The 136,039-nt window shown below is 49.5% G+C and overlaps 41 protein-coding genes across 41 annotated transcripts in view; 18 read left to right on the plus strand and 23 right to left on the minus strand.

Annotated features, from left to right (window-relative positions):
- Positions 1-3,675: 3,675 nt before the first annotated feature.
- On the plus strand, positions 3,676-5,249 carry nsdD (GATA-type sexual development transcription factor NsdD; the record flags this gene model as incomplete). The annotated part of the gene is made up of 3 exons (XM_043269048.1): positions 3,676-4,479; positions 4,551-4,880; positions 5,037-5,249. 3 exons carry the CDS (start codon positions 3,676-3,678, stop codon positions 5,247-5,249), a joined length of 1,347 nt encoding a protein of 448 aa, XP_043124983.1.
- Positions 5,250-11,042: 5,793 nt separating this feature from the next.
- Positions 11,043-12,885, minus strand: Aspvir_005839 (carboxylesterase/lipase family protein; the record flags this gene model as incomplete). The annotated part of the gene is made up of 3 exons (XM_043269049.1): positions 11,043-12,319; positions 12,377-12,563; positions 12,619-12,885. The coding sequence occupies 3 exons, from the start codon at positions 12,883-12,885 to the stop codon at positions 11,043-11,045; spliced, it is 1,731 nt and encodes a 576-aa protein (XP_043124984.1).
- Positions 12,886-14,582: 1,697 nt separating this feature from the next.
- Positions 14,583-15,059, plus strand: Aspvir_005840 (uncharacterized protein; the record flags this gene model as incomplete). Its single annotated transcript, XM_043269050.1, has 1 exon — positions 14,583-15,059. One exon carries the CDS (start codon positions 14,583-14,585, stop codon positions 15,057-15,059), a length of 477 nt encoding a protein of 158 aa, XP_043124985.1.
- A 264-nt stretch (positions 15,060-15,323) lies between these two features.
- Aspvir_005841 (glutamate--cysteine ligase) lies at positions 15,324-17,685 on the minus strand (the record flags this gene model as incomplete). The annotated part of the gene is made up of 7 exons (XM_043269051.1): positions 15,324-16,325; positions 16,383-16,968; positions 17,024-17,149; positions 17,208-17,350; positions 17,412-17,477; positions 17,552-17,624; positions 17,675-17,685. The coding sequence occupies 7 exons, from the start codon at positions 17,683-17,685 to the stop codon at positions 15,324-15,326; spliced, it is 2,007 nt and encodes a 668-aa protein (XP_043124986.1).
- Positions 17,686-18,857: 1,172 nt separating this feature from the next.
- On the minus strand, positions 18,858-19,305 carry Aspvir_005842 (NADH dehydrogenase [ubiquinone] 1 beta subcomplex subunit 7; the record flags this gene model as incomplete). The annotated part of the gene is made up of 3 exons (XM_043269052.1): positions 18,858-18,962; positions 19,042-19,166; positions 19,254-19,305. The coding sequence occupies 3 exons, from the start codon at positions 19,303-19,305 to the stop codon at positions 18,858-18,860; spliced, it is 282 nt and encodes a 93-aa protein (XP_043124987.1).
- A 477-nt stretch (positions 19,306-19,782) lies between these two features.
- Aspvir_005843 (putative APSES transcription factor) lies at positions 19,783-22,055 on the plus strand (the record flags this gene model as incomplete). Its single annotated transcript, XM_043269053.1, has 3 exons — positions 19,783-19,830; positions 19,951-20,137; positions 20,197-22,055. 3 exons carry the CDS (start codon positions 19,783-19,785, stop codon positions 22,053-22,055), a joined length of 2,094 nt encoding a protein of 697 aa, XP_043124988.1.
- Positions 22,056-24,839: 2,784 nt separating this feature from the next.
- On the plus strand, positions 24,840-26,582 carry Aspvir_005844 (uncharacterized protein; the record flags this gene model as incomplete). Its single annotated transcript, XM_043269054.1, has 1 exon — positions 24,840-26,582. The coding sequence occupies one exon, from the start codon at positions 24,840-24,842 to the stop codon at positions 26,580-26,582; it is 1,743 nt and encodes a 580-aa protein (XP_043124989.1).
- Positions 26,583-27,694: 1,112 nt separating this feature from the next.
- Positions 27,695-30,301, minus strand: Aspvir_005845 (uncharacterized protein; the record flags this gene model as incomplete). The annotated part of the gene is made up of 1 exon (XM_043269055.1): positions 27,695-30,301. The coding sequence occupies one exon, from the start codon at positions 30,299-30,301 to the stop codon at positions 27,695-27,697; it is 2,607 nt and encodes an 868-aa protein (XP_043124990.1).
- A 5,011-nt stretch (positions 30,302-35,312) lies between these two features.
- On the minus strand, positions 35,313-37,348 carry Aspvir_005846 (Mis12-Mtw1 family protein; the record flags this gene model as incomplete). The annotated part of the gene is made up of 5 exons (XM_043269056.1): positions 35,313-35,919; positions 35,971-36,139; positions 36,190-36,354; positions 36,411-36,989; positions 37,105-37,348. The coding sequence occupies 5 exons, from the start codon at positions 37,346-37,348 to the stop codon at positions 35,313-35,315; spliced, it is 1,764 nt and encodes a 587-aa protein (XP_043124991.1).
- Positions 37,349-38,251: 903 nt separating this feature from the next.
- Aspvir_005847 (putative phosphatidylserine decarboxylase Psd2) lies at positions 38,252-41,871 on the minus strand (the record flags this gene model as incomplete). Its single annotated transcript, XM_043269057.1, has 7 exons — positions 38,252-38,413; positions 38,490-39,241; positions 39,299-40,792; positions 40,842-41,262; positions 41,320-41,535; positions 41,595-41,639; positions 41,731-41,871. 7 exons carry the CDS (start codon positions 41,869-41,871, stop codon positions 38,252-38,254), a joined length of 3,231 nt encoding a protein of 1,076 aa, XP_043124992.1.
- Positions 41,872-43,426: 1,555 nt separating this feature from the next.
- Positions 43,427-44,698, minus strand: Aspvir_005848 (putative MFS glucose transporter; the record flags this gene model as incomplete). The annotated part of the gene is made up of 1 exon (XM_043269058.1): positions 43,427-44,698. The coding sequence occupies one exon, from the start codon at positions 44,696-44,698 to the stop codon at positions 43,427-43,429; it is 1,272 nt and encodes a 423-aa protein (XP_043124993.1).
- A 1,165-nt stretch (positions 44,699-45,863) lies between these two features.
- Positions 45,864-47,772, plus strand: ssn3 (cyclin-dependent serine/threonine protein kinase SSN3; the record flags this gene model as incomplete). Its single annotated transcript, XM_043269059.1, has 3 exons — positions 45,864-45,981; positions 46,496-46,655; positions 46,707-47,772. 3 exons carry the CDS (start codon positions 45,864-45,866, stop codon positions 47,770-47,772), a joined length of 1,344 nt encoding a protein of 447 aa, XP_043124994.1.
- A 420-nt stretch (positions 47,773-48,192) lies between these two features.
- On the minus strand, positions 48,193-49,969 carry Aspvir_005850 (putative metaphase-anaphase transition protein (Mlo2); the record flags this gene model as incomplete). The annotated part of the gene is made up of 4 exons (XM_043269060.1): positions 48,193-48,200; positions 48,257-49,652; positions 49,710-49,764; positions 49,854-49,969. 4 exons carry the CDS (start codon positions 49,967-49,969, stop codon positions 48,193-48,195), a joined length of 1,575 nt encoding a protein of 524 aa, XP_043124995.1.
- A 599-nt stretch (positions 49,970-50,568) lies between these two features.
- Positions 50,569-53,535, plus strand: Aspvir_005851 (MCM DNA helicase complex subunit MCM2; the record flags this gene model as incomplete). The annotated part of the gene is made up of 5 exons (XM_043269061.1): positions 50,569-50,573; positions 50,666-50,781; positions 50,842-53,141; positions 53,195-53,364; positions 53,436-53,535. The coding sequence occupies 5 exons, from the start codon at positions 50,569-50,571 to the stop codon at positions 53,533-53,535; spliced, it is 2,691 nt and encodes an 896-aa protein (XP_043124996.1).
- A 985-nt stretch (positions 53,536-54,520) lies between these two features.
- Positions 54,521-56,399, minus strand: Aspvir_005852 (Pal1 family protein; the record flags this gene model as incomplete). Its single annotated transcript, XM_043269062.1, has 4 exons — positions 54,521-55,302; positions 55,369-55,798; positions 55,868-56,103; positions 56,330-56,399. 4 exons carry the CDS (start codon positions 56,397-56,399, stop codon positions 54,521-54,523), a joined length of 1,518 nt encoding a protein of 505 aa, XP_043124997.1.
- Positions 56,400-58,268: 1,869 nt separating this feature from the next.
- Positions 58,269-60,366, minus strand: Aspvir_005853 (alkaline phosphatase; the record flags this gene model as incomplete). The annotated part of the gene is made up of 3 exons (XM_043269063.1): positions 58,269-59,914; positions 59,969-60,171; positions 60,254-60,366. 3 exons carry the CDS (start codon positions 60,364-60,366, stop codon positions 58,269-58,271), a joined length of 1,962 nt encoding a protein of 653 aa, XP_043124998.1.
- A 1,884-nt stretch (positions 60,367-62,250) lies between these two features.
- On the plus strand, positions 62,251-62,739 carry Aspvir_005854 (mediator of RNA polymerase II transcription subunit 31; the record flags this gene model as incomplete). Its single annotated transcript, XM_043269064.1, has 1 exon — positions 62,251-62,739. The coding sequence occupies one exon, from the start codon at positions 62,251-62,253 to the stop codon at positions 62,737-62,739; it is 489 nt and encodes a 162-aa protein (XP_043124999.1).
- A 1,347-nt stretch (positions 62,740-64,086) lies between these two features.
- Positions 64,087-67,683, plus strand: Aspvir_005855 (uncharacterized protein; the record flags this gene model as incomplete). Its single annotated transcript, XM_043269065.1, has 2 exons — positions 64,087-64,301; positions 64,383-67,683. The coding sequence occupies 2 exons, from the start codon at positions 64,087-64,089 to the stop codon at positions 67,681-67,683; spliced, it is 3,516 nt and encodes a 1,171-aa protein (XP_043125000.1).
- Positions 67,684-68,302: 619 nt separating this feature from the next.
- Aspvir_005856 (palmitoyl-protein thioesterase family protein) lies at positions 68,303-69,268 on the minus strand (the record flags this gene model as incomplete). Its single annotated transcript, XM_043269066.1, has 1 exon — positions 68,303-69,268. One exon carries the CDS (start codon positions 69,266-69,268, stop codon positions 68,303-68,305), a length of 966 nt encoding a protein of 321 aa, XP_043125001.1.
- Positions 69,269-75,691: 6,423 nt separating this feature from the next.
- Positions 75,692-77,561, plus strand: Aspvir_005857 (putative C2H2 finger domain protein; the record flags this gene model as incomplete). The annotated part of the gene is made up of 3 exons (XM_043269067.1): positions 75,692-76,542; positions 76,596-76,871; positions 76,928-77,561. 3 exons carry the CDS (start codon positions 75,692-75,694, stop codon positions 77,559-77,561), a joined length of 1,761 nt encoding a protein of 586 aa, XP_043125002.1.
- A 912-nt stretch (positions 77,562-78,473) lies between these two features.
- Positions 78,474-79,875, minus strand: Aspvir_005858 (putative RNA polymerase II Elongator complex associated protein Kti12; the record flags this gene model as incomplete). The annotated part of the gene is made up of 3 exons (XM_043269068.1): positions 78,474-79,400; positions 79,459-79,803; positions 79,870-79,875. 3 exons carry the CDS (start codon positions 79,873-79,875, stop codon positions 78,474-78,476), a joined length of 1,278 nt encoding a protein of 425 aa, XP_043125003.1.
- A 320-nt stretch (positions 79,876-80,195) lies between these two features.
- Positions 80,196-81,111, minus strand: efm7 (putative nicotinamide N-methyltransferase Nnt1; the record flags this gene model as incomplete). The annotated part of the gene is made up of 3 exons (XM_043269069.1): positions 80,196-80,261; positions 80,311-80,871; positions 80,959-81,111. 3 exons carry the CDS (start codon positions 81,109-81,111, stop codon positions 80,196-80,198), a joined length of 780 nt encoding a protein of 259 aa, XP_043125004.1.
- An 840-nt stretch (positions 81,112-81,951) lies between these two features.
- On the plus strand, positions 81,952-82,353 carry Aspvir_005860 (uncharacterized protein; the record flags this gene model as incomplete). The annotated part of the gene is made up of 1 exon (XM_043269070.1): positions 81,952-82,353. The coding sequence occupies one exon, from the start codon at positions 81,952-81,954 to the stop codon at positions 82,351-82,353; it is 402 nt and encodes a 133-aa protein (XP_043125005.1).
- A 1,095-nt stretch (positions 82,354-83,448) lies between these two features.
- On the minus strand, positions 83,449-84,069 carry Aspvir_005861 (uncharacterized protein; the record flags this gene model as incomplete). The annotated part of the gene is made up of 1 exon (XM_043269071.1): positions 83,449-84,069. One exon carries the CDS (start codon positions 84,067-84,069, stop codon positions 83,449-83,451), a length of 621 nt encoding a protein of 206 aa, XP_043125006.1.
- Positions 84,070-86,345: 2,276 nt separating this feature from the next.
- On the minus strand, positions 86,346-88,002 carry Aspvir_005862 (caspase family protein; the record flags this gene model as incomplete). The annotated part of the gene is made up of 9 exons (XM_043269072.1): positions 86,346-86,371; positions 86,419-86,588; positions 86,656-86,876; positions 86,928-87,024; positions 87,071-87,146; positions 87,195-87,239; positions 87,292-87,660; positions 87,722-87,852; positions 87,911-88,002. 9 exons carry the CDS (start codon positions 88,000-88,002, stop codon positions 86,346-86,348), a joined length of 1,227 nt encoding a protein of 408 aa, XP_043125007.1.
- A 4,271-nt stretch (positions 88,003-92,273) lies between these two features.
- fbx15 (F-box domain protein) lies at positions 92,274-95,197 on the plus strand (the record flags this gene model as incomplete). The annotated part of the gene is made up of 3 exons (XM_043269073.1): positions 92,274-92,423; positions 92,478-94,255; positions 94,999-95,197. 3 exons carry the CDS (start codon positions 92,274-92,276, stop codon positions 95,195-95,197), a joined length of 2,127 nt encoding a protein of 708 aa, XP_043125008.1.
- Positions 95,198-97,056: 1,859 nt separating this feature from the next.
- Positions 97,057-97,600, minus strand: Aspvir_005864 (uncharacterized protein; the record flags this gene model as incomplete). The annotated part of the gene is made up of 4 exons (XM_043269074.1): positions 97,057-97,095; positions 97,147-97,269; positions 97,327-97,509; positions 97,568-97,600. 4 exons carry the CDS (start codon positions 97,598-97,600, stop codon positions 97,057-97,059), a joined length of 378 nt encoding a protein of 125 aa, XP_043125009.1.
- A 688-nt stretch (positions 97,601-98,288) lies between these two features.
- Positions 98,289-100,131, minus strand: Aspvir_005865 (sugar porter family MFS transporter; the record flags this gene model as incomplete). Its single annotated transcript, XM_043269075.1, has 7 exons — positions 98,289-98,546; positions 98,603-99,108; positions 99,166-99,535; positions 99,592-99,781; positions 99,830-99,957; positions 100,036-100,073; positions 100,125-100,131. The coding sequence occupies 7 exons, from the start codon at positions 100,129-100,131 to the stop codon at positions 98,289-98,291; spliced, it is 1,497 nt and encodes a 498-aa protein (XP_043125010.1).
- Positions 100,132-101,618: 1,487 nt separating this feature from the next.
- Positions 101,619-103,107, minus strand: Aspvir_005866 (DUF3712 domain-containing protein; the record flags this gene model as incomplete). Its single annotated transcript, XM_043269076.1, has 4 exons — positions 101,619-102,158; positions 102,207-102,331; positions 102,383-102,804; positions 102,860-103,107. 4 exons carry the CDS (start codon positions 103,105-103,107, stop codon positions 101,619-101,621), a joined length of 1,335 nt encoding a protein of 444 aa, XP_043125011.1.
- An 894-nt stretch (positions 103,108-104,001) lies between these two features.
- Positions 104,002-104,874, plus strand: Aspvir_005867 (oxygenase MpaB family protein; the record flags this gene model as incomplete). The annotated part of the gene is made up of 1 exon (XM_043269077.1): positions 104,002-104,874. One exon carries the CDS (start codon positions 104,002-104,004, stop codon positions 104,872-104,874), a length of 873 nt encoding a protein of 290 aa, XP_043125012.1.
- Positions 104,875-105,076: 202 nt separating this feature from the next.
- Positions 105,077-105,526, minus strand: Aspvir_005868 (uncharacterized protein; the record flags this gene model as incomplete). Its single annotated transcript, XM_043269078.1, has 2 exons — positions 105,077-105,130; positions 105,182-105,526. 2 exons carry the CDS (start codon positions 105,524-105,526, stop codon positions 105,077-105,079), a joined length of 399 nt encoding a protein of 132 aa, XP_043125013.1.
- Positions 105,527-106,754: 1,228 nt separating this feature from the next.
- Positions 106,755-107,378, minus strand: Aspvir_005869 (uncharacterized protein; the record flags this gene model as incomplete). The annotated part of the gene is made up of 2 exons (XM_043269079.1): positions 106,755-107,208; positions 107,263-107,378. 2 exons carry the CDS (start codon positions 107,376-107,378, stop codon positions 106,755-106,757), a joined length of 570 nt encoding a protein of 189 aa, XP_043125014.1.
- A 10,677-nt stretch (positions 107,379-118,055) lies between these two features.
- Positions 118,056-119,405, minus strand: Aspvir_005870 (amphiphysin; the record flags this gene model as incomplete). The annotated part of the gene is made up of 3 exons (XM_043269080.1): positions 118,056-118,078; positions 118,138-119,151; positions 119,222-119,405. 3 exons carry the CDS (start codon positions 119,403-119,405, stop codon positions 118,056-118,058), a joined length of 1,221 nt encoding a protein of 406 aa, XP_043125015.1.
- A 1,147-nt stretch (positions 119,406-120,552) lies between these two features.
- Aspvir_005871 (IscS subfamily cysteine desulfurase) lies at positions 120,553-122,327 on the plus strand (the record flags this gene model as incomplete). Its single annotated transcript, XM_043269081.1, has 2 exons — positions 120,553-121,683; positions 121,905-122,327. 2 exons carry the CDS (start codon positions 120,553-120,555, stop codon positions 122,325-122,327), a joined length of 1,554 nt encoding a protein of 517 aa, XP_043125016.1.
- Positions 122,328-124,052: 1,725 nt separating this feature from the next.
- On the plus strand, positions 124,053-125,572 carry Aspvir_005872 (indoleamine 2,3-dioxygenase; the record flags this gene model as incomplete). Its single annotated transcript, XM_043269082.1, has 2 exons — positions 124,053-124,343; positions 124,403-125,572. The coding sequence occupies 2 exons, from the start codon at positions 124,053-124,055 to the stop codon at positions 125,570-125,572; spliced, it is 1,461 nt and encodes a 486-aa protein (XP_043125017.1).
- Positions 125,573-126,074: 502 nt separating this feature from the next.
- On the plus strand, positions 126,075-126,679 carry Aspvir_005873 (CsbD family protein; the record flags this gene model as incomplete). Its single annotated transcript, XM_043269083.1, has 2 exons — positions 126,075-126,188; positions 126,251-126,679. 2 exons carry the CDS (start codon positions 126,075-126,077, stop codon positions 126,677-126,679), a joined length of 543 nt encoding a protein of 180 aa, XP_043125018.1.
- An 803-nt stretch (positions 126,680-127,482) lies between these two features.
- Positions 127,483-128,302, plus strand: Aspvir_005874 (aldo/keto reductase family protein; the record flags this gene model as incomplete). Its single annotated transcript, XM_043269084.1, has 3 exons — positions 127,483-127,649; positions 127,707-128,088; positions 128,150-128,302. The coding sequence occupies 3 exons, from the start codon at positions 127,483-127,485 to the stop codon at positions 128,300-128,302; spliced, it is 702 nt and encodes a 233-aa protein (XP_043125019.1).
- A 402-nt stretch (positions 128,303-128,704) lies between these two features.
- On the plus strand, positions 128,705-129,710 carry Aspvir_005875 (putative gamma-cysteine synthetase regulatory subunit; the record flags this gene model as incomplete). The annotated part of the gene is made up of 2 exons (XM_043269085.1): positions 128,705-128,727; positions 128,795-129,710. 2 exons carry the CDS (start codon positions 128,705-128,707, stop codon positions 129,708-129,710), a joined length of 939 nt encoding a protein of 312 aa, XP_043125020.1.
- A 206-nt stretch (positions 129,711-129,916) lies between these two features.
- Positions 129,917-130,750, minus strand: bud32 (serine/threonine protein kinase BUD32; the record flags this gene model as incomplete). The annotated part of the gene is made up of 1 exon (XM_043269086.1): positions 129,917-130,750. One exon carries the CDS (start codon positions 130,748-130,750, stop codon positions 129,917-129,919), a length of 834 nt encoding a protein of 277 aa, XP_043125021.1.
- Positions 130,751-131,765: 1,015 nt separating this feature from the next.
- Positions 131,766-132,940, plus strand: preB (alpha-factor pheromone receptor STE2; the record flags this gene model as incomplete). The annotated part of the gene is made up of 2 exons (XM_043269087.1): positions 131,766-132,510; positions 132,576-132,940. The coding sequence occupies 2 exons, from the start codon at positions 131,766-131,768 to the stop codon at positions 132,938-132,940; spliced, it is 1,110 nt and encodes a 369-aa protein (XP_043125022.1).
- Positions 132,941-134,217: 1,277 nt separating this feature from the next.
- Positions 134,218-136,039, minus strand: part of sly1 (syntaxin-binding protein) — a gene marked incomplete at both ends in the record, with an annotated part of 2,309 nt that continues 487 nt past the window's right edge. The window contains 2 exons of the mRNA XM_043269088.1: positions 134,218-135,704; positions 135,768-136,039. The exon at positions 135,768-136,039 is cut by the window's right edge and continues 111 nt beyond it. Coding sequence (XP_043125023.1) covers positions 134,218-135,704; positions 135,768-136,039 — 1,759 coding nt within the window. The remainder of the gene's footprint in view (positions 135,705-135,767) is intronic.

Genomic DNA, 136,039 nt, shown 5'->3' on the forward strand with positions numbered 1-136,039 from the left:
TCTGGGTCAAGGATAACCAATGTTGCAAGCCTGTGAGTGCTCATAGAGTCGTAGCCTTATCTCACACAAGGGTCAGATGGTCTTCCCTTCTTTTCATCCTGCATATGTTGCTTTATTCGTAGACCCGATTGGGTGTATGTTTATGAGGACTATTCTTAGCAAATCTTCTGCACACGCTCTTGCTGCTTGCTGATGTTTGCCATGAGACAGATAATGAAGCCTTTGTTATTTGTACAGAACTGCCTGGAAATCTCAGAGGAAGACTTCGTCGGAGACCCTAGCGCAGGATGAAACAAGAAACGAACTCAGATAAGATGTATGGTGCATTGAACTAGATCTGCTCACTGATCTCAGATAAAGGGATGGATAAAAAAGTCCGCTTTCGTGGGTAGCCTTATGCATAGTCCGCCATGGTTCGCAAAGTATATCGGGCAAGGGAAGCACCATCAGAAGATACGCAGCCATGCTTTCCACCCACTTCCCCTGCAAAAGTGCATGGACGGAGGATCTTCTATATTACAGTCTGTCAACACTATGGTCATGATGACCGCCATAGCGCTTGACTCTCTGAGTAAGAAGCAGACGAGAGAGAACCTCAAATCTGCATAAATGACACCCAATCTATAACTTCCTGTAAGGACGATTAGGAGATGCCCTCCAGTTTGAGGTCAAGTTTGACCTCGTTTGTTCATCTACAAAGGACTCAGAAGCCCCTGTCTATTTCCTTTATTCTTGTAGACTTGAACAATAGGTATTCTCCGTCAACAAAACTAGGTTGGCCGTTTTCCAAGCTAATGTGCATAATGTACGATCTAGGTATGGCGTCTTCTACATCCCCTCCATTACTCCCGAAAAGAAGAGACCGGTTTTATTGACCTTTATTGGTAATTTTGAAAAGATCCCATCAAATTCACTCAACCTTCTCTCCAGACTCTTGTCTCTCAACTTTTGATTACGATCTCTCCCCCTGACCCTGAGTGGGCTTGGGTAATATTATTTACTTATTATCCAACGCCATTGTCCCGCAATAGCTAGGTGGAAATGATCTTGTCAATCATCGAATAGGTTAGATCTTACTCATCAGACCTGTCACCTGTCTTCCGGACAGTTCCAGTACGTCTTTGAATTTGAAATACTTCGTAACATGAACACATCTATTCTCTTGCCTTCGAGGCCTTCTGATGGGTACTTATTCTTAAAACAATAATAATGATAATGGGTGATTTTCTGTTATATTAGTGATGGTGGTAATTAGCAGACCACAGGGTGAATGAGAATTTATAGAAGGCAACTCGAAATTTCTTCAGATATTTCCTCGATAGTATGTATTGAAATCGTTTTACAATGGTAACAGAAACAATGAGCTTAAAAAAAGAGGCAAGATCTAGCTAAGATAGAAGATGAGTGAACCAAGGCAGTGGAGATCTGCAAATCAATAAGAAATTAATAAATAAATATAAAAAAAAAAAATTAAGGAAAAAAAAAAAATCAAAAAATTATATTGGAGAAAATCAAAAGGAAAATGGAAAATGGGAAAAAAAGGAAAAAGTAGAGGAGAAAATGTACTCCGCGGAGGGCCCAAGAGGCCAAAGAGAGCAGCCCCTTGTCATCAGCCCCACCCAGATATCCGCTCATCACCAATATTGACCCAACAACTTACTCCACACTCTTTCGTCGAAGATCCGCAGTTCGCAGCTTGTAAACCTTCTGTAATTCGCCGTAACTTTAAACAGGTCACAGCTGAGTACTCGACAATCTGGCAGGTGTAGGCTACGGTGTCCGATCTCAAGTAAAGGGTCCTCTGAAATCTGCTTGGCTATCTGTCCTTTCAAATGGTAACAGTAAATACTATTTCCGCCTCTAAGCTTATCCGGCCTGTCGATGATTTGACGTACCTAGGTAGTCTTCAGTAGCTTCCGCTTGAATGGACCCTTCCATATCTCCTGTGCGGGCCTGCCTGTGGCTGTCTTGTAATTGTCTTAATTCCGAAGCAGAAATCTAGGTACATACATAGTCTGCTAAGGCGTTAAGTACCTTAGTGAAGTGGTGCCCCGTACCTAGTTAGTAACTCAGGTACTAGTCCACAGTAGTAGCCTGTAGTGGGAGAAGTAATAATAATGAGGATATTAGAAAAGAAATTGTCGATTTATTATTATTTTGTTTTTCACTTTATCTCCGTTAATAATAATAAATAATATTATTCTAGAATTATAATTATAGTCATAGCTAATCTCTCCCTCCTCCGATGCTGGTTCTTCTTTGATCTTATTCTAGTAATTATTTAGCTTCTTGCCTCTTGACTCTCTTCTTCTCTACCAACCTTTCCTAAGATCCTGCATATCATCCTCGCTCTTCGAACTCTTCTGCTTGAAGCAAGACTTCAGATTTCGGGAGAAGTCCTTTCGAACTGAACCCGCTTGCGCTTCTTCCTGTCGTCTCTCCCATCCCTCAGCCTCTATCCATACCGATTACTTGCTTTTCCCCCAAAATCGCGCTTCTGCTTCCCCGTCAATAATTTCCTCCGTCGTTTATCTGAGTTTGACGCATACCTAAGTTGTCATTTGGAGAGACAAAGAAACAGGCCAACGTTTCCTATTACACGCGACGCATTCATTCATTATCCCTTGCATCAACAGCGCCGCCCGCACCTCCCGCCCGCAACTCACACCACTATTGTCGAGATCGAAAGAGAACAAAACACAAATATTTGACAGCTGGAAGTTTATTTCTATTTTTTTACCCACGCAAATTTATCTTTGGACAGATGACACTCTGAAACACAAGAACGGCTGTTCTGATCTGATCCGTTCGTCGCGCGCTTCGGATGATTGCCGTATCCTTGATTCCTCCACCCAGAATTGTGAGAGGATCAGTCCTATTTGACAATCGCGCCCACTTCTAACCGCATCGCATCTTCCGTGGGCTACTTGATCCCTACCTGCGCCACTCCACTCTTCTTACATCGGAGTTTGATCCCAAGCTTTTCCTGTGAATCGAAGTTGTCAAGAGTCCAGGCTTTCATTCTTAGGGACACCTTACGATCTTCTAACTCCAAATTTGCCTGGTTCACTCTCCCCACACAACCGCCAACCAACTCAAACAACCTGATAAAGAAAGGTGGCACCTCCTCTCTTCGTCAACGTATTCGTCGCACCATCTTCCCTTAGGCAAGCAAAAGGGGATAGTGTTCAGGTACTACGATTTCAGGAAGAGGACGACTGCACATCCCTCGAGGACCTTACTCGAACGTCGAATCTTGCCGCAGGACCGCCTAACGCTCTCCAGCCCCTCATCACTACACCAACGCGCCGAACCGCCCTGCCGATCGACCAAACGTTGCGATCCTCTTAATAGTTGATTGAAATTCGCCGGGCGGCAGCGGCCAGTAGCGGGAATTTGGAGTGGATGAGCCGGAGCACTCAAAGTGACATTCAGGCGTAATGGGGTCATTAGAGGCAACTCATAGACAGAGGTCAGTCTTGCCCCTTTTCCGTCCCATCATGCGCTCCGAGCCGATCATGAAGGAAGCATTCGCTGATGATATTTACTGACTGTGAATTTGCTGCATCTAGGGACCATCTACCAACCATAAGTTTCTTCACAAAGGACGGGTCTGGGTATCCCTCGAGAAATTCGACGATCTCATCACCAACACCCCTCGTTAGCCCGACAACCATGTATCCCAGCCAACCTTCACCTTACTCCTATCAGCCTCCTGCGGCTAGCGCACCTCCACAGCCCGGATACATCTCTCCTCCAGATTCGAGGCGGGCACTCGAGGAAGAAAAGGAGAAACAGTTGCAACCACAGAGACAATCACTCCCTTCAATTCACGAGGCGTTAAGGAATGATAGCCCTTTACCATACCCTGCTCCACCTACATCGGGTCCTCCGCCGCAAGCTCATCCCGCTCCTCCACATGCTCTCGTCGGTCGATCAGCAGGAGATGGTCCGGCCGGACCCCCCAACCCGTTCTCAAATGGAGCGCCAGCAGGCCCATACATGCGCGAACCTGCTTATTCTCAGCTGCAAACGGAGGCTTCGCGGTCAAGCCTCGCATCTATCACCACACAGGAATCGAGAAATCCCTCATTACAGTCGCTCAACTCGAGCAAATCACCTACCCACAGTGCCAAGACTGGCTTGACTTCGATCGCGGGCTCGCAGACGGGATCCGGGTACGAATACAGTGCTCCTACTTCGGCGGGGAGTATTGCCTCACCAAATGGATACACCGCATATTCGCAGCCGTTCACTTTTCAGTCACAACCTCCACCAAACGCACCGACATACCCTCTATCCCATCATGACACTAGACCCTATGCGGGAACGCCCTGGAGACCTGGCGCGCCAGAACCACCACGTGTCGAGGAATTGAAAAATGGGCTGGCGGGGCGTCCTGCGGTTCCGGTACAACCTCAAGGCGACTCTGCCAAGCGCCACTTGGACATCTACGAAGTGGAGACCTCACTTAACGAGGTATGTGTTTTCATTGCAAGGAACATGTTTTCCGGCGTTGTTCGCTAGATTACTGATGGACTCTGGATTAGATCGCCGAAGTGAGTTCGCGGACCTTGGACTTTTCCCGGCACTATGCTACCAGAGCGCACCAGACTCAGCGGTCTGGGCCCATGTTGGGGACTTTGCCTTCCCTCCACGAAATTGAAGACATGATCAATCTGCAACGTCGGAATCAGGATGCTTTGATGCGGATACGAACCGCTGTTTTGAACCAGGAGCATGCCTTGGCGGAGCAGATGGCTCAAAGAAAAGCTTTTAACGCCGGTGGAGTCCATGATAGTGACCATATGGCAATGTACCAAGAAGATTTCAAGGGTAGTGGCGGATTTGCCGGGCCGGATACCAAAAAGCGACGAGGGGTAGGTTCTACTCTGTACTGTGCTTATTTGCTCACCCCTTTCCTTTGGCTGCTGGCACTATCGTTGCAGCGAGTCTCGGGCTTTTCCATTGTTTTCCAGAGCGTCATTTCCCGACTGGACAAAGATTATTGCCGAGCTAACCAAGCATCATTATAGAAAGCCGCCCCTCCTGGTCGTTGCCACAGCTGCAACCGAGCCGAAACTCCAGAATGGCGTCGTGGTCCAGATGGCGCTCGAACATTGTGCAATGCCTGTGGCCTACACTATGCCAAATTGACGCGCAAGATGGGCGCCAGCAAGGCTGCATCCCTGGGCTCGAATCTGAAGCCCAAAGCCGCTCTCGATCCTGCACCTCCCGGTACCCGATAATCACGTGCCTTCTTTTTATTTTCTACTTTCATTTTTATTTTTTCTCTTCCCTTCTCCCTTTTTCTCATAATTTCCTTGTACTTTGTGGCGTTAAAAAGGCATTGGGGTTAGAAGTGCCAGGCGTTCTGTGTCCCAAAGTTTTGTTTGGATCACGAGCTCTTGCATCTTGGTCCTTCTCTGGATGTCACGGCCAGAATGTTTTTACTTTGCGGATGGGTCATGCTCACTTGACCATCCGACAGTGGGCCTCGTTCATCTCCTCCTATTATTGATTTTGTTTTTGGAATTACCCTTTCTTAATACCCCTCGCACGTTATAAGACAGCTCCCAGGATAGACTATCTTCTTCTGTACTGGGCGATTATCGACTACTAGTTGATCTAAGATGTCTTTGTTCCCCTGCGTGGCATCGTGTACCTGATCTACTTTTGTTTTGCAACTCTATACCCCAGCTTCGAGCTTCGACCCATGAACTCATCACTCCAACCGTATGCCTACTGTCTGGGAAGGTGTTGATCTATGGTTCTACTCACTAGATTCGAGAAGATGTTAATCAATAAAACACGGATGACAACCATGTGTCGTGTGCCACTCGTCTCAGATACATCTGCTTGGCGAATTGTCTTTGTATACTCCGTACATACCATTAGCGCATCTTCTGTATCATGCGAAGCAAGACCCACTTGGCAGCCTCGCCACGATCAAGGAGAGGAAGGAAAAAGAAAAAGGAAATAAATGAATAATAAAAATTTGGAAGTATGGAAACTACCAGAAAAGCAGAACCAAGCAATTGCCAGTTAGTACTCTGTATCTGTAGACTGGACGTTACACTGTTAATCTCCGACACGAGGTAGTCTAGCACTCGCTAAATTACTTCACATCACTGAGGCAACAGCCATAATACATTCCATAGCATTACAGAGTACAGCCTTTGTCTCAGACTCCGACATTCGGGATACAGGCGCTACTCCGCACAGGGTGAAGTACATATGAACATATTTCGAGAGTCGCTCTCTGGCCTGTGCCTCGTCACGGGATACCTCATGACGTGCAAGGCTCAGGAGGTGAACTCTGAATAGATTCATCGGGCTAATGAGACTAGTCGTCTAGTGACTGTCTAGCGCGCATCGGACGCATGGGCCTCCAGATAGACTTTGTCATAGCGCAGGATGTGTGCCGCATGGCTTTGGATAGAGTTTTATTACTAGAATTCGATTCCATGGCGTACGTAGCGTCGCTGGTAAGTTGCAGGTATCTAGGAGATTTGCCATCGCACATCGTGGTTGTGTATTCGTAGGTCGGAAGTACTGCATAGGTACTTATGATGATGTTGATATAGGAGAAAGGGCTGGATCTTGGATGACTGAAAGCGGTATAGTGTGTGCCAGCCAGACCCTGAAGAGGAATCTTACGGTGTACTGTAAAATCATCCAATCACCGAGCGTCGAATCCCGAAATCGCGCTAGAACCCACCAGAACCACCTCCGTGGGTCTCATATCGTCGATTTTAATTAAACATCAATAATGTTACGGAACTCCCGTAGTCGCGGTGACCAAAGAGGGTCGACTCTTTTCTTGGATTTACCGATTAATAGAGTATGGCAGACATATTTGAGTTTTGACTTGCATATGCTTCCAGCTGCAAATACAGGCTGCTGGTGTGTGGCCGACATGCCTGTACTGCGAAAATGTATTTATGTAACCAGAAGGTTCGGCCCATGTTTTTTTAAAATACCGAGTGAAACACTGCCTACCTGTATCCAGCCTAGTGTTTCGATCGAATCGCATCGCATCGGATCGGATCTCAGGATCTCATCTCATCTCATCTCACCTGATCTAATCTCATCTCCAATCTTGCATGGGTCATCAGACTGCTTTTTACGACAAAGGATTTTTTGGCTGCGCCACTGCGAGACTATTGAGTGTTCCCCTGACTTCAAAACGGAAGGTGAGTATCGCAAATCCTCTCACCGCACAATCTGACAATTACAAATCGGCGGCCCTGTTCAACGCTATGGCGATGTGGTGTAACCTAATTTCAGCTAGTGTCTCGTAGGTCGAGTTCGGTCGTTGCTGCTTATCCCGGACAACTCCGCTGCAGCCTGGGAAGGATTTATGAGAGAGATTGACAGACGGGATACATAGAATTTCGATGGTTTCCTTATGGCCTAGTCTAGAAGGGGGCAGTGTAATCTATAAGGTACCGTCCCGCTTGACCCAAAGGTTACGGATTGCTTACATTTGCTTCTCGAGATTTCAGATTCGGATCTCCGCGGCATCTGACTATTATCTCTCCGGTCACTCGGCATAGGACTAGAGTAACTCGAAAAATAATGCTTTCAAATGTTAGAGAATTATTTGTCGGGGACCCATAAACACTGGTCTTCCACATTTGGTACGGTACTATCGGCGACCACGCGGAAACGTGAAGGAAAAAAGATGTCACCGATCTCCGGCCGAGCACGTACAAAAAATACGCACGACCCAGTCCCTCGGTGCCAGGGAGCGGTGTGCTCAAACTTCCGAGTCCAATCTATGGTACTGTACTCTGCTCAGTCTGGTAATAATCATGATTAAAATTCAAGTTTGTATGCCATATGGAGTATGTACTTGGGTGATCTGTGTTTCTATTCCACGAGGCACGTATGTCCAAGGTTTACTGCAGAAAGTACTCCATATTCCATTTTTGGCCAGGCAGGTCTTTTACAGTACTCCATGCTATTCTGGTATTTGTATATCGACGAATGGAGCCCACGCCTACAGTAAAGAAGATCCAAGATACGACCATCTCTTTCTAGAAAGGTACCGCCATAGCTGGAAGACTAGGACGGCCCAAATTCCAGATCCGAGACTCTTCCTGCCGTGTTTGGCTGGGAGTCGTCGGTGTCGAACCTAGATTCCCGTTCCCGGTCTGTTGTCCTGATTGGGAAATGGTTGATTGTTGAGGGATGGGATATTGAACTTGGCTGGATGTTGCTAGTTTGTCCCTAGACTCGGATTGATTCTAACGGGTAAGGAGTGATGTACAGCCAACAGATGAATACGGTAGTATTGTACCTACATGTAGCTATGTGCATAGGTTCATTCTGTACGGAGTATTTCATGGTTTAGAGCCTGTAGGTAGATCATTATAAGTCATAGTTGTACCTCATGCAATCATCTGACCCCTGATGGTCAAAAGTGTTGGTCTCCATCCATGCAGTCGGAGTAGTCGATCCTGTGTTATCTTGGTTGCTTTTGTCCTGGACTCTTGACCTTAAATGGTCAAGTAGCTATGAAGAGTCAGTGACCCACTACACATGTGTGTCGTTTTCTGATTGCTCGGTGGTGATACCCGGAGATCAATGGGTCCCGAACGGGTAGTCAGATGGAATCCGAAGAATCACTTCGCTTAAGGAGAGGAGGGTAGCTTCTGCTGAAGTTACCTCATGGGGACTAGATATCATCACCATGTTGGCATGCTCTCCAAACTCAGCCTACCTATTCCGTATACCATTTCCATACTATCGGATCGTTACCGGACATTCGGTCCAATAAGTGAAAAGGAAGCTCCAGATAGTGCCCAAGTAAGGTTTGTTTGGAGCATGAAATGGATCTATGTCTTGCTCCGATCTCTATCCACCCTACGTTGGGATCATGGGCTTGAAACGCTTCCTTTGTATTAATCAGCGGGCAATAATATGCGCTAATAGATCAGCAGATAGGGCAGTGATGATTACTCACGTTACACAGCAGCACGATGGTTTGGTTTGTACTAATGAGTCGCTATTATGCGCTTACAACGCCAGATCGGCGTCCTCCACCCAACGATTTTCATCGCTTGCATCCGAATTTCTGGTCAATAGTCATGCCGGAAGCAAGGAGATATTTGCCCAAATCGACACCACCTGACTGGTCAATGCACCTTTTTCCTGCTACAGCCTGCACGCCTAGATCTGTAGATGGGTAATACAGGATGCGGATCTATGCGGATGCAGATCTCTGGCAAATCCTTATGGATACTGTTCACTACGTCTGCGTGCAAACCGCCCAAATAGGTAAGGATGTCCCCCGTACCTATGTGCTCAGCTACAGTGAGACTCGGGGCCTCCTAAGACCCGGAAAAGAGAGTGGATCATGGCATGCATGACGTCCTGCCCAACTGAGTTAAGCGAGACAAATTATCGGTAGTACCTGAGTAGATGATCTTGCTTGTCTAGAAATGGACAGGCTCGATGAGGCTTGAGGCTTATTTGCAATACCTTCTGCATATATTTCAAATTCCTCAGGGCGTGCGGCTGGTTGGGCGGCGACGGCCAATCTGCAGATAGAAGATCCAGGCCATGCAAGGCTACGGCTTAGCGGCATTTGATCGATCCACGAACCCCTATTGTTGTACTGGGTACCAACCATGGATACTCGATGCTTGGTAGAACACTCTTCTTGACGGTATCACATCGCAGACTTGCCTTCAAACTACCGGAGAATGCAAGGTCGAATGCGTCCTTGGAGCTTAGAACAACCAACAAAGCAGTGGCCGAAGCGGGATGGATCAGGGATCGATCTGGAATGCTCAGATCCGTTCCAATTCTTCCCTAGCCGTTCACGCATTGAATACTACCGTAGTCTATTGTCTATAGTTCCATATAGACCCTATATTCAACTATTATGTTCCTCATCTATTGTTGAAGGCATGCGTTCATTAATATCTATGTATACCTGTCCTTTGTCTTTTATTAGTACTCACCTGAGCAGTTATTTGTACAAGTAATCATCATCATCTCATAGCTAAACTGCAGGAAAGGAGATTTAGGAAGCTAAACCCGAAAAGGTAATTCCTCGCTTCTCTACTAATGTAAGCAATTATTCAGCATTCTCCACCGTATCTCCGCTCATCTATGATCGATGGTTGGTCGGAAGTATTGACCGGCATAGCTAGCATCAAGACATGCGTACTGTCCAGATCATGCAGAAAGAATGTCCCAGTGGTCCGCAGATATTTCCAAGTAAACGGAAGGTTTTTGGGAAAACCTTTATTCTAGGAGATTAATGTGCGGGTGCAAACATGGCTCGTCCGAATATCAGCATGTACCTTTCTTCCATATAAGGAAAGGTGGTAAAGAAGGTAATGCCTGCCCGTCTAAGGTAAGATACTGGCATTTCCTGGCATAGATACCCCGTAACTTTCGTATGGCTTTAGGATCATGTACATAGGATATCGATTCTCAGTAAGGCTCTTATGCAGGGGATACATGACAGTTGTCATTTCTTATAATTATCATTGTTCTTGTTATATTTTCTGTGTAGGTCCGAGTATTTATCAGTATCAAATGTGCGTTGGAATCGAAAAGTTCAACAATTGTACTCTGTAGTTGCAGCCAGGCTTTGATAGAGCAGTCATTGGGCCAGCTTTCAGAGTTTTGACATGGCGTAGTGGAGCAGTCTGCCCTTGCATACCGTTGTAGACGTACAAGGGTGAATTTACGTTCCTTGTTCAGAGGTGTGTTATTGAGTTGTTAATCTGGACATCCTATCTAGAAGATGCGCAGTCATAATGGCGTGAAGCTGACTGGGGAAATTGGACCTAACAGAATTTGGTGATGTCGGTGTTGTCGACGAAAGCTGGATATGTTTACAGAGGGTACGCGCTAAGTCTTATGAAAAGTTCTTGTTCTTGCAGATATATATCATGTCCGATACGTTCTATTTACAACAGTAGCTACAACATTAGCAGCACCCAAACTTATCACGGCATTGCATCTCCGCTACAACCAGAGAGATGCTTTGTGATGCTCAAGGCACATGATGGCTGTAATCATCGCCCATACGCATCAGCCTTGGAGTTGATATAGTCAATCCCCTTCTTCCGCCATGTGTCGGGCTCCATGTGGCTCGTCACGTTGGCATCGAAGAGCACGTCGACGGGGTTTCTTCTGCCGTACGGATCCCAGTGCACCGGCGAGTTCTGGATACCCGAGTTTGGATCCAAGTCGTGGATGAATGAAGCCCACATACTCGTCATCAGCTTGCTGAGCTGCTTGTACGACTCAGGCGTGCCGTCGAACGGTTTACCACTATGATAGCCAAGTCCCTCGATGTTGTTGAAAACAAACGCCACCTCCTCAAAGTGGGTGGCTCCCATGAGTAGAGGAACGTCTGCTGCGTGGACATTGAATCGGTAGCAGTACGCCGGCGTTGATGTCTCTGTCCACGCTTCACATTGTCGGCGGCGGTTGGCGTGCATCATCATATCCCCTGCGTAGGCAGATGTACGTCGCCATTGGTAGCCCATGGATGGCACACGTTCGGATCCGAGATACTCAGGGATACCTTGGGACGGGTCGTCAGGATAGAGCCGTAGGAGTTGCTTTGCTACTGGAGCGGGGAGCTTGATTGACCCTCCATATTTGGCATCTATCTTGACCGTCAGCCTGGTCTCCAGCGATAAACACGAAAAGCGCTCCAACAAACCTGTGAGGTACTCGTAGAATTGCTCCGTGGTATTGATCCCAGAGGGACCAAACGCTGACCCCTCGTCCGTGTTCGTACCAGCAATGATGGGGACTTTGACATATTTGTGTTCCTTCAAGAGGACACTGCCGCGATTCGGGATGAAATCTCCGTCAACCACAGGTGCAAATCTATAGTTCGGTAAGCCGCCAGTGCCGTTGAGAGCAGCATTCAACGTCTCAAATGGCACTTCATGCAGACATTGCAGCGTATCTTCAGCGTTTGAGCACTGGACTTTCGATACAAGATCATCGTACAAGCCTTGGAACACTGTGTAGCTGGCTGGACTGACGGATATTGAACCACCAGATTCCATAATAGCTCCGCGGAAGAGACCATCATCTCTGCCGTCGTATGCTGTGAGATGATAGCCAACAGACATTCCTCCAGCGGACTCCCCCCAGATGGTGACTTTGGTCGGGTCACCTCCGAACGCCGCAATATTCTCTTGGATCCATTGAAGCGCCAGTCTTTGGTCTCTGAGCCCGATATTAGTGTTCCCACTGTCAACGACCTCCTGAGAACTCAAGAAGCCCCATGCAGAGAGACGGTAGTTGAGCGACACGGCGATGAAGGGTTTACCTTAACTCGTAAGCATCTTGAAAGATTGCCTTATTTGTGCCTGGACATATGGCTTACCAATCTCATACGAGTTTGCAACGATAGCAGACATGTTGTAGCGCTGGTCAGAGCCTGAACCCATGTAGAATCCACCCCCGTGGATCCAGACACCAACAGGCAGCTTCGAGTTCTCATCGACCGACGAACCGCGGATGACGTTTAGGGTGAGACAAGCTTCAGACATCGGATACCAGATGGAGTCCGACTACTTCTAATCAGCTTGCCTAACTTCTCTGCCAAAGAGTGAGGAGTTGACTTACGCCGTATCCAACACAGATATCCGAGTACTCCTTTGCATCGCGCTCCCCGTCCCAGCTCTCATTCAAGGATTGGGGAACTTTGAATCGCAAATTTCCCACAGGCTGCTGGGCATACGGCATGCCTAAAAAGAAATCTTGCTGGTAATTCGCATTTCTCACCCCAACGTAGGTACCATTTCGGACATGGACCTTGGGATTGGAGACGCTGCTCGGTGCAGCATTCCCCACAGCCCAGAGGGCAAAGAAGGAAGCAGCCAGAAGTTTCATTCTGAAGGCTCAAAACTCGCTATTTGGGACTTGCACCATTTCCTCCCCCGCGGAAGATTCGGCTTCATTGTCTTATATAGGCTGGTACCCATTGTAGTGGCGCAAAGAAAAAAGCGCGAAAGACGCTACCGCTTCTTGCAAAGCTGGATTTTCGGTGATTGTTGATCTTCATGCCGTGCCTCGATTCCGTCAGTAGGCCGTCAGTAGGCTCCCATACATACTCTGCATAACAACGAGTCATGGAATTTGCGGGGTTCTGAAGAGTGTGGGGATCCCACAAATCCACCCCGGCCCTTCTGCCTAGAAGAGCAAAGATCATCATCTCCATTGCGGAGAATATGACCTCGTGGGGGCAAAATTGGGCCTAGGAAACGAGAAATAGACTAAGTCATGATGCTCAGGCTATTGCACGCGGCTCGGCAATGTGCCGAAGAATAGCCGTTGCTCCCACGCTCAAGACATGAGAAATGGGGATGTAAGACATCGCAAGCCGAGAACTATTGCCGGACAAGAGTATTCATGGATTATTAAGCTCTGACAAAAGTTTACTGAATAGTTACGAGTCAGGGAGGTTGTCATCAGGTGGAGTCGTCGGCCTCAGAACCATTAGAAGTTAAGAATATGAAGTGGAGTAAAGGTGACCGGTAACATATGGTCTCGGGGGATGGCCATCTMACTGATGACAGCGGTGTTGATACGATGATAGAGAGTAATGTAGATGGGTGCAAGACAGCAGGAGTCTTCCAAGAAGAAAAAAGCAAGAAATGGCTGGCTGCACCCTAACCATAGACCACAGGTGCCGACGGAGTAGGGGGAAGCCAAGCCAACGACAAGACTCTAGTCTTGCTCCAGCTCAATACACTTATCTTGCTGGCAGCGAAAACCTCGACTGGCACTCCCAGGAGCACTGAAGCGAAGGTTCTATACGGGATGCAATCATTATTCTGTATTGTCGTACAAGGAGTCAATGAATCCTTCCGCGCATCTTACTCTGCAGGTTACATTTTTCGATGTGTCCAGTTCCAAATCTGGTCGTCTAGGACGGAAAGTATCCGACATAAGGTCTATATGGCAACGAACGCTGGCTAACATGGCCAAGAAGCTGAGCACTCCTCCTGGAGGCTGTCGGGGAATGCAACGCAATCATCGTGCTCGTGTTGCCTCCTGGTCTTGACCAGGTTACACAGTCTGAGGCAACCTTTCAAGCCGCATTCAATCTTCATGTGCCTCTGCCGTTCGGCGGTTAAACGGGTCACACTTGTCAGACGGTAAAAACTTGATGCAGCTTGCAGTGTAACGGTGACACATCCAACGCGTTCTGTAAACGTCTTTCCAATGCGGTGGTGACGAGATCTGTCAGCGCCATGTTCGTGGATTGCGACGGATGCTCTAGCGTGTGACAATCCTTCTCGAAGAGAGATACCTCGATCAAACATGTGTCGACTGCTCCCTCAAGCATAAACAGCAGGATCAATCTAGCTCTGCACTTCCAAGATATAGACCCTCTCAACGGGAACCTGCATGTGAAATGGCTGATGGAACAGCTACGGGGATGTCGACCTTCGATCAAATGAAGGACTTCCCCCGGAACCGGCAGCTTTTTGCCATTCACTGGCACAGAAGCACACAGCGCAAGCGAAAAAAAAAGCTCTTTTTATTTCTGCAACCGCACCTCCAATCAACTCCACAAGTCCACAATGTGCTGGGCACTATCAAACCCACCTCAGCGACAATCGGATGTCTCAATCCCAACCACCTGCAATCTGACAGAGGAGGTCGACGCAATCATCGCAGTGACAAAGGGTTTCCTCTCCGCCTTGGAAACAAAGTCTCGCGATGACTTCGACAAGTACTGCGTCAAGGCAGGAGGAATGGCGCTCTGGCCACCGCCGCCCAGCGTGCCACGATTTTGCACGATTGGCGCCTTTGTCGAGCACATTTCCAAGATCAAGGACGACATCGACGAGCGCATCTGGGACCCTGAAGTGAAGGTGCACGAGTCGGCGAATCTAGCGGCTGTGTGGGCCCCGTTCAGGGCGAAGATCAATGGGGTTGTGGACCATGTGGGTGTCGAACTGTTCGTCCTCCATAGGATTAATGGGGAATGGAAGGTGACTGGTCTGGCTGATTCGTGTCGACGGCCAACGGAGGATGAGAAAACTGCACTGGCCTGAGATCAGTTTGGCTCCACACATGATCGGTTTCGAGGAACGAAATGCTCGGATGCTTGTAAGCAATTCTGCAGAGAAAGTCCAGGACTAAAAGTGCAAGGGGGAGAACTGGAAATGGTCTGGATATCAAAGACGGTTTTGCATAAGTCTTGTACTGGGACACCAAGTAACGCAAGAGAATGCTATCTATAGCTGAATGATATTATCCACCCAATGCCAGGTCTGTGAAACAAATCTCATCACTAGATGATGCAAATGCTTTCAATCTTATTGGCCCCTGAGTAATTGCCACCCGACACTCCCATCCCTGCCTTCCTTTACGGTCATCTCTTCCACAGCTTTCACAAGGTCGTAGCAGATCTCTGAAGACACCACGCTATCCTGCTTATACGAAGGATGAGAGGCAACGAACTCACGAATCCACCGGGCCCCTGTCCAGATAGTTCCGTTTGCTCGTTTCCTGATGAAGTCAAGGTAGGTAGCTAAGGAACACCGAGTCTCCACGTCCACATTAACGCTATTCAAGTACGATTCAACGAGTGGAATGAGCCCCGGAAATGATCCATCAGCAGAGCCATTGACAATGTCATCAATGGTCATAAGGTCGTATTCCAAATCCACTGGTCCAAGTGGAGGTGACGGAGGGGGTGTATTGTAGGCAGAAGAAGTGGCCGATGAGGCCTCGCTGGCGCTGGTCGAACGATGACTTGGTCTGGGAGCACGGCGGGAGAAAGGATCTTTGCGGAAATAGAACTTCCGGTCCAGCACAGCATTGCGCGCATGAGCTGTCTCCATGTTCTCGGCGGTTCGCTGAATCGGTATGTAGAAGTTAAGGTCGAAGCTGAGAATGGCACGAGTGACGAGAACAATAAAGATACTGAAAGCCGCATTCTCAAAGTCCGTCATTTGAATCTCCATTGAACGGAATTCGACACGCCAGCCAATGTCAGCCTTGTCCGGTGGTGGCGGCTTGAAGCGCATGTGCTGCCAGTTAGTAGACTGCAAGTTCTCAAAGTGGTCGGCCTTGTTCAAATCCAGCTCGTCCAGATCCTCTGAGAAGATGACCAAGGGGTCACGGATGAAAAGGTGGGCAAAATGCGTCGCCAACAAATCATCCATGCCACCCTCAATAAGTCGTTTCTTGATGTCTTCATCCACGATCAGTTCAGGATCCAGGTACTCCTTGCGCAGCCTGGGGTCCTGGGAGATGTAGGTGGAGTTGGATGCGTATCGAGACTTAGGGATCCTCCATCTATCATTCTTCAGAGGCTGGTATCTTTGTTAATTTCCATTGCGTCGAAAGGAAGGGGATGCAAGATTCCTTACAAGTTCGCCAAGCTCTTCCCGCGTCCTATCGTCAACAGCATTCCCGATTTGATTCCACCGAACGTCAGTATCGACGAGGAATCCCTTGTATATTGGTGTTGCAGCCGTAAGAGCCAGTAGAATGGGTCCCAGCGGGCTAAGCTGGTCATACAGTTTTCTCCCTTCCGTTATATTTTTTGCTTGAAATGTGATCTGAAGACAGCAACTGCCCATTCCAAACGCCATCGCATCCATATAGACATGGCCTTCCTTTGCTGCTCCATTTCGAACATCATCATCCTCAGGCCAATTGTGAAGATCATAGTTAACGGTGGGGTCCTTGAAAGGCACTGGGGTGTTCTTGTCCACGAATACTGGCACATTCAACTCGACCTTCCGGCCCCTTCTCGATCTGATATTTGCTGCCAATGTTGGGAATCTGATATGCGGATTAGCAATTTCATCGGGGACAAACTGCGAGCGCAGTGCTGGGCCAGATGGAGGATAGTAAGGCTGAATGTAATCATCCTTCGTTCCTAGACGAGGAAACGTGGTAAGTGTGATGGGGACCTCATTTGGCGCCATGTGAGACTGCGCAATCTCCCGCCTGAACCGTACAGTTAGTGACCGTAAATACATCTTGATGGCAATAGCAAACGCACCTCCATTTCATATTCGATTCCACTTTCAAAAGATCCTTGAAGTCGATACCCCACGGCCTCCCCGGAGTAGCCTCTAGCATAAAGCGGCCGAACTCGGGATGGAAATGAGGAGGTTCTTCGCCCTCACTAAGTTGCTGGGTATTAGGCAGATCCGATAATAAGGCACATGACCGAAATAGCTTACTGTTCTTTACCATGTGCCGGACCAGAGCGCTTCTCCTTCCACAATGCCTCGTCTCTGGCCAAGGATTTGAGAATCTCAGCTTGAGCCAGAGACAATCGCGCCTTTTTAGCCTCGTCATCGACAGCTACCACAAGGTACTCGACCTGATTCCGTGTGAGCCATTAGGCCAGAAAGAGCAATCAACTCGACGGAAGAGCAATCTACCTCGTCACCCCAGAGCAGGGCATCACGTTCTTTCCCTTTGGCTCTATTCCAGATAGCCAGTAATTGCTGTCCGTTATGTCAGTAACAGCCCCGGCATCCCATGTCGCAAGGACAGAGAACATTGACTTCAAGGGTCTGACCTCGATTCCCCATTTCCGTACTTGATCGGAACGTTTCTTGGCCTCCTCCCACTCAAGTGCTGTTCCAAGTGCTCTTAAGCTAACATTAGCACCAGATTATGCGCATCGTCACTCTTGACATACAGTAAACCCATCGTATCATGAAAGACCCAACCAAAGCGGTCAAGCTGAGGACAAATCCGAGAACCCGACAGAGGAGGCGGAAATCCCTGGCAGTCTAGACCTCGAATGAAGGCGGGCCCAGCGAGTAAGGTACAACCAATGTCCGTGGCAAGTGATGCAAAGTATCTAAGGTACGCAGTAACAGGAGAAGAAGAAGTGAGATTATCTGATCATCACAGAAGTGATAGTTGGACTTTATCTGCTTTTTCGTGCCGAAGCTTCGGTGGCCGGGATCAATCGCCTATTGGCGTAAACCTTTCCACTGGCATAGTAGTGCGGGAGGATTTTTCGTTCCCGCGGGGCAGCAGAAATCGGAATAGTCACTTAGGTAAAAACCATATTGTTGCTGATAAGGCGGCGGAAACTGCGCGAAGAAGATTTATAAGCAACCTGGAAATGTTCCAAAGCGCGGAGATATCGGGATCATGTGATTACGTCTGTGGTACGTAACAGGGCTTATTTTTCGAAGCAAACAACTAGGACATACACGGTTTTGTAGCTTACTATCGACCGTCAATGAGTTGTTGAAGACATCTGAACTTCGCGATGATGCAGATGCGATTTAGGTAGCCTGCCATGGATGATAAGTTGTCTATATGGCCTTGCTCTAATGCAACTTCGGAATTGACATCCAGGCAGAGCTGAAAACTGACTTCTTCTTTATGCTACTCGAAGAAAGACTGTTTACTGGGAGGGTGAGGCTGTCCTCGCCGAATGGTATGACACATCGAGACTGCCCCGAGATCAGCGCAACCATGAGCCGCTCGGAAATGGCCATATTTCGAACAGAACTCCTGGCACAACAGGAGGATAGACAGGAAGCGGGGACGGATGCATATACGAGAGCACCAAGAGCTAGTTCTGCTGGAAAGCAGATTTGCTGACAAATACCAAGGGCCAACAGCACCAGCCACCTTTTGGAGTTGACTGACCAACTCAACATCGTGTAAAGGTATGTAGTCCCTGCAGAAAGCGCCTCCATGGATCAACCGGGCTTAGGTGGTCATTGGCATAGTCTCGGCAACTTTATTGCGAAGAAAGATCCCAACGCCAGTCAGTGCATGGACAAATAGCCTCATAATCTTTATTATGTACATAGTCGGTTCCTCCGTTCATTTCGAGTGCACAGTTGGTCTCTGACAAATCAGTTGCTCCGGGCACCATTCTTCGCGGCTCGCAGCTCATCCATCTTGGCGACGCGCTTCTTGAATTCCTCGTATTGGCACTTCTCGTAGCTGTGTCTCTCATCCTGTAGCAGAGGTTCAAGGGTTAGTTGCTGCCGGAAAGCCCTAAATCAAGTACTGGGACGCAAAGCACAGTTGTAATACCTCGCATTTCCAAGGAAGGTAGTACTCCTGCTGTCGGCAACGGTTCAATGGGATCAGAAGGTGCGCACAGGAGTCTCGGTACGGAAGGGGAAGACGAGCATCGGACATTTCTTGACGGGAAGCGACTATCTCAATGAGTTAGCAGTCATTGCAGATATCAATGCTTCGGCGTCCGATTTCAGGATTCGAATGCCAATGGCACCAAAACATACCAGTGTTATCCCCAAGCCCAACGGCGCTCTTCACTGACTCCACGACAGTCATTTTGATGGACAAAAGTAATGCAGGATATCGTGTGGTTGAAGGATAAGCGACCGAGCAGCGATGTTTGCACCTCTCTTGCTGGCATCCATTGCTGTTCCTTCGTTTCCGCGATACGGTCAGGTGATACCACGTGATATACACACCGCAATGGGACTAGCGCATCTCCGAACCACTTTACGCGGTTCTTTCCTCCCAAGCGCGTCTTCGCTAGCCAGCCTTCAAAGCATCGCGTCTCTGGGATGTCACTGACTGTTCAACGAGCCACTGGTGGCTAATACTTCGTTTTTTCGTCTACAAAGCTGTTGTTTCATAATCTATTGGCATCTTATATTGTCGGATGCTCTTTAATGCCCCAAAATAGATTAATCTAGGCTTCGCGATTGGCCATCAGAGGCCGTCAAGCCGCGTCAAACCATCTGCTGTTAACAGTTCGGGAACATACTGATTGCATCACAACGGTTTGCGGAGACGGGCATTATGGCGGCGGTGGATTTCTCAAATATCTATTCTGCTACATACAGCAGCGTGAGTTTTACTAATTGCGTTTCTCTATCTTTCCCTACAGTCTCGATTTTTGTCCCTTTCCTCTTTTCATCCAACTTACCCCTTCCTTCGCCGCGCAGCCAATCTAACACGGTTCAATAGGTTCCAGTATACGAGTTCAAAATCAATGGCGAAAGTGTTATGCGCCGACGAGGCGATAATTGGATCAATGCCACACATATTCTCAAAGTAGCTGGTTTTGACAAACCGGCGAGAACCCGGATTCTCGAGCGTGAAGTCCAGAAAGGGACCCATGAGAAGGTTCAGGGTGGTTATGGCAAATACCAGGGTAGGATATCCTACATGGTCAAGTGCTGGCGTTTGTCATTCGGCTAATATTATGGATAGGAACATGGATCCCACTTCCCGAGGGTCGTTCACTCGCCGAGCGCAATAACATCATTGACGGGTTAAGGCCGATTTTCGACTATGTAGCAGGGGATCACACTCCCCCACCCGCACCGAAACATACTTCCGCCGCCTCATCGAAACCAAGAGCCTCCAAAAAGAAAGCTGTGAATGAGCAGGTATTCAGTGCTGCCAAGCCCATTCGCAACATGGGACCACCGAGCTTCCCGCACGAACAATTCGAGATCAACCCCGGTTATGACGATAACGAATCGATTGGGCAGGCGACACTCGAGTCATCGTCCATGGTGGCAGATGAAGAGATGATGCCTATGTCGCAACATGGTTCTTATTCTCGAAAGCGCAAGCGTGAAATGAATGAAGTCACTGCCATGTCGATTAGTGAGCAGGAGCACATACTCTATGGTGATCAGCTGTTGGATTACTTTATGACAGTTGGAGACGCGCCCGAAGCAACACGGATTCCGCCTCCGCAACCTCCAGCCAATTTTCAAGTGGATCGTCCAATTGACGATTCAGGCAATACCGCTCTTCATTGGGCCTGTGCAATGGGGGATTTGGAAATTGTGAAAGATCTATTGCGAAGAGGCGCAAATATCAAGGCACTATCAGTCCATGAAGAAACGCCTCTGGTACGCGCTGTCTTATTTACGAATAATTATGAGAAGAGGACATTTCCGACACTTCTGGACCTACTTCTTGACACTGTCTCGTTCAGGGACTGGTTCGGCGCCACCATTTTCCATCACATATCGGAAACTACCAGGAGTAAAGGGAAATGGAAGAGCTCCCGATATTACTGTGAAGTCCTGTTGGAGAAGTTGCACAATACCTGCTCGCAAGACGAAATTGACCTGCTACTCTCCTGCCAAGACTCAAATGGGGATACAGCCGCTCTAGTTGCAGCTCGAAATGGCGCATTTCGCTTGGTCAATCTGCTTCTGGGGCACTGCCCGCGAGCTGGAGATCTGGTCAATAAGAAAGGAGAAACGGCCACAAGCATTGCCCAGAGAGCGCATCCCCCCGAGCGCGATATTCCTCCCCCGCCATCTTCAATAACAATGGGGATTGATCACACAGAAGGCGATCTCACTCTCCTGGAAAACCCGGACCAAACCGTTGCTCTTCCGTCCGAAGCTTCCCCTGCCACCTCGGCCTTACTTGCCAAGATTAGTGCCATCATCGCCGAAACTAATAAGAAGCTCGCGACTTGTTACGGGCGTACAAAGTCTAATGAACCAGACTCAGATGACGTCGCGAATCCCGAAGCTTTGTACGAGCAGTTGGAGCTGGATCGGCAGAAGATCCAGAAGCAGACTGCCGCCTTGGAAGCCAAAGAGAGCGAAGGAGAGCCGGTTGAGGCACAGATTGAACGATATGAGCGACTCAGAAGCACTTATGAATCTCTTTTGGAACAAATTCAACGAGTTCGCCTGAAAGAGCGACTAACATCAATGCCTCCACCGGCAAAAGAGAACATGATGCCCTCCTCGAGTGAACAGAACCAATTATTAATCACTTACCAACTGGCGCGACAACTATGCTCCCTACAGAAAGCGCGCCGTGCAGCTGTCAGGGATCTAGCCCAGCAGACCGCCGATGCGGGAGTAAGCACTAAATTCGACGTGCATCGAAGGCTCGTCGCTCTTGCAACGGGCCTAAAGGAGGAAGAGTTAGACCCCATGGCTGCGGAGTTGGCTGAGACGTTGGAGTTTGACCGAATGAATGGAAGGGGGCCGGGCGGCGAATCACCTGAGCCAGTGCAAAAGCGTTTCCCTTCTCAAAAGGAACCATCGTCGCTCCCGTTCTCTGGTCCAACAGTATCTGTGGACGCCTGAACGGGATGGCTTGGCTGAGAAGCATGTCCATATTCGTCACCCCAATCGTACAAGGTTGTACGCCCTTCTGATTTAGTCCCATTCCGAAGCGGGGGACCTCCTACCTCTTCATACCCATTTCTTCTCTGCTTGTCCCTGCATTATCTCATGATTTGCGATTCTCATTGCACTCCTGGCGGGACAGAATGATGCGACGTCCGGCCAGCAGATACCCAAGCTCAATTTGGTATGTTTTTGAATGAATGTTGTGTTCCCAATTCCTGAGTGGATCCTTTGAGAACTTGTCTTGTTCGACTATTGCATGTTGATCTCTCATCCGTGGTGACCACGGCTGATAATAATCGCTTGACACCGGTTCTGCAGTGAATGAAGAGATTGTACATAGTAACGGATCAAATTATGCTGAACAGCAACGGATGCTCGTCGAGGATAGCGAATTTCAAGCAGAAGGTAGAAGTTGTAACAGACTGTCTTAGTGTGACATCATGATCGATCTTAGCTGGCGATCACTGCATGCAAGGGAGAAAAGCATAGAGCCTCCGCCTGTGGCAGTGTTAAGTATCTCGCTATCGAAATCAGAGCTAAGTCGTCGAACGTGGCAATGACCGTTAAGAAATACCATGTACAGGTCTTCTGTCAAGTCATGCCATCATGAGAATTCTGCTAATTCTGTGCTTACTCTTCAACACAAAAATATCAGGACGTGCTGGACAGGCAGAAATGTTGGATAGTAGCCATCCCCGCACCCCAATCCAAATATCCAGCTAAGAGTCACAACATAGGTACTTAGGGAGACTCATTAAGAGTGAACAGCCAACAAACTCCAATCCGGCAGTCCTATAGGCTCAAGAGCATCATATGCGGGCAGCACATCGCACATCCTGCACGCGATCCAGCACCGCCTGACAGGCCAGTCAGAGAGGCGGACGGGGGCGGTTCCTGGGCGAATCTTGCAGCAGAAGCGGTTGGCTGGCTACGAGCAAGGCCACGTTGAAGACGCTAGACTGGGATCATTCAAATGGAGCGCGAAGACCTGGACCAATCATGGTTGCCGTTTGATAGAGAGGAGATTAGTACTCCATATCTGCGTTGTCTCGTGTTGTGGGATTATTGCTAGGTATGACAGAGACACATGCTTGATAAACTCTATGTGCGTTATTAAGTCATGTATTGTGTTAACGACAATGGATAGATAAATGGAGCAGTTTAAAAGAGACCAAAAGGACTGTGGTTGTTGGCCTTATTCAGCAGGCTTCAATCTGACTCGATACTTTCCTTACCTACCTACCTTAGCTACCTTAGTCCCCTTTCACTGTTATTTTCTGGATCAACCAATCAGTAATGTCTCCTCATACTTTGTTCTCCGTAGACTAACTGTGTTTGGCTAGAGTTTCTGCCAAGCGAGCCACTCAGCGCATGCATCTGACACTGCAACCACTGACTTGTCTCAACCCATCATCTCCCGCCCGACTCTCTGGAAATAATAATAAAATTCACTTTTCTTTAAGATTGCCTGGAACAACGCCTTTCAGGGACCTCCTCCTTTCCTCTTCATCTCTACACTTTCTTTCTTCACTCCTCCTGTTCATCATCTCCTCCTCCTCTTCCTCCCCATACATCTCCATCTTCTCCATACATCCATTAGCCTAATCCATCTTCTCTTCTTCCCCCCTTTTCTTCTTCTTCTTCTTCTTCTTCTTCCGCAGCTTCTCTCTTCTGATTGATACTTCTTTGATTCTCGCCGTTTTGCATTAAGATTATCTTGTTCCCCAAATCACAATTGGCTCCCTTCCTCTGTCTCCATCGAGCTTTGGCTGCTGAACCCCGTCCCAGGGAAAAGGCGGGCGGAAAAAGAAACGAGAAAACCAAAGCAGGTGACTGGCGCGTATCAGGCCGATACCCGAACACTGACACCTTGCGGAGTCCATCTCGCCCCAACGCCCATTTCTGCCACCGCACCGTCGTTCTTCTTCCTCCCTATTCTTCCTTCCCCCTCACGGCTGAGAGACAGACCCTATTCTTTTTTTTCTTGTGCGGGATACCAGGACAAATAATAAAATCGTTTAATAGAGGGGGAAAAACAAAAAAGTTTTACTTTTCTTTTTTGAAGGGAATTCTCCGCTTCGCGTCGACTTTTCTTCTCTTGTTCCTCTTCTCTAGCCATCGCTTGGGTCAGAGCTTCTTTCCGCGTCAAGCGTCCTTCAACACTGCTGGAGTTGCAGAGCACACTCCACGCGTTCATATTATCTTTCTTTCAGATCGGCAACTACTTGCTGGATTCTTCTTGGACGACATTATTGACTAACCTCTAATTGTCGTGTCTCTCACTGTCGGATCGCATCTGTCGTCGCCGCCATTCACTTTAATGTTCTGAGCTAAGGCTTCACTTGTGACACATTGAGCTGCTCATTCGTTTTACGTTTGAGTATCATCTGATTGCTGTCCTCGTTGGATCTATTATCACTACTGGTCAGTTGTCTTGGGTTGGTAGGTAATTTGCTCATGCTAACACATTATAGGTCCTGTCTACTGGCTCTTTTCCGATCAAAATCAAAATCACCAGCAACTTCCTCACACTCCGTCAATCTTTCCGAGGAATTCAGCAGTGTTGCCTGATTATCTCCATCTTGTGTGCCGTCGACATCATCCTAATAACGTAATTCCTCGAACGAAGCCATTTGTTAATTCACCGATCCACCTCCTGCCATTCGCGGCGTGTTGATACTACTCTTTTATTATCTCGTGCACATATTGTCTATATCCCATTTACACGAAACCTTGAGTATGGACGCTGGCGGTCTTGCTCAAATGACTTGCAATTCGGCATTCGGTAACGGCAACAGTCTCGGAGCTCCTGGTTCCGGGTTTGCTTCTCGGAGAAAAGGCTCCAACATCAAACGTTTGAACGTGCCTCCTCCACATATTTCTACCATCGATGAGTCCCAGCCTGCGGCGCCGGTTCCTCCTACCCCGCGTACTAGCCGGTCGCATCTTTTGGCGGGTCTGAGAACTGCTCCCAAATCTGCGACCCTGCCGTCCGCATCACAACGTCAGCAGCATCTTGGCCTGGAAACAGGACGATATGGAGCCCATACCAGTGGCGCAGCTGATCGTGTTCCGCAGACTGCGACGGGAGCTGGCTTTCCCCGGCGTTCGTTTGCCGCCAATCAACATTTGGACATAGGAACTGGGCGGCCGATGTACACTCTACCGGAACAGGTGCTTGCACCGCCGACCATCGACATCGCGGGTGATATGCCGATGGACGAGAACCTTTACGCGGAACTGATGTCGACGAATCTCTTCCTGGCTGCCCAGCAGCAGCGCTTGCAGCAGCAGTTGATCAGCGTCACCGCTGCAGCACAGCAGTTTCAGGGCCTCAACCTTGGAGTGTCCATGGGACAAGTCCCTGAAATGCCCTCTCTTTCCGTTCCCGCTATGGGCTTCTACCAGCAGCAGCTCCAGCAGGGCGTTCAGCCTGTTGTGCAGCCTATCCCTGGTCAACCGGGGCTATTTTCTGTTTATAATCCTCTAACTGGCCAGCACAATTATGTTTACGACAACAGCTATATGCAAGAGAATACTTCCTCGCCCTACCGGGAAGAGGAGCATCAATCACCCGTTATGCAGACTCCGGCTTTCTATGCTGAGGTGTCTCCGCCTTCGGAATCAGTGCAGTCTCCCTTGGAAAGGCAGCAGACAGTCTCGCCCCCGAGAACCAGCCCATCACCTCCTAAAGAGGTCACTCCTCTTCCACCCCCATCCGCCAACGCGTTCCGCCGGGGTCACAAGAAGAGTTCGTCCGTCAACCCAGCAGCAGGAGCCACGATTGACACTGCTCGGGCCAATAACGCTGCGGTCAACTCTACTGCTCTCAAGTCGGCTGTCTTCCCTTCCACACCGGCTACAGGCACCTTCGGGCCCGGTCAAAACCGCGCTGGAGAGCATCCCGTTCGTCAACCCCGTAATCCTCCGTCCCTGGAAGAGCTCGTCGCCAAGCCGACCTCCAAGCACGAGGGGAGCAAGAACTTTGCCACTCGCCAGCGCCGACGTGCCATTCATAGCCTTGTGCGTGCGGGTATTGAACGACGCGGGGAGACCCGGAGCTTTGGATATACCAGCAGTGGTGGCACCAACACTCCGGCTAGTGAAAAGGACTTTGCATTCTCCGATGGCGACGATGCTACTGTTCGCAGTGGCAGCCTTTCGAGCAAGCCTAGCCTGGGCAGTTTGCGCGCTGTTGCCAACGGTGCCATTGGCTCTGAGCGCAAGGAGCGATCCTCACGGGAACGCAAGTCCCAGGACAGCCCTTATAACACGACTACCCCTGTCAGCGAAGACGGCAGTTTCTTCGGGGGCAAGTTTGCGGATCTCCGGGCGGAGCAAGTTTCATCTCCCCCAAGCGGCCCACCCTCTGTGGCTGCTGTCGTCGCAGGTCAGAAGACGGCAGCTCAGGCTCCTGAAAGGCGCAAGACGCCGATGCTCGTGCTTTCCAGCGCCGAAAAGCGCAAGACCTTGTTCATGTAATGTGGACGTCGTACATAATGTGACTTGAGACGTAACGGACTTGCCCCACTTCGAATGTCTTTCTTTTTGTCAGCTTGGTCTTCTTACCGTTGCTGTGGCCCAGGCTAATCTGGAATACCAACCGTCTTGAGGCGGTGTTTTGATTATTATGATATTGGTGCCTTCGTTTCCTTGACTTGTCACAATGTTTGGAACGCCATGGACACCCAACCAACCGACACTTGTTCAGTTGAATGATACATCAAGTCGGAGATGAATGACTCTCTTTCTCACTACCGTTTTGCGCCTTCTTTTTCATTCTTTTAATTATTCGAAGAGATTGACGAACACATGGAACAAGCATGCAGGGACATTCTTCTTTGGACTGAGACTCTGCTTGGCTTGACGTTTCATGTATCTCTCATTACCTGTATGTACATCTGGCTATGTGCATATCGATTCCATAGTAATGGACCAAGTATTCGTACAGACATATTGCCCTTAACGAGCATTCCACACCCCTTGGTCCTAGACTAGGGACGTAGCATAGCAGCCTTTAAACTGGAAACAGAAGGAAAACCTTTATATCAGATTATTGATTGATCGCTATGTCGACATTGACTGCGCATTATCGATCGTGACTCATGAGCATCATCAGGAAGAATAACTCGTGTCTCTTCAGAAATAGTAAGTATATGATCAGCAATCATGACCACGACTTACGCTTTTTGTTTCTTGCATATGATCAAATTGAATCAAATCAAATCGCCAACGGACATACTCGCTACCAACCGACTAACAATAATAACAAGAAAGAACAAAAGCCGCCGTGAATACCGTGTTCTCGCCATCAATCAATCAAATCGATACCAATCCAGTACAGTCCGAAAAAGAAACACAATAGTACAAATGTTAGGGATATCCATCGAACCAAATCAAATCAAATCAAGCTGAGACGAACGGCAAGACAGGATGGGGTAGAAAGGCACCGCTAATAAACAGATGAGATGAAAATGAGACCCGAGACCCGAGACGAATGCGAATGGTGTATGTATGCGACGTATGCGAGGGGGTGCTTTTGGGGACAAGATGCGAGAGGTGCAGGAGGTGAGCATGGTTTGGATGAGGCGAAGCTAGAAACTGAACAGGCCGCTCCGTTTCTTGCCGAGCGGGTAGACGACCAGCGCGGCGAGGAAGAGGCCTACTGTGAACCCGATGGCGACCTGGACCATACCGTAGCCGATGTCGAAGACAACGCCGTGGAACTGGTCGTCGGTGTTGGTCATGTTGCGGGCTGCGTCGACGAAGCCCTGCGTGCCGTTGGAGATGACGGCGTAGGGCGAGTTGGTGGTTGTGATGGACTGGGCGGAGGCGATGCCTGAGATTAGGGAGCCGCTGGCGGCGAGGCCGGAGGGGACGAGCACGAAGATGGCGGGGAGCATGGCTGCGGCTGCGAGGCCGTGGCGGAGGCGGCTGTAGAGGTTGCCAAGGACGCCGATGACGAAGGCGCCGAGGGCGGAGGAGACCTGCGTGCTGGAGGCGAAGCGCTTGGAGCCGAAGTAGTTGGTGACGTAGCCGGCGAAGGCGATGAAGAGCATGACGGGGATCTGGCGCCATTTGGCCTGGTTGACGAGCGCGAGGCAGAGAGTGAAGAGGATGACGAAGGGGAAGTGCTGCAGGTACTCGTTGCTGATCGGGCTCGGGGGGCAGGTGTACTCAGTCGAGGCGTCCGAGTCCAGCAGGCCGTACACGGCGGTGCCGATGGTGATGCCGAATCCGAGGAACATCGAGTAGATGATGGCGTAGACCATGCGCACGGACCCGGCAACGATGGTGCGCGATTGCAGTTCCAGACTGGCGCACAGCACCATGTACCCGGGCAGAATCAGCGCAATCGACGATTGTGCCAGGGCCGAAAAGCAGAACAGCCGTTCGCCTTCGTACCGGATGCTGCCAAAGGCCCTGGCCAGGAAGGAGGTCAGCACCGCCGCCGAGATCTCAAACACATTCGAGTACAGGTTCGAACGCGGGGACAGGACCAGTTGCAGGACGCCCAGGAGGCATCCGAGCAGAAAGGCGATCGGCAGGTCGATCGGTCGGGCATTGAAGGCAAACGGCCCCACGGACGCCGAAGCAAACCCGTGGACCAGGATGAGCATCCACACGGAATACTTGTTCTTCTTCTTCATGATCTCCTCCAGCCGCTGAATGGCTTCCTCCACGCCRATCACGTCGTGAATGACCTCCTTATAGACAATATGTACATCGGAGAGCTTGCCCAGGTCGACTCCCTGGGCCGACCGGACCACCTTGACCTCGGTGGTGTGCGTGGACGCGTCGTCAAAGGAGATGATCATACAGCCGGGTATGTACAGGAACTGGCCGTCGATCTCCAGGACGCGGGCAGTCATGGTCATGTACTCCTCGAGACGATGGGTCGGAGCACCGTACTTCATCAGTGCCCGGCACAGTCGGATGAGATACCGCTGGCGCGAGAGCAGCTCAGCGATATGGACGGTGATGCGGATCTCATCCTCCAGCCGGGGTTTGGCCCAGCGTTTGCCGCCCGCGCCGGGAACGGGACCACTGCTCCGCGAACGCTTGAGCATCGCAATGGGCGAGCTGGACGAGTTCTTGGCCGTCGAGCCGGAGAGGGAAGTGCTGGATTGGCTTGGGGATTTCTCGTACCACTTCCGTTGACGCTGGGGTTGTTTCCAGCCAGGGTCCGGCGAGAGGCCCCGGCTGCTGACCTCCCCTAGACTGCTCTGGCGGGAGTGGCCATATCGGCCGCGGGAATAGTGGCTGCTGCCCGACGACTGGTCGTATAGCTTGAGGAGGGACGAGAGGATGCCCCCCCGGTAATGGGTTGGCCGCTCGACATAGGCGTCGGGATCTCTCTCTTCCATGGGGGTGATCTGTCCGGAGCGGAGTCCTGGGGACGGTGCGCGGATCCGGGTCAGAAAGTTAAAGTCTTTACGAGTCATTTGTCGCACGAGCTGATGGGCCTCTGAGGTTCGGGTCAATGTTCGTCCATCGACAAGGCCGTCGTCATCCTCGTCGGGAAAGTCGTCGTAGAAATGTTTCTCGGAAAGATTGATCATGGGAATGTCACTACCATCTTCTGAAGGCGGCACCACCTCTGTGGGAGTCGATGCGACTGATGACGGCAGACTCGATCGGGGGCTTGGCCGGGGAGATTTCGAAGTACGTCCCAGAAGGGACGCCAGTCGCTGGGCTCGCTCCTGAGCAAACTGAAAGGCTCTCCCTTTCTCTCCGCTGATCTCATAGTCCCTTGGAATCTCCGACGAGCTGGCTTGGGAGTGGACAGCGAGGCCCGTGACACCTGCAGGGGCGTTGGAGCCCGGATCCACCGGAGGAGATGAATGGGGAGCTTTCTCTGCAGCTGGAATGCTGGCGGCAGGCAATGGTCGCTGAGGGAGTGACGAGCCCCTTCCGTCAAAACGGGTCTCTGACGTCGATCCCGCTGCCGGAGCCTCGAGCAGGCCAGCCTCGCTGACGGTGAACTTGACGCGATTCGCACTTCTCAAAATGCCTGCATTCCGATGCCTACCCTGGGTGTTGATAGGGTCCAGCGGTTTTTCCTGAGGTGAGCTCTCATTGGGAGTCACAAGAGGAGAAGTACGCGGCCCTGGGGCAGATCTGCTCGCATTATGGGATTCATCAGTAAGGCTTGAACGCCGGGACGAGGATACCGGTAGATCGAAATAACCGCCGGCCATATTTGTAAAGGCCTTTCTTTACACGACTGACGGATTGCGCAGAGACACACACCCGGACTCTCAGGACTGTCTGTGCTACCTCTGGATTCTTTTTTGTCTTTCACAAGTTGTGCACCCTCCTCCCCCTTTTTCTTTTTTTTTTTAATTCCGATGTCTTGCTGCTTCTGCTGAATTAAATATTAATTAGGTAAGTATTATTGTCTTTTGTTTTCTGGTATCCCCCTTTGCTTGTGAAGTAGCAGCGGGAAGGACGTGCAAGGTGTATTTGCGTAGCCTGGCAACCGGGTCAGATATGCACTTGCATCACAAGGTGATCAATGCCAAGGATCAGAAGTAAGTACCGAGACACACCTCGCAGACTTTGTGCCAGAATCCGAAGACGATGGAGGCACGGATGATAAGATCTTGGGATCGCAGCAGGAGCTTGAGCTCAACCACTCGGTGGGATGGAAGGGGGTGAAGATCCCGCTACCAAGAATGCAAGTACGTCACGAATACATGGTCGAAAGATCGGATATGAATAAGCCAGCAGGGACCAGGCGAGAAAGAGTACGACAGCTGCAGGTGATCAAAAGAGAGGGGGGGAGGCGAAAGCAAAGACAGAGAGATGATGCACAGAGGTACACACACTCGAGGAGGGAAAGGGGAGAAACCAGGGTAATGATGGGGAAATGACGAAGCGAGGATGAGAGAGGCAATTAAAAGAGAAGATTTCGAAAATTATTAAAATCAAAAATCAAGATAAAAAAAGGATCTGAGGTTGTCTGTGTGAGGATGTGGATGGAAGCAGCCGAATTCAGCCAGCGCAATGAAGCGAATGCGGATAGGGACAGGAGAAAAAGGCTATGATCAACAGAGAGCTTTCTCAGCACAAAATCATATGAAAAAATGACCAATTAATCTCGACCTTTTTCTGGTTCTGTGTAGCAAGATGATGTCTGTGGGGATGAAGGAAAATACTGTGAGATTTTCCTTTTCAAGTAACTGACGTGAGGCGAGGGAGGAGGAGGAGATTTGTCTCGGAAGCTTTGCCACAACACCTTGGAAGAAATAATATGAGGACAGCAGATAAGAAGGAAATTGAGAGATGATAAATTGTCGGATGGGGCAGTTTTGGTCTGATTCTAGAAGGAAGAGACAATAGCAATGGTGTGCTTGGAGAGAAGAATATCACAACGCATCGCCGAGACCAGCCAGAGGATTTTCGAAACATAAAGGTACTTGTTAATTCATGGTAATAATGGTAATGGCTTTGACTTTCCATCCTCCTCCAATGGTGAATTTGATTTAATGAATTAACAATTAGAAAAAGAAAAAGAAAAGGAAAGGACATATTAACAGATGGTGACACCCAGCCGCCAGAAGACCTAGACCATTAGAACGGCGCTGCAGGCATAAACATAGATAGAACTACTCCGTAAACTAGACAGATAGTAAGGCCAACGACTAATCTGGTTCCACGGGATCCATGAGAATGTACCACAGTGGCCTAAGGATCTAGTCACTGGGACCGAAGAAAGAGTCAGAGTCACATTGGCTTGTGCTTTGCGCAGTCAGGCCTCAGGAGTACACAGCCTGTACTCCTAAGGTACAGTCGATCAATCTGAAGCAAAGACAGCAAAGCTCCATTCTGAAATATCCGTTTTCAGAATTGATATTTCAGAATTCAATCCTTCGAGAGGCATCTCCACCGGTGCAGAGACAGACTTTGCTATAGATAGTCCTATATCCAGAGTCAGAGCAGCCACAAGTCACCGTCTAGAAAAAAAGAAGGGTATTTTCCGTTGTTTTTGCCTTTTTCCTTTTTACGTTTATCACCACGGTGTGGAACAGTGGGAGGCAAAAAAAAGCCGGCAATGTGGATCATCCGAAGACTGATAGACACTTATCTATATCAGCAGCTGTTTAGCGCCCGAACGGGACCGTCGTCTAGAATTCCTGAGACCGAACGGAGAACTGGGAAGTTGGAAGTGGGAAGTTTGGAACTGGGCTCGGGGGGGAAGACGGATGCGAACCAGGCTAGGAGACAATCCGTGGTTCTTGGTGAGAAAACAATCAGAACGTGCGAATAGGAACTGTTGTTGCCATCACGTCAGGTCAGGGTCAATCATCGGCAACCCGATGGCCGATAGGAAGCCACGGGATTGACTGTGATAGGATGAGGCAAGGAAGGATATCATATTCCAGCTTGAGGATGGTCGAGAAAGACAGATGGACATTGGACATCATCGACAGGAGGCGAGAGTTCAGTTCTTCCCAAGTGGGGTGCGAGGATTGCATGGTGGGGCCAAATAATAGACTGATAGCATCAGGTCTTAACTTCTACGGTACCTGGTAACCTTGTAAGTTGTAACTAAACACTACCTAGGTATCAGTTCTATGATACCAAGTGATAACTGATAAGAAGGCATGAAGATTACGAAGCTTCTGGAGACGTCAGGAATGACCAAACAGAGACCTTCATTCTTCACATGGACAAGTGAGGTCGAGAGTAAGTGGTGGTGCTGGCTTGCTGCAGCTGCATGTCAAATAATGAGAGAAAAAAATGCAGTTAGTTATGAATCAGCCCAGCACATCCTCCCGACTGCTGTAGTCCAACCCCTTGGCAGTGGTCCCCTGATGATCATCCATCTCTCTAGTAGTTTCTGGCATGGAAGGAGCTATGACTTTTTTTTTCTGTCTATAGCTCAAGTTCTAACTCTAACCATACTAGCACTGAAGTGGTGACTGCTAGCTATACCAATGCCCAATCTCCACTCCAAGGAGCTTCAAAAATGTTTACTCTGTAGATGTTTTCCAAAACAAAGTGAAACGTACGTATGCCTCCCAAGACGTTGTATCAACCTCAACCGACTCCTTACTTCGCTCCCGGAAGTGGCTTGCAGCCAACCCTCCGAAGGATCGACCATGATACCATCTCCACTAACCAGTAATGCGTACGCAGTCCAAGCAAGGCTCTCACTCCTGATTCCAGAAACCTGACAATAAGAACCTGATCTGTGCGATTTCAGCTGCGATGTTTGCTCCAGGCAACACCTGATGACTGCAGCCTGAGCCCCCTTTCATGATGTCAACGGGATGCACCGTGCCTCAAGTCTGGATGATTGCGCGGCGGGGTGTTACACAGCCTCTTAGTTGGTAGGTAGGCAGGTAGGCTTGACCCTTTTCCTGTTTGAGGGCTTGACGACGACTTTCTTGCGCTTTCTTCTGCTTGTGGCTGGATCATATGCACTCTCCTACTCGGGGTCTTAAAAAGCATTGGAAGACAATACCTTGGCAATTCGCTCCCCCATTCTCACCACGACATGTGCAGGATGGTCAACTCAAACCAGTACCATTCCAGTATCACCAGGAGGACGGTTGCCGAGGATGACTGTACCACCTGCGCAGACGCAGGGACCAATATTTGGCCCTCCTTTCGTTGGTGCTGGGGAGAGAAAGAAACGGCGGCAGGGGAAGGAGGACTCTGTGACAGAGTCACACCGGGGATGGATCGCTTCCGACCCGGACGGATACTGAGACTTGGTCACTGCGTGCGTGCGCATCAAGTACAGGACGGCAAAGCAAATATGACAAGGTACCGGTTGCCATTTGATTGAAAGGGGAACGCGAGGTAAATGCCTCCGTACTGCTAGTGCTAGGCTCTACGGTAGCTACTCTACAGCCTACGGAGTGCTCTGAGAAGTCGATACAGCAGGTCAAGCGAGTCTTATCATAAAATAGATCCAGCCATCGGCACTTCTAGAACTTCGCCTGCCCCATCGGCTCAGTGACTCTGGTCATGCGGATGGCAGATCTTACCACTTGTCTAGCTTGACTAACTGCTTACTGCCTACTGCTAACAACAAGTTCGGAGGATTGGCGAGAAAAATATGATTATCACATGGCAGACTAGACCAGACCCGCACCGTTCGCTGTGTTCTAGAAGGTAGACTATACCTTAGTAGATATCTATACTCCATACAGTAATAGTTCTGGCACATGAATAAGGTACTCTTATCTAAGAATTACTTATATGTCAAGCACATGAATATTACTCCCTGGCCCAGAGAGACGACAAAGGATGCAATAGAAATAAGAATATATATATATAAATGCACAGCATGACCACCAACCCAACCCCTCCCACGTGGAAACTGCACATATATATGAGATAGCGTCCCGCACCCTTAATTGGATCCTCGGAGGATTAACAACTTCCTTTGACAGGTTAAAACAAGCTGAAGAGTCGGTCAAGCCGAACTGCTTGACTACTCTGCTCCGTAGAGTGGTGTAGCACCGAGCTTGGACCGCACACCCTCCTCTACATTACATGACGGAATATAGACTACAAGAAGACCAAGACCGGACGCGAGGGATTGAATTGCTGCCCAATGAAGCCTGAGCTGAGGCCCCGATCATTCATTATGGATACTCTGTGTGCGCTAGAAGTACCCACGTAAGGTACGGAGAGTCTAGGACATATGCTATGGTAGTCTGCTAGAATGGGATTGTTTGTTGATCGCAAATGATAGTATCCTCACTCAAGAAATAATGCATCTGGATGCATCGGAGATGAAGTAGTGGAATCATTATATCTGCGAGATACTCATAGTAACAGGTAGATTATGCTGTCATTACCTGCCACGGTATCATAGATGATGCGGCATGTATATATTTCAATTCTGTGGCGACAACGCAGGAGTGCTAGTGTTCTAGGAACGACTACATGTGATTGACGTAGTCTAAGGTCATGCTCATGTACCGAGTCCATTGCGCTAAGCGCACTGTGTGCTTGTGTTGTACTTGTTCTTGTAGTCTCAGGACTATACAGCATCGTGTCCGTCATCTGCAATCAATCAAATCATAACACCTCAACTCCATTGCTTGCATCCCAACCAACCAAAAAGTAAAAAGGTGACTCCCCTGCCCGTGGCCACTCAACTATACATGGACATGAAAATGGAAAAATCATCGGCCAGGAGATCCTCCTGTACGATATTCAACGAGTGTCTTGACGGACAACAATTGATCACCGTCGCTCCACACGGCTGAGAGCCCCGAGAATCACTCCCAGATCCTCCTTTGCTCTTCCGTGCCGGAGACTAACACGTCTGCTTTCGGCTTCGCCTCCCTCAATTGCAAGTCGCCTCATCGCATTCCTGGCGTCACACTCTTCCAGTCGTTCCGCACAGATGCGTAGTACCCGTGTCGAGACCGCGTCCGACATGGAGCGATATAGCTCAATGTCGTGCACGCCGGCTGCGAACGAGTCCAGAGTTGGTGCTAAGCCGGATGCCACTCGGGACAGACGGGCAGATACGACCAACGGCGGCATTGGTGGTAGATGGTCCGATTGCGTAGTGGCCGATGGCTCTTGCGATTGCGATTTTCGTCGTGGCTTTGCTATGTCGGGATTCAACATGGCATAGATCCCCTGCTGCGAAGGATCTAATAACGACGTATCTATCGCCTCTGGCTGCAAAGACAATAGCGATCGAGTCGGTTGGTCGGCGGATTCGGCTTGCGATGAGTCTTGATCCCGAGCCGCATCTGACGGTTGCTTTGATTCAGGTTTTAGTCGTGGAATAGATGGAGGTCGTAAAAGTTCATTCAGGGAATGCCGCTCCCTTTGCAACCTGTTTGTCGGGTGTCATTTAGTGTCTTCCAAACCATGTCTAGCAACATACCTTTGTATTTGCTCCTCAAGCTCCCGGATCTTGTCCGCATTTTGGACGTTTTTCGGGTTCGGTTTCTTCACCACAACAGCAGGCGGATTCACATCCTCCCGCCCAAACCAATTCGAAAGCTCCGAATTCGTTGAAAAGTCTTTGAGCAGTTCTTCTTGTATTACTCGAGCTAGAGAACGTCAGCCTGGCCTTTTTGAAGAGAAACCTGAGATAAAATACCAGCTAGACGAGCACTAGCATCTTCCGGCAGCGCTCCTGTAGGTTTATCTCCCATTGCTCGTGTGGCGCACCAAGTCAAAAGCTGCCTCATCCTCCGCGGCTCTGGGAGCCCATCTGCAATATGCTTGTAGAAATCGGCCGTGTCGACCTCTTTATGAGGCAACGCTAAAAGGTAATCAGTACGACAGTCTCTATCGCAAATGCAACAAGAATAGTCCTACCATTAGATGCCCCAGAATCAATCAGCGAACTGGCCCGCCTTCCTCTCATCCCCAGGCTACTCCGCCTCCCCTTCCCCCCTTTTTCCGATTTGCCCTCTTTTCGCATCTCCTTGTTCCGCTGGATCACAGGCGTATCGGCTAGAGGCAACGCAATCTTCGCGGTACCGGACTGCTGTGGTTCAGGCGACACAAAGCCATTCCTCGCCTCGACTTCCGTCTTGCTCGGTCTGCCTTTCCGTCGCTTCTTCTCCTTGGGCACAGATTCCGTCTCCTCGCGCTTCCGCGTCGATGAACGTGTAGCACTCTGCGGTTGGGGTTCTGGCTCTGAAACCGCGGATCTCCTGCGTCGCGTCTGCCTCTTGCCTGACACTTCCGCACTCTTCTCCGCGTGCTCCGCACTTTCTTCCGGCCCTGTTTCTGTCTTCTTCTTCTTCGGCGGTCGACCTCGCCTAGGCGATTGCTGTGGCGGTACCTCAGGGACGGGGTTCAGGTTCTCCGGGGCAACATCAACCGACGACCTCAGTTTCTTGCTGGGAAGTCGAGTAAACTGGAATCCCTCAATATCCTCATCGTACGACACTAACGGTGGACAAAAAGAAACAGTTAGCCAAAACGCCCACGGCCCCTCATTCACTATCTACCAACTTCCGGGGCCCCCAGCCAGCCCAACCCGCGCAAAACTGAGACCACTTACCAGCCTTCCTCTTCCCCCACCCGCCATTCACATTAACCTCCTCCTCCCCTTTTTCCTGTCCCTTATTCAATCGCGCGCTCGATCGTCCGCCCCTCCCCCTGCCACTCCCGCTCGCGCCGCCAGACGCCGAACGCGTCTGCGCCTGGGACGCAGCCATATCAATCTCCCGTAGCGGTTCGCGCCCTTTCGTTCTAGTCTTGGTCTTGGTCTTTGTCTTGGGGGCGGCGGGAACCGTGACGGTCATGTCAGGGCAGGGGTCGTGTGTTGTGACGTAGATGCAAGTGAACGGATTATATCCTGTCTCTTCCGTAGTGTGAGACACTGCTCCAGCGCCTGATGCACCAAGGTCGATGAGATTCGAATATGACTCCCACCCCGCGCGTGTAATCTAATTCGATGTGTTGTTTGTTTGACCTCCGCCGATCTTCCCACCGGCCGCTGCGCAACGAGACGACGATGGTCCAATCCAATTCGATTCGGTATCCGAGTAATAGCGAAAGCAGGTTCGCTTGCTGAATCGACTAGGGTCCGAAGCGATTACACGGTCGCAGGTTGCCAGGTCGAGCGGGCGGTGTTTCTGGGTTGGTTGGTGTGTCGGTCGCAATTCTATCGGCCCCTTGCCGTACGTTCGCGATTGACGGCGACTGTCGAGCAGACTAGACCGACTTCATTGATTGACTGGCGAAAGTTGCAAAATGTCTGCTTGCGCAGCTGGAGCATCAACATCGGCGTCGGGGTGACGGGGTTTTGCTCTTGCAAGTCGCTACAGCACGCGGTTGTTTTGGTCGTGGCGCGTGCAGGACGGCGCTAAGCTGTTTTGGGAGCGACACTTCCTGGCAGTTGAACCCTTCTTCGAAGCATGTCAATTCTATTAACAATTCAAGTTAACAATACTTTATTGGTGAATGAAACAGATTAAGAAGGTGTGAGTTATCTATGTACATCACAGAACTTATTGATGCACCGTCTGAGACATCCCTTGGCTGTGTCTATTATGTCCACTGCAACACTATTCAACATGTACAAACTCTGCCAGACAGAGAACTTCAAATGCTAGTGAATGCTGAGATGATAGGCCCCAGGCCTCTTTAAGAATAATACTGCAAGCGCTCCCAAGTGAAAAAAAGTTGAAAGAGAAGCAAATCGATCATTGCAATGCGAAAGCATGAGTCGGAGGAGCCAGACTGCCTTCTATTCTACGTTTGGCGTCTTGCTTCTCCTCGACGCTGACTTCTTCGGTTGGCTTGGGCATGTCGGGCTCGAACTGAGGGATTTCGGGGCTGTGACCAACAGACATTCCTACTCGGATCTGAATACGGCAGGTTTCAAGGTTAGCGAGGGCCGACAAAATAAAGATCAGGAATTGGCAAGGGAATTTTGCTCACCAAAGTCTCCAAAGCACCCCTAGAATTATCAACCAGGTCTCTATCAAACTTCATCACGCCTTCCTCGAAGAGGAGCAGTATAGTACTTCCGCCAAACTTGAAGTATCCAAGCTCCTCACCACGGGTGACCTTCTCGCCTGCCTTCCGAGTGATCACCGTGCTTCCGACCATCATGGCTCCCACACAGACCATCATAACCCGGCCGTGGGCGACAGAGTCAATCGGTACAAGAATTCTTACGTTCTCACCGTACACATCCAGTGCAGAACGGATCGCCATCGGGTTCACTGTGTAGTACTCGCCCTCGATTGTCTTGGGGGTACCCATAACACCGTCAACGGGAATATGGAAACGATGATAATCCTGAGGAGCCAGACGGAAGATTCCCAAGGCTCCATTCTTGTAGCGTGGAGCGTCCTCCGGGTACGCGTTTCCTAGAAGCCTCTCAATGGAGAACTCCCTGCCCTTGACCCAGATACTGGTCGCCTCGTCGATGCGGTCAAAAACAACCGATCGGCAGTCAGCAGGCGATACGATGATTCTCGGCTCATTCGGAGCTGAACAAGGGCGTGCGTCAGGCTTCAATTGCCGGTAAAAGAACTCATTGAATGTCTTGAATTGGTCAAGGGGTAGCAGAACCTCTGACATGTCAAGCTGATGGAAGTTGATGAAGTCCCGGATCTGAGCTGCGGAAGCCGGATCATCATATTTCTTGCCTTGTTTGATGCTCAGCGACTTGAGGATCTTACGAACTGTAGCTTGGTCAACCTTCAATTCTTCCGGGGGTGTTTCGTTTGACAGTAACTTACTTCGCTTCTTCTCCATTTCCCGGCTCTTGAGGCCTCTGTAAAGGAGCCGAATACCCAGGCGTACGTAAACGCTCATTCGCTCCTCGTTGATCTGCCCTGTAATTCGATCTTGAACAAGGATATTTGCGGAATTTGCGCCTAGCTTGTAGCCACCGTAAGATATCTTCGTGATAACTTTGGAGTACCACTTGCGTTGCGCCTGGCTAGAAGTGACAAAGCCACCCATCACAAGGTTGTCGACCTGCCGCCAGTCTTGACTTGCGCATGTAGCAATGTGGGTGATAATGTCCGCATCGGAGCGCTTAGCGAGCCGCGGTTGATGGCAGAGAGGACACTCCCGAATTTCAATAACATGCTCTTCACCCCGCTCATCACCAAGATCATCGGGATGGAGATCTTCCTCGCTTGTGGATGTTTGCTCTTCCTGGCCTAATGTCGGTACGGACGTTGTGCCAGGATGAGTATTGGCGGGCAGTGTTGTGCTCGTCTCTAGGGGGTACTCGTCACCGTCAGATTGCTCTTCGCTTCTTTGGCTGCCATTTGAGGACGGCGTCAGAGATTGCATGTTGGAATTGGCAAGAGGGACCTTTTGCAGCGCCTGCAGTGTATCCTCCAGACACATTACAACTTGGTCGAAACTCAGATCCACAGTTTCCACGGGCTCGTTTTCGGCACCGAATCGTTGGAAAAAACTGTCAATAGTAGACTCTTTCAGGGTCGAGCCGAGAGTGTCAAGCATCGTTGTCAACTCGACCTTGTCGATTCGACCACTGTCGTCAGCGTCATATTGTTTGAGCATGAGTCTCCAGAATTGCTGACGAAGCGCACGGTAGGGCATATATTTCGCTTTCACGATAATCTCTGGAGAGTGCTTGTCCTCCCACCGTTCCTTGTTCTTTAGTGTCAAAGGGATCTTGTACACTTGAAAGTCATGCGAGTCCATCTGACCCACTTCGGTCCCAGTAGCAGTAGGAGCACTTGAAATATTGCTGCTGCTTTCTCTTCCCTCCGGGACGCTGGTGGGCGGAGGGGTAGCTGGCTGCTCTGATTGAGACTGGGTAGACAGTGAGGCAGCAGAGCTCCTCGACCTTACTAAACCCGGCCGTGACATTTTCGAAAGGCTGTGAGTCGATGGTGAAGGACTGACACCAGACTTGGCTCCTGATTTGCCGACAGAGCCTGTATCAGAACTTGCTGGGGTAAGTGATGGATCCCGGAGCCGATAGAGCCCCGTTTCCGGATCTGCCTCAGGAGCAGCCTGGACCAAGGTCTGTAGCGGAAACCCAGCCGATGCAACAAAGTCATTGCCGGAGAACTTATCTCGATCCATGACTGTAAAGCTGATCGTGTAGGACTGTTCATGTTTCATGACCTGGAAGACCATCTTCTCGTTGTAGACTGGGTTCAGGTTGTGACGAACGACGGGAGTTCTGAGCGTTTTCCGTCCAAGCGAGGTGACGACAAATGGATCCATGTCAAAGGAAGTACGTGTCACTTATCTAAATCAGCAACCGTCTTAAACCATGGAAGTCGAGCGACATACCGTTCCGTTCCGGCGGAAGATCTGTTACCCGCACAATCTCCATGAACACGATACCCTGCACTCCATTGCCGGCCCCAGAAAATTGGTACGCCCGAGCTGCTAGTGACTTCCGTTTCAAGCGAGCGAGCCGAAGCCGTTTCCTCCTCTTTTCCACAATCTCTGGTTTCGTCAGGTCGTCGGTCTCGTCTGAGGTCTCCTCGTCCCTGTCGGCATCATCCGATTCGTTTGTCGGGACTTGCGGAAGGTCCTCATCGTCCTCGCCAGCGCAAACCAAACTCCTGAACCTTTGGTATATCTCACTCGGGGGTGCTGATACGTTCGACAGGTCAATCAGCGCGAACTGAAGGAGGATCTCTCCAGACACGGTGCTGTCTTTCTTCTTGGTTGGCTTCCGCTTCGACTTGAGTGTATACCATTTGGGCTTGACAGACGATCAGCTGGTGGCCATGCTCTAAGCTAATATATCTTCTTTACTCACCGGCTGATTGATTTCGCCATCGGCGAAGATGTCTTCGAGGGGGATGTCAAACTCGCCCAAGTAATCTTTCCCGAATCTGTCATGATCCCAGCAGATACACTCCAGCAAAGGTACACCAACCACCGGCATCTCGAAAGTCACGTTCCATTCCGGATTCAATGTCTTCGGTATCGTGGGGGTCGATTGTCTCGAGTCTCCGAGTGTAACAACTAGATACTAAATACGCAACCTGATCAGCCCTGTCGTCAGTTTTGGTATCCATTGATAAAACTCACCGGATCACTGGTTCCACCTCGGTCTTTAGCTGCAAGGTTTCTGCCCTGACGTTGTTCAAATTGAGATGTTAGCCTCCGGAAGTGGCATTCCACGGAGCTCAACGGAAGTTCCGGGCTGGAGAAGAGGTCCGCTCACCCTAATTGCAGACACCTTGAGAACCAGCGGTGCCTCAGTTGTTCTCATCGGGCTTGTGCTTCTGCTCTGACCGGGAGTCGAAGCATTGCTCTTTACGCTGAGATGGGAGCTGAGACGTTGAGGCAATGGTAACCGCACCATGGTGGATGGCGTAAATTGCGGGGGAGCTGCTTAAGACGGCAGCCGAAGGCCCCAAGAATATTCTAATGCCTGAGAGGAGATGATATCTAGGATGTTGCAACAATGATAACAGGGAAGGATCCTGGAAAGAATGACGATATAATGAGTCGCAAATGGGTGATTCCAGGACCGTCCACCGACCGGAGGATGTCGCGGTGTGGTTGAATCCGGATGGATCTGAGATCTGGTCGGGTCGATCAGAGTTCCGTTCACACCAAGAAACGGCAGCCACCACAAAAGTCCACAATATGTATGTTAGATTGCAAAGGAAGAATAAGGATCAAAATGCTGACGAGAATGCAATTGAAATTCTTGACAGCTTGATCTAAGGGAGTCAAGATGAATACGTGAAGAAAAGACAGAAGAAAGAAGATGAGAGCGTGAATAGGGGATAGATACACTACCTCAAAAAAACTAAAGAGAACAACAAGAAGTACCAAGACAGTTAGTACGGAGAGTACTCTATTTCTGTTTTCTTGGTGGGGGCTTGAGCCTTCTCTAGCTGACCCTCGCACTGAGGCGTAGAAAGAGGATCTATCTACGGGATAATATGTAGAATTGTAAAATCGAGCATCGAGGGAAAAGGATTCACAATTGCCATTTGTCGAGTGAATCCAATTAACCATCCATTTATTTTGCAAGCCGTGAAGCTAAAATATACCTACATACCTCGAGCCTGCCGGAAGGCTCGGGGTTACGCTTTAAGACGTCAAGGTCAGACAAACAGGCAAGTGACAGAAAGTGACAGAAAGAATGAGCTGTGGGAAGATCAAACGTTGATCCACCCACAGCGCAAAACAAGCACTGGGCAATCACAAGTCGGGACCCCACCACGACCGTTGCTGTCGAGCAATGAGAAATTGAGGCTATTCTTGAATATGGCTGCCTACTTCTCTACCATATCTCATGTTTAAAGAGGCAGACTCCTCATATGTATGCTAGTGTGCACCAGTGCAACATACTCAAGTCGCTTGACGTCTTTTTGCATGACTAGTCAACCTTTTCCATCCATGAGACCGACGCCCACTTTTCCCCTCATAAATCAGTGACGGATCAGTGGGGGTTGTAGGTACCCATACAGTCTCTCTGGCTCGGTGGAGTTGTTCCTGTCAGTATGACACTGCGCATCACATTCTGACTTTACTACGCAGTACATAGTATACCTTATCTTTTGATCTTGTTTACCACTGGTTTTATAGCCATCCCAACGTCAACTAGGGAACTCAGCACAGTTGGGACGCAATAAGGCGGGGTTACTGCCGCCAAACCGAAAGTAGCTCAATGGCCTCTAACAAGGCTCCTTTGTAAGCTCCGCACCAAAGAGCATCAATCATAGTAGAACTAAATGCGGATGATTTCCCAATATGACGCAAGTAATTTCAGCCCAGACATAGCCTCGGTCCGTTCCGAACCGGTGCATGACAATGAAATGAGTATACGGGTGTAAGTGTCGATTCCTTGCTAAAGTAAAAGAGTACTCAGAGGTAACGACCAGATAGTATGAAACAGAAAGGCATTAGTCTCTACGTCTCGAGTCTTCCCTTCCCCAGACCTCATCGGCATTGGCCTTGCCCTTGGTCTCAGGCACCCATCCGTAGATGAAGCCTCCAAGAAGGCAAGCCAGTACCGCAAAGATCCAGTAGATCTTACCACGGCCGCCCAATGCGTCGTTGAGCACGGGGAAGAACTGAGCCACGATGAACGTGGCGGTCCAGTTGGCCGCCAGCGCCCAGCTCTGCGTCGCACCCACAGCCTCGGGACCGACTAGTTCAGAGGACAAGATAAAAGGTACCGGACCTAATCCAACCGCGAAGCTGGCCACAAATAACAAGGCTGCTATTGCGGACAAGATTTTCTGGTTGAAATAGATTCCGAGCGCCAGCAAGACAGAGTTGCAGCCCATGCCGCAGATGCTCAGAAGCAGGCAGGTCTTTCGGCCAATCTTATCAGGCAAAGGTGAGCAGGCAAGAGTAATGACCAGGTTGATGGCCGAAATCATGACGGTCAACAAAGCCGCTGCCGTGGGAAGGAGACTCTGTAGAAGCGAGACACTATACATGATGATACTGTTAATGCCGGTGAACTGTTGAGCCACCATGACTCCGATGACAGCAACGATGGCCGGACGGTAGTATGGGTCTGTCACGGCTTGCAGAATCGTAACTGGAGGCTGCTTAGGCGGCAAGTTGCCGGAAGGAGGGGTGAGCAGAGACTCCTCCTCCGGTCCTGTGGGCCTCTCAGAGCTCTTCCATCCTTCAATCTCCTCTTCAATATCTGCATCCTCCCCACGTATCCTCTGCAGCACCTGTCTGGCCAGGTTCGCCTGTTGATGCTCAGCCAGCCAAGTAGGACTTTCCGGTACGAAGAATAGACCAAGGAGTTCCGATACCCCGAGCAACCCAGCCACGGCAAGTATGGCCCTCCATTGATCTCCTTTGTTGAGAAAGTAGCCAAGCGTCTGAGTAAGTAGGATACCTACATTGGTCATAATCTGCGTGAAGGCGCCGAAGAACCCTTTGGCGTTGGGCGGGGCAATTTCTGATATATAAATTGGACCAACGACGATAGCAGCACCCGCACCCACACCACTCAGCAACCTACCGACACTCAATATCGGTATACTGGGTGCTAATGTTTCCGCTACCGGGCCCAGAATAAAGAAAATCGTTGTAGCTCGCAAGGCGAATAGTCGCCCATGTTTAGTGGAGACGGGCCCTGCCAGCAGAGCACCTAGCAAACCACCAAGGGTGTATATGGAGGACACCAGACCGAATTGGGAAGGGTTCATTGGAATACATTGAGGCAGAGTCCTAAACAATGCTGAAGCGGTAGAATGGATGCTCTTTCGCTCGCAGGTAATAACAGCTTGGGGGGCATTAAGCTCGGCCTGTCTCAGTCCACGGTAAGTAACGATTAGGATTAAGCAATCCAAGAGCCCTTTGCACAAACCAGATGATAACCAAATTGAAGCGGCCCTAGTGTGACAACAAAAACGAGATAGACCAGGTATGCTGTGACTCTGGACCGGGTCAGCCCAGCGGGACTCATGATACTACTGGTCTGTTGGTCTGTCGGTGTGACTTTTGATCTGAATCATGTAGCTAGATCGAGATACAAGGAGCCACGAGGTAGGAATTTAGTTAATAATATCGAACCATTGTACTATTGAGATCGAAGATGAAAGTATTCTGACCTGTAGTAGGTGGTCGCAGATGACGTTGTAAGGGGCTGTCGGAGCTTAGACTGCTACCGGGACAAGGAAACTCCGTGCTCACTGTCTAGCCAAATATGACAGTCGTAGCAATATGTCTCCTGTCTACAAAGGAGAGAAAGTCGTACGGTCAGCCTATGAGGCCGACGAAAATAACTCATCAAAACTATATCCCGAGACTAGCAGCGCCTTCAAAGTATGTACTCCGCAGATGTTGGAGTAGAATACGGAAGACCGCAATATGTCAACGACGACACATATCAGTATCGGCAATTGAAAGTGGCCGAAGACATTGCCATGTAATGATGCAGGACAATTGAGACATTTAGCAATAATCATAGAGAAAGCAAATTCATCATCCTAACTGCATCTCTCATGGAGCGAGAGTGACTTTTGCGGAAAAAGCAATATATGCCTGCTGACTAACAAAAGAGGGGGAAATTCAGGGTCAGTCGAGAAAAGAGACACTCAATGCATCGTCGACATACTCAACTGCCATTGCTATTTGTCTTTTCAAACCCAACCTCATCATCATTTCTGCATGCAATCGTTTCTAGTAGTTGTGGAGACGGGCAGTCAAGAATCCTAATAGTGCACTGTCCATGCTACTTCTGCGACCGTGAATTTCGATGAGGAGATCCTAGTACACTACTATATCCACCCCAGTTGAACGGTTACCGAGAGATACTCCGGACCTCCACCTTTCGGGCCCTTTTGCTATTCCACACCAATCTCTCCATCCATGAGTCTGACAAACCAGCCTTCATCATCCGGTCCATTAACTGCATCCTCTCGGTCCGCTGCGGCCAGCGTCAGCCAAAATCTGTCTCTGAAACGGAATTTACAGGCCGTTGTTGATGGTAATACCGGTTAATATCATATTGTCACCTATTTTACATCCACTTCTCCTCCTTGCCACTTGGCTCTCTCAAGTGTTCATCTTTTCCGTCTTCTACTTTCTTTTTACCCTTTTCGGAAATCTCTCATGTGCTACTGTCTTCTGGGAGAGATTTAAGCTTTGTTGCGGATGAAAAGATAAAAAGGCCTTTGAGCTGTGACTGCTGAGCTCCACTGCGGCTTCTTTGTATCTTGCCCATCATGTTTGGAAGAAACTTCCCATTTTTTAACTCCATCGGCGGGTTCTATCCACGTGGTAATCTCCCTCTAAGCTGGTCCCAGTGTCTGCCTGTCATTATTTGCTGCAGGGCCCTTTCCAATGAGTTCATCAATCTGCTGAGAGACTTTCCTCCATTTGACTCATTTGCCTCCTTTTTGTATACCGCTGTTCTTTGCTTTACCAAAGGAATCAACTGTTTCAAGCATATATACTATGAACATCCAGGTCTCTTCAACATGCTGACTCTTTGCTTAAAGAAAGTATAGACTCGAAGAGACCCTCGGGAACTGGGTATACCAGCAAAGTACGGGTCCGGGACAAGTATCACATCGTTGGTTTCATCAGCAGTGGTACATATGGTCGTGTCTACAAAGCCATCGGAAAGGATGGCCGGAAAGGCGAATATGCGATCAAGAAGTGAGTCGTTTCATTTCCATTAATTTCTCCTATAGCAGCTGACCAAATAAGATTCAAGCCCGACAAAGAGGGTGAAATCATCCAGTACACAGGTCTCTCGCAGTCGGCAATCCGGGAGATGGCTTTATGCTCTGAATTAGATCATCCCAACGTAGTGCAATTGGCAGAGATCATCTTGGAAGACAAGTGTATCTTCATGGTATTCGAGTACACTGAGCATGATCTGCTTCAGATCATCCATCACCACACTCAGCCGCAAAGACATGCCATTCCGGCACCGATGATCAAGTCGATACTGTTTCAGCTGCTGAATGGCCTCCTATACCTTCATACGAATTGGGTTTTGCATCGAGATTTGAAGCCGGCCAACATTCTAGTGACTTCGAGTGGTGCGGTCCGCATTGGAGACCTCGGCCTCGCGCGTCTATTTTACAAACCGCTCAACTCGCTTTATTCCGGAGACAAGGTTGTCGTCACGATCTGGTATCGTGCTCCGGAGCTACTAATGGGCAGCCGGCACTACACGCCGGCCGTGGATCTTTGGGCAGTTGGATGCATATTCGCCGAACTGCTCTCCCTCCGACCCATCTTCAAAGGGGAAGAAGCTAAGATGGACAGCAAAAAGACAGTACCATTCCAACGTAACCAGATGATGAAGATTATCGACATCATGGGCTTGCCCAGGAAGGAAACATGGCCCGGTCTCGTATCGATGCCCGAATTCTCCCAACTTCAGTCGTTAGCGATGTCGAGAGGTTACCTCAACAGACAGTGCAATCTGGAAGGATGGTACCAAAGTTGTCTGAAGAATAACGGATATTCCCCAGCGTCTACTGCAGGCACACCGGGTGCCGAAGGCTTCGATTTGCTATCGCGGCTACTCGAATACGACCCTACCAAGAGGATATCAGCCCGGGAAGCGTTGGAGCATCCGTATTTCACCACAGGTACTCCAGTCACTGCTAATTGTTTCGCGGGCTACGAGGGCAAATATCCCCACCGCCGGGTCACTCAAGATGACAACGATATCCGCTCCGGCAGTTTACCCGGCACCAAGCGGAGCGGGCTGCCAGACGATAGTCTCATGGGTAGGGCCGCAAAGCGGCTCAAAGAGTGATTTGCATATATTTTCTCTTTCGGTATTCGAGTTCAAGCATGTGACTGGCGTTTAGGATCCTTCTCATAGACCATTTATTGCATGGATTGGCGTCTTATGGGTTTTCTGATTCCGCAATTTAAGACATCGTCGCATTTGCGCTGAGTTGGTCATTGTCTCAAGCGAATCATTGGCGAATTGCTATATATTTTAGGAGAGGTCGCCTCATTCCAATTACAGTTCGAAACGTGAATGGTAATTATTCTTGAGTTGAAAATGAGATAGGTGCCTTGACGTACAAATTCCATCCATTCCTTCCGTCCATAAGCGCCTAATGAGAGCCCAGTGCCATTACCGATTCCGATTCCTATGTCCATTTCATTATTGCGCTTCGTAAAATATAACTTGATGTCAAGATTGAGCCGAAAGGACGACGTAATCTCAGTAACCTGCTAGGAGTCAGCAACAAGGCCTGAGGCAACAGACATTCCCGAACGAAACATACCACTTTGTTCTTTCCGACCATCTCCTCCCTCGTCCTTCTCGTTACCGCCATTCCCGGAAGAAGCGGAGGCCTGACCAGCAGCAGCATCCTTGATTGGCTTCTCATCACCACGCAACTTCTCAAAGTAGGCCTTGATATCCTCCGCACTGACCGCCGTCCCGGACTCCGCAAAGGGCTTCAGGAACTCCTTCACTTTATCACGGAGGTGGTTGTACACCATCGCACCCTCGATAGCCCGGACACGGTCGATGTTACTCAGGGCTGCCTCACCGCGGTCGTAGAGACTGCCTGTTCCGGTGCTGCCTCCGCCATTGGCTTCGCCATCCTCCGAGAGAGGGGGCTCGTATGTTTCCTCCTCTTCGCGGAGTTGGGGGTACTTGGCAAGGTTGGGGTAACATTCTGGGCAGCGGCAGAAGTGCTCGCGGAAGTTTTCTTTGAGGAAGAGGGAAAATGTTCCGGATGGGGGTGGGTTAGGCAGGGAATCGTGCTTGGGTTTGGGGGGTGCGGGCTGGGTAGGCTCTGGCTTTGATTCTGTGGGGATTTGTTCGCCATCGATCTCTGACTTTGTCCGCTTTGCAGCTGGCTCGGTTGTCTCCTTTGCCTCTGTTGTGTCATCGTCATCCGCCTTGCGTTTCTTGGTGTCGGTCAACGGATCGGAAGACGGATTCGAAGGCTCTGCTCCTGTGTGCTGCTCTTCGGAGCCCTTTGACAGTCCGCCCTCCTTGTAGACTGCTGGAAGGAACCCTGGAGTTCCTGCGTATCGCTTCAACCACGGATTTGATTCGACACACTTGTAACACAAGAATGTTTCGAAGTCATCTTCAGCCGGGAATCCCGGGGGCAGAGGCGTATCCTCATCGTCATTGTCATCCGCCTCATTATTCTGCTTCGCGGCTTCGACATCCTCCGTCTTAACTTTTGCTTTCTTATACCAGTTCCTTGGTAAACCGATCAGGCACTCCGGATGCCACCAATCCTCACCACAGCCACCGGTCTCGACCGTACCCAGCCCAAGACACTGAAACATTGTTCCTTTTTCTTCGAAGGCATTGTAGTCCTCGCCACAGCCGCAGAACCTGTTCTGAAAATTGTGGTTGTATTTGTTCTCCGGCGCTGGCTCCTGGGACCGAACTCCCTTTGCACCGGTCTTAGGGTCATTCCGAAGCGTACAGGGTAGGCCGGATGACACGCGCGTCGTCCCACAGTCGCAGACAAAGTTTCTTTTATTAAATAGCTCGACGAGTGTATGTTCGCCGTGGCAGGCGATAGAGCAGGAATAGCAGACGCCTGCGGAAGTGTGCAGTGCATCTGGCTTATCGGAGGGAGGGTTGCATGTGAGACAGGCAAACAGGATCTGTCGGAGGGGTCCTAGAGCTTGTGTGCAAGAATCAAAGGACTAGATGGCGTCAGATGAGGATTGCTTGTTGACGCAATGGGGAGGAGACCGACTCACGTATGGTAGGATCTCGCGGGCGTCGGCCTCGAGACGCATTTGGGATTCGATGAATCTAGATGATATTATGTGTTAGAACACTGCGGCATAGTCCTCGGCTTTCTTATAAAAACCAATCATATAATTCAGAAGTAGGCTCCTTACTCTTTAGCGGTTTGCGAGTTTTGCGAGCTGAAGCTCTCTCTCCGCTTGCCGGCATCTTGCAAGTCCTTCTGCTGGTCGGTGGCGGCTGACGGCTCAACCGGTTCAGATGTGCTCATTGTCGCTGTCGCTCTTGTTACAAAGCTAAACGGTCACTGAAACAGGACAATAGATATATCGAGCAATGTGTTAGGTTGGACGGAGTAGAGTATGCGACGAAGTCCTGATCAAGATCCGACGCGACGCGGGTGCATAAGATGTTTGTTTTGTTTGCACCAACCTCTACTGCTTGTACTCTCCAAGAAGCTCAGGATTTCGCGGATGGCCTGGACTGCGTGGAAGCGAAGACCGGGGAGATTGTCAGCTGTGGATATGGTCGGTAAAACAAATCTGCTTCTTCATGTCTTGTTGGTTATGTACTGGTGGTACGAAGTGCAGTCAGTATCACCGTTCGGCTTACAACTAACCCCTAAAGCGGCGACGTCCGAATGAGGCAAGAGAATTACCTAAGTAGGACTTAATTGAATCTGACGCGTGGGAGTCGCGCCTTGACGCGTCGTTTACCGCGCACCAGCACCGACACCGCCAGGGATTCTTTCTCCCTTTGCTCCTCTCCCACCACTGTAAGGAAGTGTCTGTCATCCCAGCAACTTCTGTGGACATAGCAAATTCAGTCTGTTTCCTTCATATTTGAGCGCCAGGCTGAATATTACACAAAATGAGGTATGTACTCTAACCTGCTCATTACCCTAGTTGGCTGAAGAGCACTCGGCTTTTGCTTTTCTCTCAGAGGTCTAATCGTTTCCATGATGCAGTTCACCACTTCGACCCAGCACATCTGCTGCCAATCGCGGCTTGGGAAGATTGAACCGACGTAAAAGATCCAGAGAGCCTGATGACGAAGTGTCATCCGTTGCTCCTCCCTCAAGTCGTAAGTTTTCATCGCATTGAAAATCAGAAGTGAATTTGTAGATGGGCTGATGTTTCATAGCTCCTCCCTCCTCTCCGCCTATGCTCCCCTTTGATGATGATGACAACGAAAGAGACGAAGAAGCAGAGCTACTGGGGGACATTGACGATATTGATGAGATGGCTGAGGATGAAGATGGAATCGACCTGTTCGGGGACAACTTCGAAAGAGATTACCGAGAGGCTGGAAACGACCGTTATCAAGGCGAATACATTGACGATGATGGAGACCATGAAGAACTTGACATTGCAACTCGTCGGCAGCTGGACGCTCGCCTAAATCGAAGAGATCGCGAGCTCGAGCGTCGCCGCCGCATGCCCGCGGCTTTCTTGCAAGATGATGACGAGGGTGATATGGACCTCACTCGCCAGCCTCGGCGGCGAAGACACCACTACGATGAGGACCGCGAGGACATCGAAATGGGCGACGACGCCATGGAAGAGCTCTCCCTGGAGGAGTTAGCTGATGTAAAGGCGGCCAACATCACTGATTGGGTGCTGCAGCCACAAGTTCTGCGCTCGATATATCGAGAATTCAAAGCTTTCCTCACAGAGTTCACCGATCAAGCCGGTCAGTCAGTCTACGGACACAAGATCAAAACTCTTGGTGAGGTGAACTCTGCATCACTTGAGGTCTCCTATGTTCACTTGAGTTCCACAAAGGCCGCTCTTTCTTACTTCCTTGCGAATGAACCAACCGAGGTCCTCAAGGTCTTTGACCAAGTTGCTCTTGATGTCACACTCTTCCACTACCCTCAATATCAAGATATCCACAAGGAGATCCACGTCCGAATCTCGGATCTTCCGATCGTCTACACCTTACGGCAGCTGCGCCAGCAACATCTGAACTGCCTTGTTCGTGTCAGTGGCGTTGTCACCCGCCGGAGCGGCGTCTTCCCGCAAATGAAATATGTCATGTTCATTTGCCAGAAGTGTAATATCACATTGGGACCTTTCCAGCAGGAGGCGAGCGCGGAGGTCAAGATCTCCTACTGTCAAAACTGCCAGTCGAAGGGGCCGTTTACCATCAACTCCGAAAAGACTGTGTACCGGAACTACCAAAAGCTCACATTGCAAGAATCCCCAGGCTCTGTGCCCGCCGGACGACTGCCGCGTCAGCGTGAAGTCGTCTTACTTGCAGATCTCATCGATTCTGCCAAACCAGGTGACGAGATCGAGGTGACTGGTATCTACCGGAACAGCTACGACGCTCAGCTTAACAACAAGAACGGCTTCCCTGTCTTCGCCACGATCATCGAGGCGAACCATATCGTGAAGTCGCACGACCAGCTGGCTGGTTTCCACTTAACCGAAGAAGATGAGCGCGAGATTCGTGCCTTGTCAAGGGACCCCGATATTGTTGATAAGATCGTGCGATCCATCGCGCCTAGCATTTATGGGCATCAGGACGTGAAGACCGCTGTTGCCCTCTCACTTTTCGGTGGCGTGAGCAAGGAGGCCCAAGGAAAGATGGCCATCCGTGGAGACATCAACGTGCTCCTTCTTGGTGACCCCGGTACAGCTAAATCGCAGGTGCTGAAGTTCGTTGAAAAGACTGCCCACCGAGCGGTCTTTGCAACCGGTCAAGGTGCCAGTGCTGTCGGTCTTACAGCCAGCGTGCGTCGCGATCCTTTGACCAGTGAATGGACCCTGGAAGGAGGAGCTCTGGTGCTTGCCGATCGGGGCACATGCCTGATCGATGAGTTCGATAAGATGAACGATCAGGACCGGACTTCGATCCACGAAGCCATGGAACAGCAGACAATTTCTATCTCCAAGGCTGGTATCGTTACCACTTTGCAAGCCCGCTGTGCTGTGGTGGCAGCCGCCAACCCTATCGGTGGACGCTACAACAGCACAATTCCGTTCTCCCAGAACGTCGAGCTCACAGAGCCCATTCTTTCGCGTTTCGATATTCTCTGCGTCGTGCGGGACCTTGTCGACCCAAATGAAGACGAGCGTCTGGCCAACTTCGTCGTCGAGTCTCACCACCGAGCAAACCCCACCCGGCCTCTCAGGGACCAGGATGGCAACTTGATCGATTCGGAGGGCAACCGGATCGATGAGGAAGGTTATCGCCTGGATAAGCACGGCAACCGCCTACCACCCACTCCCGAAGAGATTGCCAAGCGTGAGGCAGCCCAACGCAAGGCAGAAGAAGAGAAGGAGGGCGAGATTCCCCAGGAGCTCCTGCGGAAGTACATCCTGTACGCGCGAGAGAGATGCCACCCAAAGCTCTACCAGATCGATCAGGACAAGGTCGCGCGGCTCTTCGCTGACATGAGACGCGAGTCTCTGGCCACTGGTGCCTACCCCATCACTGTAAGTGGTTTTTAACATGTCTTCTTTCCGTCTATCGTGCTAACCACAACCAGGTCCGTCACCTGGAAGCCATCATGCGTATCGCCGAAGCCTTCTGCAAGATGCGTCTGTCTGAGTACTGCTCCGCCCAGGACATCGACCGCGCCATCGCCGTAACGGTCGAGTCCTTCATCGGCAGCCAGAAGATCAGCTGCAAGAAGGCCCTCTCCAGGGCATTCGCCAAGTAAGTCCTTTTCCTCGCGGCTCCTCCCCTTTCTTCATCAAAGCCAGTGGATCTAACCCCGACGAAAATAGATACACACTCTCCCGACCCAAACCCCAGTCCAAGCGGCGAGCCGGTATTCCCGCTCCAAACCCCTACGCTCTTCGCCCGAGTCAAGCCACAAGGGCGTAGGTATAGGGATAGCTAATCGTGCTCGTGCGTATGCTCACCCTCATGATGATCACGTCTTTTCCTCACTTCGATTTCATTTATTTTCATTCTCCGTCACGATCACCACATTGCATAATGCTCGCTTCGCTTCGCTCATGCTTCTTCGGCAAGTCACATGCTCTATTTGTCGTCTGAAGCTGGATAATACGCATGGGCTTTATTTTCAACAGGATTGGGTTGGTTTATGGAATGGTTTCGGTGTGGGCGTTTTGTCCTGTGTATATTTCCAATGCTTGTTATCAAAATCTGATATAGAAATAAGTTTTCGTGTCTATCTAGGTTATTTCAGGGGTTTAATTTAAGTCTGGATGATAACGAGTAAAACGCCTATACTATGTTGATCTTGCAGAACAAAGTAGTGACTTGAATACAGACACAAGGTACCTATCAATGCACGCTGTATGAGGTATGATTGAATCTAGTGAAATGACATGACCCTCGTGATAGAGCGATACTCGTGAAGAAGCTAGAGTGTGAAACAGAAAGGTGAGAGCCTGTCCGGGCAATGCAGCATCGCATATCCGGTCCCCAATCCCAACAAACGCCACTCCTTTTGCACCCCACGCAGGCTTCTACTGAGCAGAATGACCGGCTCACCGTTCACAAGATTGTACAGATCGTATCCCCATATTGGTGGTAGAAAGCCTCAGCATAATGTTCAGAGGTATAATGCCATGGCATGTCAACATGCCAAGCGGCGTCCCCGCTACAATGCGGTACAAACATGTCCGAATATCATCGGCATCACGGCAAGTAAGAGCTTTATGATGGTCGCATACTATAAATAGTATCAGTATGGAGGACATCCCGGCGAGTCCGGCACATATGCGTCCCAGTGTCCTTCAATCCGCTGCTTCCCGATCGGATTCGTCGGATCGACACAGCCCCCGGGGCAAAAAGTAGGTCAAGGCAAATTTTTCGAGGAGCCGGTTCGAGGTCAGACAACTCAGTCATTGCTGACCCGCCGCTCGGGCCGGGGCTTCCGCAAACTCTTCATTCTGTTGATGAAGCCGCCGCCGCCGCCGCTCTTCCCATCTTCAACCCCGGTATTCGAGCGTTCATTGGTGAAGTTTCGTTCCAGGTTGGTGCTCTGTTTGGGGCTGCTGGAAGACCGTGCACGGCCACCTTCAATGCCTGAGCGCGATTCCTCGGCGGTGTTGATCCGAGCGCCTTTCTTCTCCCAAGCGTCATCATAATCTTGGAAGAATGGGTTCTTCTCGTTGGCACGAAGCGACCCAGAGTGGCTGGAGCTGAGTGGAGCATTATAGGAGGCTTCGGGGGACACCATCCGTCCACCTTGCGGCTTGTTGATGCCTCGTAATCTTTGAGCAAGACTCTTCTTTCGCTGAAGGCCTCCATTCTGGGAAAACTGGTTCTCATTCTCGCTCGCGCGACGCTGCATCGCAGCACGACTTGCTGGCGCTCCCTCAAGGAAAGTGCTTGTACCAAGGCCCATACTTTCTGCTCCATGGATGGGTTCAATGCGTGATTTCGGGTCGAAGCTGACGGCCTCCCCGCTCCTTGCAGCACCCGTCGAGCCGTAATCATTGAACCCTTCCTCCATCGTACCATGAAATTGGTCAAGGTTAATATTCTTGTTGACGGGCCCGGAACCTCCCAGCGCCATGTTGGGAGAGTCCTTGGGGAAGGCCTGCATGGGAGCGGTGCGCGATCCTTTGCGGTTGCGGTGAGGATTGCAGGCATCGAAAGGTCCATCGTGATGGAACACTAGTAGTGGACGTATTAGTATCACACACTCTCTAATTCGAATTGAGTTCAGTGGGCATAGCTTACTCCCTGTGCCGTAAATACTGGTCACGTCCAGTTTATCGATAATATCCAGCTGGTAGTTGGTCCTCTTAGACCGAGATTTTCCATCGCGATGACGAGCTTCCCGCTCACGTCGCCGTCTCTCTCGTCGACGCTTCTCTTCATCAGAATCCATAGGCTTCGGTCGGTCCATGATCGAGGACTCTGAGTTGCGCCGGGGCCGTCTTTCACGTTCCCTATCTCGCTTCTGACCCGAGCGACTCGTCGTCTTTGTCAAATTGGGCGGATCGGCGAATATGTCGAAAGGATCCTTCGTTCCACGGTCTGAGCGCTCCCTCGGCGGGCCAGGTGTACGAGAGTTTGACGATGCTGCTGAGAAGAAGCCGCTGTCAGGAGGGGCGGGAGCTGCCCGGTGGCCGTTGCTCTGGGGCTGAGAGTTGATACTGAGGTTCTCCTGCAGGTCAAGGAGCATGAATGGTTAGACAAACCCAGAGAAACCATGAGGGGAATAACACAAACGCACGAAGAGCTCCCGTGTGTTGGAGGTCATGTCCTGCTGATCCACAGGTGAGAACAGAGTTCCCACCGGAGCCGACCGAGGAGAAGAGAGACTATCGGTATCGTCGAGGAAAGGGTTCGTAGAGGTCGGTCGCGGCGGTCGGGATCCAGATGCAGCAGAACCGGCAGGAGACAAGGCGCGGTTTCTGAAAGGGTTATTGGAACCTAGGTTGACAGCCAGGCGAGGTGAAATCTGACCGTCTAGTTCACAGAGCTTACCGTCAGTAAGACAAATCGTTGTGAGGATAATAGACAAAAAAGGGGCAGGCAACGCAACGTCTAGATATAGAGAATAATGGAAGGACAGAGCTCTGGAGCCATCAACAGGCCCCGCTAGATATGAAACAACAGAGAAACGCAGAGGATCAACGACGACGAAAAAGAAATCAGGATTTTGCGACAATCAAGAAAGTAAAGGCTGACGCACCTGCTGGACCCAGCGAAACGCCAGGTGGATAAGGGTATGACAGGGTTGGAGGATGCTGATGGGCGTTCATCTTTGCAGCACACGCAATCAAGGTCGAGAAAAGATAGAGATGAACGAGATGATTGGGGAGCTCAAGCCTGTGTTCATAAAACAGGAATTTAGGGAGAAGATCAAGGTCGATCAAAAGGTTGAGAGCGCGCGTAAAGACTGGGGGGTCCCAGCGCCCAGGGTTTGCTGAAACGACGATGTTGGTATCCGCCAGAGGACGGTCAGGGGGTTGAACTTGATGGAGGAATAGGTCGATACGTAGTTTGATTGGGAGGGACGGAAAGAGGGGCGTTGGTAGATGAATGGAGACGGGAGAAAGGCGTTGTTAGTCTGCGCTGTGTACGTAGGCCTTTGCTTTTTCTGAAGTCTCCGGTAGAAAGAGCAGATTCGGAGAATTTAGCAAGAGCAGGAGAAAAAAGGTGTTTGGACTGGGGAAGAAAAAGGAGGAAGTAGAAGAAAGAGAAGGTGAAGGCGGTTGACTAAGGGAATATGCCCCTGGTCTGCGGTTTAAAATGATCAACTTCTTCTAAGGTAACCGACTGGCTAGAGGAACGGGGAAAAAAGTGTGTGACTAAGACACAAAAAGGGGAATATCACTTGACAATAATAATTGGTTTATCAACTGATTCTGGGGGGCAAAGTTAGAGAAGACGACGGGCTCATTTGATCGTCGGTAGTTAAGGGGGGGGGAAGGAAAAGGACGGGAAAGCGGGCGGGTGAGACCTGTGCGGACCGGAGGAATCGATGAATGATAATGATGGCAATGATAATCAGTACAAAGAGGGGAATTGAATGACCTGTTGAATAAAAATCAAAAAGCAACAGTCGGAACATATTCTGTCAGATGAATCAACGCAATCATATCTGAATAAGACACCGTATGACAAAAGAGCGACTGGGAGACTCTACTTGAAGATAGGGGACAACACAGAGTTACCGCGGATCGATGGCAGGACTTCATTCACATTATGATCCGTAGATACTAGATAGCTAGAGTTATCGAAGCCCTCTAGTAAATAATATTCTACCTCAGCATCTGAATATCTACTCCGTATCTACACCCTGATTACTATTCCCCAACCATGCCCTCATACAATAATAATGTCAACTTAGCTACTCCTACGTACTCCTCCTGACTTGACTCCACTCTGCCCGTACCCCAGAGTATTAGTCCCCTCACTAGTCATTTAGTCGACCACACTGCAGAAGTCAATCACCCCAGTGTCCATAATTGATCCATGACATCTTCAAAACCTTTTGCTCAACATAAACCTGTAGAATTGATAGGGGAAAAAAAAAAAAAGAAAAAAGTTGGCGTGAGCTACATACCAGCAACTCCATCGCCGGCAGCCTTCCGCCCAGGAATGCCACGCGCTCAAAACCAAGGCATGTGGACTACCAATCCGGGGGGTGTGACCCTTATCCTCCTACGTACCAGGATGCCACCATACTCCGTCATCGGAGCTGGGTTGATAGCGATAAATTTCCTACAATCTGTACCGAGGGGTAGATAGTTTACTCTTAAGGTACTGACATGGAATGTTTGGAAAATTACGTAGTGACGGTCGCGACTTACGACCCTGCGCTGCTGCAAGGATCCATTCCTAATGTACTGCTCGTTACGTCAGGGCCGACTTTCCAGGGAAAACCATCCTGGAATTAAAAAATAGGAATACTCAAGAGGAACTTGTCAAATATCAGGGTTTAGTATTCATTGTTACCTCATTTTCTGTGCGTCTTGAATGTCAGACCGCAGTTTACACTCTCGAAAAGTATCATCAGAGCTCCAGGTCAAGTCAATATACACCAAAATAAATACATCTGAAGAAGTCCAAACTCTCACTAGAAGATAAGGAAGGAAGTCAGAGTCGTTTAAGCTCAACCCGAGCACTTATTTGCAATTGGGTTTCTTGGTCTGCGCCAGTCCAAGACACTCGGCCATGTTGAAAAAGATATCAATAGAATTGTACACTCCGCCAAACAGTTCCTGACACGGTCCCTGCGCGAACACAGGCACATCCGTCAGCGAGTGCACGCCCTGGTTGGCGCTCACTGGCAGGGTACCGTTGATCAGGAACCCGGTCACGGCATCCTTGTAGTTGGCGTAGTAGTTGGTCTTGGAGCCGGTGGCAGGGGTGCGAGGGCCGGTCTTATGGACCTGGTAATTCTCCCGGTGATCAGGGAAGGCTACCGTCCCCGAGTGCAGAGTGTATCTGGGATCCCAGCGAGCGGGGAAGTGAACGCCCTCCGAATACCGCAGGGTGTTGGCTCCGGCGACGGTGTACTGGGACAGACCAGATTGCTCGTAGACTCCAATGGCCCGACGCTTCTTACGGTCCTCGCTCTGGGCATTGAGGTACTCGGTGTCAATGGAGCCAGTCACGTCGAATCCGTGTCCGTGATCAGCAGTCACGATGATCAGGGTGTCGTCCAACTGACCCAGAGCCTTGAGCTTCTCAATGGTCGCGCGAACGGTATCATCCAGCTCCAGGAGCTCACCCAGAGACCGATCATAATCCAGAGTGTGCATCTGCTTGTCGATGCTGGCGGCCTCGGACATGAGGAACCAGCCGTCGTTCCTGTGGCGGGCATTCAGCACGTCAATTGCCTTGAGGGTCATGTCCTTCAGACCAGGCAGATCCTCGGCATCGCGACCGGAGCCGTCCGGGTAGTTGGTCTTGTTCTGGAGATTGGACTGGTAGACGTTGCGGTCGAGCCAGGTGGCCAGATTGGAGATCTGGAACACACCCAGAGCCTTGGTGTCATTGGGAGCGGCATGGAGGGCGGTATTGTTCCAGCTGATACTGTAGCCCTTCTCCGCGAACAGGTTGTAGTAGTCCCGCGAAGCGTCCTTGCTCTTGAGGAAGTTCTCTGCACCAGCGCCGAAGATGACATCAGGACCCTCCAAGTTAGTCCACTCGTACTTGGTCAGACCCTCATAGTAAGCGTCGATGACGTGCTCATATTCACCCCGATTACTGGTGTGAGCGGCCAGGGCGGCCGGAGTCGCGTCAGCCAGGAAGGCAGTCGAGACAATACCAATACCAGCGCCCGGGTACCGACGACGGAAAATCTCAGCAATGTTCTCAAACTTCGGGTCATCAAAGGGATCCTCAGAGGAGTCGACGTAAACATTCAGAGCATTGACAGTGGTCTTGTGCCCAGCGTACAGAGCAGTCGCAGAGTTGGCAGAATCGGTGATGAACGAATCCATCGAGTGTGTCATCTGGTGGCCCAGAACGGGGAATTTATCCAACTGCATCTTGGTCATGTACTTGCCGTTGATACTGCGATGAGCGATGAGACGAGCAGCAGTGATCATGTTGGTGGTCATCCCATCGCCAACGAAAAGGATGACGTTCTTGGCCCGCCGCTTCTTGGAAAGGTCCCGGACAAGCCAGTTGGCCGTGGTTATCTGGTTTCCGTAGTAGGTCAAGGTAGCCTCGTACTCTCCAGGCTCATAGAGTGCAACTCTTCTGTAGGCCTTGGAGGTCACATTGACGAGCGAAGGCGCCCCCGCGTCTTCTGCAAACAGGTCTAGGCTATGGTCAGCAGGTGCGCTGTTATGTCAACAGCTAGTGACGACCATACCTTCGTACCATGTGAAGTTCCATCTTTCGAGCTCGGGCTCTTTGATGTCAAAGTACTTCGTTACAGGGACTGGCTTTTTACCCTTCTTGGCGATAGTGAACTTGAAGTCGGGGTCGGGTACACCCGCGCGAGCCTCAGAGCCGTTGACGGGAGAATGAACCTCCAGTCGGATGTCGAAATATTGGCCTGGAAGGAAATCCGCCCTACCGAGAAAACAGGTGGTCAGCGCTAGATTCTCGCACCACTTATAGACAATGGCAAGCGATATGCTTAGTCAAAGCATACTGATCCGGAGGGAAGACACAGCCCAGAGTAGGACAACCACCCAAGCGTTGAAATGTCTGAGCATGGGCGCACGAGGCAAGAAGCGACACCCCGGATACCCAAAGGAACCTCATTTTGACAAAGTCGCAAAAGAGATAAGGATTGAACCTTTGAGAGAACAGGTCCAACTGTCGAGGATATCGCTCCCTTTATAAGTTATAATACAGCCTTAGTTAAGGCGCCAAGGACCATTCCCTTTCATGATTCATAAGAGGCGCACTGCATTTCCCATGGATAGGAACTGGTACGTATCTCTCGGTTGTCGAAGATCGTGCACGAGTGCTGTTGGTGGCACCATATCAGACTGGGAATTAGAAAGGTCAAAGGATTGAGCCAAGACCCGACTTGCTTGGCAGATAACGAGGCATCCTTGCAATGGTGACATTGTCCATCAACGACGAATGCGAAACGAGCTTCCCCCACACGTGCACAGGCAAGATGTTCTCTGAGAAGCTTGGGTAACAGGGGACGCAAGCTGTAGTCCCAGTTGCCAAGCCAATCCGGCGGAGAAAGCGTCTTGGCGATGGCTGAGATGCCAAGAGCACGTGGAGGTCCCCAGGAGCGACAATGGTGAGAACGATGAGTGTTTTAATTACAAGCTGGGAAACTATACGCATGGTATCGCCGATATGTGACCTTGCTCGTATCCAAGACCAAGTTCTAGATAGATCTGGCTCGGTTGAGTCCAGAATCGAAAAGCCGGAACACCGATAACCGGGCGACAAGCCAATGGGGTCTTGTAACAACGCCGAGCATAGTTCTCTCACTGCTTGACGTCGAGAGGGCGAGCTGGCTGTTCCATTGAGATCGGTCTCAAAGACTGTTGGTGACTACGGACTGATGTCGCCCTTTCTGGTGGCCCTTAAGCCGGTCAAGACAGAATAAAATGGGTTCTCAAGCTCCAGGATTAATCAGTATGCTGTGCTGGTTTCCTGCTCTTCTGTCCTATTCGGTCACACTGATAGCCCCCACAGCAAGTTAGGGGAAAAGACAATCCATGGGTAATAGAAGCTCCGTATTTGTTTCTGCCAACGAAAGCTGCCATTGGGCGCTCGGGGCCCTCAATCTCAGCTTTGAAAGGGAATCCGACATGGACACATGTGAAGCTCTTCAGAGTGCAAAATGGCAATCTTTCAGCGAGTAGTATTCTCACGAGGACTTTTATGGCCTCAAGGTCGAATCAGAGATGTTGTGCAGGCCCAACGCTCCCATGGCTCCCGGTACTTAATATACTCCCAGATCTTCCCGACGCATGCGAGCTTAGATCCGGGTGATCATGATTCATGAACGACGATCGGCAACAAAGGCTATCCCTGTATTGTGTAAGCTCGAACCAAATTGTATTTGATGATTTGCGGTCGCATTGTGCCTGTGAGCCTTGAATCTGGCCTTCGGTTTAAGAGGAGAGATAGTGAGCTAGTCATAGATTGTATCAAGAGGAAAACCATCACTTTTGACCTTGACTGTGCAAAAAGAAAAACAGTAACTCGTTTATTTAGAAGGTAGATTGCTTTTAGGGTATTAATGTTCAGCAGGCACACAGAGTAATAACCTTTTGAGCTTGTTGGTGTCTCGGCTCCTCCCCTGACCACGCTAAGATCACACAGGTAAAACTCGTGCATAAGTATGTTGTTGGGGTCTCTAGAATAGATTATTCAAAGTGTTTTCTGCCATAGTATGTTTCTGTTGTGGTTTGGAAGTGAGTGGGACAAAGCAGGTTGATATCAAGCTTGTGTGGGCCACAGTAAGGTATCTTTCCCCTTTTTGGCGAGGCGCGCATCATCAGTTCTCTGACATCTTGGCAACTTTGAAACAGTTCTTGCACCTTCTCTTCCTCATGCTCCAGATTCAAGACAGGAGTCTAGCAGACCTTCTCGCTTTCTACTTAGAATCTCCTTGAACCATTTAGATTCAATCGACCTTTGTTTCTACTGCAGTGATCCAATTCCTCCTTGACGATGGACCAGCAGCCTCCGGTTCAACCCCAGCAACGTCCGCCGCCCTCCCTCACAAATCCTCGCTTTACCCTTGAACTAGAGTTCGTCTCTTCACTGGCAAACCCCTACTATCTGTCCCACCTGGCGGTGACTTATCCGAACCTCCTGGGAATCTCCAAATCCGGCGACGACGGTAACACTGGCACCGAAGCCTCAGACCCCGAAGCGCAGGCCTTCGCGGCGTACCTTGCCTACCTCTACTCTTACTGGAAAACACCCGAATATGCGCAATTTCTGACGCATCCTGGCGCAACTTTACGAGCATTACGACTTCTACAAGAAGAGGCCTTCCGTCGCGACATCATTCGCCCTCAAGTCATCGAAGCTTTAGCGGGGACCGGTCTTGAGGATGGGCAAGGTGGACAGAACGTAGAGGCGGGAGACACCGGGCATAACGAAGGAGACCAAGGGACACAGCAAGACAAGGACAATACCGCTTCAAAGACATGATGGGCTTGCGTCAATCGATAAATGATTCTTCCATCCAACAGCCCTCACGGCAGCGTCGCGGCATGCTCAGCGCTCTTTTGTCGTGTTCCCATGGAGTAAACCAGGGCAAACCTTGCTATTTTATTGTAGACAAGGATCTACAGCGGGGTACGGGGCTCCCCTTCCATTATCGGGACCACAACGGCAGTATGATCGTGAGGTCCATGCAAGATGCAGATGATGTATGTTCTTACATACAGACGATCATGTGTGACCGAGGCAGTCCCCCAATTGTCCTTCGTATTGATTACAAGGAAGATTGGGGCTAGAAAGCTCCAAAAGCTTCATCCTTTCCGAGGATGTTGCTTGTCAAATGCATCGCAATGCTATCCCCTTTCATCTTGGTCCAAATGTGGGGGGGCCTGTTGCGGGACTCGGCGCGATGGTTGGTGTCCATCCCCGTTCCTTATATCTTAGACCAAGCATATTGGTTCAGGTACAGATTGCGACAAACACTCAAAAATAACTTTACTCCTTGAAAGGTAGATATGTAGTTGAGAAAGAACATGGCTACAGTTGCATCTTTGGATTTTACGTTGCTTCCAGAATTGCGTAGTGTCTTTATTCTTATCCAAACCAGCCAGTCATCGATAGTTACGTAGTCCTCCTCTCCGATCAAGTCAGTCCTGGTGAAAGCATGCCATTAAATGTCACAAACTATCATCAACAAGGACGTAATGCTATTCTCATCCCAGTACATTCAACTAATTTTATGATCCCTTACCTCATTTCAATTGATCTTGATTGCACACCTGCGACGAGGCTGGTGCGGCCAACGGCGAAGATTCCCAGCTTTCCCCAGCCTTAACTCCGTCCGCGACCCAACGCTACTGGACCTCTCAAAAGTAACCTGGAAAAACACCGAGTCCAATCTCACTCCTCCTGCGTCATTCTCCAACTCTCGGATCTCACACTCCTCTCATCGTCTCTTGTGCAGACGGGCTCCTAGGCACAAGCAAAATTCTTGAATGTACAGTCCGATGGATTAACCCCGCGTTTGGTGTTTATACCGACCGAATCCCCTTTCTCTCTGCTCCGGCCCTTCTGCCAATCTTCCCACTGGTTTCTGTAAGCTTGTGCGGAGAGCAGTGCAGTGACCTCGTCCATCCCTGATCGGCCGACTTGCATATCCGCGACATAAAAGACAGCACATTACTTATCCAGCTCTACTCGGAACGTCCATCTTTAGGTAGTGGCCACTGTTTTCGCTCCTTCAGATCGCGTACGGCGTTGTTGACAACCGGTCAACTGGTCCCTCGTATTGCCATACAAGTACCTCATAATTCCATTCTGCAGCCGTCTCTTTCAATGGAGAGCGTGCGCCAATCATGTCGGCCAAAACACCAGGTCTTGGTCCTCAAATGCTACCCACAATATCAGAAAGGAGTCCAGGATGTGAAACCAAATTCTAGTGAACTCTCTTATCTGCTATATTATGTGAGCACGCGCCGGAGCAAGCTGACCAAGGTCGGCGCCTTTCTGGAGAAAAGGGCAGCTCGGGATGTCTGGCGGAACAAGTTAGGGTGAGTCTAAAGCATGCCTGCTGGCAGTTATCAACCATCGCGGTCGGAATTTCCCCTGATTGATTTTGGTACTCTACATAGGAATGTACAGGTAACGCTCCAAATCCTCACGGCGCTCATCGAGAAAGTCCCCCGCGATCTTCCTCTCTATGCCCGATCTGTGATGACCGTCCTTGAAACCGTCCTACGCTCCGGAGATCTTTCCATGGTTGAAGAGTCGATATCAACGTTCGAGACGTTCTGTCGGCATCAGGATATGGCTGCGCTATCCGCTGAACAGGATTTCGCCAGTCAGTACCGGGAAGTCGTGCGGACGTATGCAGATTTCGCAGACCAGACCAAGTCCGTTTCTCAATTAAAGGTCGCACCAAGTGGTCCGATGGTAACACGTTGGAGGACCGCGGGATTGCGAGCGATCAAAGGCGTGGTTAGTTCCGAAGCGGGTCTCGCAGCGGATGGCGGAGATTCACTGAGGATCCTTCTCCCGGTCATTCTGGAATGTCTTTACAATGGTGACGAGAGCCTGCTGGTGTCACTCGAGCTCCGGCTGCACGAGCCGGAGAAGAACGAGCCGGCGCTTGGTCGACGACGGAGGGTTAGTACTGCAACCGTGCAGACAGTTGACGCAGTGGACGGAGATCCTGCATTGGCGTCACAGTCTGCGGCCGACGTTGACAGGCAGGCGGAAATGGACATGCGTTTGCTTGCTCTCCGTTGCTTGGAACGCATAGTCGTGACCGGGAGCAGCCGTGGTCAGATCCGCGTTACTACAAAAGTGGTGCTGCAATTCATCATGAGCAACGACCCATTACCCGAAGATGGCAATAAACCTATGCATATGGATTCGATGGGCGGCTGGGCTACGTCTTTAGTGGAACTCGTCGCCAAGTGGTGTCCCGTTCAAGTCCGTTTCATCATCTTGGTTTCGGCAATGGAGATGTTACTCGATGTCCAGCCCACAGAAGAAACCCTGCAACGCTCGTACGTCCTGATATTCTTGATCGACTGGTTGCTCAAATCGCCTGTAAACATGATCGGTCTTAGTGTTATTGACATTCTGTTGGGTCTGATGCAATTCATGTCGACCCTGTTATCGCGCCCAGCCAGCGCGAAGTCTGCGGAAGAAGGACTGGAGGAGAAGTTGAACGATCACGACGTGGTCCTGTCCGCTGAGAAATTGGAGATGCTTGCGCTACTTCAGAGCACTATCGGAGACCTCACGACGCATATTTACTACGGTGATCAGGTGGTCGATATGGTCAGGACGATCCTGACTCGCGTGAAGCCATCCATCGACAATAAACTCTCACCTGCCCCGGCCTTACCGAATCAGTCAGACAATACGGAGGGTAGTACTAATTCAGCTGGGTTTCCTGGGGAGATGAATGCAGCGGTCTTCTCGCTGCCTATTGCAAAAGTGACAGCACTTAAAGCAATCAAGGATATTCTCTCGGTAGCCAATTCGAACAGATACACAGCCGCTGGAGTGGAGACTAGGAACCCTGTGGGCATACATGCCTGGGAAGGAACACAGTGGCTTTTGCGTGAACCCGACAGGGATACTCGCCGCGCGTATATCGACGCCCTCCTCACATGGTTGACGTTGGAAACAACTCAAGATGATATCAGGGCTACATCCAGGCCAGTGAAGGGAACAGGCACTCTCCCAAAACGTGAATCGCCGGAAGTCAGTGAGAAGGCTTACAAGCGACCCTTGAATGTGAGTCAGAGGGAGAAAGTCATCATAGCCGCTCAGTTGAACTTCCTCCGATTGTTCCACTTGACCATATACGATATTGCGCTCGACTGCCCTACAGACGAATCCGAGATTCTGCTCCTTCATCTCCTTCTCACAAGCCTTGTGGAACGACTCGGAGTCAATGCCGTCAGATTTGGGCTGCCCATGGTCCTGAAGCTTCAAGAGGATTTAGAATCCGTGCAGTCCTTGCGTTCTCCATCTGCCAAGGTCAATATCGGCAGCTTGGTCCATGGATACCTTTGGGCAATGTGCGAGAAATTTGACTTGGAAGGCTATAGAGTTGGCAGCGAAATTAGGATAGAGATTGACAGGCGGAAAAAAAATGGCCTCTGGCTCGACAGGGTGCGTATGCCTGCCGTTTGTATCGACGATATCATCGAACCGAGTGAGAAGTCTCCCCGCAACGGCGATGTCATGTCCCAAGGCCAGCTTATCCCTTTTAAGGCCGGTATCGAGGAACTTGTCAACAAAGTTGAGGAGGCTTATAATTCCTCCATGAGCTCGCCTGCTCACAGCCCTCCGGCATCACCCGGACACAACTATGCTCTTCCCGTCCTGGGGCATGGAGCCGCGACTGCTAATTCTTTCAAGTGCAATTTACCGTCATCTATCAAAGAGCAAATGCTTTCACCATGGTCCAGAGAGGCTTGTCTAGCGGCCGCTGAGAAGGAGAAGGCAGAGGCTATGTCTATCAACGGATCAAGACATGGTACACTAGGGTTGCGTAATTACGCCAACTTAAATGGCGCGGGTAATAGCTCTCATTCCATCGCTACCTCCGCGCATCAGAGCGCCTTCGGTGCTGCAGCAGGTCTGCAACATCTCAGACGCACGAGCATACCTGACTCGCAGGGTACACCTGTCAACGGCTCGGGCAGAGAGTCACCAGTGCGCGTCAACGAACTGCGACGGGTACTTTCTGTGAATGTAGAGGGTCATGCTCGCCGGTTGAGCCCACTCCGCGGGCGGCTGGATGCTTCGGATCGCAGTATTGTCTCCTCGAGTAGTGAGAGCATGGTCAGTGGCTTTTCGTTGTCTGAATATGATGCGGATGGCAACTCAATCAGACCACAGTCCATTCGGGATGGTCGATTGTCCGCCAACGGAGACGGCATGGAAACACCTAAAGCGTCTTCTATTGCTATGAACGGCGGCCAGTCTCGGCAGTCTTCATTGTCGTACAACTTGCAGTCTGATGGCATCCCTCCGGTGCCGCCGATCCCGCCATCTATAAGTCTCCCCGGAGGGTTTTCAAACGACGCTCAGCGTTCATTCGCGAATGGCGAGCGACCCTCGACAGCTCCCGGGCCCCGTCAGGTTTTCACCAACGGGAACCAAGGGGCATTCTCTGCGGATAACGAGAGAACCCTGAGCAGACACAAGAGCCGTTCCAGCACTGGTCTTGCGGCCGCAGCTAATTCTGAGGAAGCTTCCTACGTGGCTGACGGAGGCCCTCCCGACGCTGCCTTGCGTCGTGACGTGCAGAACCTCATTAATGGATTTCTGTCGCCGATGGATGCCGAGTTGCGGCACGGCGGTACCAATGCCCCTGGCCGCAGGGCCAGAAGCACGCACGCCGGCAGAAGGAGGGCGACTGGAGGAATTGGACGTCCTCCTTATTAAGCCTCCTAGTTCATTCAACATGATGACTATCAGTTCTCTTGCACAACCCTTCTACTTCTTCTCTTCGCGTTCGGGCCCCTCGACAGGCCCCATTGGCCCCTCTACTATGCCGACTAGCATGCATATAATCTTATACCTTTCTCGATTCTCCGAACTCCATTGCCATAACACCTCCTTTCTCCAAAATTTTCTCTTCTGAACATTTTTTTAATCTACTAGACGATTTGTCTTGTCTATCTTGGCTCCGTTATGGCACATTCGTGTATCATGTATTGACAGCTGCCCATAGAGTTTGCTGGCTTCGAGTACCCCCGTTACTTTCTCTCTTCTCCTTGTTCTTTCAGTGCCGGATCACAAAACATACCATGGTTGGGTAGGTCAGCCGGCCCATTTATTGTCTCATGTGAATAGGCGGGAATGGTATCTTGTATGTACGTAGATTTATTGGGAAATATACATATTTGCAAGTGTTTTGAATGATGTAAGTGAGCAAGTATCGGGGGAGTCCGGGTATATATATAAATACAAGCATCGATGCTCCACAGCCACGACAACACGGTTAATCCAATGCAGAGAAGTAGAAAACCAACCGAGCACATGGATGGTAAACCCGCTCAGTCTACAAACCAGTCTGTTTGAGCAGAGCATTATCCGGAGGAAGCTCCACCACGACTGGCCCAAAATACTCCTTGAAGACCTTCTCCAGGGTCTCCTCAGCTAGCTGCATGTGACCACCCGGAACAGTCCTAAAGTCCAGCTTTCCCTGTTCATCCAGCGCCTTCAAACCCAGCCAATCCTCCTTATACAACCGCCTCTCCTTAAGCGGCGTCACCTCGCCCGTCGTCCTGTTCACCTCCGCAAACCACGCACTCTCCTTCGGATTCACCATGGTATCATCCTCAAACATGTACATCGCAAAGCGATCCAACCTCCGCAGATTCTCCGCGTACCTCTCATTCTTCAGCACGTGCTCGTTGTTGATATCCGCAAGGAAATTGCTGTGCTCGAGGTACGCGTCCAGCTCCTCCGGATCGCGGAAGTACTGCGCAGGCACGAACCGCGACTGCGCGAGACTCGACCACCGGCCCGCGCGCAGCAGCGCCTCCGCGCCCCGGCAGATCCAGTCGCTCCACGCGCATTCCTGGAACTCGGCGATCCCGTTGTGCTGGCTGCCGAAGGTGACGAGGTTGCGGACGGGCGGGTCGTTGCATCGCTCGACGTACCCGCGCAGGAACTGGCCGCCTTGCGAGAAGCCCAGCGCATTGACGGCGGGGGCGGTCGAGAGGATCGGGTCCGCGCGGAGCTGGCTGCAGACGAGGGCGATTTGCTCGGTGATGTTGCCGAGGAAGGTGGCCTGGCGGTCGGCGCTGGCGGTGTCGCCGAGGTGGATGAGGTGGATGTAGGTTCCGGGGTTTGTGGACTCGGCGAGCGCGGCAACTTCTTTCATGCCGTCGCGCTGAAAGTCGTCGCCGAGACCGTGCCAGATTATTAGGGGGAGAGGGGTGAGTTCTGTTTCATGGCGGAGGGGGGATGCTGCGGAGAGGATGGGGAGGGTGAGGGGGAGGAGACTGGTTAGGTAGTGCATCTGTATGTGGGTATGTGTTCTCAGTTTGATGCAGTAATGTTCTACCTATAGTTTCTCGATAAAAGAGGGCAAATATGATGATGGACTGTCAATGCAGACATGAGGTGGTTGGAAGCTGAGGCAGCAATGGAAGCTGTCCGCTATCGGTCACGTTACGGTCTTATCACCCGAAAAAGGGAAGGTAGGGCACTGCAGGGCAAATTCATCGCGCATGTGACCAGCTATTTCTCGTCTTTTCTACGAGGTAACCAGGCTTAATGCGATTATCATGTTTTGACTGATTCTATGATATATTTCTATAGTATGTGTCTGTTTCACTGACAGTAGGTGCTGTGTCGCATTGTTCAAGTCACCCAACTGTTCTAGGATATATATATGTATATCAGAGATCTTCGTATAAAAACAGAGGATCAGGCGAGGATGAGGTGAGTAAAGTCCGTGCGACAATATCTGTCATTTCTTGCCCGAATATTTTAGGCGATGGTTCTATTTGAGCTCCGTGTTCATTATGTCCCGGAGTACAACATTCGATATCTGGATAACGCCCTGAGGTGGTTGGGGTTGCATTTCTGTCAGCACGGGCTACAGAGAAGCTGCGCACGGATCCAGGGTTGCTGTTGCTAAAAATTGGAGTTCCAGCGTAAATTCTGTCAATTATATTGGCTCGTTCATCTTCCTCAATACCTGTATGACTGACCCGTGAGGAGCTTCGGGTGTCCGTCCGATTGTCCGGATTTTGGCTGGCAAATTCATAGATCGATGTTGCGCGACTGTCAGTTAACGAAGTGATTTCCGGCTCCTTGACTGCAGAGTTCCACGGAGTCGACATCCAGTTTGTTGTTCCATCACTTGCTTGATCCGCTGCAACATCTATAGGTTGCCCGAATATCACCATGGGTGACGTATACTGTCCAATCCGCGAATTTCCACAGGCAGTGTCTTTCCGAATAACTGACCCGAATGGAAGAAGGGATTTGGCTTTCTGGCTCAATGGACGTCGTATACTGCACCTTGGCTCGGGAAGCCAGCCGGATGGTGACTGCGTGGCTGCCGCTGAATGTTCATGTTCATGATGACCGAATGATTGATCGAGGGAGAGCGGATATTTTGAGGACTGTGAAAAAGGACTCTGTTCAAGCTGCGGGCCTCGATGGCGGTCTGGAAATGTCCTTACCATTATCCTATCATTTGAGCATCTTTTCTTCTCGGCAGCTATCTGATCGTCAATCGTGAAGCGATTTTGGATGATTGACCCGGATGAGTGATGGACTCTGTTGCTGTCATGGTACCTCAAGGCCGTCGAGCTTGACGCTCCAAAATCCTGACCAAGAAACTCGGGTGTCTGGATCAGTCCACTGTCGTTCCTGCTGGATGCTATCGGATTCGCAATGACAGATTCTGAGAGACAAGATCGTGGGGTGATAACGGAATGTATAGACGACTTAGGATCTCCTGATTTCTTTTGACAATAGAATGGTCTGTCATCCGAATCTTCCCTTGCGCTCCATGCCTTGGCATCATTGTATGGCTGCACTGGCGGATCCGGGCCTTGATCGGGACGAACTGATACATCTCTATCAAGGAGCATTGGTTGTGAGGAGAAGTTCTCTTGACGCTCTTTGGGAATGTCTCCGCCAGCATGGCACCGCCGTCCATTGATCTTAATCTCTAAACCCTCGATTCCAAGTCGATCCGACGATATATCCTGTCGTGGAGCCCTGCGAGACTTGGTAAATTCGGATGACACAGCCCTGTGTTCCATGGCAGTTAATCTCGTTCGGTCAGCCTCGGTTAATCTTCGTCTTTTGCCAAAGTGCTCGACCTCTTCGACTGGTGTGAACGAGATCCTGAGAGGCCGCGCAGCTCTGACAGCAGCCCAGTCTGTTGATTCTAGTAATTGGCGCTTAATATGTTCTATGCGATCGGGCGGCTGTGAGTTATTCACTTGCTCAGAACAGATTGAGGAATCCCTAGCCAGCCGTGACAGTGAGGAATTAACCGTAGCCTATTTAAAACACACAGTTTAGCTGCAGATCCGGAGGATGGACATTCTCTCATCCGTTATGGAGCCACACAATCCTCGGATTCGAAGAGCAAGTATCGTACCTGACTAGCCAATCCATGCCTCTGAGCCTCGTCTCCAGTGGGCTTTGGCTGAAGCGATGTCCCAAAAGTGTCGAATTTAATGAGTGATGGAGCCTGTCGAGAATCTTTTGTGTTTCTCAGTCTTGATTTTGCAAACTTCTGCTTCTGATTTCTAGCAAGATTGCTGGAGCGATTGTTCGAATGCCGTTGCAAGCGACCCCCCGTCCAGTTCATTGCAATATGTGGCAAGTAGATGAGTAGACGACAGTCCAGAGATAATTATAGACGCTCTGAAATTGGTGCCCTGAGGGCGTACCAAACCTCCAGACCGTCATGTGATAGCGGAACGCAGTTCAACATGCTCATTACAGTTTCCAATACCATTTTGCCAGACTGATCGTATTCAAGTATGCGGTAGACAGTAATATTGGTAGCTACCAGGTACGAGCAGACTGTATATAGTCCAAAGACGCAAATCGCAACTCTACTCTGTATGGCAGAGGTCTAAGTGGATATAGTCCGCAGTGACATCGCGGGACTGTTGCAGCAGCTGCTTGTCATGGCCTTCTGCAATCGTGCAAGTCCTTCGGTGCAATTGTTGCCCAAATGACTTGCAGCGAAGCGGAAGCGAAACGGAGTTGATCCATTGTGACTTTCATGACGGGAATTTGAGCACCAAGTAAGGGGCCTTGAAGCTCCTGGCTAGTCGTTGTTGGTCCCAGATGAATGGTTACGCTATTACATGCATGAAAGACTCCATCGCCTGTACAGACGTTGAGCTGGAGGTGAAGGTTGATACCTGACTCTGTCTATTGGGCATGTATCGTTCTATGAACAAAAGGTCTTAACTATGCTGTTAAGCTCTCTGGAGGGCTTCCCAAGGTTATTTCCGTAAGTCTCCGTCTTCGCCGCGCTCGCCCAAAAAAATCCTGGAAGGGAGCGGGCCGTCCCGGAAGACGGGGTCTTGAACAGTACGGGAAGTTGGGAACCAAGGTCACGCAAAGCCACCAAGTTCTACGTTTACGGATGGAGGTCTGGGATTAACTAATAGAGGGCTAAGCAAACAGTGCAAACTATCACGTGATTACTCGCTTCTCAAAACCGAGTCTTCGCACAGAGCAAAGAAAGTTCCCTTCTTACTCCGTACATGGTCCAACATCAACCTCAACAATCTCAAGAACGCTCGTGGCATCTACCAGCCCAATGGATGGTGGCAGGATTGCCCTATAGCTATTTGGCCTGTGCGCAGATGCAGGCACAGTCGTTTGTACTTACACTGCTCAGAAATCGGGTCAAATCGGTGCCTGCCTTCTGACGACTCAGCGTCCAAATGACAAGGTAAGCGCTTTTTTTTTTTTTTTCCAATTTTCAATATACCAATTTTCCTTCCCATGAGAATTGTCTCAAAAGTGCCCCACTATGTTCTTCCCTCAATTTGAGCTGGACGGGATGATGCAAGTACCTGTTGTGTCCTTCACATGATGATCACCATTACCAATAAGCATAGTTCAACTGAAATCTTCGGATTGCTGAACGACAACCTTCTACCATCTTTCACCCCTATCTGATAAATCTCCCGTCTACGCTGCTCATATTGCTCAAGTTTCTCAAGAGAGAATTTATTTTTGATGAGTTGCTAATAACTCCCGTCAACAGGTGCGAAAATAAAAATTGTAGATAAAAATGAAGGCTAGGCTCCCTCCGGCTTCAGTCTCCTCATGCATTGCTGCCCAACCTGGACCGATTACGCTGCAGCCCAAACCAGTAGGAAGTGGATTCTCTAATCTGACGATGCACGGTCTTAGATAAATGCACTCTGGTCACCCTTCCAATATCGTGTATGCGCTCTCTGACAGCGTTTTTGAGGTTTCTTCGCAGGCTGAGCAGCCTCTGCAGCAAATGACTGTACATAGTGAGGCGGCATGAGGGGTGAAGCTGCCAACTACCCCCTGGTTACCTGCAGGCTGCAGTGGAAGATAGTTATCCTAGTTCCCCGATGCGTAGGAGAATTTGACGTGTTGCCGTCTCATCCAAACGATGAGTTTCTGACATTTTGGCGATGTTCACGAGGGAAAGCGGGGCCAAAGGGGCTGCCGATAGTCATGGCTGATCAGCGTGTTCCATCAGCCGCCGTTCACTGGCTGTGGGCTGATCAGGGACGGCATCAGTGACTATTCACAATGCCGTATCCTCTCCCTTGTAGGCTTGTGACCTTGTTGGTTGCTGGGTCTGACTCTCCCTCTCGCATGAGTCGCATCATATGAATTCTATGATCTTTTGCTGTATATGGGGCAGACTGAGGGAAATCTTGGAAGGCTCCCGCTCTCACCCTGCACGAGATGAACGGCGGGAGACGCTCTCATCCAATCGAAACCGTAGTGGGTCATGTTGTTCGAGAAGGAATCGACGGATGATGCAAGTCCACAGCCCTGAGAATGGCACATGGCCAATAGAAACAGCCATCGCAAATGGAGCAGGCCTTTTAAACTTCCGCTTCACCGCTACATATTGAATTTCCGAATTTCCCAGTAATAATAACGCCAAAATTACTCCGAAATAGCGACGATTGAAAGAGAAAGAAATATGATACATCCACTTTTGGAGACGCGAGTGTCTCTGCCACGTCAAAAACTGTAATGATTGACAGTCGAAAGGGGGAACTATTGGCAGATGGCACCATCGTCGTCACCACTTGGCGCTGCGCCAGCTGCATCCGAAATCACCACCCTCTCTTGCAGGATCGAATCATCGGCCTCGATAGTGCCAGTGAGGCAGTTGGCTGCTGCAGGATCCCAGGCCGGCCTCACGCTTGGACGGTCTTTTCGTTGCTTTTGCCCACTTTGCTTGCCCCTCTCCTGATCGCGCCTCCTGTGTCCTGAACGGGACGAGGTCTAAAAAGGCCGTTGATCCCCCCTCAAGCCGAATCTTCTTGATCTTCTCTTTTCTGATCTCATCATCCTCATCTCCAGCTTCAGACTTGGCAGCCAACTTCCTTTTTGATACCCCAGGCTTTCAAGAAACTGAATCTCTCTTCTCTGATTCGCTGTCAAATCGACTCTTAAATCAGCTACCTAGTTCATACAATACTGCCAATCTCGCTTTGAAGGCTTAATTGTTCTCGTTTCCGTTCTTCTCTCCGATACTGCGCAAGCTTCAAAACCCTGGATCGTGGAAAGAAGAAAACCATTACCCTGGCTTCAAACAACCCAGACTGCCTTTTGGAATACATACCACCGCCCGGATAGGATCTGCTTTCACTGTTGTTTCTGTTTTTATCCATACTCCCAGGCTTTAGTCTGAACAAATCATCGACAGATAACAGGTAGACCCCTCGATTGTTTCCTTGTCGTTCCCTTTTCTTTATTTCCTTTTCTTTTTCTTCCCTTTGATCTGGCCACTGCGACAAATCTGGACCGCTTTCACAACTATATGCCTCGCCGACTTGGGCTCCCTGGACTCCCGGACTTCAGTTTCCCTGCTGGATTTCACTGTCACATGACAGTCTCTTGAATAATGACTCCACTGGACTACAAACGTCTACAGCAGCCGCTGTCAGACTGGACACTCAAGTGTTGCTTAATGTTGCACACTTGCACATCACTTTTCCATGGACTTCATCGTTTTTCTTTGCCCCGCTATGGACTTTCTCTCTTCAATCCTGGAGCGAGACTTGGATTTTAAGCTTACTTCGGAGCCTTCATCTTTGCCTTGGAGAACTTCACTGGACTTTGCCTTACCTGCCTGGGATAACTTGAAATAATGCTTCAATGAACTCCGTTCTTCGCTGGACCTCTGGATATCTGAATAGTGCCGAAGGAATCCCATACTCTTGAGAGTCGACCTTCATGGGACCATCAATTCACCTGAATGCTGGATTTACCTGCTCTCAATTCATTGTAGTCTCAACCAAGACCTCCTCTGGATAACAACGCCGACATGAACAGGCCTCACGCGGGATAGATCCGACGACGTGTAGCATTAGCTAAACGTTGTTCCCTTGACTTTGCATCTGTCGACCTTTTCACTCTTCTCAGTGACCATGATCATCACGCCGGAACAACGACTTACGTCTAAGTGGACTTGCCGTCGAACCTTACCAGGTGCCCTTGTTCTGACGATCTTTCTACGGCCGACTTCCCAGCAACGTCTGCAAAAGAGCTAAACTGGCGCTTCAGGACATCGACTGGATCTCTTGGATGGACTCTCGATTTCTATTTTCTATGCAATGTGTTATACTATAACGTTCGTGAATGAAGGTGGATTACTGACTTCAGTTGTCTTTCAGTCTAGTGCTTGTCTTTGATTGCTTTCCAGTCATAGCTGGACCTATAAAACACAATGTCTTGCATTGTCAAGAATGACCCCGAGCGGGTTTCTCTGTCCCAGTCAGCTTTGCAAAATATGGACCAGATCTCTCAGACCAGGCAGACCCAAGGAATCTCAAATACGGCCCCCAGAATGATCCAGGATGATGAAATCTCAAGCCAGGATAACTTCTCATTGTGCTCCAGTACACATCATGGCCATGGAACCCCTCACGACCTGAAATGGGCTTTACATGATGCCGATGCATTTGACCAGAGTGTTATCTCATCGAGCAAACCAGAAACTCCTGAGGTGCAACTGCTTTCTTTCTCTTTGTCTCAGCAGCTTTTGCCCACCACCGTGGGACCAAGCGATGTTATCTACCAGTCAGGATCCGATTTCCAGGATATTGGGGACCATAATGACCTGGATTTCTCGCACGCACATGACTTCAGTCATTATTCTTCCCTTGTGGATTTTGCCGCATATGATAATGATACCTGTGGCCAGAATGGGACCCAGCCCTGCACTCCTGATGATGGTCTTTCCGTTGGACACAGTTCTCATGCTGAAGATTGCCACATGGTCACCACCGATGAATGGAACTCCATTCTAGCAGACACCAGAAACTTCCACCCTTCTTCCCTGGATCACCTCCCAAGCAACCTTTTCCAGCCAATGCCTGTTTCTCCCCCTTTGACCGAAGCAAGCAACGACGTTTCCGTGACCACCTCCTGCTCCCACTCAGGATACCCAACTTTTATGACCCACGAAGAAGCCATGTTGAAGGATGTCACTGCCACGCCACTTGGGACTCAGGGAATCAACTTGGGAGATCCTCTCTTCCCTCTCACGCCGCCTCTTAGCGAGCAGGATCCAAACAGGTGAGCACTTCTGCATGATGTTTGATCTAAGGAAAATATTGATTCGTTTGTAGAACCATCAGGCCCACCAAGAATGCTCGCAGACCTGCCTTGCAGACATCCTCTCCATCATCCCAGGCCCAGGTTAAGCAGGAACAGGAATTCTTCCCACCTCTCCCTGCCAGGGAACCCTCTCGGCAGAGGTCCAAGGAGAACACAGATTTGCGTAATCCTCGCGACCACCCATATTATTCCTACCCCACCCACAGTGATGGAAAATATTACTGCCCCTTCGCCAATGGAGAGAAACCTTGCAATCACCCCCCGACTACGCAGAAATGCGCTTACCAGTGAGTGTGAACCGGCTATTCTGTTCTAGTGTTCAAATCGCTGATAAATCAAACAGCAAATACCTTGATTCCCACCTGAAGCCCTACCGTTGCAAGGTCCCTGCCTGCATGGAGGCTCAGCTGCAGTTCTCATCCAATGCCTGTCTGTTCCGCCACGAGCGCGAGGCCCATGGATTCCACGGTCACGGTGATAACCCTCACCTTTGCCTGTTCGAAGGATGCGACAGATCTGTGCCTGGATATGGATTCCCCCGTAGATGGAACCTCTTTGACCACATGCGTCGTGTTCACGACTACGCCTCTTCCGAGAGACCTAGCTCTCCGGAACACTCTCCCTCTGGCGTTTCCGCTCCTAAAAAGAAGGAGGCAAGCGGACGCAAGCGGAGAGTCACTGGTACATCTGGTGCGCAGACAATGAAGCGGACGAGATCCACGCACTCTCAGACCAGCACCTTGAAGGCTCTCCAGCAGACCGCAAACCACCACAGCCAGAGGCTCCAGAATGCCGAGAGGAACTACTACAACTGCCGCGCGCGCTTGCTCGAGGAACTCAGCACTATCACCCCTCAGGATTCCCCCATGCATGACAAGGTCAATGCCAGCCTTCAGGAATTGATCACTCTGGGACTGAACTACCGCCACATCGAAGCCAGCCAGACTTCTTCCCTTTCCAACGGACATCCCGCATGAATGCACTCCCCGATCTGAGTTCCTTCTTTCTTGACTTCTTTCCCTCTGAGGACTCCTTGTCGGAGATCCATGGTCTATCTTGACCTCTCATTGCCCGGGAGGCAGGTTCCATGCATGGAAAAACCACAGACACACCCCGGAAAGCTTTCCATTCTGGCCACTGGATTTGCTGTTTGTGTCCCAAGGATTTTTTTCCACGCTCAAGGGTTTTCGCAGTGCTCGCCATACCTCCATCGGTGTCGGAGCGTCTTGCTTTGAGAGCTCTTTTGAACAGACTACTGGACCCATATCGCGCCAGTTACGACCGCAGTGTCAAATGTGCTTGACGCGCGGCTGTCTCGCCACAGGCCCAACGGCCAGCTTCCTCGGAAGCCAGAGCCGAAGATGACCCAGGTCATGGGGGAAGAGACGCTCCTCGCTTCCTTATTTCCTTCCTAATTTCCTTACAGGAGTACTTGTATACTCTTTTTTTGTATAACAACTTCATGTATTCGTGGTGATGGGAAGGGCTCTCTGCTGCCCAGCGCTTTCGATGGCTGGTCTTGACAAAATAAAAAGACGGGCAGGCTTTTGTGTATGGAAACGTTGCTTTTTTTCGGTTACTTAGACTTTTTTTGTTTATAGTTTTGTTTTGAGTTTGATGTTTGCTTTGATTTCGTGTGGATAAACTCTTGAATCAAAAGTCATTATAGCAAATCTCTTGTTGATATTATCCTCTTCATTTGATTAGAAGTAAGCGTTCAGTTCGGAATGACAATAATTTGCTGTCTATCTCTATATCCAGATCATCACTCGTCACAAAATCATCCAAAACAACTTTTCGATGGGTCAAAGCCAACAAGCTATGCAATGCGATGAACTGCCCAGAACAAATCAAGCCGCGCAGAAACTCTGAAGAGAAAACGTTTCAATTCAAACTCCGCTCTCCCCCGCAAATTCCGCATTCAGGAATCTCACAAACGCATCGCCCACCTGGTCAGGCGCCAGCCCGCCCTTGACCGCCGACGCATGGCCCCCAACATACGCCCGATTCAGTCCGATCCACTGCCTCCGCAGACGCTGCAGACGCGGTAGAGCAAGGATACCGCCCGCACCGGCAAGCTCGTCCGTCGTGCCTGACGTTGCCACGTGCGCCGGGATGAAGATGGGCGCCGACGCCTCTGGGATGGGGATTGCGATGCCGCGGGTGTCAGGACTCTGGGCTAGCGCTGCCTCTGCCGAGGGGTTGGAAAGTGTGTAGGAGCGGATTGCGGAGACAATGGCGGAGGTGCATTTCTCCATAGCGTAGAGGGCGGAGGAGTCCGTTGCGGTCGGTTGGACAGTGGCCTGGTGGGGTTTTATCTTTGGGCGTTGGAGCGCAGCGGTGCGCGGGGTGCGTGCTGTGGCGGAGGTGTTGATGCTGGCTGTGTCGGAGAGGAGGGCGCTGGACGTAAGGGCATTTGTGAGCGTTGTGACAGGGGTTTCGGCGTCGGTGGAGGTGGATGGGTGCGGGATGCCGGTTAGGGCGGTCCAGATCTCGGCGATGGGGGGCTCAGCGTCGCTCCAGGGGACGGTGAAGAGGGGTTTGTCCCAGCGGCTGTGGGTGCTGGGTTCTTCGTAGCGGAAGATGAGGTTCTTGAGGAGGTCGGGGGGGTATGGTTCTTCGGTGTCTTCGACGGTGGGAGAGGGGCCGTTGGGTTGCGTGGTGCGTTGCGCTTCGACTTGCGGGTCTGCTTCTGTTGTCGATGCGTCCTTTGGCTCGTTGTCCTGCGATTCAGACGTCTCCTGTTGCGCGTCCCGACGACGTATCCTGGCTTCGTTGTTCGCGATGCATTGATCGACAGGGGTCCCGACGTGTACCTTCAGCATTCCACATCAGCTTCCGCCCAAAAAGACTAGAGCTAAATTGTAAACTTACGACACAAGAGGTCGTCCCCAACGCCTTCGCCTCACACCAAAGCTGATATCTATAGCCCTTGATGTAATTCATCCCATCAAGAATCACGAAACTATCTCGGCCCAAGGCGCGCTTTGCGCGCGCATATGCGACCCCGCGCGCCTCCTTTTCCGTCCTCGCATGGTCGTATACGGTCCTTGGATGCGAGGGATCATGTGTCGGGACGATGTGTATCTTGTATCGGGGTCTCGAGGCGGGGATAGCGCCGGATTTGAAGAGTTCATCTTGCGTCGCCTCGAGAAGCGAGGCGAGCTGTCGGGCGCGGTACGAGAGACCGGAGCAGGGATAGCCTGAGAGGACGATGAGCTGGACATTCCTTTAGTATTAGCTCCATTTGATAAGGATATTGGAAACTAGAGCAGTAAGACTTACCGGCATTATATCAACAGTCGATGATGATGTGACGCTGTGTTTGGCGGAGACTTTTTCTTCGGGGGGCTACTGCGGGCGGCATGTGACTTGGGAATTTGATGTCTCGACTATGGCTGGTCGCATCGATGGAGGTAGACCTGAACAACTTCTACAAAGAAAATGTGGATAAGATTACTTGAGAGCACACGAGCATTCTGGACTCTATTGATCAGTTTAAATGCGAATAAGATTGCTTCCATGCCACTAGGACAATCATTCTACGGGTTTGGGTTCGTCAAGGTCATTAATCGCCAACGTATATACACTTTTAGTCTTCACACCCACTGTCAATTCAGTTGATCGGGAGCCCATCGAATCTCATATCCAAATACAGTCCTCCGAAGTAATTCGTCCTGCAGCCTTGTCAGCAAATGCGTTATGAGAGAGACGTTCAAAACCTACACCAGGGTCATTCTCAAACAAGACCTTATCCATGACCTTTTCGAAGATCTTGGTGACCTGAAACCCGCTCTGCTCTGCCAATGGAAAGAAAGTCTGAGTCCTGGGAAGCAACCAGGGCTGGTAAGGTGTGAAGACCACCAACGCAACGGAGTCCCTGGATTTCTTCAGGGTCTGCTGCATGACCTTGATCAGATTGGGATGCTCGCGATAACTGTACACCACGTCGGCCATGATCAGAAGATCGAAACTATTCGAGCCCTCGGGAAGATACGCGGCCAACGGTTCAACCGGATCACCCCATTTGTATCCATCAACGTAAAGGGACGACGAGCTCGGAATGATAGGCGCTGAGAGCGAGGCATTGTATCGCATGTTCTCGACCAGGTCCGGATCAGGGTAATCGGTCATGACGACGGTACGAGCTCCTTTGACTGCGCTAACGATGCTCGGGACACCTGCCGCAGCTCCAATCTCCAAGACATCTTTCCCCTCGACAAGGGCACTAGCTTTCTCTTCTATGTAAGTGGCGCTCGTCCGGCCGGCGTTCCACAGCAGATCACCCTCCAAAGACGGTCAGTCGGCGAAAGCAGAGAATTGAGATACCAACAATTGCAAGGGAGAGTATTGGGAGGTTCAGCGTATTCGTACGTAGAGAGGATGGCTGCCGACAAGGCGCACGCGCACCGTCTGGCCGGTGAGCATCTGGTGCTCTGCGAAGGTGGGCTCTTTCTCAGGAGGGTAGAACCCTTCGGGATCCTTGAAGGTGTCCCCGAATCCGACGAAATCTTCTTCATTTGCCATTGTACAATGAAGTTTCAACGGATGGATAAAAGAAGTAATTGCAAGAGGACATCACATGGCGCAGTCCAATCGCAACAATTTCGCTATCAGTGATAAATTCTCTATCGGGGATGGTGGGGTAATTTCCCTAATTGGACTGGTGCATGCCTCACATGAGATCACGTGAGAATAATATCCACAAAGCTGCCGAGGCTTCACCCGCATACAATACCATACACAAATTTCGCAGGGGTACCTGCATGCGACGCTGGAAACCCCGCGTAGGGATACGCGGAGATACGTACCGGATATAGATCGGGTAATTTTCGCCTTTTCTCTTTTCTGGAAGGAAATCATCCTCCTCATCGACGCGGATGATCATTAAATGGGCGACAATAGTCGCTGTGGATCCTGTGCATAGTTAAATTTTCTTGATCAAGTGCGTCTACCAAGTCAGCGACTCTGTTAGAGTTCATAAACCCTCTCTCTCTTCTCTTAGTCTTGGCTGGCATCTCTGGGCCACTTTCATACCAGCGTCATCACCGGTTCATATACTTTTTCCTCCAGTTCCCTAGCGGACGTCATTCCGCGGTATATTTGGGTAAACCCCCACGCGCTGCGACATTGATCGGCCGATGATTATTTTCTTCCTCGCTTCTTTCACATCACTTCCACCATCACCTCCACCTTCACGCCATTTACCAGCGCTAACCAATACACCACTGCCGCACTAGCCAGTCTACCGCAATCAGCCCATATCGTCAAGTCCAACGCTGCACCCCGCTCCTCCGACCTTATCCATCCTTCGCCAGCGATACTTTGACGACTTGATCCTCAAGTCATCTCATTCTGACCGCCGTCATGGACAACTCTGCCCGCACTTTGCACTCCATAACCCACAGCAACATCCAAGGCTCCAACTCCATACCATCCTCGTCAGTCACACTAGGCTATATACCCTCAGCGATGACAGCCCAACCGCAGAACATCCTACCTTCAAGTACAAACCAGATGCAGTTCGGAGCGAGCGGGCAACAACAGCAGCAGCAACAACAAAAACCCAACCAGACCACTTCTTCCGCCGAGTCTGCGAACACGGTGCCCCCGCCCCCGGCAACTGACATCTACCCTCACCAGGTCACCGGCTCGGGGGGTCCGTTAGCAACAGCCCCTTTCCTACGAGACTTTAGTCTCGTCGCGGAAGCAGCGAAACGGGCCCAGATGTCTGTCGTGCTGCGGGATCTGGAGAGCGTCACCTTATAGTGGGGTCGGAGCGGACATCGCTTTCGTTTCGCAGCTATGGATGCAGTGCATTAGGCAGATGGTGGTCTAGGACATCGGGCGTGCAGCACAGGGAGTTCAAAGTTGGGCTGGTATTTATTGGACTTTACACTTTACATTTTACATCAGGACGGCGGTTGGGTTGGGTTGGGTTGGGTTGGCGTTAAGACTTACACAGTACACGATATACCATTCACTTTGATACTACTTTAATACAGAGTCTCATTCTTTTTAAGAACCAAAGGTCCTTCCATCTCAACTTCTGCTCCGAGCCAGCGACCGATCCGGGGAGGATCAGTTGGAGTACCCCGTACTTCCTAAAGAAACCGAGGCCTTCGGCTAAATTCACGGCTGAATGCCAATGTAACCCAGCAGGCTATTGCCCTTAATGATACCTTAACATGATAATAATTACAGCATAGAAACGCGGTTTTTCCACCAACGAAAGAAAAGAAAATCCACGCGGCGAACCAATCTGCTACGGCGCCCTCCATACCAGAGAAAAATCGATAAAAGAAGCCGGGGGGAGCGATTGGTGAGATTTCGTTCTCTAGCATACTTGAGGCTTGACTAGAGCAGCCGAGCAGCGCTTATCCTATTGATAAATCGCTACAGAGTACAGAGTACCTTAGATAGTGTGAGCTGATAACGCTGCCTTTTGTTTGGTGATTGGTGCGGTTATTGAGTGGCTGAATTATCACATGCATTAAGCAATTGATTTTGGAGGGGAAACCAAGGTGATTGATTGAGCTTGAGGACTTAGCTATAGGTATAACTATACCCTTACTACTAAGCTATGTACATATATTTGATTTTGATGACAGAAGGAAAGAGATGCAGCGCCAAAGACAGTCTATTAGTGTTGAATACCAGCACCAACACCAGCACCAAACGCCAAGCTAATGCGATAACGATGAATATATGCGTCGACTGAAGAAAGACTTTTACCGAAGACTGAAAGGAATGTTGCGAGATTGCAGGCTAGAATGGCGTCGCGGTTGAGGATACGGTCGCATCGAACGAAATATTGGGACCGGGACAAGTCGGATGGAATGGCCTGGAAGCCGTGGCCGGGTGCTACATATCTGTCGACGACCCAATCAAGTTCGGCTGCGAAATACTCTCGAGCTGCGCGGGCGAAGCCCTCTTCCTCCTCAACCCAAATCGAAAAGTCGACAGTCGGCGACTCAGCCCTCTCGTGGGCGGGGTCCAGTTATTGAAAGAGAGGATGGAGAGGGGTCTCGAGCGCGGCGGGCCAGACGCCGTGATGGGACGCTCATCGTGATGGAGTGCTGCGTCTGCGCCTGCCCCTGACGGGCCCGCGGCCGCATCGAACATCAGCATCGACTGGCGTCGGCTCCGGATCTTGTCGGCCATGTTGTTTGGGTCCAGTTGCAGAGAGAAGTCCTCCTTGATGTCGTCGAGGACGTACGAGAAGCGGCGGAGGAGGCGCGGTTTCTCGTAGATGGAGGGCTCGCGCTGTTCGAGGCCGTACAGCTGCAGCGGGGTGGAGTCGGGCGAGTCTGCTCGCAACGGGGTGGAATAGTAGCGGTGAACTTTGGGGATATCTCTTCGCGTTCGGCGACATTGGGGGACGGGGAATGAGAAGACGGGGTTGTTGATGTTGCGGCTGGAGAGGGAGACGGGGCTGTCGGGGTCCGATTCCCGCGAAGAATCTGTTGCGGAGGATGTTGACATTTTGCTCTATGAGATATGGCCGTGTTGATGATGCGATGAAGATGCTTATTATTGATGCCCTTGAGAGTAGGACGGAAGATTGTGGATGGAGAGGACTACTCAAGAGACACCGCAGTCTTTCCTTGCCAGTTGCACCTTTCAGTTGTCAGTTGCCCGGGATCTGCCGCGGCGGGAAGGACGTGGATGAACGAGCAATAATAACTGGCCATCGGCCTCAGAGAGAAGAGAAGCTAAGTGGAAAGAGTGGAACTATGGAGTCACCAGTCTTTACGATCCGCCTACGTCCGAAGTCGTACATGTTTGGTTTCATGAGTCTGCTCCAGCAGCATTGCTCGAGTTTGCGCAGTCGCACGACAGAGTACTGTACTCCAGCCATCCCTTCCTGCCTCCAGGCTTCTTTCCAATTCTTTTCTTCCCCTCACAGCGTACGTAGACTCGAAACAGCGTATACACTTCGCATACTGGGCAAACACTCCGAAGTAAAAGACCTGAGCCCCCCACCGAGCCGATTCCCGATAACAAACCCGATTGGAGTGCCTGCTCGGGGACGTTCACGCGCCAGATGACGCGGCTGCCGCAAATATCTCAAGCAGCGATTGGACTTGCATCAGCGAACCGAAAGATCGGAATCTTTCATGTCGTGATCTTTGATTCTCAAATCTCACCCCATGTCTTAGGTACATGTACGTATGTGCACTCCTGCATCCATGGTCCGCAGCCATGGCTACGGGCAGTTCCACAGGTGCTCCGTACCGGTGTGGACTCTTTTGTCCACATCACGCAATCAAGGGATGGAATAATAACATGATTAAAGTGCTGCTCCGCCACAATATCCATGCGAAACAAGTACATACTGAATGGAGTACAGATCATGAAGACTTGCCATACGTGAGCAGAATACTCGGTTGGCAACTCTGCATATGCATCAATGCCAAGACCGACCATAAAATTAGAGCTCAGCCACCTTGCAGGTGAAACATGGTGTCAGCCACTCCGCTATTGCTGCTCAGCCCACAACAATTGGTTTTCTGCCAGTATTGATTCAATCTGCAATGAATATCCCCGGGAGGTTGGATCATACATCTGGATGGGCACTGTGCAAAAATATTATGGCTGTGGTGGATTGATGCATTCATACTGACAATGTCAATTAAGCAACTGGCCAGCGACTCGAAGCCACCTTCAACTCCTGTTTTGGCCTAGTACAGTTGAGCTTCCAGCCTTCATATCACTAACCAGTGGGACTTTGTCAAATTGACCCCCTTATGTCAAACGCGCCCCGAACACCCTATTAAACCATAAAAATAGGGCGGCGCTATAAAAATATATATTAAAACTACAGATTTGACAGTGTCACAGCATGTCTCAAATATAATAGAGTTTATTGGTAAAACCTGACATAAAATGACAAATTAGATATACTAGTAATCTGAATTATTCTTAATTTCTTCTAGTACGTAGGTTCTACTTCTAGTGCTTTACTGCGCATGAAGGGGTCCCTTATATATGCCTAGATAGCCTGCACCTGGGGAGCCTGTGTCTGGATAGCCTGCACCTGGATAGCCTGTGCCTGGGGGAGCCTGCGTCTGGATAGCCTGCGTCTGGATAGCCTGCGCCTAGGGAGCCTAAGGGTGCTATAGGCAAGTTTCTTATAGGCTTTTAGTTAAATCACTCCTCATTTCATCCTTGCAACATTAGCTATTAATTATACTATATAAATTAATACTTACTAGTTATTTTGAATGTAGTTAGGTTGAAAATTGGATGAGCTTTGGTTGAAGAGAAAGAAAATATTTTGCTATGGTGGGCAGTGTTTGACAAAGGGGGTCAATTTGACAAAGTAGGTAAATGACTCTACTGTGCTCCTGAGCATCCCAGACTCAATGGTTTCGCGCTCCTTCGTTAGGTACGAGATTTGTAAAGTCCAAAATCTACTCGAGGCCTCGCAGGGAAGGGGTCAGAGAGACATGGGAGATGATCATTCTTTACTTCGGACAGGGGCAGCTAGTGACTTTCATCTGCACTTGAAGAAAGGCATTCTAGGAATCCGAGTCCAATCGGACCATTTATTATATCTTTGTCACTTCGTTATGCTCCATATGCTGCGTATCTAAACAAGCTGTCGCCATGCACCCTGATCGTAGTGGAAGCCCTGGTTGAGATTCAACAGCCGGTCTGAACGCTGGACACACACATAAAAGTCGACCGGACCTCTGCTATCAAAAGTCACGGACATATCATCCATCAATCATAATTCGTATAATACCGAGTATCGATCACATCACGAAAAGCAGATTCACATCTGTTGCTATGTTAGCTCGCAAATTGATGTTGTACAAGTTGACCCACCCAGTGGATGGCTACAGCTCAGCTGCGGCTTCTGTGTGTATTTCCCCTCGAGCTGCGCTCGGATCGAGTTCAGTAGCTGCAGATAGCTCTGATTCGGCCACTGTCTCAAGGACTTGATGAAAGCCCAGCTCAAAGCACCACGGGCTTCTCCGTCCTGGAATGTGTCCGCTCTAGAAAAAGACCGTCAGCTCGGCAAAGACACGACGTCAGTAAATAAAGGACATCAAGAGCACTCACGACGTCTGTGTATCCTTGGAGCCAGAAAACATGACCACATCTGCCGGAGACGTCTTGGTCATTACCGTCCGCTGACGTGCCGAGTCGCCTTTTGCGGCTTTTTTGAAAAACCCAATCGCCGTCATTGCTACTCCGCTCAGATCCCCTTTCCCGTATGAGCTAATGGCGCTGAACAGATCCTGTGCTGCTTCTTTGGCGAGGTTTGGTTCTTTCAAGATGCCCTGCAGGGGTTAGCATGGTGCTCGTTGAGCTTCCAGAGGTCTAAGCCTAACCTGAGTTGAGTAGACGTATGGCAAATCCAGAGCTGTCCCCGAATGACAGGAGTCAAATATCGCCGTCAACCGAACTCCCGGACGCAACGGCCGAACCCTGTCTTGGTGAGTATTCAGCTATTAACTAGAAGAAACAAACTAACATTATGCTGTGCATTTCATCGTCCACAATGTGGCCCCCCACCCGATAGTCGACAGGGTAGATGACATCGTCATAGCCTTGATTCCGTCAGCTTCTCGCCCAAACTTAGACAGCAGTGGACTAACCGTCCTCTTCGTCTCCATCAAGATCAGGAGTTCGCCCGCCATGTCCTAGGTCCCTCAGTTATTGCCTCACAGATCGCAAAAACGCGCAGCCACCCACCCGAGAAATGAAGGAAAAGCGAGTCGTTCGGCTGCGCATCTTTGACTAGCCACTGCATTGCACGTAGTATATTCGCCTTGGTAGGAATGCTCAGGGGATGCTTCTGGTCATCGGTGAGAATGACCATGTCCTCCCGCCGATACCCGTATCGCTCATGGAGGAAAGTCGACATGTTAGTGACGTCGTTGATGCATCCGCGGAGCTGATTCGGCTGTCCGATATAGTTGATTCCGATCAGTAGGGCTCTGCGCCGCCCTGTGCATGCCGAGTACTGGAAGCGGTAGTGTGAAGGTGCTCCGTTGCCGAATTGCTGCGCCTCGAGGGGCGGGCGTGGAGGGAGACTCGGCGCATTCCATGACTGCGAGTGTCCTGCATTGGGTTAGTCGGGCGCATGTTCTCACTCTGGTTTGGCAAGCAGAATGAGACCTACTATGCTGAGGATGCTGGTACGGAGATGGCGAGTGGGGAGGCGGCGTGGGGTAGGGCGATGGGTAACTGCGATGGACAGGAGGAGGAAATGTGTGCGCGGGAGGAGGGCCTTGAGGCGGATACGGCGGATATCTGGAAGTCGTCAATCATGAATGCACCAGTGCATATGGTGTCGCGAAAGGAAACCTACTGGTAAGGCTGGGGAGGAGGCCAATGCTGCTGCGGAGGGGGGTAGCCACCAGACCAACCCGGGGGTGGAGGAGCCGAGTTACGGTGGTACATCAATTGATTAATCTACTGTTGGGCAAACTCGCTGAACCCGACCGCAACCGATACAACGAAGTGGTTGAGGCCAGCAGTCGACTGGCCCGAGACAATTGATTAGTGAACTAGAATAGTCGTGCGGGCGAAGCTGAGGATCTGAATCAACAACAACAAAACAACCCAGAGTGCACCACAAGTCAGATCCTGAAACAGATTCCAAGAGCGAGGAACAGTTGAAGTTTAGATAAGAAACAACTAGCAGCTTGGACAAATCATGATACTTAAACCTGTTCGATTATTGAACAATGACCCAGGCACTAAGGCCGTCAGGGCTGGCTGATAGTGGGGAAAACTGCGCACAGTCAATCGCTGCCATTTGCTCGTAGAGCTCGACAGAGCGGGACATGGCACGAGCCATTACACATAGGGCAGAGAAGCGGTATGCACGTCTAACGTTTTGATCCTTCAAAAGGTGGACTTCAAAAACATCGTTAGTCCCTCTTTCTTATATACTGCATCCGGAATGTCGTGTAGTTGTGTTATCTTCAAGGCCAGTGTTCATCAGTATCATGAACAACCGCTTCACCACTCTTCTCTGCAAAGTTATACTCGAAACATCAGGACCTGAGTGGACCACTGAGAGTCTAAAACTAGCCTAGGACTCTTTTAACTCGGGCGTGACTTGGTCCACTCCGCCATACTTGATACAAACATTGGTGCAGACCGATCATGGACTGAAGTCTGAACAGGACTAGATATCAACTGAGCAATTGATAACTTCAATGCTACCCGGAATCCTTTACTCCTTGCCTACACATTTATATTTTCAACTCACTCATGGTCTCCATTACTCAGACTCTGCTGCTCACGCTGAAAGAATGATCTCCTCGACTAGGGGAAACCGTCTGACCGGCACCATTCATTCCGGGCAATGTTCCGGAAGACTCGGTTCGTTTAGGCATCTATATTTCTCCAGCCCTTGGCTTCTAGACGGTTCTAATAATACGGTGGATCGCGGCAAATGATGATCTGGTTTTACACAGTGAATGCTGATTTGCTGGAATCTGATGTCAGGCTTAACAATGATTCTTGATTTCCCGCAGAGGGGGCATAGGGCTGAAAGAAGGTCGGCAAGGGATCGGGATATCAGATCTTCTCAGATATCTGAACCCAAGTGAAAATGTATCGGGATGATGAAGGTTATCATCTACTGTGGATAACACCTTCCAGAGCTTGAGCATGCATCTGATATTAAAGAAACGATAAATCAGCTTATAGAGGCTGTACCACCCTTTGGCGCTGTATCCAGTTAAGAACTTGTCAGATGGTCCCGGAGGTATTTATGGATGGCGTCTGAAGACTCCCTGGGACTTTGAGGATAAATGGATTTCTTCGATGCGGAGACAGAACTTGCTGCGGACTTGCGGATCCTTGTTGTGCCTTTTTTTATTTTTATTTTTATTTTTATTTTTTTTTTTGCAGTCATTGTTTGGCCTCGATCAAGTCTGCATTTCTCTTTTGTTAAGATGAGTGACTTGAAAGGTATTTGTACATCGTTCCAGACATTGGGCCTCGATGACCTCTTCTGCCAGGAAACCTGGCATGTGATAGTCTCATGATCTGCTTGCGCAGTGAGCCAAACATAGGCCGACTTCTTTTCGATTGCATCAAAGAACAGTTATGTAGGTTGTTCTGTAGCTTGTAATTCCGAGCCAACGAAGGGTCAACGTTCTCATGAGCTGTTTCGGCTTGAGGCTTCCGTGTGAGCTCAAGTTTTGTGAAACTCGGAAGGATTACTTTACTGAATGTCTATTGTCCGGAGATACTCTCCTTTGGTATTCTGTGCTCGTCACAAATGTTGCCAGCTTTCATGCGCAGGACAGACATGCAAGACGTCTTTCCACTGCAACAATATTTGGAAGCTTGACAAGGATCGCCGAAATTATGAGGATGTGGACTATGTCACACTGCCCGTGAAGTCGCATTCCGCCAAGTTGTCAAGTAAGAGGAAACCATAGATTCAACCCATCGTGACCTCGCAGGTGACAGCCAGGGAGGCCGCTATCGGCGACAGGCGGTTGAGCCCCAGGTGGTGCTGTCGCTGGGATGCGTGCATAAGTATTTTAATTATAGACTCTGGTGACAGCGGACACAGTGGCCAATAGTTGACCGGCCGTGCGTTACATCGGGACGATAATCAGAGCATCGAACCCGGGCAACACTATTTGCTGCAAAGTGGCCATCTTATCTCTTAGCGCTGACACCGGACGTACTGCTTACTGCACTGCTGACCAGTAAACTCCGTGGCACCCCCAATGCCACGGCCAGACTTCGAGGAGCTATCAAAGCTGTGCCTGATCCCCAAGTCAGACACCCCGCATCGTGATCGATCGAGAGCACACAAACACAGGCTTTGAGGATGACTTCGTCGGGGAGTATTCTACTGGTGGGACTCGGGAGCGTAACAAGCCCAGCCGGCCATCAGCAATCATGCATCATGCTTGGTCCCGTCCGTACCATGATATCGACAAGGGAACATATGGGGGGAGCATTCCGATTGGATACAATTCGCTTATGCCTCGACCTTTCCAACCTCGAGACTCTGATCCTCCAGCCTCGCGCCAGCCTTGTTTGGCGTGCGTGCCTGTTTGATCATCGTTTCGGACATTTGGAAGCGCGAGGCAGTGCAAAAGCGGGGGCCGGACCCTCAGGAACTCACGGACGGGACGACAAGGCTGGCGATTCGAGGACTTGAAAGTCGCATACAAAGTGCTCGCTTTGATGGTTGACAAATGATAGAGCATTTCAGATATCAGATGTGTTTGATAGTACAGCATTTGGTTGATCCTGCATACTGTGTCCAGTTCGCGGGTCGGCTGCCTTAAAAACGAGGCCATGGTTGGGTTTTGGGCGCAGGCGGCGAGCGTTCAATGCTGGCCAGCCACCAAAAGGTACGACCAAATGTTGCATCCTTTGTTGATTAACCGGATTCTGGTAACAATAATCATCACGGATCGATAATCAAAGAGAAACCCGATTGAGAGTGGGTTTTGTCGTCCAGACACTCGAAGGTGGCTAGAAAGTTTGAGACCGAAACTTCCCCCTCTTTAGGCAGCCAATAACTAATAACCCCGGGGGTCTACAAAACAAACGGAGGATTGAGGCTCGGCAAGTCGTGGCTCTTTAGTTGGTCACTTGACAACGGCAACATGAGTGAATTTTGCTCGTTGAATCTTGGTCATGGATACGATGATGATGGAACCTTGGAATTTAGGAGCTCCGGAAGTCCGTAGGTCAGTTCTTTCTCGAGTGTTCCCCTTGCATTGACACTAGCAGGTCTGCAAATTGCCACTTTTGAGCCTCATCAGAATCCACAAAGGAGTAATTTTTGGCGGCACTCCGGAATCGGTGAGGGACCGAGGCGGTCTTGGATAAGTCTCACTAGATCAGGAATCGACCATTAGAGAGCTGTCATTTGCAAAATATTTTTAGCTCCCATAAATGTGCTGCTGAGGTGACACAAATTGTAGCACGAACTCGGTGGAAACAGCATTATGGCTTGGGAACTTGTTTCAATGGAGAGCCCCATTTGGGGGATGCAAGGACAGAAAAGCGATTGGAAAGCCTCGTCAATAACACTAGTAGTAGTTGGAAAATGCCACGGGAATTGGAAGAATTAGGAGTCTTGGTCTCTTGGACCGGATCCTCTGGGGCACTTGCGGCTCTGCAGTGGCAACTGGATGCTTTTACGCATCTGAAGAGAATTGAACGTGGCGTTGATCAGCATTCGTACCGCCCAGACCCTCTCGTGGTGTGTGGCTGACTGGCAACTTCTAATCTTTTTTTATTTTGCTTTGTGAGGCCAAGACAGCCTTTTTTTCTTTTCCAAAACAGTTTAGATTGCTCTCATTTCTGAGCTCCTTAGATGCTAGCTCGATCCTTGAGAATCCAGATGGAATCCATATCCAATAATCCACGCGTCATCCAGTGGGCCAATCCTACCCAGATGAACAAAGCTTATACGGAGGCTCAAGCAGGAGGCTCAAATGTGTTTCTTCATATATTCTACAACTCTTTCTCCGCGTGTGACATGCAAGATGGATGAGTGTATTTCCACCGTTGGGGATACTCATTATCAATTACTATTCGCACCACCATCACTGTCATCACATCATCAACACCGCATATTTTGACTACAACATTATTACCATCCATCGTTCTGTATTCGGTATATTACCCATGCTCTGTTGGAGCTACCATCTCTTCATCCTTCTTTGGACATGAACAACATGACCAAGAAGCTGGACTCCATCCCATATGATGTGTTCTACCAGATCGCCTCGGGGTTGGACTGCCACGACTTTATCCATCTCAGTCGAGTCAACCAGGCTCTCAACAGCTTGATGCGAAATGAGTCCATTGCGAGGAAGACAATCGAGGTGTGTACTTTCCTGGAAAGCTTAGAACGAGGGCAGCATTTTAACTTGATTTAGAACCACCTGCTACATTCCAAGGAGGGACGGGAAGCGGATAGATCTAGAACAGGATATCGTAGAGCAGTTGGCCGTCTGTTTGATATCAAGGAGGCTTTCGCCACTGCTCAGCCGTATTCGGCCTTGGTTCTCGCCTACGGGTCGGCCTTTCTGTACAACCAAGGCTCCCTCTGCTACATCTACGACAACGAGATTCGTGCCTTGGATGTGCATGGGGTTGGTCAATTAGAGCAGGTTTTGAACGTCCACAATGTGCTCTCTCGCGCGATTCCAGGCTGCAATCCGGCGCGACATACGATCCAGATATCGCTACTGCACTACCGTGACGGGATTCTGGCATTTCTGGCCGAGATTGGGGAGGTGCGGGATGCTTGGCTCCTTGCGGTAGATATGCGCAGGAAAACAGACTGCAAGACCGGTCGATTACGTCTCCGCACGCCGCTTCAGTCCACACGACGACTTTTTGTCCGACATAACAGGTCCTACCTTTACTACGGAACTCAGTCTGCACTGAGTCATTATGGCTATCCGCAGTGGGCCGTCCATTGCGTGGATTTAGCTACCGGACAACACACAACAGAGAAACCTGTCGAGCTGCACAATTTCGTGGGCAATGAGATTGGGCAGACCGTCTGCTTCGAGGTGCATCAGGATCATCTGTATGCTGTTTCGACCCTGGTAGACTTTGAAGAAGAAGAAGTTGACTGGACCTCATTGTACATGTGGATCTGTCTGCCCCCTCGCGGGAATACGGGTTCGGTGACGCCCAGCACCGAGTGGCGCCGACAGCATCGCGAAGGCCCAATCAATGACACATGGTCTGACCTTTCACTTCGAGAGGACGAAGCGACCAACCAACTCCTGATCCTAGAATGTCGCCGCGAATGGCGCAATGGAGGCAGCGATAATTGCCGGACTTACTACATGCAGCCCCTTCCGTCGCCTGCAGAGATCTCTCGGAGTAAGCGACCGGCCAACCACCCACCATGTAGCTCGGTAGCTGCTGAATTGCCAGACGAGCCCTTAACCAAGACACTAGATTCGTCGAACAAGGCAATCTATGAGAGACCCCGGAAACGGCTGCGCAGACACTACCACTCAGAATATCCATTGGAGGACAGCGTCAACCACGACCAAGACACCCCATACCAGCGACGCGACTTCATCCTGGCCAAAACTAAGTTCCGCACTTACAACCTCTCGGCCTCGACATTCGTCGACCTCGTCAACGACCCCCACCCATCATCACCAGGAGGCAGCCACATCCCACACGATCGCCTCCGCCTGCGGACTGTCTCCCGGAAACGCAAAAGTCCCATCGACGAGACAAGCAACACCCTCCACAAACCAGAATTCACCAACGACGACGGCAACCCCATCGAACACAGCGAGGAGCGGTTCACCTCCCGCGGAATCCACATGTGGCCGCCCGACAACGCCCCCGCGGAGCTGACCCAGCTCCTCTGCCCGTCCCGCCGCATCGGCAAAATCCAAGCGGTCGCCGACGAGCGCTCAGTCATCTACTCCATCGACCAGGAGGGACTGTGCGGCGGTAACCAAGCGATCATCCTCATCAACTTTGATCCTGTCATCAGGCATCCAGGTCTGCAACATCTTACTCCGGACGCCTCGGGCGTCCAATCTTGGGAGCCCAATGGCAATCACGCAACCGGTATCAGGCCTCCACGCCAGCAGGAGCGGACAGTGCATCTACAGACTCCCGTCAGCACAACGAGGACGAACCAGGCGGTGCCATCTGTCCGGGAGGAGCCGGCTATGTATCTAAGCATTAATCATGGATATTGGCTTCGGTGACCGAACCATCCTCTCTAGTCCCAGTCGTGAGTAATCAATCAAATAAATCAAGCCATATCTCGTCAGTATGGTATGCTTTCCGGCTATTGACCGCAACTCGTCGACCATCCCGTATTCGCACTCGTCAATCTGCAGCCAATACATGTAATTGAAGGAATACGAGGCGTACCCACTTAACCTTCTTTCTCTCGTATGCCCAAAAAGCACTCGCTTACGGATACCGAAGATGCAGTCTTATTAACATCGAGAGTGGCACTGAGTCATACGTCTGCTTATTGAGCAAGAGCTAAACCAATCTGGACATTGCCCTCTTACAGTTGGGGGCCTGACAAGCAGCTAGGGGGAGGCTCGCACGACGGATGATGTGTGATGTGTCTAATTGTGGCTTGGTCTCGCCGTATGTCTAAGAACTTATTCCCCTCTGTCTGGAGTCTCCGACAATTTAGTGGGACACCTACATAAGTACCCTGAATTATTACATTATTTCATATCTTGGACATCTTGCTGACCCCAATATGTAGTCTATTTTGCGCCCCCGTTGCTGTCCAACTCCGATACCAGCCTTGTTTGCCTAGCCGCGAGCTCCGCCGGATGCGATTGATATACCGTGCGAGGGATATTGACATTGGTATTGACCTGTTACCTGAGCTCCGGTCGCTGGCATACTCTCCAGGCGAGCATATTTACATTGCCGACGCTCCCACAGCGCCCAGGCCATTGATGCCAAAGCAATGACACCCAAAGGAACGCCGACCCCTGCTTCGATAGCCACGTCCTGGGACGAGGGCGATGAACTATTCCCTGTAGGACAGGTGGTATTGGTAATTAATGAGGAATTGGAACAGGTGGTGGTTGATGAAGAATTCGAGCAGGTGGTATTGGTAATTGACGAAGCGTTCGAGTAACCGGCCAGAGCTGCTACGCCTGGTCGCTGCCCCGTTTTCGATCGTAAAGGGATCACCATCTTGGCATTTATTGTCCACTACGGATCCGCAGCAGTATTTTGCATGTGTTGTGTCGTAGCCCATGTTGACTATCGGATAGCTGCTTTTTCGACTGATGTCCGCTAGATGGCATGGTCGGTATTGAGGTACGGATAAGCGCTTTTCATAATGATGGGCAATAGCGAGTCATGGAAAGGGAATCAAACGTACAGCATAGAGCATAACATGCTGGTCCACAGTTTATATCTGTACAACTTCCACGCGAGAGGGCATTCGGATGAGAATCCTGCAAATAGCACAAGCCATTTGATAAGCAGACATCCTGCTTGTGCACCAGTTTGAGGTTCCATTTGCTCGACAAGGCACATCGTCCGGTGCTTCGCTTCTGTCGAGGTCATAGCAAGTCGCGTTGGCTAGACTGACTTCCGCGCAGAGAAGTGCTAGGTAAAGACGTAATGTACCCGTGACTGTGTTTCATCGTGTCGGTCTCGAATCGCTTGAGTCAGAGGTCGAACGGACAGTCGGTCAATTCAATTGCCAAACACCACGCAAAGATAGCCATACACAAGTCCGGCTTCCAGGTATTGCTCAAAGCAAACTTGCGAAAATTCTCAAGGGTCTAGCAGGGACCTCGGCCGACGGGAAGGATCTCGGAGCTAGGTGAACCGCCGACCACCACTTTCGCCAGAGTACATTGACCCTTGTTGAATCAGAAGATTATCAACGAGAGAAGGCCAACCACTGCATCGTCTGATCTGACGAGTAAAGTGTGCAAAGGACGGTGAGATTTCACAGCACGGAATAAAGGAGCCAACAATTCAGTACCACCGTCGGCTCTTGGTCGGATGGTCCCTTGGAGCCCGAGCAGATCCTGCGACTTCAGATCCGGTAATTGTGCTTGAATATCATATGACTCCGGCATTGACTGAGCCGCTTTACAATCTCTTTGTCGGTCAAATTGATTGGGCATCTGAAATGGCCCCCAAATTGCTCAAGGAGCCCGCAGGCTATTTGAAAGCGCCAGTCCCACAGTCCACGCACAGCTGGCAGGACTGCGAAGGCTGGTGGCAAGTTTGCATCATTTAAGAGGCACAATTGTGCTTGCGAGTCAGGAATCAAGGTTGAGCTGAGGAAGTGTCTAGTACTTGGTATGACCCAATTCTGAAGCTCGCAGTCGAGTAAACAAGAGGTCACAGCCCCTGAAAACAGCAAAGTCACACATGACTGCAGATCTTGACAGGATTAGGTTACCGCAGACAAAAGCCACCCCTGACTAGAAGACCGGCGGTCAGGAGGCTATTGTGAACCAAGTGTCTGAGGCAGAAACGGGGTGAAAAAGATCAACGGTGATTACTGTACGATAAAGATGATTGCACGATGCCTCAGGCATCGCTAATTTCATCACCACTATCTTGGTCAAGAGAGAGACCATATCAGCAAGCTATTTCGCACCCTAGGGAGATTACTTTCAGATGGATCTACTTGTTACGTTGGATTATCCGACGAATCGAAGTACAAGAATCGTTGGAGCTCATTCAACTAGACAATAGGAATACCCATCCGACAAGGTCATGATGGTCCACCCCAAGACTATCCTCTGCCTTCCTCCATCTGTCATCAACACAGGAGCCCTCCTCCAACGACATCAACCGATGCTTCATCTGGTGCTTGCAACCGTGCGTCTTCCTGCGGCAGAACCCAGTCAGCTTCGTATACCTCGCAACCAACTCAAATCGTCCTTACCCAGCAGCTCTTCCCCAGTTCAAGCCGTCTTGCACATGGCATGACATCTTCAGCAAAGCAACACCAAAACCCAGAACCTAGTAGCCACCAGCGGCCGCAACATCAGGCTGCTGCGTCTACCCTCCTCATCAGCAAGCACACCATCCATCAAAGGCAAGGCAACGAACCGCATACGGAACCGCAATAGCAGTAATATGCACCTGCGCGGATCCACTCACAGGCTCACACATCATGCGGACCGAGTCAACAAACGAGATGATCGGGCCGACGGGGAACTCTGGGCCGCAGATCTTCCCACGGTAAGCTTCCACTTACAAGTGAAGTGAAGCATTGAGCAGTGAACTTACAACCAGTTGCATAACGTACTCGTCTGCGTTCTCGAGCCCGTCAATATCGAGCGGAACCATCCCGTAAGGCGTAATCTTGCATTCGATACAGGCGGATAGGACACGGGTAGTGGAATCGAGGAGATGGAGTCGCTCGCAGTGGGAGTTTATCTCAACCCACAGCTGGCGGAGCTCGCCGTAGAACTGTGTTTTTGCGGTTGCTGTTAGTAATTCTCTCTCGATAATTAGGATGAGAGCTTACGTTGATGGTGACGGAGGAGGTAGTAGTAGCCATCTCTTAAGGGTTGCTGAAGGCACGTGATGTGTGATGGTGGTGTTAGATGGAGAGGGATGACGTAGATGGGGAGTGAGAGGGGTAGGAGATGAGAAAAGATACAGTGAATCTTGCATTGTTTACTGAGGGTGAATATGGCAAGGGGTGGTGAATGCAGGTCTACAAGCACCTGGCTTTACAGGACTGTTCTGTTGCGGAACCTGCTGTAACTGACTTTGCTGGTTAGCAGTGTTTATAAAGACGAGAGCCATGTGCTTTACTTCTGTGTCTGTAACTACGTTTTATGTTTTATCTTGAGATCGGGCTCTTGTTAGTTTGGACCTTAAGGAGGACGATCAGGTAAATTATTCGAGCCAAGTCTGGTCTTGCTCAGCGTTGAGAGTTAAACAGTCCTTGTATATCGCATTGGGCATATCAACTGGACTAGCGTAGACTCCCACGGGCTTAAGAACGTGGGAACCGCTGACAACAGCATGGATTGATATTAATTGATATTACTGTTAGACAGCACTCGCATTAAACGCTCATGAGGACTACCTGAGATTAACCAAGTTAACCAAACACGGAACTGGAGTAGCCCAAGCCCGGAGGTAGTCAGCTCATGTTCCAAATTATTACCTGTGGACCATTGCACCATTGCACATTAAAAAGGAAAGCTTTCCACCATGACTCAGAATGAAGGCACTGTTTAGACCGTCTCGGCCTGCTTCTCCGCGGTCTCGGTAGTAGCAGCAGCAGGTCCATCCTTCTCGCCGTGACCAGTGACCTTGAGCTTGCCCTCGGCGATCTCCCGTTCGAGCTCCTCCAGTCTGCTGCGCTTGTTGAGCTTACGCCAGGCGGGCAGGCCACTGTCAAATACTTCGTCCATTTCCTCGAGAGTGTAACCCTTGGTCTCGGGGGCCGTGAGGAACATGTGGATGAAGGCGGCGGTATTGAAGGCGGCAAACTGTAAGAACTGTCAGTTGACTGTTGGGAATTTGGGACAACAGCAAGGTCACGTACGATCATGTACATCTTCCAGTTGATCGCCCACAGCAGAGGCGGGACGAACAGAGCAAGAAGACAGTTCCAGATCCAGTTCGACGCGGTAGCGAGAGAGACGGCCTTGGCGCGGACCTTGGCCGGGTAGATTTCCGCCGGGTAGGTCCACGAGGTAGGACCGATGGTTGTCGCGAAAGAGCAGACGAAGAGGTAGGAGAGCGCGATGATCGCTTTACCAACGTTGGGATGGTCGGACACAGTCCAAGAAATGGCATCCAGCTTGGGGTCTGTATGCGGGTTGGGCTTGCCAAATCCAGCCTGTAGACCTCCTTCAATGTACAGGAAGACAGCCTGCAAGGCAAAACCAATCAGGATGGCAGGACGACGACCGAATCTGTCGAGGTACACGATGGCGGGCAGGGTCAACGCAGTGTTCAAGATGTACTGAATGGAAGCGGTCAGGAGAGGGCTGCCAGTTCCAGTACTCTGCATGATATACACAATGTAGTACATCATGACGTTCATACCTGTAACACCCCGCCATTAGTTTGTGTGCCTCATGTTAGATGTTACGACCAACTCACCGCACAACTGCGACCACATCTGCAAACTCATACCAAGGAACACACGTTTGAGAATGCGAGGCTTGGTCAGTTCCTGGTAGCTAGTAGACGCCTGCTCACGCTCCAGAGCCAAAGCCTCCTCGATTTCCTGATACTCAGCCAGAACTTTGGGATGGTTGCGGTCTCCGTTTCCGTGAAGGTTGGCAAGCACCTCCATAGCTTCCTCCCAGCGGTCTTTGCTTGCAAGCCAACGGGGCGACTTGGGGAAGAAGAACAGGCCGACGAAGAGGATAAAGCCAGGCACCATCTGGATACCCCAGGGAATGCGGAAGGCAGCAGTACTTTGAGTCGGGTTATCGGGACCGCCATCGACGTTGCTAGCACCATATTGCTTGCCAATTGTCAGTGAAATTGTCTCCGTCTGGAATAAAGGAGCTGGATACTCACAATAAAGAACTGAATCAAGATACCCCAAGTGATGGCCCACTGTTGGAGGGAGATAACTCGACCACGAATTTCCTTTGGAGCGACCTCTGCCTGGTAGACAGGAACCATAGCCGAGGCGATACCGATGCAAAGACCCGCGATTACACGTCCGACGACGAGGAGAGCGATACCATTGGAGGCAGTCATAAAGCTAGAGGGATTAGTTGACATGGCAGATGCAGATATGCGACAGACTTACATGGAGCCAATAGTCCACAGGATGGTCGACAACTGGATTGCGGTGACACGAGAGTAGCGATCCGCAATGAAACTCGAGCACAGAGCACCAATGAGCGAGCCAAAGGGCATGGCACAGGTGATGCCACCCTAGTACTAGTTTAGAAGAGGGGACTCGAGATAGAGAGCTAGATGGAAACTTGCCTGCTTATACTGGCCACTGCCCACACGGAAGTAGTTCACATACGCCTGAGTTCCCAGGACACCTGCGATTGTCAGACAGAAACTCACTGGAAAAAGAACGAAGAGATAAATACCGCTCATGCTACTGATGTCAAAGCCAAATAATCCACCACCTTTTTGTTTTGGGAGAATCAGTAAAGCGTCCGCAAGCGGTTCTAGACGGAGACATCCTCACCCAAGGTGATGAAGCTACAGAGAAAGTAGACATTGTAGAACTTCTTCATTTTTGCAGCCAGCTGTCAAAAGCAGCTTTGTACGACAGGCCAGCCACTGTAAGGGAAAAGAAAATACTTGGGAAGACAAAAAGAGACCAAGGAGAGAAGAAGTATCCAAGATGCGAGTATCCCGCAGCAGTTAAATACTCTCTGCCCCCGCAAGCGCGAACAAACCAAACCCGGACATAAGCTCCAGGACATAATCCGAGAGAAACAAACGGGCCATTTAGCGGCATGTCCCGTTGTTTCTGATGGACCAGTCTAGTAGTGAATACCACAGTCCCAAGTCGCCTGATTCATTAACCCCAGGGTGAATGCCAGCAAACGATTGGACCACCTCCAAGACGCACGGCAACATCCCAGTACTACCTACCAACAGAACGACGTATTCAGGGTCAGACCAAGAGCGCAAGGTTATGGACTAGTACGACTCTGGGCAAACGCCACCAACATCATGTGGACTCCAACACGATATTACAGGGTTGCGGCGTGCGGATAGGCTGATACTGGATCATGGGGGCCGTCCCTCAACCGCCTCCCCCGCAATCCACCAAAGTTTACGTGTCGGATTAAGGCTTGACTGGTCTGGACGAGGAGCTTAGGGCTCTTGACGGAGATGTCAGCATCGATGTTACACATAATATGACCTCTCCACGTGGTGAGCTGTTTTGCAACCCTACTGTTACCCCAGACACGAACAGACCACAAGGTAGGTAGATAGGGCGTGGTCCTCTTTAGCTCCACAGGTCACACATTTAGCACTTGATCGGCAATCAAGTCCCGGCTATGGAGTATGGATCCTTCCATTAGCTCAGGGAATAGGAGAAGGAAGCTCTGCCGGTGCGGGAAAATGGACACCGAGAAGTGGCATGCGTCTTAATCCTCATCCTTGGCAGTCGGCACCAAAAGGCTTCACTAAGTGTATAAAGGAACTCAACCACGGACTGCCTTGGTACTGACCAATTACCCTGACAAGCCAAGTATCTGCTAAACACTCGAGCCATTGGCTGACGAGAGACAAAGAGTGCAACCCTGGAGGATGGTGTGTGATAGGTCGAAGTCGCAGTAGATCCATGGAACAAGTCCCGATGTCACGGTTTCATCTTCACATGGCTTTTGCTTCCCGCCTGGCGTGCTTCGATTCCCACGTTTCCTATTTCGATGCGGAGGGGGATTTCCTGTATTGAATTATTGGATAATTCCGAGCATTAATATTGTGTTTGTTCATGTATATACAAGGGACTGCTCTTCATATATAACAAGAAAATAGAAGAGACAAAATAGAGATCAAAAAAGGACTCCAAACGCCGCTCATCTCAATATCCACGGTTCATCAAGCATGTCGTGATTCGTTCACAAGAATCCTTTCAGCACATCAACCAATAATAACTTATCGTCGGGTCGATCCAGGAATTCAGCTAGCGATCGACTAGTCAATTTACTGCTCAGGCCTCCGCCCAGGCCGCTCAAGTTTAGATGCTGCAGTCCGGACAGCAGACCGCTCGTGCTTTCCGACGACGATGAGTCCGTGATATTCATCTGGTCGAGGATGTTTGTCCCGTTCTTGTTGAAAATCCCCCGGAGGGTGTTGACCAGCAGCCCGCCGATAGGAATCTTCGCGCTAAGGGTCAGGTCCTTCATCACATTCGTATAATATGGCACCTCCACGCCGTCATAAACGACCGATTTGGCAACGGTGTTGAGCGTCAGATATCCGTTGCGGATGGAGTCTTTCTGGCTCTGCAGGACCGGTCCAAGGTTCTTCAGCACGGTTCTAAGATCCAGTTTGCCGCGGACGGGATTGGAATGGTTGCCCGGTCGAAGAACGAGATTATCGATCGTTGCGTTGCCGATGACGAGATCTCCGCTCTTGATGTCCAACACAGTTGTTCCCTATCGGTTGTTAGTGGTACTCGACGGCGGATCATGCTGCTGACTCACGATTTCCAATGTCATGACCGAGGGGTTGGGCAAAGTGGCGTTGGCGATCAGGTTGGTGCCGTCTGGTTCAGCAGGCAGAAGCAATTGCGACCCCTCGATGGAAAATCCAGCGAAGCCGTTTAGGGCTGAGAACGTCAGCCAGTGACTTCGTTACCAATAAAAGACGATCCACTTACTGTTTTGCTTGATCGTCTTGTCCATCGTCACGCGAGATTTGAGTTTGCCCAGGTACGACATGGTAGTCCCCTTCAACGACAAGGGCGCATGTTCCTCAAACACCACATTGTGCACATATTTGGCCCACTGATCCGTATTGAGTGGAGAGAACTGATTAGTGACTCCCAAAGTGGTGTTGCCCGAGATAGTTGTCCCGTTGAGGTACAATTTGGCATACGTGCTGTTCCCGGGCTCACCCCGGTTGAAGAGGTCCAAAGTGATGGGATCGATACGAACGGGAAGTCCAATGGGCAATTTGAGGGCAGACTGCATCGTGAGGATTACCGAGTCTGGACGAGGTTGCATGACACTTGCATCGACGAGAACAAGGTCGGAATTGTCGACAACTCGCTGAGAAACAGCGGGAAGAATCACCAGGAAGCTATTCTAATGTCAGCAAGGTCACAGACGCCGTGAACAAGGGCGGAAAGACGAACAAGACCGGGAGGATGATGGCGAGGAAAATGATCGAGAAGAAAATATAGCAGCACCAGAACCGGGCCCAATGGCGACGCATGGCCTCTTTCTTCGTTCTCTCTCTCCTCTCCAGCGATAATGCCGTCTCGACATGTTCAATCTCCCCACCGTCCCCATTGGCCGGGGGTAAAGGCCCTCGATGGATACCGAGGGCATACTTGGCCCCTTTGGCACTGAGATAGGAGGGCTTTTCTTCCATCTCGGCCATGGTGACAGTGATCCGGATAGCAAGAGTCTAAAGATAGACCAGACCTCGAAATCCGGGGTAGCTGGTAGCAATGGATATAAATGAGGAAGACGTGATGGGGTGAATCCGAGACCTTCGCGCTGTCAAGCTCGATCCGCACGAGAGTCATAGCTGATTGCGGGCCACACCGTCACGATAATTTCTTTTTCTTCGTTTTCTTCATTTCCTAGCTCCGAGCCAAATTCAAATTGTCTGCGCCGTTTCGCTTAGCTCTGGGCCCAAGTGCTCGCAATTCTTGCTTTGTTGTATTGAGTTTGGCCATTCCTGTAGAGACTTAAGCCCCTTTAGGGGGTTCCCTCCGCATGATCGGCACTGCGACTTCGGCGATCTCCCCCTGCAGCCAATCCCGGCGATTGATTAACAGTTCACATGCGGGCATTGGGATAACGATCATCGCGAACTATTAAAGAACCGCGGTTGTTAGCTCATTGCTGGGGAAAATTTAGTCAGATGGATGGTGGGGAATAGTACGAAAGTGGCTTCATTGTCGGGTTGTTTCGACCCAAGCTTTGCCCGCAAGTGCCACAGACGCTGGACAAGCCCGAAAGTTGGGGAAACGAAACTCTCCCCGGTTAGGGGGTGAATATGCGGGGGTTTAGAAAATGACGAACTGTCGGATGCGAAGCATGGGCAACTGCAGAGGTCTGCATGTGCTTTGAGATCATTCATCAATGATGAGATGAAAGTGGTGAAAAGTGTGTGGAAGGGTTGAAGATCGCATGGGGCCTCAGGGTGTCTCCTATTTCCACAGTGGCATCTCCCAATCCCACAGCAAGTCCATCACTCAACACCGGGAAGAAGACGGCAAAAACCTGGCATAATTATTCTGGATAAGGAATACAACATCGCGTCAAAATGTCCCTCGATAAAACGCTCCCCGAAGAAAAGTCTCAAACACCCACCACCAACAGCATCAAGTCAGAAACTTATCCTCTCGATGCGCTGGATAACCTCGAAATCCTCCCCCAAATCCTCCAAGAGGGCATCCTCTTCGCCGGATCAGGGACAGCGCTCCTCCTACAAGCAGCCCTGCCCGAGATTCGCAACGATCACGACAAAGCCGGCAACGGCCCCAATCTAGCCACCGAGCTAGGCGATGCCTTGCAAGCAATGCTGAGCTACTTCTCCTGTCTAGTCTTTGGCACACGGCAGGAGAAGAAGACACTGCTCGACATGCTTAGTCGCGGACAGCCTCCTCTCCGCGGCAGCGAACATTACTACGCCGCCGCGCCCGACGTCCAGCTCTGGATCGCGGCGACGCTCTACGCCACGGCAACAGATTTCTATCAGCGCATCTATGGCCGCGTAGACTACCGGACGGCCGAAAAGGCCTACGCGGAGTTTGGTCTTCTAATTCACACGTTGGGCCTGCCCTCAGGTGTCTGGCCCGAGACGCGCCAGAAGTTTTGGAAGTACTGGGACGACCACATCGAGCGGTTGACGGTCACGCCGGACGCGAACAAGTTCGCCAAAGACCTGCTGCACGACAAGGCTGTGCCGCGGTGGGTGCAGATGCTGAAGCCGTTTCTGCGGGTGGTGACGATCGAGATGCTGCCGCCGAGGATTCGAGAGGAGTATGGGCTCAAGTCTACGATGGGGACGCGGGGGTTGTACCGGAGCACGATGGGGTTTTCGAATGCGGTCTATCCAGCTCTGCCGGTGTCGACGCGGTCTTATCCATTGCGGTACTATCTGAATGAGTTGAGGAAACATTTGAATGTTGTTTAGTCGGTCATTTCTGTATACTCCCTGTGCTCTAATGAATTCGCAATGGACCTACTTCAAGAATCATATCCTCTGCACGGCCCGCTGACAAGACATTGGTGCAATTGTCCATCATCCCATTTTATAATAATCAACCAAGAATCATCTGTATATGTATATTTAACATTGAGAATTCATTACTCATATATAGCCATGTCCATAACAACTACGTCAACGAAGCCATCAACCCACCCAGCAACTTCTCCACAGCCGAAACCAGCTACCAACGTCAGCGTACAGCCTCAACAAGAAACGAGAAAAAGAAACATACCGGCGTCGCATCCCCAATTAGCGTCGACGTCTCATTCACAAACGATGGCGTCAACAACGTGTGCGCATTATCAATCACATCCTGGAGCTTGTTGACATTATCGCCCGAGAGCAACTTGGCGATGTTGGACGGATTGTCGCCGCCCAGGAGCACGGCGCCGCCTTTGACGATGGTTTGGAGGTTGTTGAGGGTGTCCTCGCTTAGGAGCTCTTTGACGCCGTTGAGGATGGTAGGGAGGTCGGAGAGGAGGCCGCCGCCTGTGGATTGGGGGGCTGGTGCGGCCACTGGGTTTGGGTTGGCGAGGGCGAGGGGAAGAAGAGGGAGGAGGAGGGTTGAGAGACGCATTTTTCTTGTGTCGCTGTTGTTGTCTGATGTAAGGAAGATGTGTCTGATGTGTTGGAGAGCAGTAGATAATACTCTCGACCAGAGGTAAGTAAGTATATGTAAGGCACTGTTAATTTAGGATAGGAGGCCTCAATTGCAAGAAACAAGCATCATGATTACCCCGCTATCTACTGTGAATCCAGCTCCGTCGCCATCAGCTTCATCAAACGCGATGGGTCTAGCTATGGAGTCCTGGAGTAAATCCCCGATTTGACATGTCTTGGTCCCAAACAGAGTCTAGCCCTGCAGCCGTGGATCTGGACAATTACCTCCGAGGCTGTAGATTTCACTCAAGCGGTCAGGCCCTTACTTCATCGTCTTATCAAGCCAACCTAGGGCAATTGACTTGAATTCAAAGATAAAGATGTCCCAATCTTTTGATATTCATGTGATGCGTAGTGTGCCTCCACTTCTCCAGTCTCCAACTCCACTCCCCACAATGGCCCCCGTGCCGCAATGCATTCCCTTTTGGGTGGCTTGACGCTGGTCCCTGGATGATGTGGAGATAACCTCAAAGCATTGTCTCAAACAGCCGCGGTTTTTATTGAGATATACCCCTCAGATAGATTAATGATTCAGGGCCTATGAGCCACATACGTAGATATGTCAATCTTTATTTGTCTCGGCGTCTGGTCGGGTTTACTCCATATCGTTGAATTCGTGGTCTGGTAGGCTTTTGAAGTGGATTCGACCATGGTGAAGCTACTCAGGCTAGAGCGCTGTGACTGTTGATCGTTGACAATCTGAGTGTAGACCTCGGGATCGGAGACTCATGTGAAATCGGTCTACGGAGTACCTCGCTATTCTTTCCAAGAATTGGCATAATCACAACTGCCATTGTATTCTATCTAGCACAGGATAAACAAATGTCTCCGTCACTGCTCCATATGTATCATCATGCCCGATCCAACTGTCTACCCTGTTGTAGTCCTAATACAAACCAGTATATCTTGTCAAGAGCGCATGATTTCTCCGCATCTCCACTAAAGCTTAACCGAAGAGCTATACCCGTGGATATCATTACCCAATAGATTGATAGACATCTAGTTCATTCAAGCCTACCTAAACCAATTCACAGTCATCACATCATCCATAATCCGTACTTTCATATCATTGCCACTCATTCCTTGATTTTCAGACGTCCATCGATGTGGATCACTGATCACATTCACATTCATTCGGTCGTCCCTCACAGAACCAACGCCAGCCCCAAAACCCCCATACCCACTCCCCCGGCCATCAACACACCCGTCGGTCTCGCCGCAGCAGCCATGCCCTTCGACGTAGACGTTGCTCCCCCCGCAGACGCACCCGTCTCCGTCGCCGTGCCCGTAGCCGACGCAGTAGCTGCAGTCTGATACGCCAGGCCCGTGGTAGCCGTCAACGCGCCCTCGGAGATCTGGCTCTTCACCACGGACAGGTAACTCTGCACATCGCTGGGGAGACTTGCGTACCAGGCGGGTGTGCTCCCGGCCTTGAACTGGCTGGCGAGAGCGCTGCGCTGAGCGGGGATGACGAGTTCCATTAGTACGGACGGGGGCAGTGCGGTGATGACCTCTGGGATGAGCGAGCGAGGCGGTGGGGAGATGTTGTCGAGGTTGGCGGTTTTGGTGGGCATGGTGAAGTTGAAGCTTAGGGATTGTCTGGCGGTTGTTAGTTTTGTAGACGCTTCAGGAAGTGAGACGGGCTAGACTTGCAAGGCATTTCCGAGGGAGGACCAGTTGGCTAAGTCGCTGGATAGAGCTTGGGAGTCGCTTTGGGGTGCTGCGAGGGCTGTAGTCAGGAGGAGGGAGAACAAGGCTGTGACTCTCATTTTGGGAATATGTAGATTCGAGTTTGAGGGAAGGAAAGATTGGAGAGAATGGATTTTGGAATGAAAATCAAAATTAGATAGACGGTGATATATAAGACAGTCTCAACTCTAGCTAGAATGGTGCAGGCCTCTGATACGAGATCCGACTGGTGGAGACGGACAACGGCTGTAGTGCTTGTCAAGGCTTGTGACGATGATCATTGATTTCATCTTGTTGCTAAAGGACTATGGCAGGCTAGCCAAGCCTTTGGTGCCTTATTCCCTACTTCTATCTTTGATCATTGCAGTGAAGCTGTTGCTTGCGTAAAGCCAGTCAATAAAGGATGATCTTTCCATTGTATATAGTGAATGATCATTGTCCCTCCCAGGATAGTATATTAACTGCTCTGCTTCCTTCTCATGCCTGCTAATTTCTGGCGCTCAATATACTTTTCAACCTATAGAGAACCACTATACCACTTTAATTTATCTCTGCGATGACTTGGGCCTTCTATACATAGCACCAACTGGCGAAGCTGAGCCCACATGGCAGACCGGTATACCCACCGCAATGGAACAGGCCTAGGATGAGTTCTGGCATTAAAACCACTATTGACAAAAGTCACTAGACTGGCTGCTAAATTGAATAGTTGCAACCTCGCAGACGAAAAGGCCAATCAAGAAAAAATCATCGTCAACAATCAGCAGGACCTTCGATGAAAAATTACCCATCGAACCCGCCGTGGTAGTTGTCTCCAGTGGACCGTACCGTTCTATTCGAAGTTCTGCTTCGTCTACCCCTTTGAGATATCCGATCCTGAGATAGACATTGCAGAGGTATGGCCATTGGACCTTCTTTTTCTCCCTAACACAGTGCAAAAGTCCCTGATCTAACATTTTCATGTTCATAGATAACATCCGACAGGTTGTGCTACGATTCTTCACATACAGATCAACAATGAGACCTCGATCAGCACTCTCCATGTTGCCACAGCTCTGGCCCAGTTTGAAGGCAAGCGTGCGGAAAAACCATCGAAACCTTGCCGTTACAGCTGTCGCTTGCAAGGCACGGCATGGGAAGAGAAGATGGAGCCGGTCCAAGCAGCCAGGTTCAAGATCAACAAATATACTATAATGGACTACCATTCTGGAGCCTGATTGACCTCCTGGGCTTGTTTCTATTGTCTCTAGGCACGGCACCGGCTGGAGTTGATTCCTCTGACGCAGTCTTGCATGTCTTTAATCAATGTCGACCTCAGCCGAGCCAGTACGGAGACCTGAACAGATAGCTAATGCTTTAACTTGCTCACTGTGTCTTTGTGAGATCCCTGTATGTCCTTAACACCTACCTTGCTTTTCTCAGCCTATCCTAAATGTGCTAACCTGCAGTGTAGGAATGGCACCTACTCATCATTGTGCCTTGCGTGGTGCTGAAACACAATGCTTCGCTCTGACACCTGGGCTTGATGGACCATTATACCTTTTCTTCTAATTCCTTTCGAATCCTCCCTCTTACGTCGTGCCGAGAACCACTTTGAGTTGTTACTCCTGCGGAAGGCGCGGACATTCGGCATGTGAATGTCAGAATTTAGATCAGCATACCATAGGTCCATATGTGGACTGTCCTTGCAGTATGTAGCACTTGAACTTGGGTTACATGTTGCTTATCAGGGCTATAGCGTGGTGGTGGTAGTCCTGGACCGCAGACAGGACCCATCAGGAGCCCGTGTTCATAGGAAAGATTTAATGTCCGCTGAAACGAAAAGTGTTTCAGTGAATTTGAATCACCAACGGGTTTGCGGACGGTGCTGGCGCAGAGATAAAAGACAACTTGCATGTCCAGATAAATCATGAGACGATTATCGCCTCTGGTCCTAGCCTCACTCAAATAATCAATAATAATCGACTCGACGGGGACGAAAGCAAGGCGAAGGCGCCTCCAGAAATCTTAGTTCATTGGAAGCATTTGCTGGACAGCAGGATCTAACTGCTGAAAAACAAAATCTTCACGCAGAAAGCGCGTGAGACATACTGACGCTGATGAAGTGGAGAGACCAGATGTTGTATTGTGGAGAAAGCTAATCCATCTTACCTGATGGACGTATCTCCTGCAATTTGACTATAAAAGAGATTGCTGAATAGGTATATAGCACCTGGGATGAGATCATGAACAACTGTCGAAAATCACATGGATCCAGGTGAGTGACCAGATCTACCAAAAACAACAACTTCAACACAGAACAAATTTTTGAAATTTCTCACTTAAATCAACTCCTTTTAACCTTAAAATTTGCCTAGCTTCTCGTGACGGCGACTGCTATTAATTAATCCTAATTTTATAGGGTCTTAAGTGCTATATTATTATTAAAGCTGAAATGGCCATTCCTAATAGTTATACATAATGATAGGAATGGGCCATATTAGAATCTTTATAACCACATCCTAGACCTACACCATGATATAAGCATCTTTCTGAGCCATCTAGAGGCTTACTATTAAGGAATCCTAAAGCCCCTTATTAAGCTAATTAAAAATACCTAGTTTATTATCAGAGAGGTCCTTAAACACCCTCTTAGTAAAGACTAGAGGCAGGTAGTAACTAAACTCTATAAGATTATACTTAATATTAAAAAGAATACTACTACTACCTAGTACATTCTAACTACTTAATCTCTTCTACTTTCTAGTAAGATCTAATTATATATATAGGTAGCTATAGGGGCCCCTCCTCTAGCTTATATAGCCTTCTTCTATAGCTTAGGTAGTAGCTCTAGAGTGACCCCCTCTAAGCTTAGTAAAGACTATAAAGTAATTATTAAACTACCTAACCCCAGTGCTATTTAGATGTTTTAATATCTGAGAGCTATAGAGATTAAGAATTAAGCTAAGAAGACCTATATTAAGGCTTTATAAGAGTCCCTTATAGTAATACTAGTATCTATCTAGTTTATTACTATATACTAGCTTAAGTTAGATAACTTAAGTCTTAGCTTCTATACTACTTAGGAGGTAGAGATTACTTACTACCACCCTAGCTAGGCTAAGTTATTCTACTAGGGTGCTATTATCTACTTACTAACCTAGGGTATAGTGATTTATAATATCTAGGTTAAATTAATTAATAATCTAGTAGACCCTAAGGAGGTAAAGTAGGTAATTAACTAGTTACTAGCTATAAATTACTTTATATAGGGTAACTTAGTAAAGATTATCTATATTACCTAGCTTATAAATTAGCCTATAAATAAGAAATCTTCTACCTTAGTAATTAAGTTTTCAACCCCCCAGGCTATAAATAAAGCTATTAATAAGGGAATAATTTAGGACTCTATAATTCTAACTATAGTTTTATATAACTAGTCTGCTTGCATCTACTGCTATTTTAAATATTAGTAATATAGCTATATAGAAAGTATCTATTCTAATCTAATTACCTGTAGCCTCTATATAGGTAGGTATAAGACCTATAACTACCTCTAGTAGTTATCTACTAGCTAGGGGCCTTAGAAGTATACTAATTATAGAGATATACATGCCACCTAGTCTAAATTATATAAAAAATATATAGAAGTAGTTAATAGGGTGTAGACTATATCTAGCTACTACTAGTAATATTACTATATCCTACTATATTTATAGGACTTCTACTAGAATTCTAAGAGTAGTAGCTTAGATTCTACTACTATCTAGAGCATCACCCTAGTGGAGAGCTTATAGTAATCTAAGGGTTCTAGAGGTATAATTATAGTAAAGAGAATATCTAGACTACCTAAGGGGTCTAGGAAAGTAAAGTTAGAGCTATCTTATAAGTAGCTACCCTATATAGCCCCTAGTAAAGCATCCTTATAGTTAGACCTAAGTACTATTAATATCTTATTTACCCCTATATAAGTAAGAAATAGCTTATTAAATACCTCTACCTCTATCTCTACCACATCCTATTACTTAGCCTAAATTATTAACTATCTAAGCACTGCTAACCCCCTAAACCTAATAGATAAAATAGAATATCCCCTAAAAGTACTCTATAATAATTAAACTATAGTAGCCTATAGAACCCACCTATATATATATTAAGATAACTATAAGGAGGATGATAGTAGTAATAAACTATTAGAGCTACTAATTATAAGTAATTAGTAACCTAGCTTAGTTCTCTAGGATAAAGATATAAATATAAGCTCTAGCACCTATATTTAGAAGAATAAGCAGAAATAGGTAATGAAGAATCTAGTATAGAATAGACTCTAATAGATAAAGATAGACCTATAAATTAATTTTATAGTATATAAATAGATGCCCTAGTTCACTAGCAGTTATTAAAAGAATATATAGAATAACCTATAACCACCTAATATATAAATTATTCTAAATTCTGTAATATAATATATATTATTCTAAGAATATGGTAATAGCTTAGTTCTTACATAACCCAGAGGTCCTAAGGGCAGATATTATTACTATATAAGAACTATAGGATAATCTATTTTAGGATACTACCTATTACCCTGCTTAAGTAACTTATTAACTGCTATATCCTAAGGTAATAGAGACTAGAGGCTAAGTCTATATCTACCTCTATATCTCCTATAAGATAAACCCTACTAAATAGAAGTATATAGTCTATTTATAGGACTGCTAGGAACTTAAGCTATACTATAATATAGGGGTGCTCTAACTATATAATATATATAACCCTTATCTAGATAGTAATATCTAAACCAATACTCTTGACCTCCTAGAGTAAATCCTAGATTAATAAAATAGCTACCTACTCCTAGGAGACTTTAATCTTCACTACCTAGCCTAGGGCAGTAATCACATCTACTATACTAACCCTAGGTCTAATAAACTATTAGAACTCACTGATACCTGGCTCCTAGATCTATAGATAGAGCTAGGCATTGTCACCTATAATAAGCAGGGCTACTAGTTAACTATTAACCTAATATTTAGTTCTATAGACTTAATAGCCTATCTAGTAGCCTATAAGGTGGCCCCTAATATCTATACTAACTCTAACTACCTACTAATTTACCTACTTCTTAATATCTTAACACCCCTGCCGCAGGCCCCTAAATACTATAACTAGAAGGCTATGGACATGCAGAAACTCTATAAATTTATAGATATAAATATTAACCTATACTAATAGTCTAAAGACCTTAAAACACCCTATTAGATTAAAGATACTACTAACTTCCTTAGTAAGATTATCTAATAAGCTATTATCTATTTTATATTATAGGCCCACCCCTCCCCTAAATAGGCTAATCCTAATTAGATGCCTAAATACACTGAAATAGTTAAACTAATATACCTCTATTAATAAACCTACACTGCAACCCACACTAATAATAACTAGGAGGCCTATATAAAGGTCTATAATTATAAGGGGAAGGTCATCTCCTAATCCTTATAGCAGGGCCACTGTAAATATATATATGAGATAGTTAACTAGGGCCTATAGGGTATATAGTATATTACTAAATAGGCCTAGAATTATGCTAGAGGCTAGGCAGGTGTTATCCCTATACTCTGTTAGGGAGACTATATTACAGAGATAGTAAAGTAGAAGATTAATCTACTTTATAAGGCCTTCTTCCCTACACCATCTCTAGCTAATCTCTCTAACATAAAGGGTTATATATATAACTAATTATAAGATGTTATCTTCCCTAATATTAATAAATATAAAATTACTAAAGCTATTTAAAAAGCACCCCTAGATAAAGCACTAGGACTAGATATAATCCCTAATAAGGTCTAGCACACCCTAAGCATAGTCCCTGTATTTATATAGGTACTTAAAACCCTATTTAATACCTGTATCTATATTAGCTATAATCCCTAATACTTCTAAATATCTACCACAGTCATCCTCTATAAGGCAGCCCCCTGAGATTTCTACCTTCTAAAGTCCTACTGCCCTATCACCCTACTCAATACCCTAGGTAAGGTCCTAGAGTTAATAATCACCCTCTATATCTCCTAGGCACTAGAGGAACATAGCCTACTTCTAAAGGGCTACCTAGGTGGCCAAAAAGGTGTCTCTATTAATTATACTATTTAGCTAATTATAGATAAGGTCCTCTATACCTAGGGGCTAGAGAAGAAGGTTAGCATGCTTCTCCTAGATATCTTAGATATATTTAATAATATCTCCTATAAACATCTCCTTTATAACCTCTAAATAATATAGCTAGGATGGCTAGCCAGCTAGCTATAATTATTCCTATTAAACTAATATACTTAGCTATAACTACTAGGGTTTCTTAGTAAGATATTTACTATATTAACTAGAATTCTATAAGATAGTCCTCTCTTACTAATTCTATTCCTTATCTTTAATACCCTATTAATAAAGATGCTTATCTATATACTTAGTAGTGCTAGAATAGCTTCCTTTAGCTAGATTAATAATTCCTATGTACTAGCTATAGGTAACATATATGCAGAGAATATTATACTACTAGAAAAATGCCTAGAGAAAGCAGACTACTAGGCTAGGTAATACACTACTAAATTTACCTCTAATAAGTTTAAACTAATTTATTTCACTAATCTAAAGGAACCAGAGCCAAACCCATCACTATTAATAGGGCCTACTAATATATAGGAACTAGATAACTATAAGGGCTATAATTAACTACCTATCTACTATAGAGAAGTAACTATTTAACCTACTAAGTTAGCTAGATACCTTAGTATCTAGTTAGATAAGACCCTCTCTTTTAGCATCCACTGTACTAAGGTGGTTAACTATATAAATAGCAGCCTAGAGGTGCTATAAAGCATTACTAGATTAATCTAGGGTACTTTACTAGAGGCTATATATATAATTTATTATAGTATAGTTATCCTATAACTATTATATAGAGTTATAGTGTGGTTTAGCCCTGCTAGTAGGTTAATTCTAGCTATAGAATAGAATAAGATTACTAATAAATTCACTAAGATCTAGAAGTATATAGCTATCCTAATTAGTAGTGCCTTCTAGGGGACTACTATAGCTATACTTAACATAGAACTATACCTACTACTAATCTACCTATAGATGCAGCAGATCATTAAGGAAACTACTATCTAAATCTAGATAGGACTAAGTTTTACCTGCCCCTAGGGACTTACAGGGAAGCTATAACTAATTAGAGAAATATAGTAGAGTGGCCTTACCTTACTAGAGGTACTTAGGAAGAGAGGTGGCCTACTAGCCCCTACTACTCTAAAGTATATAGAGGAATAGGAAATATAGAAAGTATATATACTCTCCCTATAAGAGCCCCCCCTCTACTATATAATTAAAGACTATGAAGCCGCACTAAAGACCTATAATAGAATATATAAGAATAATAACTAACTAGTTATCTTTATTAATAGTAGTAGCTACTAAGGCTATATAGGCACCTTAGCTATCTACCTCTATAACTAATAGGTCTGCCAGAACTATCTAGGCATAGAGGTAGACTTAACTATATATACTACTAAGCTAGATAGGATCTATATAGTAATAGATACTACTAAAGAACTAAGCCCCTGTTTACTTACCCTCTTCACTAATAGCTAGGCTACTATCTAGGCAGTCTAGAACCTATACTGCCCCTCCGGCCAATACATTCTAGATATAATATATAGATATGTATAGGCCTTAGAGGTGTGTAGGCTACCCCTAAAGAATATTAAGATATACTAGATCCCTGCCTATATAGGCGTGGCAGGGAATAAGGCTATAGATAAGGTAGTGAAGGAGGCTACTGTATAAGGTAGTAAGATCTAATTAAGCTTAGCAGGGTAATCTAGTTAGCTAGAATAATTAGTTATCCAGCTCACTGCGGCAGCTAAGCAAGCTATCTACTAATAAATCTAGTAATACTAGAAGAAATAGTAGGAGATTAAGAAGGGGGCTAAGCTAATATAGTAGCTAATTAAGGCCCTCTATAAGAAGAATCTAGGGCTCTATAAGGGCCTACCAAAGCTATATATATTAATTATCATCTAGATATAGACTATGCAGATTAGTCTATAACATTTCCTCTTTAAGATTAAGGCCTATAACTTAGACTAGTGCAGCTATAGAGAGGGGTCTTAGACCCCTAAGCATATCCTCCTACAGTATTCATTATATATAGAGGCGCGCAGGGAGATGATTAATAAGCTTTTTAATAAGGGATTTAGGGGGGATATATCAGACTATAATACACTTATGTCTAATCTGCAGGCAATCTGCTATATTACTAAATTTATGCACTAAACAGGCCTGCTCAGCCAGTTCTAACACACAGAGGTAGGCAAACAGGACCAAGAATGTAGAAGCCTATTATAAGACTCTAGAATAGATATAGAAGATGATGGTTAGATGGATTAAGTAGCTGCCTAGGAAGGGTCTTCCTAGGTGTGGAACTATACTATGCTTAGAATAACTACATAGAATGAGGTGGGATAGGTGTTAGATATGCTAAGATAGCATAGGGGAGATAGATAGCCTAGTAGTAGGCTATCTTTAGTTATATTTTTACTCTTTTTAATGTTTCCTTTGTCTTCTCTGTATTTATAGGTTATTAGGCATTTAGACACTAGATTCCTGCTTCACCGGCAAAGCGCCTGCATAGCTAATCACTTCAATAGATAGGCTACATCAGGTTAATAGAATCTTGATTGATTGATTGATTGATTGACCAGATCTACCTCTATTGATGCAGACCGAGGAAATGTTGGTAGCCTGCGTTTATGTCTTCATAAGGCTGGTCGTCGAAGGCAAGTACGGGCGAGGTGATTATGGCATTATTGTACAAGTTGTACCTCTCTACCAGTCAACCTGGACCCAAGAGCCCACTCGCGTCGAGGTTCAGGCTATACTAGGCGACTATCTATGGGCTCCCAAAGTTAACGACCTGGTGCCTATTCAGCATGTCGAAGGATTACGTATCTATCCGTGGTATACATTCGCAGAGCCTCTTAGAGGTATCTAGGGGAGGACTAACGAAACCGTCATTCTTATACCTAGAATTGAGCTTCAATATGGAGTGGCTTGCCTACTAAATAAGGCACTCTACTTGACTGTATCAATTACCTATCTGCTGGATGGCCAGTGGTACCCCGTTCGACCGAAGCCCTGGTGATCTGGCCGCATATGTGAAAGTCTTAGAATGAGTCATGGTTGAACGACTAGGGAAAGAAATATGATCCTTTATAAGATCAACCAGGTCCCTATATTTCACACATCTCACGCGCCCTCGCCAAGATCCTTGAGAGTATTGGGTTCATTCGCAGAACTGCAGCCGGTCAATGGAGTGGGGATCCTCTCCTAAAGCTGCCGGCACTTGATCAGAAGGGCATTAACTGCCCATTCACTCGGGCAGGTAAGGATGTGGATGACAAGATGGCACGGCTGGTAGTAAGGATCTACACGGAACGAAACGAGGCCTGCCATGCAGAGGAATCCCAATATCGCCCGCGACTTGCAAGCACTGGGCCCTCAGGCCTCTGCCTTGGGAGCACCAGTTCCTATGGAGACAATGTTGAGACCTATGTCTTGTGCCCAGGGAACTCGTCAGCGTCGGCAAAGCCGTGATCAGGACTGAGATAGGGCTCTTGCTCGGAACATGATGACGACAGTCTCAGGACACTGTATTCTTCTTCCCAGAAAAGAAACATCGACCACAATCTACCCCGAAAGAAGAAAGGAATGGATACACAAGATTGCACGGATTGCCCTCAGCGGCAAGGAACGTTACCTGGAACCAGCAGACCTGATCCGAACACAAAAGCGGCTATACCAGATACCTGGATACATTCAAGAGCATCAGCAGCAGCAGTAGTAGTCAAGAAAGTCCTTAAAGAAACTGAATTCCTTTGGGATAACCAGCAGTACCTTTCGCACTACAATCGATACTCGCAACACAATAGCCAGGTTGTAAAGAGACCAGGTCTGTTGCTATCGATGGAAATTCCAACTTTACTCCGAGGTCTATGGCTGCATCTTCATGGAGTGACCCGACACTAAGAATTCAATAGGTCTAGGCGTCGATATCATGGGGAGACGTCATTTCCACCGTAGGAGCTGTATTGAAAATATTACTTTAGGTATATAAACGTCAAATGGCCGGATTTGTTCGCACAGTCTTCTAGTTCTGTGGCTACAAATATGTCAAGAAGATGAACGACGATTCGTGTTCGATATCGAAGGACTCTACGGCTTTTTAAGCAGTATCCAGCGGAGGTGAGAGTAGGAACTACCTGTGCTAGGAGTTCGCTGAGTTAGCGATGCGGAAATGGCTTCTGTGGAATCTACAGTGTCCGCACTTGCGCTGTACATTGACCAGACTCCCCTTCGAACACGGCACTGATCCACAGCTTGCCGCATACTCCGAATACAAAGTTCTGCCGTTTCATAGGAGTCCAACGTAGTTGAATCGAATGCCTTTGGGCGTGATTGGGGCGTAAGAATAGCCTAGAGACTATTTACAAGCAAAGAGAGTATCTTCATGCACGCGATGCTCTATGACAGTCAAGTAGGGAGATGAAATAGAGAACACGAAGTAAAGATTGTCGACGCTGCTGGAGCTGAAAGCCAAAGAGATTGTGCGAAGGTAACCCCACAACTCCTGAAAAGGGCCGTCGATAATAGACAGCAGCATCAAAAGGCAAGAAAAATATGAATATTGTGACATGGGCGCTGAAGTGGTAAAAATACGCATGCTAACGCAGCTGGACATAGTTGGCTGTGTTGAAAGGAACGTTAGTCTTTCAAGTAGAAAGAAGAACAGTGAATGGAACTGACCTGGGAACTGGCCCTCTCGTCCGTCAACTCTACCAGTCCACCATTCGTTGTGGTTGTCCGTCCGCTGGATAATCTCAATCACGTCGCCCGCAGAGAAGCTGAGATCACCATGCGCCTGTGCTTCGTAGTCATACAAGGCTGTAACCGTCTCGGCTGCCGCACCCAATCGGGCGGGCTTGGGCTTTGGTGGCGGAGGCGCCGGCTTGGCCTTGGCAGCCGCAACAGTACTTGCAGAGGCCGAATAGGGTGGAGGAGGGTTGTCAGTCTCCTCGGCGCGATTCGTGCGGGCGAATGTGCTCTTGCTCTCGTACGCCATCTTGTCCTTGCCGGGAGGTGTGAACTTGGAGGGTTGTCGGCCCAGGCCCTTCGTCTTGAAATGGACGATGGTAAGTGCTTCTGCCCGCTCTCTGACGTCTCCTCGCTTCTTCTCGAATGCCTCCTCAACATCCAGAGTCAAATCGAAATAGGAGATATTCATGCCCTGCATTTTCTCATGCAGAGTGTAGAAGACATTCAGCTGCATGTAGTAGAACGACTGAAACAGCGGGCGGATGAACTCGGCTTCGAGGGTAAAGAGTTTGGGCAGCTCATCTTTGAGCAGGTCGTTGTAGTAGTTGTATTCCTGCGTGGCCTGCTCCACGTCATTCTCCGCTTTGTAGAGGGCCTTCTCATCCTTCAGTGACTTGTCCTTCTTCTCCTGCAGTTTCTTCAAAGCGTTGCGGTGTCGATCGTAGTCCAGCTTCTTGTGATCTCGCTTCACCGCTACCTTTCGAATCACCTTGATCACTTCCAGCAGTTGATTTGCCGGACTCACAATGCGAGTCTCGATCAACTCTAGCTCGGGCGCAAGTGACTCCTGTAGGTCGCGGACAATCGCTTCGTATTCCTCGCAAGCTCGAATTCCTTCCGGGTTGCCCTCAATGGTGTATGTGCTCGGGTCCGAGGCGCGACCGGAGATGGGTTTATATAATTCTGTCATCGCTTTGGAGAATTCAATCTGGTGATTCAACATGCCTGTGTGTTCATTAGTCCATCTTGCTACCCGGATCTTGCTCAACAAAATCGACGCCGAGCGAATCAGTACCATTAATAGCTTCAAAATACTTCCTGGACTCATCATGGAGCTTCTTCGTCTCCTTCTCAAGTTCTTGAAATCGTCGCTCGGCATCTTGATAGATCGCATCCTTGGTGTGTTCGCCAATATTGAACCGCGCCTTGAATTGCTGCGGTGCACGAACAATGCTCTTCTGGAAACCCTTCAAACTCATCTCTGTGTTCCCGGTGGTGCGCTCTCTTGTGTAGGTGCTCGGCGGAAGTGCTCGGTATAGACAACGGTGAGATCTAGGTGTGTTTGAGATGTTGCTAGGGGGATAAAGGAGGAAGGTCTCAGGGAGTAGCAAATAAAGAGTGATATTAGAGCGAGAAATGGCTCGTTTGGTGAGGAGTGGGGGGAAAGCGACCTTCTTGTTCCTTGAAGTGGATTTGCAGCCTTCAGCCCAGCCCAATATACTAGTGGTTCGTCTGCTCGGCGCTGTGGCTGAGCTATGACATAAGATACTGTCGAGGTAACTGTGGCTGAGAGGTACCAGGTACGTATTATATAGTCTTAGTATCGGGTACAATAAATGATCGATGAAGTATAGCAATAAGCCTAAATGAATATAGCATTGAGACTATAATTTGAGGCCTATTTCCTTTTGCTCATTTGTGCACCGTGATATGATGAAGTCATACATGTTCCTTGTGACTGAGCATACCAATCGATCACGGTGTGGCGCAGTGACGGAGAACCACACCGAATGCCGGAGTCTCCCTCTAGTAGCTGGTTTAGGCACCGGTTATTCAGGCTTGGTGTTCCTGTGGCTTGAATCTAACTTGTGCTACAACATTAGGCATCACCATAGTCATATGTACCATAATGACTCGACGGTACATAATAATGGCCTAATGAACCCCAAGTACGGAGTACAGCCGAGAATATCTCTGACAGACAGCTAAGGTATCCTCCAACTATTACCTCTCTAAAGGGAGAGTAAACAACCGCGGGGTAATCGCGTTTCACCGTACCCTGCCTTTTCTTCCCCACAGAAGCTATAGGAGATCTTCCTTCCAACTCTGTTCACTTGATGACATAGTATGGATATTGTACCCATTTTTGACAATCATATACCCTGTGCAATTGATTCATCGGACAATAGATAGGTCCGCAGAAGATGGGTGAGACTCCGGTGGAAAAGACCGAGCGAATACGCCGAGCTATCTGATTGCTCCGATCGGGCTTAGCGGCAATGATATAACCGGACCCAAACCTTTTTCTCGCTGTTACGATTTCGCGCCTTTCTCCTCAGCTGTCATCCACCCTGCTATCAACTGACCATCAAGCCTTTAATGGTACGGTCGAGCAACATCTAAATTATGTCTAGCGTTACACCATCTGCCTTGAGACAGGCATCTCGTGCCTATGCTCGTCGACTCTCGTCGACTCAGCATGGCTCCCTGGCGACCGCGTCCTTCCCCAGACGGGCGCTCGCCACCTCCAGTGGTGCAGCTTCGAGACGAACATATGTTACCGAGACCAAAGCGGGAAATGCTCAGGTTTCGATCGACATGGCCATCAAACAGGAGCAGAAGAACTTCATCAAGCAGACAGGTCTTCAGCCTGGAAAGGTCGAACTTCCTGCCTCTAGCATCTCCGGAGATGCTTCGATGAGTCCCTCCGCGGGCATTTTGAAACAAGCCACTGTCATGGATCAAGGAACACGACCCATCTATTTGGATATGCAGGCCACTACGCCGCTTGACCCTCGTGTTCTCGACGCTATGCTTCCCTATCTCACCGGTATCTACGGAAACCCTCATTCCAGGACTCACGCGTATGGTTGGGAGTCGGAGAAGGCTGTCGAACAAGCCAGAGAGCATATTGCGAAATTGATTGGGGCGGATTCAAAGGAGATCATTTTTACGAGCGGTGCCACCGAAAGTAACAACATGAGCATCAAGGGTGTGGCCAGATTCTTTGGTCGTTCCGGCAAGAAGAAGCACATTATCACAACGCAGACTGAGCACAAGTGTGTATTGGACAGCTGCCGGCATCTTCAAGATGAGGGATTCGAAGTCACATATCTGCCCGTTCAAAATAACGGACTAATCCGGATGGAGGATCTCGAAGCGGCCATTCGACCCGACACGGCTCTGGTCAGCATCATGGCCGTCAACAATGAGATTGGTGTGATTCAACCCATGGAAGAGATCGGAAAGCTCTGCCGTTCGAAGAAGGTTTTCTTCCACACTGATGCTGCTCAGGCAGTTGGCAAGATCCCCTTGGATGTCAACAAGCTGAACATCGATTTGATGTCTATCTCCAGCCACAAGATTTATGGCCCCAAGGGCATTGGTGCTTGCTATGTTCGACGCAGACCTAGGGTTCGCCTTGAGCCCATCATCTCCGGTGGTGGACAGGAACGAGGATTGCGCAGTGGTACGCTCGCTCCTCACTTGGTTGTTGGTTTCGGCGAGGCTTGCCGCATCGCCAGTCAGGATATGGAGGTAAGTTATTTTCTTTCATAGTCCTATGTTCTTTGGATTGTTTGTCGACGGGGATTATATATTGCATGAGTTTTCGGACACCATGACGGTAGCTTCATACCTTTGGTATGTTGTCATGGCTGCATGACGTACGTCGCAGGGGTGATGAGTCGGCTGTTATTGAAAATCTGCTTTATGACCTCATCGATGCTATGAATCGTTTATACTAATGTTTCGAGCAGTATGATACGAAACACGTTGAACGGCTGTCGAAGCGCCTGCTGGATGGACTTCTGGCTATGGAACACACCACGCTCAATGGAGATGCTGAGCGCCATTACCCTGGATGCGTCAACGTCTCGTTTGCTTATATTGAGGGCGAGTCCCTTCTGATGGCTCTGAAGGATATTGCTCTGTCGTCCGGTAGTGCCTGTACCTCTGCCTCGCTGGAGCCCAGCTACGTCCTTCGTGCGTTGGGCAGCAGTGATGAGAGCGCTCACAGCAGTATTCGTTTTGGTATTGGACGGTTCACAACAGATAGTGAGATCGACTACGTCCTCAAGGCGGTTCAGGACCGTGTCCATTTCCTTCGAGAGCTGAGTCCTCTGTGGGAGTTGGTTCAGGAGGGCATTGATCTGAACACCATCGAATGGAGTCAGCATTAAACTCTCTCTTATGGTGTACTTCCTCCTTTCCAGATTGACCGGGCGAAGTCTTCTGTCCATTCAGTTCATCATTTGCAAATTATCGCACTCGGGACGGCGTTGGGTTGGCATGTAACAATATGAGATTGATGACGGAACTTTGATCCATTTTATATAGTCTGTACAGAATTGAGCAATGAGCTACACCAGCCTCGCGAGCCATACTATATTAGACTCAATGTAGAGCTCATGTCTTCCGCCGACACTGTTCTGTTTGTCTAACTAGGAAATATGCTTATATCCGATATTGCCATAATCCATGCGAGTATGGCTTGGGGTCTGTTAAGAGTAGCATACTTGATTTCCGCAATAGGTGTGCATCATCAATCATGTGATCCAAGAATAAACTTTGAGTCCCTGCTTTCACCGCAGCCTCGAACGGGGTGGCGTGGGTGTAGGCGAAAGCGCCGGCGGACTCGCTTATGGAGGGGAAACCGCACCCGACTTCGCACACTTGCGGGCTGGCAGGTGGCGGCCGCCAGTTAGAGGGGGTTCCGGTTCATTCTCTAGCACTCAGGCTAGCACTCGTCAAATAGTGACCCCCTTTCGCTTCCACCCAGTCTGCCGCTGGTGCTGGCGCATGGCTTCATAGGTACATCTGGAGTATCTGGAGTATATCTTTTGATGTTCTGATATAGAAGTACAAAGGAGCTGCAATAATGTCATTCTATACCCTGCACACTGACTTTTCCTAGCATCCTGGCGTGTTTACTATCATCTCCTCCTCATGTCACCTTCTCTTGCGTGTCTCAACACCCTGTCTCTGGCCCACCCAGTGCTCAATAATCACCACTCACTCTGCGAAAAGTTAGCTCAAGTCTTCTGCCTATGTCGGCCTCATTTTTCCACGGAACACTCACCCCCTTGTTCTCCGGTCTGAATGATCTCTATTCATTGGCCAGGATTTCTTGTCTCCTGACATTCTGATTAATGATCCGTGCTTGCCGGGAGACTTCGGTTGTTCTAAAAAAGGCCGTCAATATTCCTCACCCAGTCATGGTCAATTCGGTCAATCTCTTTCAGTACTCAGAGCACACGACCAATTTATAACTCACAGCGCCAGCTCCCTTCTATCCTGCCTTTCTACGAGCATTATTAATCCTCATGCCATCCCCCACCGGAGGAGCAACTTTTTCTACCAAGGTTCCGAATTAGAAGGGCCACTGATCATCTTTCTCTTCCTGTACTTGTAGCCTTTCTCATCCGCTCTCATCCGCGTGAATCGGGGAAGCGTTGTCTTTTATTGCTGGTGGTTCCAAGCTTCTTTGTGTGGTCTATCCTACTTTCTCTTGTAATACAGTGAAACCTGACTGAAGGACTGCCTGACTGCTTTGTCTCGGTCCAGTCTCTATCCAGTCTCGTCTCTTCCGCTGATCGGTGTTTTACCTCACGACCAGCTGCTTCTCAAGCCTTGGAATATAGGCACACGATCAACTCCATCGTACGCTCCAGTGTGATCAAAGGATCTGGGGTATCGTCCGAACTGAGCCACTCGGGTGTCAAGTCCGGAGCAGAGTTTAACAAACTTTGGAACCTGAAGTCACGGATTTGCCTCCGGGAGGAACGCGGACTCCAGCATCCGCTAGATAAACAACGGGCTCGGCTTTAATTCCCAATTGCTTAAATCATCCTATTCTGTATTTGAGCTGCCACTCCAGCTTGTGTGCATTGAATCCTGCGTACACAATGCTTCCTCCTATCCCCGCTGTCGCGGACTACGGCATCTCACCAGATCATGGCTTCCTTCCACCAGAACCGCCACTCGAGGCCCTTCCGGATCCTTACTATGCCAAGTGGGAATGGATAGCATCCAATCTACAGTCTCTTCTACACAGTGGAAGGATGCGTGACGTCGTCAACTGTCTACCTATTCTTCAGACCAAATACCTACATTCCGAAGATGAGTGGCGAAGGGCTTATGTTGTCTTGACCTTCATGCTTCACGGTTACGTCTGGGGTGGCAAGATACCAGAAGAGGTATGCTTTCTAACAAACGAGTTCTGCAGTGCACATGCTGATACTGATGCGATACCTAGAGAATTCCACCTCAGCTTACTATTCCACTTCTCGAGGTCTGCGACCATCTAGAGCTCCCTCCGGTGGCCACATATGCCGCAGTGTGCTTGTGGAACTACAAGCCTATCTTCCCAGATGAACCCGCGTACGATCTGGATAATCTCGCCTGCCTCAATACCCTCACGGGATCACTAGATGAACGATGGTTCTATCTGATTTCGGTGGCTATTGAGGCCCGTGGAGGACCTGCCATTCCCTTGGTTTTACAAGCTATTTCCGCAGCGCGGACTGGAAATAGCAGAGTAGTTACAGAGTGCCTGCAAAGTATTGCCGAGATTCTGGACCAGATTGGTGTGCTTCTCGAGCGGATGTATGAGCATTGTGATCCCTACGTGTTCTATCACCGAATCCGGCCATATCTCGCGGGAAGCAAGAACATGGCTGATGCTGGACTGCCCAACGGCCTGTTGTACGACGATGGAAGCGAGGAACCCGAGTATCGGCAATATGGAGGTGGCAGCAACGCTCAGAGTTCACTTATCCAATTCTTCGATATCGCCCTGGGCATCGAACACCGGCCCACCGGCGAAACTCGTCCCGCCAGGACTCTGTCCGAAGATGAGAAGGAAGGCGTTGCGGGAGCACCGCGGCACGGATTCATTCAGGAGATGCGAACCTACATGCCCGGTCCTCATCGGCGTTTCCTGGAACACGTGAGCGCTGTGGCCAATATCCGGGAGTACGTTGAAGCGCGACGCTCGGACAAAGCGCTCTGCCTCGCCTACGATGCCTGTCTCGCTATGCTGCGGGCCATGCGAGACAAACACATTCAGATGGTGTCCCGATACATCATCGTCCCCGCTCGGGATGCACGGAACCGTGCACCCGAGACGTCCAGTGCCAGGAGGCCATCGTTATCAATGAATCTGGCCAATGTTCGGCCTGGCAGCAAGAAGCTGCGCGGCACGGGCGGGACAGCGCTGATCCCGTTCTTGAAGCAGGCGCGCGATGAAACTGGAGAACCCGCTATTGACGCTTGGGCGCGACGACTGCTAAGCAACGGTCCAGCGGAGCCGAGCTTCGCAGCCCTGAGCAAATTAGGGGAGCATGCGGACGGCCACCTGGAAGTGGTCGGGTTATCAGGGACCTGGACGGCAGATGACAGTGAGGGAGGTATATGCCATTGGTAACCCAATCAAGGTATTGGGAGTTTACGGCGTGACAAAAACGATATTATTCCTTTTTCATATGTTACGAGGGTGAGATCTGCGATAGACTTTGCCACTTTGCATCAGCGGTGCTTCATTTCGGGCTGTATAGACTCCGAACATCTAAATGATAGCTTGGCAATTTACTCAGCCAAACTAATACATTCTTGAGACTTCACTTCTATCTCTATGATGCATGACGCATTCATGATGCCATCCAGAATTTTGTGCATTTGTTTCTGGATATCTGATTCATGCGACATGGCCCAAATTTGTGACCACGTGCTATGATGTCATTACATGATGTCATTTATCTCAAGCCACAAATATGCCAATTGTCCAGTCTATATAAAACCACGGACATCTCTGAACAATCAAGCAAACATATCAGAACGAAACAAATCATCCAAGACCTATTTCGAACAAGATCAATTTTTGAACGAAATCTACAAACATCCACATCCTACAGACACAATCAATCACCATGTCTGACAACAATAACAACAACAACGCTTCCACCCTCAACAGCTACATCAACCAGGCCACTGGCCTCGCCCAGCGCGCCATGGGCTCAGTCACCGGCAACCCATCCACTCAGGTATGCACTCACCCCGTTTACCGCCTCGATGTACCACGTCCAGCTCACTAACAGCACCCCAGGCTGAAGGCGAAGCCACCCACACCCAGGGCAAAGCCGAGCACGACGCCAGCCACGAGACTGCCAAATTGGGACCCGTCGCCGCAGACCCTCAGACCGGCGCCGCGGCCAAGGACAACTCCAAGCGCACCCAGGGCACCTGGGATCAGACCGTTGGGTCGGCCAAGGAGTCGCTCGGCAACTTGATCGGGAACGAGAATCTGCGCCGCGAGGGCGAGCAGCAGAATGCTAGCGGCAAGGCGCAGGAGGCCAAGGGTCAGTTGCAGGACTGGGGTGAGGGCGCCGCGGACCGGGCTAAGGGGGCTTTGGGATCGGTTGGTGCTGCGGTCAAGGGTGACCGTACTGAGGAGGAGAAGTGGAGGGATGTGCATGATGAGGGGAAGGTCAGACAGAGAGGCGCGGAGGTGGATATGGATAAGAAATACGATTAAATTGACTACGGCTTGGCGGGTGGCTTTGATCTGGCGGCTTTGATTCTTTGATGATACCTTATGAGTTATGATATGATATCCAATTTGATTCAATGATTTATCTGTGTTCAGCTCTTCTCCGTTTTAGCTCGTTGACTGACCTTGTACATTCTAAATTGAGGTTCGCATAAAGCGTTCTTTCATGGTTATCAATCTTCGAGTATCCAACAGAACCTGCCAAGAACTGTCTGGCAACTAATTCCATCAATAGCAATCGGTCATAGCATAATTCCATACTCGGTACGCAGATTATCAATCCTCGGATATAGAGCGAGCTTAGCTGTGCCCCTCATGAACCCGATCCACCGTTCTTCTCACTATGATCTCATTGCGCCAATGTTCACAACAAACCTCAGTTCCATTCCACATTATACATCCGACAATATCATACTGAAATACACTGAGTTGAAACTGTTTATGTTGCGCAACATGGCCAAGTCATTGACTCTGCGTTCAACGTATCGAATGAACTCGGGTCATGAGATTCCCGTCCTTGGATATGGAGTGAGTTGAATACAAGAACTTTTCTTCGATATCTACAATGCTAATCAATCTCTCCACCGGAGTAGGTCTACATGATGTGCGTACAACATACACGAAATACATATCCGACTCACTGACACCAAACCACCGGCGCAGTCCCGCATCTCAAACAGAGAAATCCACCTTAGAAGCTCTCAAAACGGGTTATCGTCATGTAACAAGCCCAGCAATGCCGAGTGTGAATACTAGCTAATGTCAAGATGTAGGTAGACTCTGCGATCATGTACCGGAACGAAAAACACTGCGGCCGGGCAATCCAGAACTCCGGCCTCGATCGTGCCGAAGTCTTCTTCACGACGAAGATCCCGCCGGGTTCGATGGGGTACGAGCGCACCAAACGCGCGGTCGACTCTAGTCTGCGAGAAGCGGAGGTGGATTATTTTGATCTGTAGGTAACCACTGACTCCGCCAAATGGCAAAGGATGTAGCTGAGTGATACGACCAGAATCCTCATCCATGCTCCGTACGGCGGCAAGGACGCCCGCCTTGGTTCCTGGCGCGCTCTAGTTGAGGCGCAGGCGGCCGGGAAGACTCGGTCGATCGGCGTATCTAACTATGGCATCCATCACCTCGAGGAATTGGAGGAGTATATCAAGGGCGGCGAGGGCGGCGAGGGCCGCGGCAAGATAGACGTTGGGCAGTACGAGCTGCATCCATGGCTGGATAGATCGGAGATCGTCGAGTGGCTTAAGAAGCGCGATATCGTGGTTGAGGCGTACTCGCCGCTGGCGCATGGGTATCGGCTCAACGAGCCTGTTCTGAAGACCTTGGGGAAGAAACACAACAAGTCTCCTGCGCAGATTATGATCCGATGGAGCTTGCAGAAGGTGAGTGTTTCGTTTTCTTGTTGATATTGACGAGCAGGATAAGATTGACGGAGGAATCTAGGGGTTTGTTACGCTTCCCAAGTCCGTTACGCTGGCGCGCATCCAGGAGAACGCGGATGTCTTTGACTTTGAGCTCTCGGAGGAGGATATGCAGGCGCTCAATACGGGAGAGTATTCGCCGACGGATTGGGATCCTACTGTCGAGTATGATTGATACTGTCGTGCTAAGAATTTGATGACATGATGCCAATGTGGAGTAGTATAGTTAGTTAACGACATGCCAATGCTGCAACAAATCAGTGATATACTCTCGTAGATTGAGCCTTCTGTAGTTATTGCGAAATGATGTCCTAATGCCATTTACCGCATATGCATCCTAATCTGATAACAAGCAGTTGGGAAATCGGAATATGCAGTTGGCGTGTCGGTCACCGATATGGTTACATTCCCGGAGCGGAAATCACAGCGGGCGGCGGGGCTGCTTAGCAATTCGAACCGATGCAATCCGCCTTATCAAGCGCAATTTGTCACCATTTCCAAGCGCAACACAACTGAAAATAAATCAATATATCCGGCTTGTATTCCTTGTATTCTGTCTACAATCAAGGAAATAGCCATGAAGCTGATACTATCCACCTCGTAAGTGGCAAGCTGCTGTGACCCCTCTATCACTGGACGGGACTGATCAAGATGTTTCATTTCGCAGAAATCTCATGACGAGCGGCGGTTCGTCCGTCATCAGACATTCAGGTACAACGAAATCGAACGTCGAGCTGATCAACTCGCTACGAGCGAACTTCCAGGCCGCGCAACAGCTTGCGGCCGCCGATGAGACCCAGACAGAACCCACGGAATCACAATACAAGGCATGGACATCGATGCAGGATGATGCACTTTATATTCCCGCAATCGATTTCTCGCAGCGCGGGCTGGCAGAGGAGAGGTCGCAGTACGATATTACGGTGAAACTGTTCTTTCTACCCGGGATCCCGGTGTCGAGACGGTGCGCGCATACGCGGCAGGCGGTTGATCTGGTATTGAAAGAGCTACATGTGGATTCTATCGACCTGCTTATTGTTTCCTTCCCTGGAATTCTGTTCGACGCGGAGGACGACAGCGAAGAAGAGGTGTCGTCGGATGGCGGAAGCGAGGAGCCAGATGACTTTGACAGCATCATTCAGTCGTGGAGGACGCTTGAGGGGCTGCACGAGAAAGGCATGATTGCTCAACTGGGTGTGGCGGAGTTTGGAAGCGACAGGCTCGCTCGGTTCCTACCGCATACCAAGGTCAAGCCGTCTGTTGATCAGATCAACCTCAAGGACTGCTGTGTGGTTCCCAAGTCGTTGATTCTCTATGCGAAGCAAGAGAATATCCAACTGCTTACGCATAACGACTGCAACGATATCCTGCCGGTAGGCACGACACGGGAGCTGCTGGGTCCAGGGGAGAAGGGCGCTGGAATCCTTGCGTCCGCTCCAGATGCCGACGACGGGATCAAAGGCGATGTTGAGCCACAATGGGTGGTAAAGTACACGGCGGTGGTCAAAGACCGCGGAGTGGTGGAGAACAAGGGATATTTTGCGCTGGCAGACGTAGGCACTTGTGTCAAGATGAGTTCATGAGAATATGCGATGCTATTCAGTGAGGTCTGTTTCTATTTTCGCAAAGTACACATTTTCTTCGTTGCATTGTGCGATGGAGCGTGGCGCAATATCGTGGTTCTTCAATAATGACGAATGATTGCAAGTGCATGTCGTTGCTCTCCTCATATTTCAAATGGACGACAGAGACTCGCGGGTATAAATCATAAACGCTTCGAGCAAGATGCTCATCCAATCATACTTCTCTTACGACCTCTCATCCGCACTTCCTCTAACCGCTTCAACGCCGAGCTAGCGCCCTTGTAGCTTTCCTTATACCCACTGAGGACCTCTTCGAAGAACGGCTCGGTACGAGGATGCGTGCTACCAAACGCCCTCTCAAGCACATATAGATCGACCGCACGGTCTTCATCTTGCAGACTCTGACTGGCCAAGCCAAAATCGATCAGGACAACATCCCCCTCCATGGACGGATTTGTCTCATCAGCAGCGAGTTGCTGCTCCGTATGACTAGGCGGTCGCAGGATGAGATTGCTCGTCGTCAGATCCCCATGGATAACGCCGGCCTTGTGCAGTGCCCCAACAGCGTGACCAATTCTCCTCATCAGGTCTCGAACCCGCGCTTCTTCCTTTTTCAGTTCCTCCGCGCCCTTGCCAGCCTGGTTCCGCTTCATGTATTTCTCCCACCGCTCCAGTACGACTCGCACAACCAATCCCTCAATCCACTCCATCATCAGCCAGGCCCCTCCAAATCCCTTTTCGCCAGTTTGGCCCTCCCAAACCAGCGCCAGCACGGCGGGGACATTGACGCCTTCCCGGATGAGTTTTACCAGGCACCGAGCTTCCTGCAGTATGCGCTGGCGCGTGAGCCGTCGGTCGAGAATCGGGTGGCGGTAGGGCTTTGACGGGCGGATCTTCAGAGCAGCTGGAGTGGAGGGTGAGAGGAAGACGGTCTTGTAGAGATGCGCTTCGGCGCCTTGGGCGAGCAATTGCGGTGGAGGGGTTGTGTTCGTGAAGGGAGAAGGGAGGGGAGGTGGTGTATATGGGTCCGCTGAAGCCATCGTTCGAGATTGATGCTGGGTTTTATTAATGCTTCTAAGTGCTCCAAACTAGTAAGATTCGTGATCTAGAGTATTTCCAGGCGCTTCAGCAGGTCCAATGATGGTTGTGGATGTGGTTGTGATAAATCCGAGAAAAAGTGACGATACTTTGAAGGTGGGGCAGGTGCGTGGATCAATCCCATAGTGTTTACCGCAGTCATCACCTCTGCGGGTTGAAGACACCAACAACAGGCAACCCATCAGGAAGAAACGATATTAAACTCAAGTGTTCTCTTGAGACACTGAGACATCATCGATGCAGTGTTGAAGCTCCTGTTCTTGAACTGGCTTGATGAAACGACCCAGTGTAGAGAGGTACATCCACCCCTATCTCAAACTTCTCGACAAGACATACATCGTACCGGGGTCCTCATCAGAGCTGAGAGACTGCCGCTCATCAGGCTGTCGAAATTCAATGCTGATAGTGCCATGATGAAATGCCTTGCAAATTGACAGCAATGGCTGCCTGACAGTGGTGAATCTCGATGGGGCCGATTGACGTTCTCCGTGGGCGATGTTCTTTGTCTGTCCGTCTTGATATTGTTCTTGCCTCCCGTCTTGATATTGTTCATCTCGACCGGGGAAAATGCTATACGCAGTGCAACATCCGAAACAAACAATATACGGAATGGCCACGGAGAGATATAACAATATTTAGATGACATCGCAGTGGGCCCTGGTCCACAAAAGCGTCTATCATGACTTTGTACATATTGACAAGCTGAACGAGAGTGGCCAGAATTGCCGAGACCTGGTTGTGCTCAAAGTGTTCAGACAGTCCGTCACCGCAGGTTAGCTAGCCAGCTGCTATACTTCGGCCTCGATCTTCTACAATGCTCAATCTCCATATCTAGACTCTCTTGGACCTGGTGTTCGTCTTTCTGAGCCCATCCGCATCTTCACTTCAAGCACCTCTATCGCCTGATACATATACAAGACTTTGGCACTTCTTTGATCGCTGGATCGATCACAAAACATGAACTCGGCATTTGATCCTTGGACGCAGAACATCACTCTGACTCGTTCCGACGGGACGACGGTCATCTCATCTCTGGCACTAGCGGACGAGTTCCTGCGCTACATGATTCGTCTCAGCATCAACTATGGCGCCCAGCTCGGCGCATGCGTCGTGCTCCTCCTAGTCCTCTTGCTGCTGACGAGACCAGAGAAGCGCGTCTCATCCGTTTTCGTGCTGAACGTTGCTGCGCTACTCGCCAACATTATACGGCTGGGCTGCCAGCTCAGCTATTTCACCACCGGATTTGCTAGGATATATGCGTTGCTGGCTGGCGACTTTTCCAGAGTGTCCCGCGGTGCTTATGCCGGCCAAGTCATGGCGTCTGTATTCTTCACCCTTGTCCTTATCTGCGTGGAGGTCTCCTTGGTGCTTCAGGTGCAGGTTGTCTGCTCCAACCTCCGTCGTCAGTATCGGATCCTGCTACTTGGTGCCTCGACGTTGGCTGCCCTTGTTCCAATCGCGGTTCGCTTGACTTACTCGGTACAAAACTGCATGGTGATCATGCACGCAGGAACCATGGACCACCTGGATTGGTTGGAAAGTGCCACTAACATCGTGACAACCGTCAGCGTCTGCTTTTTCTGCGCCGTCTTTGTCGTCAAGCTTGGCCTCGCCATCAAACTGCGAAAGAGGTTGGGTGTGAAGCAATTCGGACCGATGAGGGTCATCTTCATCATGGGTTGCCAAACCATGACCATCCCAGGTAAGGCCCAGAGAGCATCGCATCATTCAATGAAAAGAGATCATACTGATCAAGACCCCATCAAGCCATTTTTGCCATTTGCCAGTACTTCAGCGAAATCCCGGAATTCTCGCATAACGTCCTAACCCTCGTCATCATCTCGCTCCCTCTTTCCTCCATTTGGGCTGGATTCACCCTTGAGCAGGCAAACTCCACCGCGCGCTCTACAGAGTCCCGTCACAATCTGTGGAACATACTCTCGTCTGACGGCGCAGTGAGAGACAAACCCGGCCAATGTATCAGCTCCCCTCTGACCTCGCCGAACACCACATGTTACTCACAGCATTCAACCGGTAAACCACAGCAGGACCCGGAGAACGGGTTCGGCATTGCGGTGGCGCATGACATCTCCATCCATAGCTACCAAAAGGATGCCCGCGGGGATGTGTGAGCCGTCGTTACAATTGAGGAATGCATAAGCGGTTGATTTGGAGTTTTCTTGCCAGGTGCCTCTCTCTCTTTTAGGCTGATACAAGTCATATGCTACAACGCCAGTTGTGTCATCATAATACCTTCCTTTTTGTTTCCTTTCCTTTTCTTGCTGTACTTTCATTTCGATGCTGCGTGGGCTATCACTTCATCGTCCTGCGGGGGATTCGCTTTAGTAGCTTCAAGCCAAATAATCTTCAAGGACTTTAGACCAGATTGACAAGTATTTGCACTAACATAGTGGATTGCAAGATTCAGATGGACCAGGAATGCTCAACTAGACTGCACACCGCACGTCATAATTCTAAGCTGTAGGTAGACGCTGATCTTACATTGGACAGATCGGGAATAGCGAGGAGGTCAGTCAGGGAGATTAAGACGAGCTTCGTAATAGCTCCAAGAAGGCAAGACAGACGAACTGGGGAATTCCTCTCGTTGGAGCTTTCCCGTGTCACTATCGTAGTACGGACGGGTGATGCCGTTTGAACACGCATTTACGGAAGATTAGCCTTTTCCACTATCATCATGAGAACTTCTCCTAATGGGAAAGGGAGATGACTGCGCTCGCAGAATGGAATAGATAGCGCCTTTAAGGGGCCCGTAGATAGATGCTCTCAAGATACTTAAGATGAGATATATATACATTCTAACTCCACAGTGCCCTGCAAGGGTTCCCTACACTGATATGCAAGATATGCAACATTTGGATTAAATTCCATACCTTATTCTTACACCACGGCGGCCAGCTAGGCCTGCAATGGTTAAGAATGGCTTTCGATGTCTACTAGATAATGAATTAGTTTTGGGAGACGTGTTTAGTAGAAGAGGGCCAAGAGGACCACTTCACACGCAGTGAAGTGCCGGAAGTGGAACCCCCTGGAAGAAATTAAGGATGATCTGCATTTCGGATATATCTAATTTGTCATTTACTGTCGAGTTTTACTAGTCAATTCTACTATATTTTGGACATGCTGTGACGCTGTCAAATCCGTGGAGTTTTATTATATATTTGGTGGCTTGGTGAGGTGCGTAGGCGGAATTGTCAACCCCGGAAATGACTCTAATTCGATAACCCAAAGAAAGAACAATTCATACCAACTAGCTAGCCAGTCTGTTGCTTGTATTTGATTATGATAAAGGCAGTAGAATCATGATAGGAAAGATATTTATTAAGATATGTAACGTTAAGAGATGAATCTATATGCTTTACAAACTGGTTGCCCATTGGAGAAAGCTGGATCAACTTTCTCGGCCAAGTTTGGACAACGACTCCGTCAGGAATTCTTTAGCGTTCATCAAGTCCGTACTGCCGTAGACGACTCTCCGTCTAGCTCCACCCATAGTCCCTGCTCCAGCACGAATGCCGGCCCCTGCACCATCGCCCGGCTGTCCGCTGGTTTGGCGCACCCAGTCCTGCAAATTGCCGTATTCGTCGATGCTACCTCCGCCGACGGTGAATACGATTGCTTCGTTGAATGCCTGGCGACGCTGGCCAAAAGTCGCGCTTGTCCCTCGTTCCACACCCCCAAGGGCTCCTGGGGCTTGTGGATTGCGAGCCGCAGACGCCGGGGGTATAGCTCCACGTGCGTTTGCGCTCCTTGGGTCGAAATAGAGATAGTTCTCTGTTTTTGCGATTGCTGAACTGGAGGCTGAGGACGGATCCATGATGGACTCGGTGATCTTGGTTAGGGTGAGGTCTTTGTTTGCAGGGAGGAAGTTCTTAACGCCGGAAATGAGTGAATCGAAATTAGCACCCAACGCTCCGGATGTGATGCGGTCAGTGAGGCGGTTGGAAAGTGACGAGAATCCACGGAACAAATCCGAGGATTGCTGCTGCGGTGCGGCAGTCGTCATCATGGTCATCCGGGTGAGCTCTCGAACCTGGCGCACGTAGGTCAGTGGGCTAATATCCTCAACTCCTGCGCGCGTGAGAGCCTCTTCAAATTGGCTCAGGTCTGCGCGGGATAGGTCTGTTTCTGTGCTTAGGAACCAAATAAGGAACAACCGGAGCTTGTCGGTCGGGTTGCTGCCTTTCGCAGGGTCATTAATCAATTCCATGATCTGTGTTTTTGATTGTTTCGTAATGTTCTCCTCGAGCTCGAAGAAATTATCCAGCTGACGGTCTTTGATCCCCTTGAGCAGTGCGGTTGCTATATTCATGTGCATGTCTAGAATGGCTTTGCGTTCCCGCAGCTCAGGAAGCAGGGTAATCGCAGCTTTGAGGTGCTGTGCAGAAGCGCTGGTGTCATTCTGCAAGTCCTCAATAGAAGAAGCCCCAGTCTTCTTCGTGATTTCATTTGCGTCTTCTTTATAGCGCGTCAATTCAGCGTCGATATCTTCCGCCACCTGAGGAAAAGGTGTTCCAGCGTTACGCTTCCAGAAGAAATCATTGCTGTTTAAATCGTATACTTTCTTTGTCACGCCCTTGGCAGGGTTCGTCTCATCGATCGGAGTTTCAACGGTTATCCGGTTGAGCCGCATTTGAAGCACGTCTTGTACTAATGATTGGTAGGTCCATGAATGCGACAGCATGGGTACCAAATCGACATTACGGTCGACGATAATCAAGACCGGTCGTGAAGAAGGGACTCCTGCGGCTGTTTTCTTGTTGCTGGAGAACAGGTTGTCTTTCGAATTCAGAATATGGTCACGTAGTTTACGGTCGAGCTTGGTGGCAATCAGCTCTGCCGCTCCGCCTTTCGGACAACGGATGATTGGAATCGAACCTGTTTATCCCAGGATCCATGATCAATGGCTGACTATCAAGCGCGGAGAGGTTTGAAGCATACCCATAGTGACACTGACACTGAACAGCCCGCTAACGATCTTGTCAACAATGTCGTCCAACTCTTCATCACTCGTTTTGGCGCTGTTGATCTTCCAATATGCGTCGTTGCCTAGCCCCAAGCTGAAGAGGTCCGGTTCGGCTACGATAAAATTTAAGTACTGGTCGTAAACTTGAGCAACATGCTCCGCGGTACCGGTGGAAGCTATTTGAGACGCGAAGTCTTCAAGAAGTGGCCGAGGTATGGATGAGAGAAAGTTCACATAGGCAGGAGAA

Source organism: Aspergillus viridinutans (genome assembly GCF_018404265.1).
Source record: "Aspergillus viridinutans IFM 47045 DNA, scaffold_3, whole genome shotgun sequence".
NCBI lineage: Eukaryota > Fungi > Ascomycota > Eurotiomycetes > Eurotiales > Aspergillaceae > Aspergillus > Aspergillus viridinutans.